The sequence below is a fragment of the Geotrypetes seraphini genome, chromosome 14 (assembly GCF_902459505.1).
Source record: "Geotrypetes seraphini chromosome 14, aGeoSer1.1, whole genome shotgun sequence".
Taxonomy (NCBI): Eukaryota; Metazoa; Chordata; class Amphibia; order Gymnophiona; family Dermophiidae; genus Geotrypetes; species Geotrypetes seraphini.
Window position 1 is genome coordinate 10,956,637 of NC_047097.1, and position 142,477 is coordinate 11,099,113.

Below are 142,477 nucleotides of genomic sequence, written 5' to 3' on the forward strand. Positions count from 1 at the left end.
TAAAAAAATCCCTCCCTCCAAATATGATGACTGTGTTTCGCAGAATCGCTGATGCACTCTCTTACCATCTCCTACCACCATATTGAATGCTGATGAAATTTTTTTTTTTTTTTAATCTTTATTGATTTTCAAACTTTAACAGTGCAATACATTTAACTGAACATAAAATACTGCATAAAACTCACTATTAACTACACAAGTAATACATAAAACAATCATTTCTCCCACCCTCCTCCCAATTATTAATACAATAAGACATATGATATGATTACAATATTATAATTAAGTAATTTAAATCCTCAAAATACATTTCCCTCCCCCCACCCACCCTAGATGTGTAAGGAAATCTAAGAAAAGGAAAGATGCATGGCCCTTATGTATTCATTGGGCTCCACACTTTATTAAATGAACCACTAAACCCCATACATTCCGCATTCATTCTCTCATATTTATATGTGGTACCCACATTTGCCCACCAAAATGAGTAATTTATTCTGTCGTGGCTCGGCCAGTTATGTGTGACCATTTGGATGACTATTCCCGTCATGATCAAGAAAAGACGGCTTTTATATTTATCCAAAGTAGGCTTAACGTGTAGTAACGTACCACAAATTATGGCTTCATAAGTTAGGGGAATAGATGACTCAAGAATAAGAAATAAATAAAGGGCTCCTTTTACAAAGGTGCGCGAGCGATTTTAGCGTGAACTTAGAGTACGCTACATTGTCCCGCGCGCTACATGCTAACGCCTCCATAGAGCTGGCATTAGTATTTTCGGTGTAGTGCGGGGTTAGCGTCCGCGGCATTGTAGCGCACGCTAAAAACCCTAGCACACCTTCGTAAAAGGAGTCTTCAATGAAACCTTCAATTTCTCAAAATTTATTCCTCCTCTCAAATAAAGAAGTAGATCATTCCACAAAGAAGGAGCTAAGCAGAAAAAACGTTACGGTCTAGTTAATAACAACATACATCTGTTTAAATGTAGAACTGATATTCTAAAATCGTGTGAAGATCTTAAAACTCTCATAGTTGAATCTGGAATAACCATGGTAATTCAGGAAATTTGGTATTTGTGCGTGGAAAGCTTGATGTGTTAATGTCAACACTTTAAATTGGATTCTATATTTCACTGGTAACCAATGAAATTTCAAAACATCTATGTGGTTTACATATAGTAAAAATACTTAAAAGTAAATTAAAATTAAGGAAAATCAGAAAATAGAACTATATAATTAATAGTAAAGGAAGAGGTTTAAAACTGATTATGTGTTCCTGACTTCACAATGTTTAAGTTTCAAGTTTATTAGTACCAAAGCGGTTTACATTATATAAAAAATAAATAAATTTAAAAAAGAAACAAGGATAATTAAAAACAAGGGAAAGGACATACTTATGAAAATATTTCTTCACTCAACGTGTAATTTCTGCGGTTTTTTTTTAAATAAATTTTTATTTTGAAATAGGTATACAAGATAAAAGGTACAAAACTCTGGTAACAAATACAACCATAAACCAAAAACCAAAACACACGATGAAAGAGTCTACTGCGTGGTGTCTGCGCGGAGACTAATGGACCCAACCAAGAAACCAAGCAATAACGCCACCCCCCAAGCACTCCAGTGTCAAAAATAATAATGGAATTTGTTGCCAGAGAATGTGGTGAAAGCAGTTAGATTAGCAGAGTTTAAAAAAGGTTTGGATAATTTCCTAACAAGAAAAGTCCATAAGCCATTATTAAGATGGACTTGGGGAAACCCCTTGCTTATTCCTAGGATAAGCAGCATAAAATCTGTTTTACTCCTTGGGATCTTGCCAGGTACTTGTGATATGGTTTAGTTGCTTTGGAAAACAGGAAACGGGGCTTAATGGACCTTCGGTCTGTCCTGATATGCCAACTTTTATGTTCTTATCATGTTATGGAACAGGTGGAGATTAGAAAGATTTGCAGAACTATGCTGAGCGCTCTGCCACCAGGAGCACCACTGGCAACATCTGAAGTGAAAGCATCCTGAAATAAAAAAAAAAAGTCTTCAACCTGATCTTGAATTTGTTAAGAAAATTTGTAGAGATGAGCAGGAAGAACATTCTAGAGCAGGGGTGTCAAAGTCCCTCCTCAAGGGCCACAATCCAGTCGGGTTTTCAGGATTTCCCCAATGAATATGCATGAGATCTATTTGCATGCGCTGCTTTCATTGTATTTTTTTTTTCTCTTTCTCCCCTTATCCCCATTCTTCACCTTTTTTCTTCTTTTCTATATATAAACCAACCGCTTTTATAAAGCGATCCCACCCTATTTGTTTTATCCCCTTCCCTCTTCCTCCTTTCTTCTTTTAACATGTAACTTCCCCCCATCCTTCCCATTTTTTCCTCACCTTCAAGTGTGTCTAGTTAATGTCCTTAGTGTACACCACAACTATTTCTAAACTATCTACTTATTTTTCCTTCAAATTTTTTATTGTAAACCGGCCAGATACTTGTTGATGGTCGGTATATTAAAAGCCAATAAACTTGAAACTTGAAACTTGTATGTTAATAGATCTCATGCATATTCATTGGGGAAATCCTGAAAACCCAACTGGATTGCAGCCCTTGAAGAGGGACTTTGACACCCCTGTTCTAGAGGGAGGGCCCAATTTCACTGAAAATCTGGCTTCTGGTAGAGTCAAAGCAAATAGTTTCTAAAGGACAAAATGACCAACCCTATTCTTAAAATCATCCCAATGGGTAGTTCTTGGAGTCACTTTTCCAATCTTATTTGACCCAAGTTTGCTAGAACCTGAAATCTGATATGTGGTGTTTCGCTATTGTATTCTCCTCACGGAGAATTGCTATACTTCACTTTTTATATCAGTATAGCACAAAGTCCTGCTTTCTCATGTCCATTATACAAGAAGCATTTGCCTTTGATACCTCTTTGATGCAGGTTTGTATTAGTACTGGTCATATTTAAGAAAGCATCAGTATAAAACCTGCATTACACAGCTTGCATCTTAAATTTCATAGCCTTGAGCAGCTCATTAATCCCTAGCACACAATTTCGGTGCCTGTCAAGGCGAGAAATACAGTGTTAGAAAGAAGAAGTTGATTGTTTTTTGTTCTTGAAACAGCAGGCCAAGCTACACAGTAATTCTATCAAAATATTAACTAACCTACGGTACTCCCGGTAAACTAAAACGCGAGTAAATGTAGTTTTCCCTTACGTTTTATTGCATACCATAACCACAAAGCTCCAGCCATGTTACGATAGAACAAAGCATGAGAACTGCAATTAAAATTCTTAGTTCCCTCAAATAAAACTTGTGGAAGGTAATTGTTCCATGAAACTGAAAACTTGCAAAATGCCAACAAATGAACCTCTACATACAGTAAGTCTCAGACAGTCTCTATATATTCATAAACATTGAATAGACATGACATCAATTTTATAATCCATATCTGCTTCAGTGACATGGGCGTCGGATAGAGAATCTATGGGTATGGGTCCTTTCAATTAGATGTTATAAAAAAGCTGAAAACACGTCGGCAAGGGGATAAAATTAAAGCTAAGTAACATCAGTATCTTCTATGAAATGTATAAGAAAAGTGTATAAGAAAAATGCACAAGTAAATAATATCTAAAGTACAATTCATATTTTTTAATTTACATCATTGGGATCAATGAGGATTGATACCGCCTTGAGTTATATTACTCGAGGGGTGGTCTGAGGATCCCTGTAAATATCAATAGCTTTTTTACCTTTGAATTCTCTCTTCACATTGAAATATTGGGAGTAAGTGAAGACTATTATGTGAATAATACTGAGAAAGGGTGTGAAACTCTACTTGATAGAATATATAAAATAGGCATAAATAGATAACTTCTTGAACTCTTCACGTAGACATCCTGTTACAAAATTAAACCCATATGATTTTGTTTTAATGCCAACTGAGCTTGTTTTGCAGCCTTGTTTTCTCCCCTCCACTCTAGAACAGATCCAGCTTGCCCTGGTCCCCATCTCCCAGATCTAAGATGATCTTCCCAGTGCCTCCACCCGCCCTTAAACTGAAGAACCAGCATGCTGCCCTGGAAGTGGAGGAGATGAGAGCATCCCAGGGAGAGGAAGGACCAAAGCTTGAAATCCCCCAAATTGCTGGATCCGTGCCCACTAGGAGGCATAAGTTAGTGGATCCGTAGCATGGAATGTTGTTATTCCTTGGGTATTGGCCAGGTACTAGGGACCTGGATTGGCCACCTTGAGAACGGGCTACTGGGCTTGATGGACCAATGGTCTAACCCAGTAAGGCTTTTCTTATATTCTTAACATAATGGTCCTCCAAATCTCAGCAATTCCTTAGGCACCATGAGTTAAGAAAGATGGCATCAGTGTGTTTTTAAAGGGCAGTCACATGATCCTATCAACCAATTAAAACCGGCATTTACACACTAATGTAATGGCTCAAACTAGAGACATCCATTTAGTTTATACATTCAATCCAAGGGGACAGTAGAGTTTATATGAAATCAACCATTGTTTTCTGTAATTAAAAATTCTCTTTAAATCATCTCCTCTCATTCCTTGACAATGCAGAATACACTGCTCATTCAGTTGCCAGTGTAATTGATGTAATCCTTGACCATTCTGCAAGCAATCCTCAATGAACAGTGCTAATACCGTTCTAGTGTCCCAATGTTCAGTTAATCTCTGCTTTGATTCTCCTAGTTTCAGTCCCCTCTGATCTTCTCTCCTGGATCCATGACCTCTCCCAAGATGGTTCTCCTAGATCTGCCCCTACCTAAGATCAGTGCCCCCAAGATAGACCTCTTTCCCAACCCAACCCCCCTCCTCCCCAACACAAGCAGCACCCCCTCTGAACCCTTTTACCCAAGAGACCATCTCCCACCTGCCAAAACAAGCAGTGCCCCCATTCTGAACTCTTCCATCCAAAATCTGATCTTTGAAGACTCCCCTCCCGAACCTCCCATCCAAGATCAGCTCCCCTCTGAGGTCCCCACAGGCCAACTTTGAAACTTCCCCACTGGTCTAGGAGATAAGTCTAGAGAGAAGCAATGCCCTTGTGACGTTGGATTTCAAAATGGCTACCATTAGACCCAGCAGTATCTGGTAGTGCTTGCATAGAGCAAGGGCACAGTTTGGACATTCTTTATAACTCTATAGATAGTCTGTGATATTCACCCACTATCTGTGTAGTATGTGCTTTAACATAAGACAGCACTAAAACTGTCCTAATTTAAACTGCTTAGCTGTAGGTCACATGATGAGGTGGGTCAGGCTGGATGTATTTCAGCTTTGTTCCAGAGGTCCCCGTCTCTTAATCATACATATTCATTGTCTTTTCTAGACAAATTTAACCCTAACACACTGTTTTATAGTTTATGGACAAATATGTGTTTAATGTGGATGCGGTGATATCTTTTAAGCTTCAGAAAAAAGTCAAAGATATATCAACACAATGAGGGCAAGACGGCTGACAGCTCACCCTTGGATGCACAGCACAAGTTGGGTGACTTTACTACAGCAGAACTTACTCAGTCCATGGTAAAGGCTTTAGATGGGAGATTTAACCAAATTACTGAGCAGTTTGCAAATATGTAACAAGTGTTTATGGATTATTCAAGCTGAACTGGAGGAAAAGAGAATCGTATGGTGATGGGAGAACTGCAAAAACGTAAGTGAAGACATATATAATTGTATGATTAGTTGTGCAATTAATCGTGATTAAAAATCTTAATTGAAATAAAGCCCTAGTACAAATGCTTCAGCTGATGTTTGAAATGAAATGCTTTAAAAGTACACATTTCTGATAACAATAATAATAATATATAGAATATGTAGTTAAACAAGTCTCGTAAACACTGTCAACATCTTTTTAAATCTTTAACATCTCCGATGTCAGAAATCAAAAAGTAACACTTATCTTGCAGGCGTTAAAATACAATATGTCTTGGTGGCGCAAAGAAATATGATCATGTTTCTCCTCTTCTGTTCAACGCACATTGGCTACCCGTTGAACATAGAATTAGCTACAAAATCTTACTCTTAACTTTTACAATTCGCTCAAACAATCAACCAGAGTTCATTGATAGACTCCTAATTCCTTATAGTCGCACTAAATCGCTTCGCTCTACGTCACAGAATCTCCTTGTCGTACCATCATTAAAATGAATCAACATGTTGAGATCCAACAATTTCGCTGTCACTGCACCTTCTCTCTGGAATCCGCTGCCTAATCGTTTACGAATCGAATCCGTGCTAAAGCAATTTAAAGCAAAATTTAAAACATTCTTGTTCCAAGATGCTTCTGGATAACAACTGTCCTTTTAAGAGCTAAAACAAGTTTTATAGCTTTTTACCCTTACCTATTGTTTTTCCCTTAATTGTGCTCTTTTTCTCAAAGATTGTAGTTACATAGAAACATAGAAGATGACGGCAGAAAAGGGCCACAGCCCATCAAGTCCAACAACCCTACCCCCTTGAATTTACCCCCATTTACATTTTTTACCCCCCTAGAGATCCCACATGTGTATCCCATTTCCTTTTAAAATCCGGCACGCTGCTGGCCTGAATCACCTGAAGTAGAAGTTCATTCCAACGATCGACCACCCTTTCGGTGAAGAAGAACTTCCTGGTGTCGCCATGAAATTTCCCACCCCTGATTTTCAGCAGATGTCCTCTTGTGGCCGAGGGACCTTTAAAAAAGAAGATATCATCCTCCATCTCAATACGGCCAGTGATATATTTAAACGTCTCTATCATGTCTCTTCTCTCTCTACGTTCTTCGAGTGAGTATAGCTGCAATTTATTCAGCCTTTCCTCATACGGGAGGTCTTTGAGTCCCGAGACCATCCTGGTGGCCATTCTTTGAACCGACTCAACTCTCAGCACATCTTTTTGGTAATGTGGCCTCCAGAATTGTACACAATATTCCAGATGAGGCCTCACCATGGATCTGTACAACGGCATTATAACTTCGGGCTTCCAGCTGATAAAGCTTCTTCGGATACAACCCATCATTTGTCTTGCCTTTGATGAAGCCTTCTCCACTTGATTGGCAGTCTTCATGTCTTCGCTAATGATCACCCCCAAATCTCGCCCTTCTTTCCTAATTGTGTGCAGTTAGTATATATGTTTGTATGTGTTTACTAACCTAACCTGGTTCTGTTTAGTAATTTAACTTTAACTTGTTCTTAAGATAACTTTTATTTCTGTACACCGCCTAGAAATTTGATTAAGCGGTATAAAAATTTTTTAATAGACTTGAAACTTGAAGCTTCAACAGATCTCTATTTCAGATTTCTCCTTCATCAGGTACCTAAAAGTTAAATCTCCCTCAGAGACTTCTGTATTAGTTAATCATTTATTCATTGCCATTAGTTAACATACCTTACTGCAATGGTGATATCCATCGGCATCTCCAACATTATACCACAATCATATAGCATCATAGAATGGTGACTAATAAGACTAATACTTTATGGAGAGGGTGGTGGATGCCTGGAATGTGCTCCCGAGAGAGGTGGTGGAGAAGAAAACGGTGAAGGAGTTCAAAGAAGCGTGGGATGAACACAGAGGATCTAGAATCAGAAAATAATATTAAATACTGGGCAGACTTGCACGGTCTGTATATGGCCGTTTGGGGGGAGGATGGGCTGGAGAGGGCTTCAATGGCTGGGAGGGTGTAGATGGGCTGGAGTAGGTTTTAAAGGATATTTCGGCAGTAGGAACCCAAGCTCAGTACCGGGTAGAGCTTTGGATTCTTGCCCAGAAATAGCTAAGAACAAAAAATTTTAAAAATTTAAATTGAATCAGGTTGGGCAGACTGGATGGACCATTTGGGTCTTTATCCGCCGTCATCTACTATGTTACTAAATAGAGTTCCATTCAATAAATTCATTTAAACCCATAGGGTGCACAGCTTTCAGTTCAAATATCCAAAATTGTTCTCTAAATTCAGGATAAAATGTTCTATCATAATGTCTCTCTGAAATTTGCTTCTTCACTAACTAAAGGAGATCTACAAATGTGTAATGCAGTGTAACATAACGAGTGACCGTAGGAGCATTTAAAACTTGATTAGTGATGTGGCTCCAGTATTCAATCAAGTTCAATTTAACTGCATGTTGAGTTTGTCCTACATATATTTTGTTGTGTGGACATATGATGCAATAGATGACAGACAAAACTACCTGCCCTATTCCTTACCTTCACTGGCCATGTCCACTGATCTCCTTCTGTAACAGACCAACCATAATTCTTTTGTAATCCGCCTTGAACCACAAGGTAATGGCGGAATAGAAGTCTCTAATGTAATACGTAGAATTACATGTGGTCTTTGAGTATAAGCAATACATTTTTCCTGTAATAGGATGTGTCTATGTGGAACAAACAAGAGTACTCTAACAAACACTTTAGTGACTGAGATAGGATGATTAATTCAGCTCTAAAAAAGATACCATCTGATATATATGTCCAGGGACAGCATGAAGCATGCAGCCATTGCAGGGTTTGTCAGATTTTGAAAAAGATGTTGACATTGGAATGATTTATTGTACACTGCCAACATTTATGTGTACACAAGAGTGAAACTTTCTTTAATCAATTTTAAATACACAATGCACAGGTTGCACAACATTGGGGGCGGCCAAGGATGTATGACGGAGTAGGCCATTTTAAATGTGGAGAATGCATGACTTGTGATCTTACGATCGAACAAAAAGAGTTTGTGAATCCTGTAGATGATAAATGATACGTTTTTCGTCATCATACTAATTGTAAAACTGAGTTTGTTGTGTTTGTCGTCATATGCCTCTGAAACAGATGGTATATAGGTAAGACCATGAGGAATTTGCACATTTGGATTATCGAACACAAACCATGTATTTCTCGTGGCAAGCAAGGGGCGCCGTTGGTGTCCCATTGATCCGCTTGTTCGCACACATTTTGGGATCTTAAATGTTTTAAAATTGATCACATCCCAGCAAATTTGCGGGGTGGTGATCGCAATAATACATTGATTCAATGTGAAAAGTAAAAACGGCTTTTCTGACTACAATCGTTGGAACCAGCGGGTCTTAACAACTGCATACAATGGTCAGCATTTTGGAAGTGATTAGTTATTGACAGCTCTAAAACGTCAAGATTAAGGGCTCCTTTTACTAAGCTGCATCGGGGCATTAACGCGTGGAATAGCGCGCGCTAGACGCTAATGCCGGCATTGAGCTGGCGTTAGTTCTAGCTGCGTAGCGCGGGGTTAGCACGCGCTAACCCGCTGCGTGCACTAAAAACGCTAGCGCACCTTAGTAAAAGGAGCCCTAAGTGTTGCGTGCTGATTGGCCCGTTTGCTCTTGCCGTCTTTAAATCGACCCGCATCCATTTTGAAGATACGTCTTGGGAAGGTTCAATGATTGCTATAGCAATGTACCAGCAAGTCTGCATAAGTGTTCGGCGTGCCAGTTTCCAGCCAAGATATGTGTTGATATTTAAAACCCAGACGGGCTTATGAACATGCAGGCTATATGAGCTTACTCCGGATTTTTCGTGGAGAAGATAAGTACTAATAAGTACTAATCGTCCTTAATTAACCTAGTATGTGTAGTAGTTTGTCTTATAGTTCTTTTTTTGAAAGTATGTTTTATTGTAATTTTGTTTGTTGAAATGTTATTTTATTTAATGCTTTGTACAACGCTTTGCAGAATCGATAAAGCGTTTAATCAAAAAACTAATTAAACAATAAACAATAAACAATACTACGATCTTTATGCATAATTTTGCTTGTCCAGCTCTTGTGATTTTTGTTCGGCTCGGATGAACTTTGGCTGCTGTGCACCCTCGGGTTGGGGGGCAGAGACAGCCTGACAATTTATTTCTTTTGAATTAATTATTTGTTGATTTAGTTTGATTCACTATTAGCAGTTTGTGCACTAGTTTAATCACACCTATTGCACAATTTGGGGTTGTCCAAGGATGTTTCACACATAATACCCTGCTGGGTGTACGATTGTGGCAGCTGAGCATTAGGGGCGGTGTTTCCCCATTTGCGGGCTGTGGGACTGAGGACTCCCCATTCACATATAAAAATGTATTTGTTATCAGGTCTGTCTCTCACCCCCTTTCCCGAATTGGGTCAGGGGAGACTTTCTCTCTTGTTTGATATTTAAAACCCAGCATAGATATGAATAGTGATGTTGACTTTTTGCTGCATGTTTTTATTTTTGTAGCACGAAACGCTGCTACAACAGCAGTTAAAGCATAGCTCTTTCCCCTGACGAAGCCAATAGTGAAACGGGTGCACCCTGTTAAAATAGGGACAAAAGCCTAAAGATAAGTGCTACACCTTGACCTGCTTTATTTTGATTGAGAGAACAATTGTTATATGGATGGACGGAGGTTTTATTGACCGGTGATTATATTGAGGGTTGTCACAGCAGTATTAAACACTGAGTCTTCTTACTCCTATGAGGTCTTTTTTCCTCCTTTTATAAAAAAAAAAAAAAAATCAGTACACACTAACAGTAATAAAATTGAAATATTTTGGTAGACTTATTACTGGCTGGGTGCCACTTGTGTTGTGTTATCTTTGGAGTTTAAATACGAGATTTCAGTTGGGCTCGATTCATTTACTTTGACTGAACGCTTGTTTGGTCTAGTCGTTAACTAAGATCTTCTGTCCCTATTTACAAGTAGCCCTGACCAAGCACGAATGCAGTGCACGGGCTCTGGCCAGCTCATCAAGTCGGGGCACCCGCAACCAGGGCTCACAAAAAGAGGATTTCTCTCTAAGCGGGGCAGTTCTTCCAGTTGATACTTCTCGAGCTTGGGTGCAGGCCGGAACAGGATAAATCCAGTAAGCTAGAGGATCACAATGCCGGGATCTCAATCATAACACTCAATCCTTTACTTAATTACTTAGCAATGAAATCAATGTTCCTTCCTCTTTGGAGCACTGTTGTGGTTTTGTGCTAACATTCTACAGTATAATGGAATCAGGGTGCAGAGATTCCAATTTAGAATTGGCGCTCCCCACACTGCATTGGGGTACCTAAAAAGAGGTGCCATTTCATAGAATTGTCCAGGTATGTTTCTAATGTTACAGCTTGATTATCCATTATGGCAGAGCACACAGAGAATAAAATTATTTGTCTGAAGTCACAAAAATGGCCCTACTTTCCAAAAGTACAGAATAAGGGGCTCATTTTTTTTTAAAATGCAGATGTCCAAAAAATAGCATAAACAGGCACTTGCACATTTTAATCACCAAAAAGTCCAAGTACCGATTTTTGAACTAAGTTTTTAGAGGTCTTAGTTTCAAAATTCAGTACTTGGATGTTTTGGCGGTTAAAACGTTTCTAGATGTCTTGCAGGGTATTCACCCGCCAGAAAATCTAAATGTTAATGTAAGAGGCATGTTTTGGGCAAACTTAGCAATTGGATGCCTTGCAGGAATAATCAAACCTTTTTTTCAAGATGTTCAGGGCGTCATTTGGACGTTTGGAGTTAGACCTGTTTTCAATATGTCTAAGCGCCCAAAGGTACCCAAACTGACCACATGACCACTGGAGGGATGAAACCATGGCCCACTCACCCAGTGGTCATTGACCCCCATCCCCCTCCCCCAAAAGATTCGAAAGAAACAGTCCATACCAGCCTCTATGACAGCTGCAGATATTTTGGAACATCCTAATAGAGCAGCAAGCAGGTGTCTGGAGTAGCCTGATGGGCAGTGTAGTGCCCAAAACAAGAGAATTGACCTAATGATCTCCACAGATAAATCCAAGAAGAAACAAAAAACAATGTGGAGAAATGATGTTCCTGAGATGGACTTTATTAATATTAAAATAATATTAAAACTTGGCAAACCACATAAAAACCTCTAGGACACAGTCCGCTGAAAAGCTTCTTCAGGGGTCCCTATGAAGTCCTATGGTAAAGATACATGGATAAAAAAAGCCAGTCGGAAATAAACTGATCCGTAAAAGCTGTGTGCAGGACAGGGGCTCAAAACGCCGAGTGAGGAGATCCTGGCCCATATCCCATGCTAGCCACTACATTTATGGTAGAAAGTGTAAGCCCATCAAAACCCATTCAAAGACAGAGTTTAAAGCCAGATACATGTGATCCGGACAAGCTACTGTCAGAGACAGGATGTTGGGCTCAATGGCAGTGGTACAGTAAGGGTAGGAGGCGCCCGGGGTGGCACCCCCTCCGTGCCCTTCTCTCCACACCCTCACTGCTTCTATGCCCCTCTGTTCCTTCCCACCCCAATTCCACACTTGCACTCTCCCTTCCCCCACATACCTTTTAATCTTCACCAGCGTGAGTGGCTTCTGCAAGCATTCACCTCGTGCCAGCGTTGGATTTCCCTCTGATGTCACTTCCTGGCCCGTGACCCGGAAGTGATTCAGAGGGGAACCAGGCTGGCGCGAGCAACAGGCAGAAGTTGCTTGCACTAGCGAAGATAATATGGAGATATGGGGTGAGGGGGAGGGAGGGTTCGAGGGTGGCATAGTGTGGTAGGGCAGGGTGGAGAGGTGCCAGCGCCCCCACCGACCTGGTGCCCGGGGAGGTCCATAACCCCCTTACCACAGCTCAGTGGATCTATCTTGGTCCACAGCTCAGTGGATCTTGGTCTGACTCAGCAGGGCTTTTCTTATGTTTTTATTGTTTTCTGCAGTTACTGTGTGTGGGTTGGAATGGGAGGATCAGCAGGCATAGTAAATGAGTCTTCAACAAGACTAGCAGCATTGACTTACTACAAAACACCTATGAATCATGTATTGATAGGTTGCTTAGAGAATATATACACTGATTTATTATATGTTGCAAAAAAGAGCCAGAGGATAGGGTCAGATGCTGCCCTAGAACATACGCTGACAATTGGAGCAGTTTAGTTAGGCAGTATAATTGACTGAACAATTATAACAACCTTTGCTGCTGTATAATATTAAATGAACAGATTTTTCTTGTAAACAATTTAATCTGCTTATTTGACAGAGCTGTGAATATGGTAAACTTTGTCATCAACGTGGACAGAATTTACCAATTATTTCATCAGCAGTGTGTTTACTTTCGTGCTCGCATGTGAGTTTTAATCACAGTGACTGTCAGGTTTTCCCCCCACAAAATGAGACATTTCAGGGAAGCTATTGAGGACTCTCACTGTCCTAGTACTCAAAGGCAGCTGTCGGGCATATCTTACCCTGAGCTTAAATTAAATTTGGAGTATATTATTCACCGTTGTGTTCCACAGCTGGAAAGATTAGAAGCTGCAGCCCATGATAATGGGGTGCTTTAAGTAAACACGCTAGCAAAGTCCATGATATTGGTGAAAAGTTCGTTTGTTCAGTTCAGAGGGCCCATTAAGAGGAAGTGCCAGAAATACAGCTGAAAACTGTTGTCGCAGCTGCCAAGCAGATGAGATCTGTAATTAGAATAACTTGCAGGATTGTTAACCTCTTTTGTCTGGCTGCCAGGTTTGGTGTCAGGTTGGGCTATATAGTAACATAGTAACATAGTAGATGACGGCAGATAAAGACCCGAATGGTCCATCCAGTCTGCCCAACCTGATTCAATTTAATTTTTTTAATTTTTTCTTCTTAGCTCTTTCTGGGCGAGAATCCAAAGCTTTACCCGGTACTGTGCTTGGGTTCCAACTGCCGAAATCTCTGTTAAGACTTACTCCAGCCCATCTACACCCTCCCAGCCTTTGAAGCCCTCCCCTGCCCATCACGGCCATACACAGACACAGACCGTGCAAGTCTGCCCAGTAACTGGCCTAGTTCAATAATTAATATTATTTTCTGATTCTAAATCTTCTGTGTTCATCCCACGCTTCTTTGAACTCAGTCACAGTTTTACTCTCCACCACCTCTCTCGGGAGCGCATTCCAGGCATCCACCACCCTCTCCGTAAAGTAGAATTTCCTAACATTGCCCCTGAATCTACCACCCCTCAACCTCAAATTATGTCCTCTGAAGAAAGAAAGAAGTTGTTTTATTGTTGAGTGATCTGTTTTTCATTCATTTTATAATATGACTTGGGATTTGTGGAATACACAAACAAAAAAAGAATCCAACCAAATCTTATCCACCATGGTATGTCTCTTTCATTTATTCATCAATTCATCTTTTCATCAATTCATTCTTTCTATTTTTACGTCACTTTTAGTTTCTCTTATATAGTCACTTTCTTTGATACATTTTCAGTTCTGATTAAGTAATCAGCATGTTTCACAATCCTTCGCTTTGGTCACCTTAATTGATATTCTTACCATTGTTTGCATGCTTTTCTTCTTTTTTTCTTTTTCCACTCACATGTTTTGTAATACTACGTCACCACACAAGAGAAGGATATGGAATTTCACACATATTTCACACAAAGATGATCACTTAATCACTTGTCACTTGCTTACATGTTTGCACAACACATCTGATTTTCATTATGCCACACCATTTTGATTGAATATGTAGCAATTGTACACATTATATCATCTTAGGATTATCATTTATGTTTAATAGGACCCCTGATGAAGGCGTGTTATCCGAAACACAGACCGTGTCGGTAATAAGGTTGTAGATTTATTGAACTAAACGATGCCTGCATCCTGTACATAGTCTGCAGTTTGGTTTGGTTTTTTGCTTTTATGGGATTTGTGGAATCCATTAAACTGAAGACAAGGTATTTATCCAGTGCTGGGAGCTGTTCGGTCAGCTGAAACATGGATGGATGGATTTTTACATTTTATGCTAATTTAGTAGGTATGGTTTCTGACTTTTAGCTGTTCGTGTGCACAGAGACTAATACAGTGTCTTTTATTGAATTTAGAATACTTGGATGAGGTGATTTACTCGAGTAATTGATCATTCTCAGAAAGGTTCCTGAGGCAGGCTATATTGGCCGAAACAGGCGAGTGTCGAGCCACCACACAGACTGTGGTTTGTTCATTTCAACTTGGATTGTGAAGATCTTTCTCCTGGTTTGTTTGACCTTGGTTTCTGACGTATGACATCTCTTTCCTGTTATTTTTGGCATGCCTTTCCTTCTTTTATAATTTGTTTATTTTATGTACACCACTTCGATCCATGATTGGTATAGGCCAACGGTCTCAAACTCAAACCCTTTGCAGGGCCACATTTTGGATTTGTAGGTACTTGAAGGGCCGCAGAAAAAATAGTTAATTTCTTATTAAAGAGTTTGAGACCACTGAGTTAAGGGGAACGTTTAATCAGCTGGCTGGGTTGGAGGCCAGAGGGGAGAACAGGACAATCAAGCCATTGTGACATCACTGATGAGGCTGGCTCTTATTGGTGGAATGAGGCATTATGACATCACAAGCTGAGCTCTGCTTCCCAAAGACAAACAGGATGTCATGGTTACAGTTAAGCCAGTGGTCTCAAACTCAAACCCTTTGCAGGGCCACATTTTGGATTTGTAGGTACTTGGAGGGCCGCAGAAAAAAATAGTTAATGTCTTATTAAAGAAATGACAACTTTGCATGACGTAAAACTCATTATAGTTTATAAATCTTTCCTTAATTGCTTCTGATAATTTCAGCTATACACAGATGAAAGCAGTGCAACTTGCAGAAAGTAAAAAACTATCAAAGTATCAACTGCAAGAGACAAAATTTTGGACCAACTATTTTGAGGCCCTCGGTATTATAAAGAATGATTCTTTATGGAAAACTTGTGCCTTAAGTGTCTGTCGGTCGCGTCCGCAACCGCCTTCAGCTCTGATCTCCTACAGCACCGGACTTACGTACAAGCTGTACTTCCTCCAATGGTTATCTTACATTCTGGAACATTGTCCGCCCCTCTGCTGTAACCTCATGCAAGCGCTTTCCTGCGACTGTACGCAATAGTCCTCTCCGCTCCACCTCAATCGCGTAAAGACACAGGAAAGCGCTTGCGTGAGGTTACAGCGACCGCTGGACACATAAGCCACAAGTTTTCCTTAAAGAATCATTCTCTATAATTCTGAGGGCCTCAAAATAGTATCTGTTGTGCCGTTGATAGATTGATGTCCTGCAGGGTTTCTGAAACAATTTTCTAGTGAGAGTTTAATCCTTGCAAGATGCTGCAGGACGATAAATAGGAAGCTTTTCAAAATACAGTGTTCCCCCGGTCGTTCACGGTCGGCAGTTTGCGGTCCCGGTCATTCGTGGTATTTTCCAACTGTGAACCTCTGACAAGGAGAGAGCAGCCGGAGCGCCGCGAGTGCAGGAAATCACTCACAGTATGCTCCGACCGCCTCTTCCTGCTTTGACACGCAGTTCCTGATTAGATAAGGCCCGACTTAGTGCAGGAAGAGGCGGTTGGAGCATACCGCGAATGATTTCCTGCAGCGCTCCGGCTGCTCTCCCGCTGCCCTCTTCGCCAACAGATCAGATGCATGTCCGCGGTGCGATCGATGCGTTGTTAATAAGATTATATTGTGTGTATGTATGAAAAATGAATGGAAACAATAGTGTTACAATTAGGACTATGGGGACAGGGTCTGGAGTGGAGATTGGGTAGAGATGGGCAGGGTCTGGTCCTTGACTTAGCCCAGTGTTCTTCAACCGCCGGTCTGCGGACCGATGCCGATCCACAAAATAATTATTTTATTTCTGCCAGTCCATAGGTGTAAAAAGGTTGAAGAACACTGTTATAGACCATCAATGCAGTCTCAATTGAATAACCAAACAGTGGTTTTTCTTCATTCTCACTAAACATTCAGATTTGGTATGGTTGCTTTTAGAACCTATTCACAAGCATCATACACAGACTGTTTCGTATAAAGACTTCCCTTTCATGTTACATACCCAACCTGGCTCAGGTGTCCATTTATAACTGACACTGCTCCTATCTGCAGTTATATTACCCTTGTTATGCTGTCATTTTTCACTGCTCAGTAGATATCTGAAAGATATTTGTCTTTTTGTGCTAATTTTGGCAACCATTTTTCTGAAACCTGTCACCATGTTAGGCTAAAGTTAAATGATGCTCAGTCTCACCTTCTATAGAGGTCATACAGAGAGATTTCAAGCGTTGTACAGTGGTACCTTGGATTATGAGCATAATCCGTTCCAGGAGCATGCTCGTAATCCAAAATACTCGTTTATCAAAGTGAGTTTCCCCATAGGAAATAATGGAAACTCGCATTGATGCGTTCCCCCCTCCCCCCCCCCCCCACGAGAACCGGCATTGCCCCCCCCCCCCGAAGGCACCCCCTGCGATCCGGCACCCCCCTCCCGGCAATTGGGCACCCCCGCCACGATCTGGCACACTTCCCCCCTGATGCGATTGGGCACCCCCCCGCCACTTCTTACCCTCATCTGGGCACCGGCACTGGCATGTACTGTGCTTTGTGCCGGTGACCAAAGATCGGCATCCTCTTCTGCTGGGCCTTGAGCATCTGTGCATGCTCAAGGCCTGAGAGTTCACAGGGTGCCGAATCGCGTCGGGGGGGGGGGGGGGGTGCCGGATCGCAGGGGGAGGGTGCCGGATTGTGGGGGGGCGCTCGTAAATCGAGTCATGCTTGGTTTCCGAGGCACCGATTTTGCAAATGTTTTGCTCGTCTTGCAAAACATTCGCAAACCGGTGCACTCGTAAACCGAGGTACCACTGTATATGAAATTCTCTATATCCCTGTTTTACAGCAATCATTCTCATCTTTTTAAATACAGTATAAGTATCAATAAAATGAATGCACTGATTTAGAACTCAATTAAAGAGCTGCGTGCTATATGCCATTGATTTTTAATGATGACTTAACACAACTTCAGCTGTTTTCTTTTACTTAAAAAGAAAACTCATGAAATGAGGGCCTGGATGATTTAGAGACTTGGCGCAGGGATATAGATTACTTGGTCTTTTCAATTCTCTCCCGGAGGCATACTGTACCTAGCTAGTCAGGGTTTTTACCAGAATAAATATGCGTGAGATAAATCTTCATACAGTGGATTTCCAATATATGCAAATTAGTTAATGCATATTCATTGTAAAACCTGACTGGCTAGGCATGTCTCCAAGAGAAAGTCGAGAAGCCCGGCCACTAGGTCCCAAGCATGGTATATAACTAGTTCTGCAGAGCAGTGGTGGTTAAAAGGCATTATCAAGACAAGTTTTCATTCCCCCCCCATTATTATTTTCCTACCCTTAATAGTCTCCTTCGTGACTTCCTCTTTCACATTAGTATGGGAACTTCTTTCTCACCTTCCCTTTGCATGCAAATCACCTCAAGTGGCAATTTCTAAAGAAAATGGCACTAGGTTGGAACCTTCTACTCTCTCTCTGAGGTGGGGGGAAAAGGAAGCAATTTTCCACAGGTGGAAAGGGTTCCAGGTGGCTGACCCAGCAGAAAAATCAGCACATTCCCATCAATTTCTGCATTATCCGAGTGGCAGCTGGTTCCCGTAGAGCAACCTCATCTCGACGATCCATCTTCTAAGTCTTCTACTGCCAGTCAAAACAGATGGGCACTGTTCAGCAGCTGTGTGCCTCACAGCTGCTACATTCGCTCACCTTGTATACTTGCTATCAGTTACAGAAGAGCCAGCAGTTCAGTATCATACAGCATCATTCATTCGTTCACTATTCCAGATTTTTTTTTTTTCTCCCTCAGCTTTCTATATACGAGGATGGGGGATTCTGTATAGATCACCCAAAGTTAGGTGCTGGGATGATATGCTCTAAGCTAGAATTCCATTAAGGCTGTTCCACACAGAATGACTTTTATAGAATACTAGCTTAGTTGTGCATTTCACACCTAAGTTTGGACTTGAGCATTTATGGTTGCCAAAGGCTGGTGAAAATACCTTGTTTCCCTGAAAATAAGTCCTATCCTGAAAATAAGCCCTAGCATGATTTTTAAATATGTTCCTAATATAAGCCCTATCCCAAAAATAAGCCCTAGTTAAGATCGACCCACGAAGGCCCCCCCCCCCCACAAATGTACCCAACACTCCTTGACTCCATCCCTGACACTAGTGCTGCCTGATTTGCTGAAAAAATTGGACTCGTCGATTCAGCAACCCCCACCTCTGTTGCTATAGGAGGCCTCAGAGCGGAGGTATGTCAGTCTGACGGTGGGAAGGTCGGTGGGGTTCTGCTGCACAGGGGGATGGGAGGGAGGGATAGAAAGATTCTGCACAAGGGGATGGGTGAGAGGGGAGGAAAGATGCTGCACATGAGATTGGGGGGGGGGGAGAAAGAAAAGAGGAAGAATTGGGGTGGAGGAGAGGAAGGGAAAGATAATTGTTGTACATGCAAAAAATAAGATATCCCCAAAAGTAAGCCCTAGAGTGTTTTTTGGACCCATAATTATTATAAGACACTGTCTTATTTTCGGGGAAACACGGTATTTGTCCCAGACTAATGGCAGTTATGTGTGTAAATGCAGGCAGTAGTGTAGTGAGGGTGAGAGGTGCCCTCTTCTCCACCTCCCCCCCCCCCACTTCTATACACTCCTTTCACGCCCTCTCACTGATGCACACATGTGCCACTTCTCTTCCCAGTATGACAGTTTTCATCCCAAACATTTAAGGAATAACATACCCACTGGACAATTTTTACGTCTTAGGAGACTATGTTCCACGGTACAAGAATATGTGCACAGGGCGGAGGAAGTAAGGCACAGATTCTTATTAAAAGGATATCCACCAGCAGTACTCAAAAAAGAGAGGCTTATATGCCAATCGATCTTTGTTACTACAGTCACAATCTAAACCTGAATCTTGTCCATTGGTTTGTGTTATACCATACTCTATTCATGCCTTCCAAATTAAGAAAATCATTAAACAACACTGGTCTATCATGCAGTATCATGAAGTCTTTCATGAGGTCCCCAGGTTTGCTTTTTCCAAATCTCTGAATCTTAAACAGAAACTCACTCATTCTCAGTTTCTCAGCCAGCCTTTCCAACAATCCCCACGGGGACAACATTCTCCGTGTGGACGTTGCAAAACATGCCAATATAGTGTTACTGTTCAACAAATGTCACTTTTGCCTCATCTGAAGTACACGCAGCGAAGTACTAATTGCAATTCTCATCAAGTAGTGTATGTCATATCTTGTCCGTGCCAGCTCGTGTAAGTGGGGTGCACCACCCGTAGTCTGAAACTCCGCATTGGGGAACACATGAGTCGCATTCGGACAGGGGTACAGGAAGCCCCCCTGGTGCAGCATTGGCAACAGGCCAATCACACTTTGGAAGATCTCACATTCACAGTGTTGGACTGCATATCTTGCCCCAGGGGAGGTGACATTGCCCGTATGCTGTGGAGGAGAGAACAAAAATGGATTTTCAATTTAAACACCCTCCACCCGAATGGCCTCAACAACGAGATCGAGTGGGCAGCATTCCTCTGATCACGTCTGGTTTTTTACAGCTTCCCATCTGTACAAAAATTTTTTTCATGCTTCTGCAACGTGAATCTATGATGTCATCACGTTCTCACGCTCGGTTTTCCCCTCCCGCTCCGGTTTAAAAATCGGAGCGGGTGCCGGCGTTCTCCGTTGCACGGAACTTCTTTAATTTTTGACTGGTACGTATTTCTTTTGTGCCTCTTCTAGCCTTGTCAGTTACTAACGCTCTAACACCTTGCACAGTTACAGTAGCCTTTTGAGTTTCAGCGCTCGTTCCTGGTGCTTTTTTCATTTCTTTTGTTTTTGCTTTTCAGATCACAGTTAGAGAATTTATATATGGTGTGACTCTTTTGCAAAAATTCCACTCTCAGTTGGCGGGGTCTCCTGAAGCAGACGCCGAAACGGGGCCGCGTCGGGACCCTGAGAAGCTGTATTTTGCATACAAGTTAAGTACACTTTCACACCTCTAGTGACAACCGGAATGCAATTACCTGTTGAACTCTCGAAAATTTTTTGAAAGCAGTATTATTGAAAGTCATAATTGCAGTTTTTCAATTATTTATACCTTCATGAGTCGGATCCATTTTTATTAATAATTACGCTATGATTGGATGAAAAACTCTTACTCCGAGAGGGGGTAACCTCCCCCTCTTCAGAGTTATATATCTCTGAGCGACGTTATAGTATAGCGGATCCTTCTCGCATATTGGTCTTATTTACTGAGTCAGTTTTTTCAATATCAGCCAAGTTCTTTTTCTGACTCCTTCTGTTACATTGTCCCTGTTAAATTGGAAACACTGTAATATTCCTGGCATGAGCAACAATCCCCAACCTGCTGTCGCACCTAAGTGCGATGTCACTTCCTAGGTACGGGTCCAGGAAGTGACATCAGAAGAAAAGCCGATGCAGGTTCGACAGCAGGTTGAGGGTCGCTGCTTGCACCAGGAACGTTACAGAGGTATGAGGGAAGGGAAGCGCTGCATGCATGGCAGTGGAGAGAGGGCGGGAAGGTGCAGGGAGACAGAGAGGACAGGTAACACACCCCTACGTAGATCACGCCCAGGATGGACCACTCCACCCCCCCCCCTCTTACTTTGCCACTGAATGCAGGTATTCTATAATATTGCATCTAAATTCAGGGAACTCCCCTGACCCCCCTCCCATGGTCATGTCCTCTTTGGAGTTACACACTATGAAAATTAGGAGCACATGTTACAGAATATGATATAGGGTAGATCTGTGCATAACTCCTAATGACTGCCAAATATGTGCTTGTTCAACACCAGATATTGATTGTTATCACCAATTAAGCCAATTACTTTGTGTGCAGATCTTGGATTCACATGCAGAACTGAGGGTCCAACTTTGAGCAACCTATACAGATTTCCCTTGAAAATTATTAGGCAATGCATTTAGAAAGCCAAAGAGCCAGAGCAGAGTTATAAGTGTTGATGAAATCAGTGCCAGTTGCTCTGATGGTTTCTGGTCCTGACTGACTCAAACATTTGTCCCTGCATGTTGATATATTTCTCCATGAATGCATGACATTCATAGAAAATGAGTGGGCAACATTTTCTTGAAAATATTGTCTCAATTGGACATTAGCATGCACCAGGAACTCTGCACTCTTTCCTTGATGGTACTTTGATCTCCTGCCAGGCTTGCTTGGAAATATCTGCAATTAATCTCTCTCTTAAAATTACTTTAAAGTTATTTTACCCCACAAGGACGGAATGTCGTAGAGTTATACGTCAACAGAAGAGGATATCAATATAGCCAGCTTTCAGGTATACTGATCTAAAGATATTGTCAAGGCAAATTTATTTTTTCATGCCTTACCACAGATGCTGAAAGCATGTTAAATAATTGTAAAATACTTTATCAAAAATATAAGCAATAATATAGTATACATTAAAATAACCAATAAAAAATAATGGAAAACCCATCTTAATATAAAAACCCTAAATAGCTATTACTTCAAAGACATTAATTTATATACTCTCAACAGATCAAATCCCATATGATTGGATAGTAATCTTAAACAGGTGCTCTAGGCACTGGTCCATAAGATAGCACCCAAGTATCATACTGCTTAACAGCAAGGGGGAGTATACGAGGGGATGCTGAGAAGTTCTCAGCACAACCAAGAAGTGAATGACATAGATATGGTTCAATCAATGATCTGAAACAATGTCAAAACATAGAATTTCATTTCTGCAAATTGACACTTAACAGAATAAGATAACGCTCTTCAGCTGCAGTGGCAAAATAGCACTCAGAATTTAGAAAGTTGGTGGGTTGGGCTGAGACCTTTTCAGCACCTCCTCATATGTAATAAAAGTGAGCCAAGGACAGGACAATCAAGCCATTGTGACATCACTGATGAGGTTGGCTATTATTGGTGGAATGAGGCATGATGACTTCACAATCTCAGCTCTGGTTACCAGAGGCTGAAACTTCACACTACCAGGGGGTGCTGAAAAGTTCTCAGCCCAGCCAAGAAGAGAATGATGTTCAATCTGTGATGACACTTAACAAAATATGATAATACCCTTTTCAGCTACAGTGGCAAAATAACGCTCAGAATTTAGGAAGTTGGTTGGTTGGGCCGAGAACGTTTCAGCACCCCTTCGTTTACATGGACAGATCATGGGCATGCCATGGGTGTGTCTCCCAATTTCACACATAGGGCCATATTCTATATATGGCGCTTAAAAAAATTATCTACGACTAGAACGGCGCTTAGCGCAATTCTACAAGGTGTGCATACACTTTATAGAATCACACTTAGTGCAATGCATAATTTAGGTGCAGGCGTTTAGGTCAGCTAAAACCAGGCCTAAATGCCTGTGCCTAAGTTACGCGTACATCAGGCGTATTCTGTAACAATGCGCCTAACTTTCAGGAACACCCATGATCCACCCTTGGCCATGCCCCCCTTTTCAAATTCACACACTGCAACTGACACATACTTTTTACAGAATTGCACCGATCTGTGCGCATAACTTAATTAGCTCCAATTAGCATCAATTATGAGGTGTTAATTGTCAATTATTGGTGCCAATTAGCCTAATTGATCAATTAAGTTGTGCAAGTATAATGGCTACATGCACTGATGTACACATGCAACTTTAAGCACCAAATATAGAATTGGAGGAGGGGATAGTTTAGGGTACTAAAAATGTGCCTCATCTGGTACACTTAGGCCGCAAGCTTATGCCTGCCATGACAGTAAAAAGGGCGTCGACCTCAAACTGCATATAAATGTACACCAAAAGGAACTTTAAGAACAAGCTAATTTTATCACACTTTCCATGCTAAAGCATAATAATGCCTGCAGTACAGCAAAATTCAATAGAAATTAGTGTACTTTTTTATTTGAGAGGACTGAGCCCTTTACATTGGGCTCAGGGCTCCCCTCCCCCAATTGTGGCAGCATTTGTGTGGCAGGGAGCCAATGGAAGTGATATTCCACCGGTGGCCTGGCAGTCGGCATCTCTTTCTATGGGCTGCCGCTGTTGCCAGGCATGGGGGGGCAGCCTGCCTTCTCGCACAAGCTTGGTTATCCTAACTTGAGCAACAAAGCACTCGAGGTGTTTGGATCGTCTTATCTTTGCAAATTTGGATTTTCCAGCTCTTGACAGAAATTTTAAAAAGACAACGACTGCAGATGGTGGATGATGAAATGCATGCTTGCTTGTCGACCATTGAGCCACGTTTTGAGTTAATTTGCACTCAAAATCAAGAACATCCATCGCTTTGATTAGCAATTCTATTCAATCTACTTTAGGGCTCCTTTTATCAAGCTGCGGTAGGCGGTTAACGCGCGGAATACCGCGCTTTCAACCGCCTGCCGCGCTAGTTGCTAACGCCTCCATTGACGAGGCATTAGTTTTTGGGTGTGCCGCGGGGGTTAGCGCGTGATGAAATGTCCGACGCACTAACCCCCGTAGCGCACCTTGATAAAAGGAGCCCTTAGTTTCACCATTGTTACAATTACTCATAAATAGCTTAGAGAACTTTAAATAAATAACTCTAAAATTTAATTTTTTGTTGGTTTTGAAATTTTATAATTTCAGTTATAACGTGCCATGAAAAACATTTGCTTTCCTTATGTATCCAGTGTGGGAGGGAGGAAAGCATTATTATTTATTGAAATTATACAGGTGTTTCTACTTTTATTGGTGATAGGGAGGGGGGGGGGAGAAAATGATTGTTTTCAAAATGTTTGTATATTTAAAGTGCTTTTCCTGATTCGTCGAAATTCTTTGTAATGCACTGTTAATATATGAAAAATAATAAAGATTTTTTTTTTTAAAGAAAGACATTTGCTTCATTTAGGCATTCCTTTATGAAATTGCGATAGCAGTTTCTAGCACGGGGATCCGCGCTGAATGGCCCGAGCTGCTCCCGACGCTCATTGAGTTCCTATGAGCATCGGGAGCAGTGCGGGCCATTCAGCGCAGCTCCCCGTGCTAGAAACTGCTATCGCAGTTTCGTAAAAGAGGGGTGTTAATGTGCTGCGAAAAACATATGCTTTGTTTAATGTGTGTCAGAGCTATAAAAAGTTTGAGAGACAATGGCTTAGAGTCTAGTTGAGGCAAATACTATATATAGGTAAAGGTTATCACCTATACATAAGTAACAAGTTATAAATGACTTACAGGGCCATCAGTTGTGTGATGGGGTAGCAGGGTCATTTGCCTTTACCTTTTCCATCCATTTGTACCCTCCCATCTAAGGTTAGGTACTCATTCACTGACCAAAAGTGAATGGATGGCTGAGTTGGCCAGAGGCAAGTTACCTGACAGAAGTCCAAGCTCCAGGGTTCAAACTCAGTTTATGGATGCAATGAGCAAGTGACCTACTGAGTGCACCATGAGGCCTCCTAAGGCAAATATATATGGCAAACAGAAATCCAGAGTTATTATAGGAGGTTAAGATTTAAAAGCAACTTTAAAATATGACCTTTTAGCCTGGATAATCAACATGGCCAGATATGTCATGCTCCCTAAGAACATAAGAATAGCCTTACTGGGTCAGACCAATGATCTATCAAGCCCAGTAGTCCGTCCTCACGGTGGCCAATCCAGATCACTAGTACCTGGCAAAACCCCAAAGGGCAACATTCCATACTACCGATCCAGGGCAAGCAGTGGCTTCCCCCATGTCTTTCTCAATAGCAGACTAAGGACTTTTCCTCCAGGAACTTGTCCAAACCTTTCTTAAAAACCAGCTATGCTATCCACTCTTACCACAACCTCTGGCAATGTGTTCCAGAGCTTAAGTATTCTCTGAGTGAAAAAATATTTCCTCCTATTGGTTTTAAAAGTATTTCCCTGTAACTTTATTGAGTGTCCCCTAGTCTTTGTAATTTTTTATGGATTTTGTAGACATCAATCATATCTCCCCTCAGCCGTCTCTTTTCCAAACTGAAGAGCCCTAACCTTTTTAGTCTTTCCTCATATGGGAAGAGTTCCATCCCCTTTATTATCTTGGTTGTTCTTTTAACCTTCTCTTGTGCCGCTATATCTTTCTTGAGATAAGGAGACCAGAATTGAACACAATACCTGAAGGTCATACCATGGAGCGATACAGAGGCATTATAACATTCTTTGTCTTGTTAACCATCCCTTTTTTAATAATTCCTAGCATCTTGTTTGCTTTTTTGGCCACCACTACACATTGGGTAGAAGGTTTCACTGTATTGTCGACAATGACACCCAGATCATTTTCTTGGGTGCTAAATCCAAGCATCTGGTAACTGTGATTTGGGTTATTCTTCCCAATGTGCATCACTTTGCATTTGTCCATATTAAATTTCATCTGCCACTTTGATGCCCAGTCTTCCAATTTCCTAAGGTCTGCCTGCAATTTTTCACAATCTGCATGCGTTTTAACAACTTTGAACAGTTTAGTGTCATCTGCAAATTTAATCACCTCACTTGTCGTTCCAGTTTCCAGATCATTTATACAGATTCCTGTGGCACTCCACTGTTTACTCTCCTCTATTGAGAAAAATGACCATTTAACCCTACCCTCTGTTTTCTATCCGATAACCAATTCCTAATCCACAACTGAACTTTGCCACCTATCCCATGACTCTTTAATTTTCTCAGGAGCCTCTCATGAGGAACCTTGTGAAAAGTTTTCTGAAAATCTAGATACACTACATCAACCAGCTTAGCTTTATCTACATGTTTATTCGCACCTTCAAAGAAGACAACCAAACTGGTGAGTACCTATGCCGACTCTGTCTCATTAAATCATGTTTGTCTACATGTTCCACAATTTTATTTTTTATAATTGTTTCCACCATTTTGCCAAACACTGAAGTCAGGCTTACTGATCTGTAATTTCTCAGATCTCCTCTGGAACCGTTTTTAAAAATCGGTGTAACATTGGCCACCCTCCAATCTTCAGGTACTACAGATTAATTCCAGATATATGGACCAGCAAGGTGGAAAACATTAGGTCAGGCTTTGTTTATGGTAAGTGTCTGCCCTGCCCATTAAATGAAAGGCTGATGTGGGGTATGCTCCCTGTATTTATCACCTAGTCTTTCCACTTACTGTACCTTAACTTATCATTTTCAGTAAATATGACAAATGATAGACTTATTACATATTACTCCAGCCCATGACACTGATGGAGAGGTTAAAGAGAACTAATGAGTCACAAAGCTTTTCAAGAACCACAATTAAAGAATAAAATGAAGGACAAGTGTGCTTCTAAAATGTATTTGGTATGACTTTCTATGCATTATGTTCTTTGCGAAAACACTACTTTGATATAAAATATATAATCGTGTTGCATTAGGTTCCATTAGGTTTTCAATTGTGGGTAAGAGCTGATAAATAAATAGATCATCCAAACAAAAAATATGTAAATTAGGTCAGCTGGAGACTAACGTATAATATCCATTTTGTATTAATGCCGCTCTTGTGGCTAGTATGATTGTATACCCACTGGTGGAACTGATTTGCATATTAATAATACACACAGTACTTTGTAGTCTAGCTTTCATTTTGGTCTGTCAGTTTTGAAAAATGGCACATTAAATTTCAAACAAGTCTCCCTTTAAAACTCTTATAAAGTTTCTCATTAGGAAACCAATTATTTCACATCACCTTTGCAGGTAATTATAGCTGGCCTAGCCTGTATGTTTTATTTCAGATTTAAATCCCATTTCAGATTCCAAAGGTTCACTTTACTGCCTGAAGGCAGATAACTTTGCAGACTCAGTGGCAACAGGGTCTCCGACAGGAAGAAGAGAGGGAATCCCAGGTAGCAACAAGCCAGGCATGTTCCTCCTATAAAATAATAATAATAACAGTTTATATACCTCAGGACCGTGAAGTTCTATGCAGTTTACAATGATTAGAAATGTTATAGATTGAGTGAATAAACAAAGTTACAGATTGAATGAATAAACAAAAGTACAGATTTAGCGAAAGGTGGTTCTTGCGCTCGGTTGTTAAGGACTAAGATTGAATAGGTTGGTTTCCTAAGTATTTCAGGAATAGATGTGTTTTCAGGTGTTTCCTGAATTCTCCATAGATAGTAGGCACCAGCAATTGTTCAAGGTCTTTACCCCATAATGCTGCTTAATGTGCGAGAAGATGTTGATGATGACTTTTAAATTTACAACCTCTAATCAGTGGAGAAACGAAGTTCAGGTGTGAGCTTCACTTGTGTCTGTTGGTTGAGAAAGAGAAAAGATCTGTTATGTATTTAGGGGCTAAGCCATAGAGTACCTTGAAGCAAAAACAGCCAAACTTGGATTTCACACGTGCCTCCATCGGTAGCCAGTGTAAAAGTCGATAGGAAGGTGTCACATGATCAAACTTCTTCAGTTCACAAAGTAGTCTAACCGCTGTATTTTGAACCAGTTGCAATCGCCGCATGTATTTCTGGGGGAGTGCCAAGTAGGCGATGCTACAATAATTGAGTTGACTCAGAATAAGGGATTGTACTAGAATTCGAAATGATGAGGCATCGAAGTAAGCTCGGATGGACCGAAGTTTCCAGAGGGTGTGAAAGATTTTTCTGATCAAGGAGTCTACCTGGTCTTTCATGGTCAGGTTCTGGTCCAGTGTTACACCCAATATCTTCATAGGAATTTCAGGATGAGAAATGCAGTGAGAGGCGCTAAATTTAAAAGGGGGTGTTTAACCTTAATACAGCTACGGCGAAATATGTATGCCGGTGAAGCAACCCCCCAAGCTGACACAATTTAAAGCTAAGTTGAAAGCTAAATATTGAAAGCCAATTATATTTAAAGCTTTATATCTGATTTAAGATTTAATAGCTATAATATAACTTACAATTTAACTTAAAAGAGACGTAAGAGTTAACGGATCAGTGAAAAGTTTATGTACTCTCCCCTTCTGCATCATGTGGATAAACGTGATAGCAGGGAAGGAAGAAAGGTGCATTATACGTTAAGAGTCCTTAACGTATGGTGTTATATGAGAGCTTGCCTCCTATAAAACAGCCATTTTGAGCTAGAGAGGAAAAACGATTACTAGAAATAATGTTTTCATTCTAAAATAGTGTTTCTCAACATGCAGTATGTGTACCCCTGGGGATACGGGGCACTATGAGGGTCTCCTGCCCCCTTCTTCCTCAATCGCCGCTGCCACCGGGGATCCCATGCCCTCCTTCCTGCCCTCCCCTGCTTCGCTGAAGTCGACCCGGAAGGCTTCCCTCCAATGTCAAAGCTGATGTACGGGGATTCCAGTTACCTCACTTTTGTGATTATGATAAACATACCGAGAGCCTCAAAATAGTACCTGGTGGGCCGCATGTGGCCCCCAGGCCGCGAGTTTGAGACCACTGCTCTAGGGGGTACATAACATAATATAACATTGTACTTATAAACCGCATAACTGTAAGTTCAATGAGGTGAACAAAAGATTAAAAATAACATAACCTAAGGATGATTTAAATTATTTCGCTAAATATTTTGAAAAAAGATGAGTTTTCAATTGAGTTCTAAAGTGCTTGTAAGAGCAAGCTCTACGCAACAGTAGCCTAAATTCCCTGTCATAGAAAGCAGCCTGAAATGTTAGTGTATGTTCCAAGGATTTATTGCTCTTCAAACCTTGAGCAGACGGAAAATTAAACAATGCATGTGGTTCTCTCCTGTTTATGGAATGCTATGAGAAATCTATCGGTCATATAGCTTGGAGCAATACCTGCCTCCTTTAATGTATGAACTGGGAGTTTGAGGTGCTTGGGAGAAGGGTCAGGAATGGTAATGCACTAGACAGCGGGGAAAGGTCATTTTTTTTTATACTTGGGGTTGAAGTGGAGGCAAGAGAGGTGGAGATGTACTAGACACCAGGAAAAGGTGTTTCTTTTGGAGTCAACGTTAGGATCTGGGTCAGGGACCTATAGACTACTATGGATTATCTTCAGGGGTCAACCACTTTGTCTGGGGGGAGGAAGTGGAGTAGTGGGGAGGGGGTCTCAAAGAAGGGGGGTTGATATAGATCTGTAACTTGTTTTTTAAAAATGTTTCCTTTCCTGTCATTGCTTGAGTCAATCACTGCTCATGCACTGACAGAAAGGGTGACATTTCTCAATGAGCTGTGGACCACTGTCGCAGTTCTAATGAAACAGTCATTTGCAGGCTCATTGATTACTGCATCCTGTGTTCAATTTTTTTTTTTTGCAGGAACCTCCCATTAAGTAAGCAGCTCGAGCACGAAGCCTTCTGCATTGCCTCCTTAGTATGGAATGGCACGAAACTGTGGCATCTACTTGAATGGCACTTCAGTAACCTTTATGCTTGCATGTGCATATGTGTTCACAGTGGCATAGTAAGGGGGGGCGGGAAGCAGAAGGGTGGTCGCCCCCGCGCTCCTACCCGCCCCCCCCTCCCGGCCACCCACATACGCCCCCTTCCCTTTTTTTGTACCTCTTTTATTTTCCCTGTGCGAGCAGCATTACAAATTTGCTGCCCGCGTCGGTGTCGCCTCGGTCCGATGTCACTTCCGGGCCCAGGCCTAGGAAGCGATGTCAGAGGGATAGCTGACATGACGCGGGCAGTGAGTTCGTCATGTTGCTTACGCCTAGAAAATTAAAAAAAGGTAGGGGGAAGGGGGGAGGGACGCGTGCAGCAGGGGGGGAGTTGGGAAGGAGCGGAGGGGGTAGAGAAGGGGCGCTACCACCCCGGACGCCTCTCACCCTTGCTACGCCACTGTATACAAATATACCTGCACAAATGCTGGCAGGGTACCTAAGCTCTATTCTGCAAATGTCCACTTATCTTATCCTCCCTCCCTTCCTCCAGCCGGCTCCAACTCATCTCAGCGTTCCCGATGAAGGGATATTACTCTCCCGAAACCGGGCTTGGTTGAACCTGACATTGCGTCTGTCATCTGCATTTCCCAGGCTTATTCAAGCTAAGTCGGCTGTGGCCTTTTTCTTTCCTTGGGAGTAGGCTGGAGGGGGGATTCTTTGAGTGTTCTTTGCTGCTTTTTCACTCTCAGTGTCGCTTATCCTTTATTATGGTTTAGCACTGATTTGCATTTTGATTTTGCACACGTGGGGTAATCCATGATGGTGTGCAGGCAGAGGTGAATCACCTTTGTCTCTTGCGTGTAAGCGCTGGAGTTTTTCTCCCTTCGCTGTCCCTCCACACTGAGATTGCCCCTTTTTCTAAATTTATCTTATTGTACTTTATTTATTTATTACTCTAGGGGTGACTGGTTAGCATTTCACACTCTCTGAATCCTCAGACTTTTTTGCCTTTTTTGTATATCTTGTTAAGTATCTCTTGGCAACTTTTTTGAGGAGTTACTTTAAAAGAATTATGGCTTTAGAGCAGGGGTCTCAAAGTCCCTCCTTGAGGGCTGCAATCCAGTCGGGTTTTCAGGATTTCCCCAATGAATATGCATTGAAAGCAGTGCATGCACATAGATCTCATGCATATTCATTGGGGAAATCCTGAAAACCCGACTGGATTGCGGCCCTCAAGGAGGGACTTTGAGACCCCTGCCTTAGAGAGATCAGTGTACTCTTGTTAGGATGTTTCATATCTTGTTTACTATTTCTGTCTTTATTTTTACTCCTACTGCTCAGTAATCAGTCTTCTAGGTATTTTAGTTAGATTGTGAGCCTTCGGGACAGTAAGGGAATTCCAAGTACCTATTCTTTATTAGTCTTATTTTATTGTATCCTTTAATGTATATTTCTCTGTAAACCGCTTCGAACCTAATGGATTTAGCGGTATATAAGAAATAAATTACATTACATTATTTTGTGCTGCACTTATCTTATACAGCAGGTATTTGCAAGAGGGGGGGCTATACCTGGGTGAGACATAGACGGAGTTCCCACAGTTCTGCATAATTTACACAATACTGTAAGTTGCACACATCCCTGGCATATTTATGCATCCACACATACACTACCTGTTACTGCAGGCACCTTAATGCCAGGTTACGCGTGTATTCTATAATGGAACCTAGGCACCAAGGGTCTTTTACAGAATAGGCCCCCCCCTCCCCCCCATGGCCTCAGGGTGCCTGGACAGAAGCACCTAGTTAAAGAATGGCCTCGTCGGTGATTGTCAGATTTATGATGGTGCATTAATTATAGACGTCAGTTCCATTGGACTGTGTCATTGTAGCACTCTAGGGCTTTAAGAGGAGAAAAAATACACATCTCTACCCGATAAAAATGATGGTGCTCTCTGACAATGCTGTTGCCCTTTCGTATAATATATTTACTCCAGCCTCCTTTAATGTGGGCCTGTGAGACCAGTTAAATCTCCCTGTTAAGGTTTTGATTGCTCTGTTCCAGGAACAGAAGACTCATTTCATTGTATCGTCTCTCTCTCCGGGAAGCATCCTGAGCATGACTGGTCTCCATAAATTTACAAGTAAGATTTTTCTTAATGACAGTAGCGTACAATGCTTCTTGGAAGGCATTTCTGACTCGTAACGAATGCCCCGATCTGAAGTTATGTGTTTTGTACAGCTCGCGAAGAATTGCTTTCTACAGCAAATTAGACATCCTTATGTTCAATGTACTGTTGAGTGATGTGTGTATTGGGCTTTTTTTTTTATGTCATTGCTGACAGGCCATCCTCAAAAAATAGTCTCGTACATCCCCACAGGATTATGTTCTGTAGATAGTTTGACAAATGCAAAACAGTTCCGAGGACTGATTTCCAAAGAATTACCATATTTGTCTTGTGAAGCTTGAAACATTAAGTCTGCCGTATTAAAAAAATAAATATATGTGTTTCTCTTGCCTTGTTTTGTTAAGTTCATTGTATAGCATGTGAGACTAATAAAGTGTTCACTCAAGCAATTGTATATTCCTCAAAAATTAAATGGGCTTTTGATTTTACATGAGGGTGGGTGGAACCCATGTGTTCAGTGCATCTGTGGGCAGGGCTTCAGAGTGAAGGACAAACCACTTTAAAATTCAGGAAAGACCTTAAAACCTTTCCATTCAAGAAATTTGTCAAATGATCCAACTAAACCTGATCGACCCTCCACCGATCCCGACGCATATTACATCTATTACCGTATTTTCTCGCATATAATGCGTGCGTTATACGTGGTTTTTACAAACCGCGCATACCCTTGCGCGTTATACAAATTTTTTTTTACATAGTTTCCCCCCCCCCCGACGCCCGATTCATCACCCGGAAGGAGCGCTCGCACTCCCACCCCAAAGGACCGCTCGCACCCCCACCCGAAGGACCGCTTGCACCCCCACAGCCTCCCCCCCTCCCCCATGGAGAAGCTGTCTACCTTGTTTCTGGATGCCAGCCCAGTTGCTTCCTCTGCCGGCAGTCCTGCCCCTTCTCAGAGCCCTGTGCTGCGCTGCTTCCTCTTCAGGCGGTCCCGCCCTTTCTCTGACGTCAGAGAAAGAGCGGGACCGCCGGAAGAAAAAGCAGCACAGCAGGGCTCAGAGAAGGGGCGGGACCACCGGCAGAGGAAACAGCTGGGCTCGCTGGCATCCGGAAACAAGGTAGACAGCTTCTCCATGGGGGGAGGGGGGAGGCTGTGGGGGTGCGAGCGGTCCTTCGGGGTGGGAGTGCGAGCGCTCCTTTGGGGTGGGGGGTGCGAGCGGTCCTTCAGGGTGGGGGTGCGTGTGCGTGCGAGCGGTCCTTCAGGGTGGGGGTGCGAGCAGTCCTGCGGGGGGGTGAATCGGACGTCAGGGGGTGGGCATCAGGCTTTCAGGGTAGGGACAGGACTTCAAGGGGGAAAGGAGAGTCGGGGCAGGCAAAAAGAGAGTCGGGGTCTCCAGAGGAGAGTCGGGGCGGGCGAAAGGATAGTTGGGCAGCGTGCGCGGTATATAAAAATTTCTGTACATAAATTTGTGTTTTTCACGCGCTATACCCATGTGCGCGTTTTACACGGGTGCGCGTTATCTACGTGAAAATACAGTAACCGTGTATTCTCCCTGGAAATGCCCAGGCCAACTGTTGTTGTAAACCGCCTAGAACTGAAAGGTATTAGCGGGACAGAAGACACCGATGTAATGTAAAATGCTGAGTTCTCTCCTTGGCTCTCCAGTCCAGTCGAGCAAGTCTGTCATTCTAATTAGAATAATTCCTCTTTAAATGTGCTTATTGATAAAAGAGTCATTTACAAAGAAATGTACAAAGAGACTAGAACCCACAAAACCAGCAGCCCACAGATAATTCATTGCTGTTTGTCCATTTTTTTTTTCTCATTGCTTATCCCACCCTCTGCTTATACATAGCATGGTCCATACTTGACAATGCAATCAGCTTCCTGGAATCTGCAACACAGAAAATGCATCATCAAATAAAACATTCCATATGGAATGTATAAGTATCATATATGCCCGAATATAAACCTAGATTTTGGGGCCAAAAAATTGACCCAAAATGGGTGAATCCTCCAAAACCCATCAAAAACTTATGTACCCACCTATACACCACAATAATAGTCCTTATGCTTGCAGGAATCATCCTTACGTGGTTACAGTAGGTTTTGGAGGGCTCACCATACAATATAAGCAAGTTATAATGACATCTGTACCTGGACTTTTAATATGACATTTTCTGCAGTAATCCTTAGAGTCCCCCTTCGATGTATGAAAGCCTTGTGAATCTATCATACAGGCTGGACAGTACTGGATTTTTTTTTTCACATCTTTAGGTGGGTGGGGGGTGGGAGCAGTGACTAGTGGGGGAGTAAGTGGGGGGGTCATGACTTAATCCCTCCAGTGGTCATCTGGTCGGTTTGGGCACCTTTTTAGCATTTAGACGCTTTTAAAACAGGTAGAGCTCCAAATGTCAAAAAAAAAAAAAAAAGCCGTAGACTTTTTTTGTTTGTTTGTTTGATTATCCTTGCTAAGCGTCCAAGTCCTAAGCCCACCCCCTTAAGATTTAGACACACTGGAAACAAAACAACCAGAAAGACGTCTAGAAAGTCTATTTTGAGAATGCCCACTTGGTCATTTTGACTAGTAAGACGTCCAAGTACTGGTTTATGCTGTCTTTTGGATGCTTATCTTTTATGAAAATGAGCCCCTAAGTGCATAATGTGGTTTAATAAAAGGACCCCTATGTTAAAATAGCCCAACATGAGGTAAAATAACTCAGCTTAACAGTGGCCCACGTTAGTAACTTTCCCCCTAAGTGAGCCTGAGAATTATATGGGTTCTCGTTCCTAAAAACTGATAACTGTAGAACAGGGGTATGCCACTTTGCTGTCACCTAGGTGACACTGCAACACTTCTGCGGATAAAAACAATCGCAGTTGCAAAACTGCCAATCTAGTATTTATAATCCTAAATTCATTAGCAAAAATTCATTTCTCAAGCTGTAGATGTTATTCACGGGCAAAGTAGTGCATTCCAGATTTAACAAAGTGCTTTCCAAAATTCTCCATCCATCGAGGAATTCAACCTTGTATTTATCCCCTCCCCAGCTCCCCCATTTCGATGCAATTCAAAACATAATTTTAGTTCTGACACGACTGTTTCAAACAATCCTTGTTCCAATTTAATAAAAATTTGGCATAAATCTTGGGTGTTGCTAAATCCACGAAGCTTCCATCCACAGCTTCCCTGTCTATAAAAATCCTCCATCTGCAAAGCATTCTTATTGACATGTTTATCATGCAATTTCATGCAAGGGCTACTTCCAGCCTACAAGCTACAATATCAATCTGGTCTGTTAACAGCAGTTTCACCAAGGATGCATACAACAATGATTTATGTATTAATAATACCTTTTGGGCAAATGTAAGAATTAATCAGACACAGATCAAGTTGTACACAGTGGAAACTAATAACTAGTACCGTAGTTCTGGATTATTCTCAAGGTGAATATAGCAAGTTTTTGAACAACTTCTATTTTCAGACCTTCCTTTCAGCAAATAAAAAAGGGACATACGAGGGCTGATTGACAAGTAATGAGACTGCCTCTGTTTTTCTTTCCAGAAAGTAGACGTGGCTACGCTGTGCTGGTTTTGGTGAAGCTCATGCATCAACATTTCTGAACCTGCAGTCGGACCGCCACAGCCTTCATTGTTGGGTCACAGTGAGAGGAAGAACTTTGTGCACTCCATAATGGCCGACAAGGAAAATGGCCGACAAGGAAGACGTATGCGGGAGAGGACGCCAGAGGTGTGTGATTGAACTTTGCGTTAAACTTGGAAAGAACAGCAACAAAACTCTTGAATTGTTAAGGTAAGCATAACCCAAAATTCTATCGCACACCTCTGGCATCTTCTCACAGACGCATCTTCATCAGCTGCCAGGATGAAACGTACGAAGCTCTTCTTCTCGCTGTGACCCAACAATGAAAGCTACATTACTACACGTTAAGCCTACTTTGGATAAATATAAAAGCCGTCTTTTCTTGATCATGACGGGAATAGCTATCCAAATGGTCACACATAACTGGAAGAGCCACGACATAATAAATTACACATTTTGGTGGGCAAATGTGTGTACCACATATAAATATGAGAGAATGAATGCGGAATGTAAGGGGTTTAGTAGTTCATTTAATAAAGTGTGGAGCCCATTGAATACATGTGTTACCTCGCAATAAGGGTCATGTATCTTTCCTTTTCTTAGATTTCCTTACGTATCCAGGGTGGATGGGGGGAGGGGAATATATTTTGAGGATTTAAATTACTTAATTATAATATTGTAATCACATCATATGTCTTATTGTATTAATAATTGGGAAGAGGATGGGAGAAAATGATTGTTTTATGTATTACTTGTGTAGTTAATAGTGCGTTTTATGCAACATTTTATGTTCAATTAATTGTATTGCACTGTCAAAGTTTGAAAATCAATAAAGATTTAAAAAAAAAAAAAAAATAGCTACGACGGTCTAGCAGCAGGTTCAGAAACGTCGATGTATGAGCATCATATGAACCACCACAGTGTTGTCACGTCTGCTTCTTGGAAAGACAAATGGAGGCAGTCTCATTACTTATCAATCAGCCCTCGCACATTTGGGTGCTACTGAAGCCAGGCAATACTCAAAACGCAGCTCTGGTAAGGGTAATGGTACAACCAAAGTGGCATACATATTTATATACAGGAACTTTCTCTATCCCTAGAGGGCTAACAGTCCAAAAACAGTGCTATATAAAACAGGCTTATAAATACAGCTACAGCTAAGTGTTCGCTGGACTGGGCTGTGTACCTTTACCACAATTTAAGGGACTTTAATGTTTATATCACTTCATTCAAAATTTAACAAGCATTTATCAACGCTGTTTAAGGAGGTTTTTTTTTATAAGCCAGTGAGGTACTTACCCTTTCCAGTCTTTCAGCAAGATTTCATCTGTCTGAAGACGGGCTTCTGAGGCTTTTTTCCTCCTTATATTAAATTCAGTAGTTGCAGTATTTCATGAAATGATTTTCAAAAAATCTTTTTCGAGTTGAGTTGGTATATAGTTTTTTTGTATTGAAGACCCAGGAGAGAAAGTGAAACAGATGTTATTGAACACTATTTACTGCATGATAACAAGTAACATAGTAACATAGTAGATGACGGCAGATAAAGACCCGAATGGTCCATCCAATCTGCCCAACCTGATTCAATTTAAAAAATTTTTTTTTTTTCTTCTTAGCTATTTCTGGGCAAGAATCCAAAGCTTTACCCGGTACTGTGCTTGGGTTCCACCTGCCGAAATCTCTGTTAAGACTTACTCCAGCCCATCTACACCCTCCCAGCCATTGAAGCCCTCCCCTGCCCATCCTCCACCAAATGGCCATATACAGACACAGACCGTGCAAGTCTGCCCAGTATTGGCCTTAGTTCAATCTTTAATATTATTTTCTGATTCTAAATCTTCTGTGTTCATCCCACGCTTCTTTGAACTCAGTCACCGTTTTCCTCTCCACCACCTCTCTCGGGAGCGCATTCCAGGCATCCACTACCCTCTCCGTAAAGTAGAATTTCCTAACATTGCCCCTGAATCTACCACCCCTCAACCTCAAATTATGTCCTCTGGTTTTACCATTTTCCTTTCTCTGGAAAAGATTTTGTTCTACGTTAATACCCTTTAAGTATTTGAACGTCTGAATCATAGACCATTTGTACTTAGTCAAGTTATATGGACAGTGTCATAAGAACATAAGAATGGCATATAACTTGACTGGGGGAGCATTTATGTAGAATCTAGACAAGCTACAGTTTAGGGCTTCACTAACAATAACAATAAATATAATACATTTATAAATAATAATAAGTACAATATTAAATAATCATAATTATTGTTTTTATTATCAACTATTGTTGACTGTTTTATATATATATATATATATATATATATATATTTTTTTTAATTTATCATCTATTAAATCTAAAATTTACTTCCTACCTAATCAAAGGTGAGGGGGGGGGGGGTCTTAAATGTTATAGCGTATAGCGTATGAACCACAATATGCATAAATGCGGCCCTAATAACTGCTACCTAGTGTAAATGGAGAATTACATATAGTAGCACCAGGAATATTTCTTGGCATATATACAACCCAACATGTAAAAGGATTTCAATGGTAGTGACCTCTTTAATCTTGTGCAGATATTTCTATGGATATTTCTATGGATATCAACCACTACCTCTTCTAGAAGTACTTAAAGCAATAATGATGTCTTAGGTTTTAAATTACTAAAGAGTTCTTTTAATGGTGAATATAAGAATACAGAGTAATCTGGTCTTTTTTGTCTAGTAATGAGTTGGTGCTCCTTCGCGGGGACTGACCATGCTCTGGGAGAACCAGGCCATCCAAATTTGCATGGCAACCTGAAGAACTTTCCATTGGATCATAAGAAGATAATATAAGTCTTGATCTCTCGAGCTCAGCATCTTGTCTCTGGTAGTGGTCAGTAAGGTCAATCAAAAATAACACAAAAAAGTGAGAGAGATTAACCACAAATAACTAGATACACAAAAAGATTAATCAGCTGAGAAAAAGAACCATCTAAATAGATGATTCGATTATAGCAAAAGATGAAGGAGAGAATCTCAGAATTGCCACTCCAAGGATCATAAGGTTATCATCCATATCAGGAATTGTGGCGTGTTGCATATAAGTTGCTCATAAGTTATATTGCTTATTTTGCACAGCTATATAATGCAATATTTGCACATGTGAAACGTTATTTGCACAATTTTCAAAAAATGCTATTGCGCATACTAGATAAGAAGAAAAGAATAATTAAAATAACTAAAAATTTTAAAAAAATTTAATTGAATGAGTAGTAAATAATTCACCTAAATTATTTATTAGTGACAAAGTAGGTCACATAAAAAAGTGAAGGTTTTGGATCAATGAAAGATACCCACGCCACAATTCCTTATATGGATGATAACCTTATGATCCTTGGAGTGGCAATTCTGAGATTCTTTCCTTCATCTTTTGCTATAATCGAATCATCTATTTAGATGGTTCACTTTCTCAGCTGATTAACCTTTTTGTGTATCTAGTGGTCAGTAAGGCTCATAAGTGGGGGAAGCCACTGTTTGTCCTGGATCGGTAGCATGGAATGTTGCTATTATTGGCACTGTGACCTGGATTGGCCACTGTTGTAAACAGGAAACTGTCTAGATGGATCATTGGTCTGACCCAGTTTGGCTGTTCTTATGGCAGATCCCCAAAAAGATCCAATTTCTCATTAGCTCTTTTCCAGGACTAAGCAAAGAATTTCTCATTCTTTTCACCTCGGTCATAATACCAGTTTGCACATACTGTAGCAAGACTTACCTACCCAGAGATTATATTCATGCACCTTTCTGATTCATGTCCAATTTTCTTTAGTCTCCTTATTTTGCAACTCCTCTTACTCTATTTATCTTCCCTGTCTAAATGTTCTACCTCTGCTTATATCCTAGCTCTTTATTAAGATGTTTTGTTGCATATTGTGTCGACAATTTTAATGCATACTATACCATACTCTGTACTGCTTTTTGAATATTGTTACTGCCATAAGGCCCATCTAATATAATAAAACGCTAGGCCACGCATACGCACTCCCATCACGTGGGTCCATTTTCCGTGAGCTGTAGCAACCCATAGGAAGTGCGCATGCGCGGCTTACGGTTCTTTGAAAGACGCAGTGGTGGCTACTCTCACGATCCCCGCCTGCGTCAGACTTTCGACGCAGGTGGGGATCATGAGAGGAGCCACCGCCGCGTCTTTCAACTAAAAAAAAAAATACGGCAAGGCGGATGTTAGCTGCCGCGGCTGTCGCCGGCTGCAGGCGGCAGCTGTAGCCCGCCGAGGCCGAGCACGGAGACAGGCCAAAGTTTTTTTCAACTTCTCAAAGACGCTGCAGCGGCTCCTCTCATGAGCCGCTCCTGCGTCGGAGGAGGCAGCGATCGTGAGAGGAGCCACCAGGAAGTTACACTGCTGGGGGCTCGGGCTGTTAGGTCCGTGCATGCTCCTCTCGGGGTAAATAGAGGGAGAGGGAATGCAGCGGCTGCTGGACAGGGAAGTAGGGAAGGAGATAGGAAGAAAGACACAGGGACAGGGGCAGGGAGAGAGACAGAAAGACAGACAGACAAAGGGGGCCAGGGAGGGAGAGAGACAGAAAGACAGACAGACAAAGGGGGCCAGGGAGGGAGAGAGACAGAAAGAAAGACAGCGGGAGAAAGAGAGACAGAAAGAAAAAGACAGGGGTATGGAGAGAAACAGAAAGAAAGACAGACATATATTCTACCACCAGGGGGAGGAAGGGAGATAGAAAGAAAAGAAGAAAGACACAGGGACAGGGAGAGACACAGAAAGACAGACAGACAAAGGGGGCCAGGGAGAGAGACAGACAGAAAGAAAGACAGCAGGACAGAGAGAGAGAGACGGAAATAAAGACAGACAGACAGACATATATTCTAGCACCCGTTAATGTAATGGGCTAAAATAATAGTATTCTATAAATGGCACCCTACCAGCACCTAACTTAATAGGCAAAACCATTTAAAAGTGAATTTAAAACCCTTTCAAAACAAAAATTAAGGTGCCTAGAAATATGGTGCCTTCATCGCATTTACAGAAGCATCATAGAATACCTGAGGTCAAAGCAGGAGTGGTTAACGCCTGAAATGACCTTAGGCATTCTAAGGCACCTCTGAAGACATGATTCTCATCAAAGGTAGGCGCTGGACATGTAGGCCTTTAAAACCCTATCTTTGGCAAAAAGCCATGATTCTGTAAACGACACCATTGTACGATTGATACATGATCAGTGGTCATTATATAGGGAGCCGCTGATAACTGCGCCTATTGGACTTATTCTTGCTGTACACCGCCATGGATGAATTTCTTCAGAAAGGCAATCAATAAATCCCAATAATAATAAATATAAAAATGATATCAGGAATTGTATTGCTCTGTTCCTATTTAAATCATGATATATGTCCAATCATTCTAGAGCAGGGGTGTCAAAGTCCCTACTCGAGGGCCGCAATCCATTCGGGTTTTCAGGATTTCCCCACTGAATATGCATGAGATCTATTTGCATGCACTGCTTTCATTGTATGCTAATAGAGCTCATGCATATTCATTGGGGAAATCCTGAAAACCTGACTGGATTGCGGCCCTCGAGGAGGGACTTTGACACCTCTGTTCTAGAGGTATACATTTTAGGGTTTTATTCTAATTTTTGTTTCCTTTTCTATTGTAAGCACAGGCTGCATTTGCAAACAGCACATGATAAAGTGGAAAATGAAACAAAGCAGAGATGAATGGGATTTTTTTTCAATTGGGATTTTTTTCAATTCATCTTGAAATCGAAAAATCTATTTCACTGTATATTTCATTTTGTTTAAAAATGAATACCCATCCACAGTGACTATTTATATATACTCTGAAATCTTTAAGAACAGAATCTCCATGCTGAGACAGTGTTTGTGTGGGAAATATTATATAAATGGCAATCATTATTACAATGACACACTGAAACTTGGCGGAGGAGCTTGTTCAGTGGCCTTGCCACTTAGGATCTCGCAAAAAATAGCAAAATCTAAACAGGTCTGCAGAAAAAAACCAGTGAAACCAAACAAGAAAAGACTGCAGAGCACTGTACAAGATGCAGGCATCTAAGGTGGTCTATTTGTGTGCAACAAATTATTTATTGGGATAAACATTGTATCTTGTACTGTGCTCTGCAGTCTTTTCTTGTTTTGCTTGCCACTTAGAAGACAACACAGGCCAGTATCATGAGTTTCAAGTTTATTAAAATTTGATGTGCACGCAATGTCATATTACAAATTAAAAATAGGGGATAAACCTTATGGCAGTTTATTACAAAATAATACATACATACAAAATTCAGTACAGATACAAAGGAAAAGGGGATGAACTACAATTGTTAAAGCAGAAGGAGAACATTTATGGGTAACACAACGGGGGTGGGGGGGGGGGCAAAAAAAAGTGAAAGAGAAAAAAAAATTTAAGCCCAATAAATGAGGACTGATTAAAACTGGATGTTAAGATAGAAAATATAAGTATATATAAAATATATTTCTGTATCTCGTTGGCCACGAATTTAGAAACATAGAAACATAGAAAGATGACGGCAGAAAAGGGCCAAGGCCCATCAAGTCTGCCCACTATAGACCCTCCCCTTAAGATTAGCTAGTGTTTTGCCCTGACCCTCTTAGGGATCCCACATGGGCGTCCCATTTATTCTTAAAATCTGGCACACCGCTGGCCTCGATCACCTGCACTGGAAGCCCGTTCCACCGATCAATCACTCGCTCCGTGAAGAAATACTTCCTGGTGTCGCCGTGAAATTTGGACTAGGAGGTTGAAATGTACAGCGTCAGCATCTATGAGACAAACTTGGTTATTTTTATTACATAGGATTTTTTGGACCCCAGTTCGTTCACAAAAAGTAGACAGTTCTGGCATGGTTATATTAATATAGGAACTTTGGATCATCTGTTATATTTTTGTCCATTGATACTTGGTTTCTGGAAGTCAATTTAGGGACAAATTAATCTCATTCTTGAAGCAACTATTCCCTTATCTTATGAAGCTGTAATTTGTGGTACATTACTACATATTAAGCCTACTTTAGATAAGTATAAAAGTCGATTTTTCCTGATCATGATGGGAATAGTTCAATTGATTACACATAATTGGAAAAATCATGATAGGATCAATTTTACTTTTCGGTGGGTAAATGTGTGTACCACATATAAGTATGAAAGGATGATGGCAGAACATTTGGGGACTAATAAATCCTTTAATGATGTATGGAGTCCATTGACTAATTTTATTGCATTATAATAAGGGTCATGTTTCTTTCTTTATCATTAGATTTCCGTACACATCCAGGGAGGGTGGGGGGTGGGGGGAGGGAAATGTATTTTGAATAGCTAAATTATTTATTTATAATTTGTAATCACATCATATGTATTATTATATTAAGAATGAATATGAGGATGGGAGAAAATGATTGTTTAATGTAATAAATGTATAGTGAATAGTGTGTTTTGTGCAGTTTTTCTGATTTACCACTTGTATTGCACTATCGAAGTTTGAAAATCAATAAAGATTTAAAAAAAAAAAAAGATTTTAAATGTAAGCTGGTTGTCTTGTCTATGCCTCAAATGCATCCTTTAATAACTGGATCTGGATGAGCTCCTTTGTTCCTTCTCCAAAAGCCCAACCTTACCACAAGTACCCATCCTAACTAATCAGTAAAACACAACAACTCTGTTTATGGGTAATTAGCCGCAGCTCAGTTTATTAATACAAAACAACATGTTTACATATTTTACAACTTCAATTAATATAAATCCAAGAGCTCCCCCCGAGCTACCCAAACAAAACATTCTGTGCCCTCGACCCTGCCACTTCAACAAGGGTCTGAGGGGTGGCATGTCCCTCATGCCCCTTTTTCCCGGGTCACCTGACCCACCAGGCACGGCACCCCGCCGGCCCACCGCTCATCACCCGATGAGCCCCAATGACCGAGTAGCTCGGGGGATCCGCCCCCGAGCTTCTCCCAAAACAAGCAAAACAAAGGGAGGGTGGGAGGGAAATAACCGCCCTGGAGGACCCGAACCGTTAAGGTCCTCCAAGCCCTCCCCTTTTATCCCTTCCGCTCCCCCTTGCGCGCCCCAGCCCACCAATGAATTTTAAAATCGGCTCTTAGCCTTTTTCAGGCCAATCAGCCGCAACGCTGACTCGACCGCCCCCCGACCACCCCCACCGATTGCCGACACGGAGGCTCACCAGCCCCGTATTACATTACGCCCTTCGACATTTAAAGTCTCGGGCTCGCATTAATAACTGGATCTGGATGAGCTCCTTTGTTCCTTCTCCAAAAGCCCAACCTTACCACAAGTACCCATCCTAACTAATCAGTAAAACACAACAACTCTGTTTATGGGTAATTAGCCGCAGCTCAGTTTATTAATACAAAACAACATGTTTACATATTTTACAACTTCAATTAATATAAATCCAAGAGCTCCCCCCGAGCTACCCAAACAAAACATTCTGTGCCCTCGACCCTGCCACTTCAACAAGGGTCTGAGGGGTGGCATGTCCCTCATGCCCCTTTTTCCCGGGTCACCTGACCCACCAGGCACGGCACCCCGCCGGCCCACCGCTCATCACCCGATGAGCCCCAATGACCGAGTAGCTCGGGGGATCCGCCACAGGCCTGAGATCCCACAGGCCCCCCCCCCCGACAACAAAGCTGCGGCTAACCCAAACCCAAAACGCGCTCACAACCCACAGCGAAATCGTCCAAGAGCAAATCACACCCAATATCGGACAAATGCACCCTATCCGCGTGGTAAAGCCCACCGCAACCAACATCAACCCACCCATGCAACAACTGCGTACCGCCCTGTGACTCTACCCACTTCCCAATCTGGCGGTTAAACTTAGCCAACCCCCTAGTCCACCGACGAGACGAAAGACACCGCGGGCGCGGAATAACGTCGGACCACAGCACACGCGTGCCGGGGAACCAAGCAAAAAGAACCCGCAAGTCGTCCTTAATAACATTAACTAACTGCCGAGCCGACAAAGAATCAACGTCGTTGCCCCCCAAATGAATGATGAGCATGTCCGGACGCCGAGGGGAATCCCGCACATGAGCCAAGAACGGCAAGAGTTGATACCATCTCATGCCGCGCTGACCCCACCAAGATACTCGAACACCTAGATGACCAAGTCCCAGGTGACGACCTCCAGGCCGCAACCGTGACCTCTCTCCAGCCCAATGCACAAAAGAATGGCCGATTATCCACACCGACTTGCACCGACCAGCACCTGAAAAACAAAGAACATATGTGCCACAGACAGAAACGAAAACCTCCCAAATACCTGCAATACCACTACCGACCCTCCGGACACCCCCCAGGACCAGAAACCGCATCCGACGGTCTAATGTAACTGCGGAAAGCCCCGGACACCCATCTACCCAACCGACGGATACCCTCCTCCGACATACCAGCGGCACGAGCGCTGGTGGCAGCACCGATCCGAAACGAGTGAGTGCCATATCGGCTAGGCTCCTCACCACAGCGCACCAAAGCCAAACGAAGCACTGCCAGTAACTGGTATCTGGAAAGAGGGGACCCATTCGCATGAACAAACAATACAGGGGAAACCGCAACACGCACCGACAAAAAATTGCTCAGGCAATGAACCGGACAAGAGACACAACCCACCACCCGATGAAGAACCAACCGCCGCCCACGGCCGGCCTGATCTGTCTTGGAACTAGCCACACATATATGCACCTCGCCCACCCCCAGCCGCACATGGTGCACCAACAGCCCACGCCCCCTAGCCCTATCCGCTGCACTCACCAACAACTCCCCCACACGCAACGCCCCAAAAAAGGCCACCGAAAAGGCCGCCCGGAAAAGGGACGTCTCGTACGACGAATGGGCCAAGTCAGGTAAGACCAACAAAAGCCGGACGAGTAAGCCATGCTGAATCGGCAATCGCGAATCGGGCCTGGGAAGAACAACTCTACCCAGTGCACGAAGCAAACGCTGAACCACGAAACCCGAGGAAGGACACCTCCAACCCAACGCCCGACAGAAAAAGGCAAACCCCGCCAACCGCCCCCGTACTACCCTTTGGGAGACCCCAGCTCTTCCTGAATCCAGCACGAAATCCTCAAGAAAGGACTCGGCCACATGCCCAGGGACCCAACCCCGACTGAACAAAAAGGTAGAGACCAAGCGAAAACCAGATGAGTAATGCGACCAAGTCGCAGGTGCTACCGACAGACGGAGCATTTCCCACACTCCTTCTCGACCAGGCTCCACAAATGCTCCGGCATCGCCAAGCCGTCCACGTGAGCCTCCGGCGCGAGTCGACGAAACTGTGAAAAATGGAAACGGGAAAGAGCGTCAGCAATGCCATTCTGCAAGCCAGGCACATGCCGAGCCCTAATAAAGACATTAAGACGCAAACAGCGCAGAACCAGAGCCCTGACCAGCACAGCAACTGACAAGCAGTGAGCCGTCTGCCTGTTGACAACCTCAACAACCCCGAGGTTATCACACCAAAAAAGAACACGCCTATCCCTTAGTTTGTCAGGCCACAGTTCACATGCCACAATGAAGGGAAACAATTCCAAAAGTGTGATGTTACGCGTAATACCCCTATCTATCCAATCCTGAGGCCACCGCTCAGCACACCAAGCCCCCTGACAGTAAAGGCCAAAACCAACCCCACCCGCCGCGTCGGAAAACAACTCCAAGTCCCCGTTAGCCACCTCCGGAGCCTGCATAGGCAAGCAGCCATTAAAGTCCCGTAAAAAACAAGCCCACATGCGGAGGTCCGCCCGGACCCCAGCCGACAGCCGCAGAAAATGCCGCTTATCCCTTACTCCAGCAGTGGAAGCAGACAGCCGACGGGAAAAAAACGCGACCCATTGGCAACACCCGACAAGCAAAGTTAAGGGATCCAATAAGCGACTGCACCACATGCAAAGTAGACTTACGGGCAGATAAGACGCTCTCAATGAGATCGAGCAGCTGCCGCACCTTACCCACCGGCAAACGAGTCACCATAGCCTCAGAATCCAACTCAATCCCCAGAAAGACCAGGGACGTAGCCGGACCCTCAGACTTGTCAATCGCCAAAGGAATCCCAAATTCAGCGGCCATAGCCTCAAAAACCCTCTTTAGTCGCTCGCAGTCGTCCGTGTCCCGAGGGCCGATAAACAAAAAATCATCTAGATAGTGCACCACGGCATCCAACCCTGCACGCTGCACCACCACCCAATGAAGAAACGTGCTGAACATCTCGAAATAGGCACACGAAATAGAACACCCCATGGGCAGACAACGATCATAAAAGTATGCACCCTCGAAACGAAACCCCAACAAATGGTAAGACTGAGGATTAACGGGCAATAACCGGAAAGCAGATTGAATATCCACCTTCGCCAACAGGGACCCACGGCCAGCCCTCAGGATAAAACGAACGGCACAATCCACAGAAGAATACCGAACCGTGCACAGGTCACGCGGAATACCATCATTAACAGAACACCCAGCAGGACGAGATAAATTGTGAATAAGGCGGAACTTGCCCTGGTCCTTTTTAGGAACAACCGCCAGCGGAGAAACCATCATGACCGGAAACGGCCGCTCACGGAAAGGACCAGCAATCCGCCCTAAACGCAATTCCTCCCCCAATTTACGACGCACTACCGAACGCAACTGAGTAACCGACGACGCATTGCGCGACCGCGCCGCCGACACTATGCCCCGAAAAGGGATCTCAAAGCCAACTGAGAACCCACGCTCCAATAAGGTACCAACGCGCTCCGGCCGGTAAATACGCAGCCAGGGACTCATCGCATGAACCGAAACCGGCGTGGGAACGGCGCTGCTACTTGCCAACGCTCCCAGGCCCAGAAGTCGGTTTCTTGGGGCATTTAAGCAAGGGGTGAGGCTGCCCGCACCGGGAGCAGGCGTGACGAAATCTACAATCCGTGAATGAGCAACTCGATCTGTTGAACTTCCAACAAACGTCACTGCCCGCTCCCCCTCCAGACCCCACCCCCGTCCCGGACCGAAAGGGCCGCCCGCCACCCGGAACGCCCCCTGGAACGCGTCCCCCGCTCCCCGGGACCGCCCCAGACTTGGAGGACATATGAGTTAGCCATAGGTTAACATCTTGCGTACCCCAGGACATATGAGAATTCTCCTCCATTTTATCTCTAAACGCCTCATCGTAGTTCAACCACGTCCAGCCCCCAAAACGCTGATACGCGTCAAGCACAGAATCGGCGTAAGCAAGTAACAGTCCATAATCACTAGGATGCGCACGCCCCCAAACACTAGCCAGCCGCATAAAAGAACGGATCCAATTAAGGATGGACCTCCCGACTGGAAAAGGCTTGGAAGAACCCGCCTCCCGCTTTGACTTTTTACGGTGCCGCCGATGCACCCTACCCTCCATAAGACGAAAAACGTCGATACAGGAACGCCGCCGAATCTTACGCCTCAAGGTCCGTGGCACCCGCTCCCACAGTTCAGTCAGGGCCACCAAAGCGGGCACACCCCGACCGTCACCCTGCGGAGCAACGGAGCCACCCTCTGCAGGAACAGCCACCCCCCCAGGCCCAAGAGCCGAAGCGGAGGAGGCCGAGGAAGAAGAGGAGGACGAAGAGGAGGACTGACTAGAGGAAGACGAATCTCGCCTGCGCCGCCGTTTCCCTCTACCCCTTTTACCCCCAGATTTACCCCCAGCAACCAAAGCAGGTGCCACCTTACCCGTTGTAGCAGAGTCTGACACAGGAACGGAGATGCCGCCGGAAACAACCTCCGCCGAGGACCCAGATGGGCGCTCCACCACAGTGCCGCCACGGTCAGCAACCACCACATCCTCCGAGGGACCAGCAGCGCCACCGCCAACAGCCACCGTCACCGCCGCCGAAGTAACCGGAGCTCCCTCGCTGCGTCGTTGATCAGATGCCGTCCCAACGCCGACGGACGCTGGACCAGGAACACCGCCAGCGGCACTCCACGGAGTCTCCGGAACGACCAATGGACTCTGCAAAGAAAAACCACAGCCAGGAACAGAGCCCGGGAAACCACCCCCAGGCGCCCCCCCAAACAGCACCCCCGGCCCCACTCGGTAGGGGCCCGCCCGACCACCCAGGAACAAAACCCCCTCCCCAGTAAGGGGGAAACATGCCGGGGCCCCAACCCTGTTGTCCAGACCACCACCCTTGCTGCCCCGGCCCCCACGGGAAAGCCCCATAATGCGCACCAGAAGGCCCCCCAGGCCCGGTACCCCAGGAGCCAGCACCCCAGCTGGTCGAAGGCTGGGGGGACTCACGAGATACTCTCTCCTCAAAAGGTGGAAACACCCGCCCCACAGCACCCTCACCACCAGAAATGGGAAGCTGAAGCACTACCGGCTCAGCCCTGTCACTGTAAGCCGGCTGCACAACAGGCTCCACACTCCCCACCCCTGGCAGCAGACCAGACGCCCCAGAGCTGCTGCTTTCTGGCCGGACAGACTGCCTCCCGCCCGACTTGCCCCGCCCGCCGTGTTTGGACTTGCCCGCAGCCTTCCGCGGCACAACCCCGTCCGCGGACACCCCCGGCTCAAGACTCCGCCCCGCCACGCGGCCCACAGAGGCAGCGATGGCAATGGCCGAGAGAGCATCCCGCTTCGATCTGCGGGACGGCCTGCCCCGCCCCGCTGCACTCCCAGCACCCACCTGGTCTTCGGAGTCCTCCAGTAAGGAATCCCCCGCACGGAACGAAATCTCCGCCACGTCCTCACCAGCCCTCGCCGCCATGCCGCCGCCGACAACAAGCACAGAAGCCCCACAGCGCACCAAAAACCGCCTCAAATAACCGCCCTGGAGGACCCGAACCGTTAAGGTCCTCCAAGCCCTCCCCTTTTATCCCTTCCGCTCCCCCTTGCGCGCCCCAGCCCACCAATGAATTTTAAAATCGGCTCTTAGCCTTTTTCAGGCCAATCAGCCGCAACGCTGACTCGACCGCCCCCCGACCACCCCCACCGATTGCCGACACGGAGGCTCACCAGCCCCGTATTACATTACGCCCTTCGACATTTAAAGTCTCGGGCTCGCATATACAGAAAACTTTTTTAAAAACCTTTTAAGTTTTCTAACGAGGTTTCCCCTCCAACACCACCATCCACCGCCTAAAAAATAGAGTCCAAGTGCACTATCTGTGAATCCACAGTGATGCTCAGCAATCGTGATATAGTCCCCCTCTTCACCTGTTGCCATTCTCTTTCACTATTTTTCTTCATTCCTCCTCATCCAAAGTAATAACTTCTTAACCTGATTTAATAAACACGCCCCCATCTCCTTGCACACACCTCCAAAAATATGATCCAGGAAGTCCCTTCCCCAAACCTCACTCAGGCGTTCTCGCTCCCACTGTTTGGGTTGGGTTGTAGGTGACGGGTTGTGTGTGGTGTGGTTTGGGTGATGTGGGGTATAGGATATATGTTGGAGAGTGATTTTGTATGTCAGTGTCTCTGAAACATTTTTAGCTCCGGCACACTAAACAGAGCAAATGTTTCTCACGGCATATTATAATTGAAATTATAAAATTGCAAGATGAACAAAAAATTAAATTTGAGAGTTATTTAAAGTTCTTTAAGTTATTTGATTTGATTTCTTATATACCACTATACCGTGAGGTTCAAAGTGGTTTACAATGAAGATAAATTAAAGATACATTATAATAAAATAAATAAAAATAGTACTTTGGATTTCCCTAGCTGTCCCGAAGGCTCACAATCTAGCTAAAGTTATGTATGGGTAATTGTAACAAGGGTGAAACTAAAGTAGATAGAACAGAATTGCTAATCAATATGATAGATGTGCTTGTTTTTGAGTGCAAATTAACTCAAAACGTGGCTCGATAGTCGACAAGCAAATACACATTTCATCATCCATCATCTACAGTCGTTCTCTTTTTTTTAAATTTAATTTCTGTCAGAGCTGAAAATCTAAGTTCGCAAAGATAAGAAGAGCCGAATGGTAGCAAAGTCTTGATTGCTTTGTTGCTCAAGTTAGGATAACTACTGCATAAAAAATAAAAATGAAAAATTTTCAAGGACCAATTATATCAAAGAATGATACTTGTCTGGGCGGTTGTATCCTTATGCACACAGATGCTCATAACATTGACAGACTCTTGTGTACACAACATACATGTCATCTATTCTAGTGAAGACTTATGAAGGGAATTTTAATAAATAAAGTAAAATTCTGGAATCTCTCGTGGCGCATCCGGAATCTCTTTGGGGCACACCACTGTGCCTTGGAACACAGTTTGAGAGACATTGTTGTATGTGGTAGTCGAGGGGTATTGTGCAGGGTGCATGAGAACAGTGTGTGAGTGAGGGGGCATGTGGTGGGTCAGGAATAATGTGTACACCAGGTAGAGGGGTTTATATGTGGTAGGTGAAGCCAGTGAGTGTATGATTGCACAGGCTGTATCAGCTGGAGTGTTGATTAGAAGGAAGTGAAGAGCAGAAAGTACAATCTAACTGCAGTATACCTCAATAGAAGCAGGAGGAAAATGTCTCTTTGCATGTATTATTGGTGGCTGCAGAGGAAGTGGTAAAAACAACAAAGGAAGCTGTAAGAATGAGGTTCAGGGAAATAATAGAGGAATGTGAAATATGCCTGCCCCAAAGGGTGCATTTATTAGTATAAAGGTCCTAATACATTTTCTTGATCAAATCACAAGGTTATAGTCCCAACTATGATCCCAGTTTCGGCTATTATTAATGATTTTATACATATATATATATATATATGTATATGAAAGGTCACTTGGACACACAAAGTCAGAGGCGTGAAGAAGTACAAGTTTTATTCACAGCATGCATGCTGGACCCCTGAGCTCCAAGCTGGCTCAGAAGTGCCGAAACCAGGAAGTTACAGAGATATTTATTCATTTTTCTGGCTATACAACTGAATTCTAGAAAAAGCTTTTCACGTGTTACTTTTCTTAACACTCATTGGTTCTAAGTTCACACTAGCAGGTCACTAGCAGGACACCTATCTAACTCTAACAGTTAAATGTACAGAAGGGCAGGGTACATCATGGCTCAAACTCTTATCTATTCAGCTTACAATGTGGTAAGGTAGGGACATACATTTTAGGCAGATGCAGTCAATAGATTATACACTGTTTTCAGCTATGTAGACCAGAGCAATATTTTAAACAACAGTTAACCATTTCATGACCCTACATTCCCCCCTTTCAGGCTGGCGTACCTAAGGAGCCAAGCCTGACAAAATAAAGTTAGGGGTCAGAAAAGTCGGGGTTCCCAGTGGGTAAGGGACGATACTGGGAGAGGGCCAATGCAGCAGTGGAACGTTTGACAACAGAGTCCATAGTTCAGTGGAGCAGCTTTATGGCTATGGGGACCATACAGGGCAGGCAGCAAAGGAGCAGAGAAGACAGGGCAGCAACCAGCAAGATGATCTTCAATGCTGAACCAGAGGGCAACCAGGAGCTGAAGGTACCAGAGATCCAGTCTGCAGTAAGGTCACGCTAGGTCTGGTCAGGAACATGAGCCAGTTTGGTGATACGATCCACATCGTTCTCAATCACTTTACTCAAGTTCAAGGCAGCAGTTGGAGAGGTTGAATTTATCACAGGCACAGCAGCTAGTAAATAGTCCAAAGCTAGACGATTCTGATAAATAGCAGTGCGCATTTTAGCATTCGCTCTGCCAATGGTACTCAAAGCTCGGGAGGTCTCATTGGTTATCAGTTCAAGTACAGCTTATAGACAAATAATGCAGTTCAGCATATAGATTGGGGTCCGATAGCCCCAGGTGTCATCCTCGGTCCATGTGGCAGGTCCATAAGCAGCAATGATCCGTTCTGCAGGACAGTCATCACCCCATTCACCTATTTTAAGGGAATTGGTGGAAGTAGACTGCTTTTGGCGACCTCTAGTGTTGAATACAGGGGCTCCCAGGTGTTCACCATCGGGAAGAAGCTGGGACGGATCATGCAAAGCACACATGTACCAGTCTAGTTAGCAGGCAATCAAGAGTAGGCAACCAGATCACAGAGCCAATATCAACTATCAGGAGCTGACCATAATTCATAGGAAGTTCCATTAAGCAGTGTCTGAAGGGCGCTGAAGACAGTGGGAAGCAACAATGGAGGTTCACAAGGCCCATCGTGAAGGTCGTGGACCTAACGTAAAAGTGAGGGTCTGTGAAGTCAGGTTTAACATGTCCAGCTGCATTGCCTCCCATAGCCACTGTTCTCCCATACCAGTCCCTCCTCATACAAAATAATTGCTAACATTAAGAGTCTGACCTATAGTTTCAACAAACTATATAAACAGATTTCTAGTGATTACAGGATATTAGTATCTACTTTCATAATTTCATAAAACTGGGGAAACACCACAGAGTGATGGACAGAAGCACATGAGTGGGATACAATTCGGACATATACATCAGTACCTGAGTCTCACCTTTTACCATCAATATACAATGCCATGCAGTCTCTGGCCTTCTGGACTTGGACATTGGCATTCCAGTTATATGGGTCAGTGATAGTGAAAACCATGGGATTACAGTAGCCTGTAGTACACAAGGGGCTGGAGCTAGGACCTATAGTAAGGGAGGCAGACGGGGTATTCTTTCTCATAAAGGACAGGCTCCACCATTAGTGAAGGTTTCCTCATAGGGGCAGTTCTTAAAGGCATCAGGTTATACAGACCTAAATACTTAGCACATTTGGTATAATAACGCTGTCAATCTAGGGAGCCACACAAAACTGAATTAGGGGTAGTACCATGACCTTGAGAAACATCAAATAGCACACATGTATCACAATACAAAGACACCAGGCGAGTGGGGTCTACAATAAGAGTCTAGTTGATAAGTGGACCCTCAACATCATCAATGCAGATTTCCGCCCACTTTTAAACTTCATCACCAGTTGGTTGGAAACAGAAAATACCCTCAAATGTTTGACACTTTCTGTACTTAACTCCTTCATGCAAACAAACATCAGGCAAAGGGGCTGCACTTGTTAAGTACAAAATACAGAAGAAAGAAACATAAGTGAGGGCAACACAAATATCATATCTATATATACTAACATAGGAAGCTCATTTTTCTTTCAGGCACAACTTAGAAAACTTCAAACAGTTATACTCAAGACACTTGCTAAAGGCAGTGTGAACCACAGGCAGTCAATTAAACTCAAACACTTATAAAGAATTATATTCAGAACACCTGCTAAGTACAGTGGTAAATATTCAGAACTTTTGAGGTCTTAGAAAGCTTCAGCTGAAGATCCGTGTTGTAGTGGAACCAAGTTTCATGTCCGGACACCTTTACAACTGTAAGAGAAGAAATTAGGACAGTAAAAGGACCTATCCACCTAGGTTTCAGGGGATCTGACTTCCAAGTTTTAGCCATACTGTATTTACAGGGACATACCCATGGACTTGTGTAGCTATCGATAGTGGGGCCCTTTCCAGGACCCATTTGTGGAGCTCTTAAAGGGCTTTAGCTAAAGACTGGACCTGACTCTGGAGGATATCTGATCCCAGAGTAGCAAAGGAACCAGGATCTGGGTTCACAATGGGTGGTGGCCGGCCAGACATGAGCTCAAATGGGGCTTAGATGGGATGCATCTAATCTGAAAAAGAACAGAAGGCAGCAGGACAGGCCAGGACAGATTAGTTTATTCAATTCATTTTGTGAGAAGGGTCTTAAGAGTTCTGTTTATTCTTTCGACCTGACCAGAGCTCTCAGGATGGTAAGCAGCATATAATTTCTATTCAATTTGGAGGGCCTGAGCAATTTGTTGGACAACATCGGCAATGAAAGCAGGGCCATTGTCACTGCCTATAAAAACAGGGAGACCAAAGCACGGAATTATTCAGGAGGTGTTTGGTTACTTCCCTGGCGCGTTCAGTGCAAGTAAGGAAGGCTTTGACCCATCTAGTCAGGGTGTCTGTGAAGACTAGGAAGTGACTGAGGGAACGGGAAATGGGCATGTGGGTAAAATCTACAGACAGAACCTGCATCGGATATGTTCCAATAGGTTGGTATCCAAGAGGTGGCAGTCATCTGATTGGGAATTTTATTCTAGAACCAACAACACACTGTCGGACCATATTCCGGACTAGCTGATCAAAGTGATTGATAAAGAAATGTCTCTTGAGAGTCAATTTTCATAGCGGGTTCTCCAGAGTGTGCCAGATCATGGCATCTTTTGACAATCGTGAGGGCCAGGTGTTGAGGAATGAATATGAGGGTACCCGCTGTGCTTGCGTTTGAAGTATCAGTGTGTGGGTCTGGATTGGCACTTGAATTGGCGCATTTTGTATCCACCCCCCTTTCAGGACAGACTGGCCCAAAATAATGCATGCCCAAGTCTGTTCCTGAGAAGCGTACTGGGGTGTAAGGGAATCCAGAAAAGGAATGATTGTATACAGAGGAGCCGAAAGAGGGGGCAGAGACTGGCAGCTCGGGCTGTGCGGTCGGCAAGGGCATTGCCACGAGAGACAAGGTCCGTCACGCATCTGTAAGCATGGCAGTGCATAACAGAAACACATGAGGGTAGTTGTACGGCCTCAAGAAGGTCAAGAATGAGGGAAGCATGATGGATCAGTCGGCCGGAGGCTATAAAGAAACCTCGATGTTTCCAGATGGCCCTATGGGAATGCAAGTTAAGGAAAGCATATTTGGAGTCAGTATATATATATTGCAAGACTGAGAGGCAGAGTGGCGCAGGGCAGAAGTGAGGGCATAAAGCTCAGCTTCTTGGGCAGAAGGGCCAGAAGGCAGGGGCCTGAGTCAGAAGTTTTTGGAGGCAGCGAAAAGACCGCTCCTGAAGTTGGGTCCAGACAAAAGGGGCTGAGTCAGCGCCTTTGGTGGAATCATACAGAGGACGAGCAATAGTAGAGAAATCAGGGATCCAGATGGGACAGTATCCTGCAATACTGAGAAAGGTGCTCAGAGCCTTGCAGTTATCAGGGACAGGGAGACTACAGACAGCCTAGACCTCGGTGTAGGAAGGGACCTGGATTTGAAAGCCAAGGTAGGTGACACGAGGAAGGCATACTTGAAATCAATGTAAATATGGCCACAGGAAAATTTAAAAGGCAGACCCACTATCTGAAAGACTCAGATAAATAATAATAATAACAGTTTATATACCGCAATACCGTGAAGAGCTATGTGGTTTACAAAAGATTAGAGAAGGTACAAAATAATTGAACTTAAGATGTGTACTAACACATAAGAATTGTTCTCAATCCCTATTCTATATCAGGTTCCTACCCCAAAGAGCTGACTTATAAAATTAAGCTAAATGCAGTTCTGGATCCACCCACTAAGCAGGGTAGTCTGACACAAGCGCTCTCTAAAGCAGCAGTCCCTTCACTATCAGCTGACTGGCAAAAATATTTACTTCAATACAAAAGCATTCCTAAAAATTACATTGTTATACCTAAACTTACATTTTTTTAATATACAGAAATACAAAACAAAGATTGGAATATACAGTAAAACTTTGGATTGCAAATAACTTGGTTTGCAAGTGTTCTATAAGACAAGCAATGATTAAATTTTAACTTGCTATACCAGTAACGTCTTGCAATACACGTACATACAGTATAGAAGCATCACATTTTCACAACTGAGCCAATGGTTCCTCTCTATATGACGCTGCAGGAATGCAGTAACTGTTCCAAACGAGCAAGGGCTTGCAATACAAGTATGTATATTTTTGTACACTAGTGCCCTGGAATACAAGCATACTTCTGGAACAAATTATGCTCCCAAACCAAAGTTTTACTGTACTCACAAGTTTAAACATTGTTCATTTTTTTCTTTTTTACAATCAACATGGGTCTCAGTAGAGACTTACTCCCCCTTCCAACAGAATTTCACAAAGGAGAGAGAGTTGCTTAAAGATCAAAGAGATCAAATTACAGATGTAGTCCTTTTCAGAACTTTTAAATTTAGACAAATAACTACTAAATTTGGACAAAGAACTTCTTTTTAGCATGGAATATAAGTTCCAGAAATCATATTTTTCGTTTATATGCATTTCTGAATATGCATATACATTTTATAACATAGCCAAAAACTTCAAATGCAAAACCACTTATCTGTTTCAGGAGAAACCACATTGGAAGTGCTACACACTTCATGGCCCTTATCAGCACAAAAGGAAAAGTACTCTCCTCTCATGCTGTGAACAACTGACAGTTTAAACTTCACTAATACATTTGGACAGACAGAACTCATAAAAAAACCCGGGATACTGCAGGACTTGGGAATCAGATGAAGGGAAGAATTTGGCAAGGTCTGAAGCAAGGGCAGTGCTGAATAGAGAGGGGCTAATTTTAAAGCCCTGGGGTAGACGGGTCCAGGTTACTTAGGAGGTTTGTCCAGTGGAAGGGTTTTCCCATTGGAATGCAAAATTGGCTGACTGGAAGAGGAACTGACAGCAAACGAATGCATAAAAACCTGACGAGTTATGTCCTCTTCCAGGGAGCCAGAGGGGGCCAGCCCACACCAAATATCGGCCATTCTAACTGGCACAGACAAATAAGGGTTGATTTGTTAAGTATAATCAAAGACAAATTCCTTTTTTAAAATTAGCTAACATATCAAGGGATCCCCACAGGTAGACAGACATCCCCCCATTGTGCAATGGAGGACAAAAACACTTCCCTGTATTCCTGGCCCCGCCCGTCTCCGGGCTAGGGAAACGCAGTACTAACAGGTCCACACTCGCTTCGTCCTCAAGGACGTCTCAAACACTCTCAAACACACAAAACACAACAGATTTCAGTTCAGTTACTCAACCAGAAAATAACAGTTCCTAGAATCCCTTTCCCACAACTTTTCAGCGACAGATCACGTGGCTTACTAGGCAGGAGACGAGAGACAGGATAGGGATGATCAATCCCCACTTACCAGATAGTGGCCACTCCAGGTACAGATACAGATACAGATACAGATTCTTGTACTTTAAACTGAGACTAGATAAGTCAGTTGAAGCGGTCCAACGTCCTGAGGTCTGCCAACCCCCCAAAAGGAAGGCAGCCGGCTAAGCAGACATATCAGCCGTAGGACCAGAAACAAGTGACCAATCGAGTAACCAGTGGTCAAGAGACCTTCAAGTCCCTGTTCGGGCGCCAAATGAAAGGTCACTTGGACACACAAAGTCAGAGGCGTGAAGAAGTACAAGTTTTATTCACAGCATGCATGCTGGACCCCTGAGCTCCAAGCTGGCTCAGAAGTGCCGAAACCAGGAAGTTACAGAGATATTTATTCATTTTTCTGGCTATACAACTGAATTCTAGAAAAAGCTTTTCACGTGTTACTTTTCTTAACACTCATTGGTTCTAAGTTCACACTAGCAGGTCACTAGCAGGACACCTATCTAACTCTAACAGTTAAATGTACAGAAGGGCAGGGTACATCATGGCTCAAACTCTTATCTATTCAGCTTACAATGTGGTAAGGTAGGGACATACATTTTAGGCAGATGCAGTCAATAGATTATACACTGTTTTCAGCTATGTAGACCAGAGCAATATTTTAAACAACAGTTAACCATTTCATGACCCTACATTTATATATATATATATATATATATATATATATATATATATATATATATATACGTATTCATATCTATGTCTTTTATTTTAGTTTATTCAATTAGTCTCCTGAAGAAGGCATTCCAGATAGCCAAAACTGGGATCCTAGTCGGGAATATAATCTTGTGATTTGATCAAGAAAATGTACTAGGACTTTTATCAAGTAAACATACTAGAACTTTTGAACGTTGTTCAAAAAGGTTATGTGTAACTTTGTCTACTTTATAGATTGAAATCTCTTCTTACACCATATGATTTTAGGACAGTGGTGCAATTGCTGCTTTTGAGTAATTAGATTACTGTAATGCGCTGTTTCTGGGATTAGCTAAGGTAAAGCTAAAAGCCCTACAAGTATTGATGAATTCTACAGCCAGATTGATTAGTGGGATATCGGGAGCATCTCATATTACTCCTGTATTTAAAAGACTACACTGGTTGTCGACTGAACAGAGGATTCATGTTAAAGTACTATGCCTGGTGCATCAAACTTTACATCGGAAGGTACCTTGTTGGTTTCAGAGTCTATGGGAGATATATAAACCGATGACGCCAAACTGAGTAATGTAGTGGGCAAATGCACAACAGACGAAGATTCAGTGCCCGACAACATGATGCACGACCTACTCCTACTGGAGCGATGGTCTAGGACATGGCAACTCAACTTCAATGCCAAAAAATGCAAAGTTATGCACCTGGGCAGCCAGAATCCATGCAAGTCTTATACCCTTAATGGCGAGATCCTAGCAAAAACGGTAGCAGAACGAGACTTGGGGGTAATCGTCAGTGAGGACATGAAGTCTGCCAATCAAGTGGAGCAGGCTTCGTCCAAGGCAAGACAAATCATGGGCTGCATACGAAGGGGTTTCGTCAGTCGTAAGGCGGAAGTCATTATGCCATTGTATAGATCCATGGTGAGGCCCCACCTGGAATACTGTGTGCAATTCTGGAGGCCGCATGATCGCAAGGATGTGCTGAGACTGGAGTCGGTGCAAAGAATGGCCACCCGGATGGACTCAAGGACTCAAGGATACGAAAAACGGCTTGACAAATTACAGCTATACTCGCTCGAGGAGCGCAGAGAGAGGGGGGACATGATCGAGACGTTCAAGTATCTTACGGGCCGCATCGAGGCGGAGGAAGATATCTTCTTTTTCAAGAGTCCCACGACAACAAGAGGGCATCCGTTGAAAATCAGGGACGGGAAACTACGAGGTGACACCAGGAAATTCTTTTTCACTGAAAGAGTGGTTGATCGCTGGAATAGTCTTCCACTACAGGTGATTGAGGCCAGCAACGTGCCTGATTTTAAGGCCAAATGGGATCGGCACATGGGATCTATTCACAGGGCAAAGGTAGGGGAGGGACATTAAGGTGGGCAGACTAGATGGGCCGTGGGCCCTTATCTGCCGTCTATTTCTATGTTTCTATGTTTCTATGAAACCTGGAAGGGACTTACGATCGGCTGGTAATATGATATTAGCAGGTCTGTCTCCTACGAGTGTAAACAGAAAAGAGCACGTTTACGGTTGCAGGGATGTCCCTATGGAATAAGTTATCCAGCCAAATAAGGTTATGTGTTGAGCATCTGACTTTTAAGAACTTGCTTAAGACAAAGTTATTTGTTGACAAGGTTTAATAGCTATTATTCTGAAACTGTATTATTTTTACTGGCTATTGCAATAGAGTTTTACTGCTAATATTGCCATGGGCGGCATTTGTTGTTAGTTTTATGTATGCTGATATTGAGTTTTGTTTACTGTATTTGTATCATGTATTTTATGTATGTAAATTCTGTAAACCACTGAGTTTTTGGTGGTATAAATTTTTTTTAAAAATGAATGCTCTCTTTGGTTGTTTTATGACATCTCGCTTGCCTTTTCTTTGTTTATTATTAGAGTAGAAATTTAGCCATTGGTTACAAATAAAGTGGAAATCTGGCTGGTTACTGTTGCGATGGAAATTATTCACTGGTTACAGCTAGCGTGGATATTTGCAATTGGCTGTGCAAACAGACAGATGAACGAACCCTTCTGCAACTATATATCTAGAAATATTAAGGTATTTTAAATAGGTAATTCATTTAGAGGTTTGATCGCAAATAGTCTGGAGGGGTGGCTTCGTGGTTAGAGCAGCAGGCTCATTGAAAACCAAACTAGTGCAAACTCAAATCCCTGTTCTTCTTGTAACCTTAGATCAGGGGTGTCCAATGTCGGTCCTCGAGGGCCGCAATCCAGTCGGGTTTTCAGGATTTCCCCAATCAATATCCGTTGAAAGCAGTGCATGCAAATAGATCTCATGCATATTCATTGGGGAAATCCTGAAAACCCGACTGGACTGCGGCCCTCGAGGACCGACATTGGACACCCCTGCCTTAGACCCTCCATTATCTCAAGTATAACTTTCTTATCAGCCTGTTTAGGTAGCGAAATTAACTTTTGTATCTAAACTGCAACTTGTGTTTGGAAAGACACATAGTTAAAATCTGAAGTATGCTAATAAATTATTTCAGTTTAGGCAGGGGTTTCAAAGTCCCTCCTTGAGGGCCGCAATCCAGTCGGGTTTTCAGGATTTCCCCAATGAATATGCATGAGATCTATGTGCATGCATTGCTTTCAATGCATATTCATTGGGGAAATCCTGAAAACCCGACTGGATTGCGGCCCTCAAGGAGGGACTTTGAGATCCCTGGTTTAGGGCCTTCATTTTCTTTATAGGCTGACTAACAGAATGGTATGCATCCCCCAAAGTGTTCCATCAAATGCAATATAAAGGGGGAAAAAACACATGATATTACTGTGCATGAAGCATGCAGTTACTGCCACAGGATATGTGATGGCTTCATGACAAGCAAAATCCTTTTTCTTTGAGGTTAATTGACTTTATCCCCATGCGATGCCATTTTCAAGTGGACACATTTTTAGCTGGTTCTTCCCATCATGTTTCATTTAGAATTCTAATGCGGGAAAGTCAGCCTGACGTGACATTTCCCACCGGATGCTGCCTGCACTCTCACAGCTGCCTCACGCATGAGAGACAGGGTGTCACACTTGATTAAGTGATCCAAGGAAATAAAGTTGTCATGGTTGGTCTATATGCAAAGTGTATGGGCACAAGCCACACAGACAAACCATCAAGGGAACCTGTCAATATGTGCCTGGAAGAAAATTTGGCTATTATTAAATCTGGATTTATAAAGGGGGGGCTTTGTGAGCCTGGGGCACTAAAAAGACAATTCTATAACTTGGCACCCTACACATACGCACCCCTAATGCATGTCAGAATAATCAAAATTAAGTTACACCTGTAAGTAAACTAAGCATTATGACATTATTCAATAAATTCAATACCTTTTTGGCGAACTTTCTTGCTTTTGGGAGTTCGTTTCATCTCTCAAACTCAGCTAAGTTGGCGTTTTTGATTTTTGATTCTTGTGGGAGTTGTCTTTCTGGGGGAGGTTCTCTTAGAGACTGTTGCCTGTCTTCACTCGTGTGTGTTGCTTTGTGCTTTATTTTTTGCACCTTATGCACCTTTTGATTTATTTCACATACCTTGGAAGTGCCCTATGATGGTGTGGGGGCAGGTTGTCCTTGTCTCATGATTTGAGTGCAGGAGCACTGCTCCTTTCGCTGCTTTATCACACTGAGGGCACTCCTTTACTAAATTATATTATTTATTAGTTCAATCACCTTGTGGAGTTTACTGTTGTGTGCTCATGTGTGTTTAGATAGTCAACAGTCTCTTCGAGAACCAATTGATCTTTACTGCCTCTTTATTTGGTATCTTGCTAAGTTTTTCTGGCAGACTTTTTGGAGTTTTTTTGTCTTGATTATTCAATAAATGGCATCCAAATTTGGGTGCTGAAAAAAAATAAGTGCTGAGCGCTATTCTATAAACAGTTTAGCACCAGGATCCGTGCTCCATTTTGGGCGTGATGATTTATACCAACTAAAACATGGTACAAATCCTCACATGTAAATTAGGTGCAGATCCCCGAATTCTATAATATTGCATACATCTTTAGCGAATGCCCCTGCTTTTCAGTTACATGCTAAAAAAAAGTCACGCACATGTCTGTACAGAATAGTTCCAAGCAAGATGCATGCAGTAATTCAAATTGTTGCCAATTAATACCAATAATTGATTGGAATCACCCAATTATCGGTGCTAATTGACTCATTCGTCAATTAAATTGCACACACAAATTGGTCGTGCTCCCAAATTTGCACACGCTGATTAAGCCAATTAAAAACATTAAGTTGGGCGCCAAGATCAGCTAGGCATGCTAATCTAGGTGCCTAACTATAGGCATCTTTGATAGAATCAGAGCCTTTTATAGAATCAAGGCCTAAATGTTCCTGCATTAAACGTTTTGCAGTGCTGTATGCTAATAATAATAATAATAATAACTTTATTTTTGTATACCGCCATACCCCGAAGAGTTCTAGGCGGTTCACATTAGTTAGACAGAGATTACAGGTGGTTACATATCAAATTGATCATAGAGTTGCAAACAGCAAGGCGAGAGTAGTTACAAGTGGTGACATATCGAATTGATCATAGAGTTCTGAACAGCAAGGAGAGAAGTATGACAAGTACATGGCTTGCAAAAAAGAAAAGAAAATGTTTTTAAAAGTACCACATTGAATCTGGGCTTAGCATGGGGGAGAGTCCTGCATTGATTCTAATGCCCTGTAGAAAAGGGTTCTTTATTTAGTCAAATACCAATATAGCTTTTCTAAAAAAAAAATAATAATAATCAGTTTCTAGCAACACATTGAGGTCTATCTGTCTTAAATTCGTAAGGACAAGTAGGTTCATAGAAATGGATTCTGTTTATCTTGTTTTGGGTAAGTATACATTATTTTCCTCTGAGCTTTGATAATTTGAGGATAAAAGCTAAATTGTAGGTTCCTTTATATAGACGGTTTAGATCAGGGGTCTCAAAGTCTCTCCTTGAGGGCCGCAATCCATTTGGGTTTTCAGGATTTCCCCAATGAATATGCATTGAAAGCAGTGCATGCACAAAGATCTCATGCATATTCATTGGGGAAATCCTGAAAACCCGACTGGACTGTGGCCCCCCAAGGAGGGACTTTGAGACCCCTGGTTTAGATCTTAAAAGATCAAACTTTACTTAGCTAGTCTTCATAACATAAAAGCCCTATATGGTGTTACAGTTTTTAAACTTGAACTTTCCTTAGTATTCATTCCCGCCCACCGCTAGCTCATTTCTTTACTTATAGTCTTAGGGCTTGTTTTACAAAGCCGCACTAGCGGCTGCAGCGCGGTAACGGCCCTGAAGCCCATAGAGATTTAAAGGGCTTCGGGGCTGTTGCCGCGCTAACACGTTTTTCTAAAACAAGCCCTTAGTTTATAGTCAATTATTCTAATTAGGTCAAAAGGAGAACTCTTTATTAAATATTCTTACTATATTCCATTACTTGCTAAGAATCAAACACTAAATAAAGCATACAATATATCCTAAGGCTATATAATCCTAGTCTAACATATTCACAGTACCTTACTAGTGTTTATTTAATCAGCTCAATAATAAGATGCAGACAGTAATCCAGCAGCAAGCGAGGTGCTCTCCAGTCTTTTGCACTGAGTGCCACATGTATGATATTTGCCCAGTTGGTGAGAAGTTATGTGTATGTGCTCCTAGCTCTCAGAGAACAAGTCTATTCCTTGAGGCTAGAGTAGCATACTTGGAGGAGCTGACAGAGACAGAGAAGTACATAGAGGAGACTTACATGGATGTTGTAGAGAAGTCCCATCTCCAGTCTGGCAGCCCCTGTGCCTGTCAATATGTGCCTGGAAGTAGGAAATAATCCTGTAGCCAGAACCTGTCCACCAGGGGATACAATAGTCTCTTGCACTGAGGATGTATCTTCAGGAGCTTCTGTTCAGGAGGGAAGGGTTAGGACAGCTGTTGTAGTTAGTGATTCAATCATTAGGCATATAGATATCTGGGTGGCTAGTGGGTGTGAGGATTGCCTGGTCACTTGCCTGTTTGGTAAGAAGATGGCGGACCTCACACATCATGTAGATAGACAGGAGCCAGCTGTCATGGTACATGTAAGTACCAATGACAAAGGAAAATGTGGGAGGAAGGTTCTGGAAGCTAAATTTAGGCTCTTAGGTAGAAAGCTGAAATCTAGATTCTCTAGGGTAGCATTTTCAGTCATGCTCCCAGTTCCACATGCAGGACCCAAGAGGCAGGCAAAGCTCCAATTTCGCAATGCATGGTTGCGACGATGGTGCAGGGATGAGGGATTTAGATTTGTTAGGAACTGTGCAACCTTCTGGGAAAGGGGAAGCCTATTATGAAAGGATGGAACCAAGCTGCTAGTACTAATGTTTTAAAAGAGATAGAGCAGCTTTTAAACTGAGAAGGGGAAAACCGACAGTCACCCTGGAGTGTATGGTTTGGTGTGGAGTATCCTTGAAGGATTGAAACAGGATATTTAGGGCGTCCCAATAGGAGATTTCAAAAATGGTGAAAGAAAGCCAGGAGTGTTTAAAAGGAAGGCAGAGTAAAGGACTGAAATAAACTCTGTCATCATCTCAGCAGGCTGTAGATGCAAAAAAAACCCCAAAAAAAACCCTCCAAAAAACACAATTTGAAGTGTCTGTACACAAATGCTAGAAGCTTAAAAATAAAATAGGAGAGTTAGACTATATAGCACTTAATAATGAGGTAGATATAATAGGCATCTCAGAGACCTGGTTGAAGGAGGACAATCAATGGGACACTGTGTTACCTGGGTACAAATTATATCACAAGGATAGAGAAGATCAAATTGGAGGGAGGGGGTTGCGTTATATGTTAAAGAGGGAATTGAATCAAACAAAACATTCTACATGTAGATTCCATATGGATAGAAATTCCATGTGTGAAAGGAAGGAATATACAGGTAGGGTTATACTACTGTCCACTGGGACAGAATGAGCAAACAGATTGTGGCAGATTAAGGGATTTTATCTCACCCATGCAAATATTATACTTCCGGGCAGCAGGGGGTGCTAATCAGAAAGAAAAAACTACAAATCCTGGGATGCACTGAGCTCAGCAGCTTAGAGCAGACAGAGTTACCTCAGCGAAGGTGGAATAGTTGCTGAGTCACAGGGATTGGACCCAGACAGAGAGGGATACTTCTACCCCCGCTAGGTTCATTCTAGAGAGGTCCCTGAGGGAGAAAGAGGAACTCTAAAGTTTTCTGTAGACATAGGCAGAGGTAGACTTTGGGAAAACAGACCGATGCCTGTAGCAGCTGGCTGAGGTGAAGTCATGGCTATATTCTTTGGTTGGTGTGAGGCAATCAATAAAGCAAAGTACAGTATTTTATTGTTTCTGTAAAAGGTATTTGTGTACTAATTGCTCCTAGCAAGCCAGGCTAGCCTGCCAAACCAGCCTAGTGTCCCACACAGATGAAGAAATGTTTTCAGAGATTAGGAAAGCTGGCATTAGGCAACAGTATAATAATGGATGATTTCAATTACTACTATCAACCACGAATTTAGATATATATCACCATTCACTCCATTCAATATCCAATATACACGTGTGCTTGAAATAGTAGAGTTTTTTTTATGTCTATGACTGAATGTGAGTCAGTCCTCCATTTTAAGAGGGACTTAGGCTTTTTCTCCACTTTTTTTTAGACATTTGTGATCAATTAATATGGCTCTGTATATTGGATGCTGAATAGACTGAATGGTGATATATATCCACGTTCTTAGTTGATTGTAGTGACTTCAAAGCGTTATCCATGTGGATTACTATTAAGACATTATTTTACTGTTAACCCCAGTTATTAGTAACTAAAGGGCCATTTTACTAAAGGACATTAAACGCACACTTAGTATGGGGAAAACAGGCTATCACAAAACACGTTAAAGTGTTTTATGGTATTTTGCTTATTTGCTTGCACTAAGCATGTGATCATTATTTTTAAAAAATATTTTTTAGAAGGGGCATGTCTTGAGCAGAGCACTTAGCATCTCCTAAATAGGAGGCAGTAATGGGAAAATTCTACAAGAAGTGCCTAAATTGGCCTAATTGGCTTCAATTATGATTGGCTTCGATCATAATTAAAAATAAACATTTAATTGGGTGTAGGTGCCTAAGTCAATAGGCATAATTCTCTAAATGGTAGGTGTCTATCTCTGGGTGCTTACCGTCAATTGGGCGTGGTTGTGGGCAAATCAGGGGCATTTTTTAAAGGTAAACCCTGGCCTAAATAGGGACGACTAAAGTTAAAGATGCGTAGTGGTGCCTAAACACAGTTTAAGTATCACTAGGCACAATTCTGTCAACGATGCCTGTGTGATTAACACATCTAGACACCTACAAATGTAGGCATCATTAACAGAACATGGCCTTAAGTGCGTTCGCATTTTTTTTATGAAGGTGATAATGGAAGAGTGTGGCGCAGGGGTTAAAGCTACAGCTTCAGCACCCTGGGGTTGCGAGTTCAAACCCACGCTACTCCTTGTGACCCTGGGCAAGTCACTTAATCCCCCCCCCATTGCCCCAGGTACATTAGATAGAATGTGAGCCCACCGGGACAGACAGGGAAAAATGCTTGAGTACCTGAATATACATGTAAACCGTTCTGAGCTCTCCTGGGAGAACGGTATAGAAAAATGAACAAATAAAAATAAAATAAAGAATATTACTAACACAACCTACAAAAAAACCCCACAAAACACAAAACAACAATCCTACTTTAAAGCTCTGGCAACCCAGGGCTTGATGTGCTGGAAAGTCCAACATTAGAACACGCTAAGTCCGTGTCCCTATAATCTCATTTCATAAAATGGGACCTGTGGTATAATAGCATGAGTTAGTGGTAAAATGACAAATCTTAATGGTAGCCTATGGTAATAACTTCACTTCATAGTGTGATGAATTTGAGTCTCTGGTAACCAGAGCTGAGATTGTGATGTCATAATGCCTCATTCCACCAATGTCTAAGAGCCAACCTCATCAGTGATGTCACAATGGCTTTTAAGAGCACCCATATTTATACTAAAGAATCTTATTTAATTTCTGCAGTAATGAACTTTACTTGAGAAAGAGAAAGACTGCCTAGCAATAATGTCATTTAGAAGCTTTCCTTCTACCATTAAAATCATGGAGCTGAACAGTTCTTAAGAGTAATTGGACTCTATAAACAAAGCTATTAAGAGTCTTAGAACATTAGTAAGAAATAGCTTTCTGGTTTTGGATCCAGTCTAATTACAAAAGAAGTTGAAAATGAATCTATTTATGTTCTGTAAATAATTAGCAAAGAGTTTGGATGTGCACTGAGTCTTCCTGTTCTTGAAGCTGGCTGAAAGCTGATTAATCATTCTTGGTGCACATGCCGTACTGGAGGCTGGCATCACGTGACCTCCCAGTATAGGACAGTCTAGTCACTGTAAAATCACTGATGAGGATGGCTCTTAGGGATTGGTGGAATGAGGCATTATGACATCACATTCTGAGCTCTGGAATGTTGCTACTCTTCGGGTTTCTGCCAGGTACTTGCTCACTGTTGGAATTAGAATACTGAGCTAGATGGACCATTGGTCTGACCCAGTATGGCAATCCTTATGTTCGTATGTGAGCCAAGTACAAGACAATCAAGCCATTGTGACATCACTGATTCTGGAAGTGACGCCTGTCAGTGATTGACACGTAAAACCAAGACAAAGAAACAGTACTGTGGAATCGATGATCTTGATTACAAGTTTATTAAAAGTCTTCACACTGAAAGTAATGCAGATCAATGAATCATTTCCATATATACCACAGTACAGATATGTAGTGTGGACCCGACACAGTCCATGTTTCGGAAATAACAACCTTCCTCTGGGGTCCTATGGAGATATGTGGCAATGTAAGTATATGGGTAAACTATAGAAAATAGTGATAATGATGTAATGAAAGTGAGGGTGAACCATGGTGATTGGTTGGAAGGACTGTGAAATGCGATGTGCTAAAAATAAGAATAAGATGATGAATAACATACAGGTGGTATTATATTATGGAAAATGTGATAAAGTCATTATTAATTGCAATCCATAATAAATGGTAATGGACATAAAATGAATGGAGGGGAATGAGGTGAATAAAACGAACTGAGGGGAATGCTGATGGAATGATGTGAAGGTACATTGCCACATATCTCTGTATGCCCATTTTGCAGACACGTGCCACAGTAGGAACCACTTCCACAATCAGCCCCAGAATGCTGGAGTGTTTGGAGCGCGATTGATAGATGACTACACCAAAGTGAATGTGTTTAGCTATTACAGAAGGATGTTCAATTTATGTTATTTTCCACAATAAAGTAAAGATATTGAAGGTTCATTTAATAAACTACTGCTAGATCAGGGCCACATTTTCGATTTATAGGTACTTGGAGGGCCTCAGAAAAAAATAGTTAATTTCTTATTAAAGCGTTTGAGACCACTGAGTTAAGGGGAACGGTTAATCAGCTGGCTGGGTTGGAGGCCAGAGGGGAGAACAGGACAATCAAGCCATTGTGACATCACTGATGAGGCTGGCTCTTATTGGTGGAATGAGGCATTGTGACATCACAAGCTGAGCTCTGCTTCCCAAAGACAAACAGGATGTCATGGTTACAGTTAAGCCAGTGGTCTCAAACTCAAACCCTTTGCAGGGCCACATTTTGGATTTGTAGGTACTTGGAGGGCCTCAGAAAAAAATAGTTAATATTAAAGAATTGACAATTTTGCATGAGGTAAAAAACTATAGTTTATAAATCTTTCCTTTTGACAAAGGGCTCCTTTTACTAAGGCGCGCTAGCGTTTTTAGCACACGCACACAATTAGCGCGTGCTAGAGTGCGATTGATAGCTGAAAAATTACCGCCTGCTTAAAAGGAGGCGGTAGCGGCTAGCACACGTGGCATTTTAGTGCGCCCTAAAAGCGTGCTAAAACCGCTGGCGCGCCTTTGTAAAAGGAGCCCTAAGTCTTAATAATAATATTGCAATTTATAGCTAAAGAGACATATGATCAAGAAACTGTTTTACTTTACTTTTGTGATTATGATAAACATACCGAGAGCCTCAAAATAGTACCTGGCGGGCCGCATGTGGCCCCCGGGCCGCGAGTTTGAGACCACTGTGCTAGATGCTTTGCATAAAATGTCTTTATATGATTATTTGATGGTTGTAACATTGTATTAGTGGGGTTCTAAGAAATCCGACCCCACTTGTTATAATAAGCATATTGGAAACTCTAGTGTTATTTCTGTACTGATCTATTGTTCTTTTTCAATAAAACAGATGACATAAAAATGTCTTTTTATCAATGTATCATTGCTGAGTGTGAAAACATAAATATTATAGCTATAATACCAAATATTTGCTCCATTAAGCAAAAATAATAACACATTTTAAGAGAAACAGAGCTTCTCGTATGTAATTGGTGGCTTTGAGGATGGGCTCTTAAAATTTCTTTTTTAATTTTTTCCGATCAAGCACAATTAAATTCATGGGAAAAGCTTCAATTTCCATAGTTTGTCCTGCTTTAGGTTTTTCTGGACAACCCTATGGATTATTAGAAAAGGCCTTGGTTTATTCTCCATTCTCCATTTTCTCTTCTAAACTTTAAAAACATATCTGTTCATTAGATCATTTTGATAACTGATACAGTTTCTTCACTGTGTACACTAATTCTTTTTTTTAACTGCATAGAACTTAACGGTAACACGGTATAAAATTTGGTTTCATGTTATGTCATGTTATGTAATAACTAGCATTCTATGGTCTTCTTTTACTAAATGACGGTAGAGTTTTCTACCATGGGCCAGTGAGGTAAATGCTCCGATGCTCATGGGAATTCTATGAACATCAGCGCATTTATTAACTCATTGGCTTGCTATAGAAACCTCTACTGCCATTTAGTAAAACCCAGCTTATGGTTTTTTGTTGTGGGCAGTGGCGTACCTAGGGGGGGGCGGGCCGCCCCGGGTACCAGCCCTGAGGGGGTGTTCCCGGCCTTGCCGCTCAGTCCCCCCCCACGCCCGAAGGACCGCTCGCCCCACTGACCTTCCAGCACACCTATGAAGCAGCCCGCAGCAGGATCGCGACGTCAGCAATCCCTCAGCTGCTTGGGCGCTGCTTCCTCTGACGTCAGAGGAGGGGGCGGGACCGCGACGCAGGAAGCAGCTCCTAAGTAGCGCAAATATAGCTGACGTCGCGATCCTGCTGCGGCTGCTTCATAGGTAGTGCGGGGAGGCCAGGGGGGCGAATGGTCCTTCGGGGTGGGTCGGGGATCTGACCCAGTTCTAATACCTCTCCGTCTCCGTGCCGACCGACCCCCGGAAACATGTTTTCAGGCTTGGAATCCAGTTAAAAGGCAATAGACGCTCTGTCTATATCTGGGACCAAACTGAAAGAAATTTGTCCAGCCCTGGCAAGTTCAAACCCAACTCAAACCAAATTCTGCACTCCTGGGGAAGGGGGAGGTTTTGCTTCTGAGAAAGTGCTCCTTAGTACATCAGAATCTCTGTCTGCTTCTTGGCACCAGCACTGGAGAAATAATGAGACGCCCTACTTTCTTTCTGCATGTGAAGCCATCTGGAGGGGGGGGGGTGTTTGTGAGTACCAGAAGGCACTGCGAGGAAGGAACGGGGTATATTAGTAGATCTGTGTGTGATGGAGGGCACTAGGGCCAGCAGGAGTGAGGTACATAGTTAGAGCTGTAGAGGGGGGGGGGGAGAAGGAGGGTGTCCCTATTGCAAGGGAGGAGTGAGGTTTTCCCTCGCCTTTTCTTCAGTCCTAAAGTTCACATTTTCTGGCTTTGGCTGCCTTCAGCAGTCATGCGACCGGGTAACAAAGCCCCCCTGACCCTGCACGCTGTCTGATTCGGCTGCTGTTGAACAGTTTGCGTGCCGGAACCCTTCTCAGGCTGAGTGGAATTTGGGTTATGAGCTGCAGGGAGTGGTTGTGAATTTCTCCGTGAGAACCTTGTGCATCCTCCTCCAGCTTGAGTCCGCACTAGACGCCCGCACTAGACGTCCCCACGTAGACGTCCGCACTAGACGTCCCCACTAGACGTCCCCACTAGACGTCCGCAATAGACGTCCCCACTAGACGTCCGCAATAGACGTCCCCACTAGACGTCCGCAATAGACGTCCCCACTAGACGTCCGCAATAGACGTCCCCACTAGACGTCCCCACTAGACGCCCGCACTAGACGTCCCCACTAGACGTCCCCACTAGACGTCCGCACTAGACGTCCCCACTAGACGTCCGCACTAGACGTCCCCACTAGACGTCCGCAATAGACGTCCGCACTAGACGTCCCCACTAGACGTCCGCAATAGACGTCCCCACTAGACGTCCGCAATAGACGTCCGCACTAGACGTCCCCACTAGACGTCCGCAATAGACGTCCGCAATAGACGTCCCCACTAGACGTCCGCACTAGACGCCCGCACTAGACGTCCCCACGTAGACGTCCCCACTAGACGTCCCCACTAGACGTCCCCACTAGACGTCCCCACGTAGACGCCCGCACTAGACGTCCCCACTAGACGTCCGCACTAGACGTCCCCACGTAGACGTCCGCACTAGACGCCCGCACTAGACGTCTAGTGCGGACGTCTACGTGGGGACGTCTAGTGCGGACGTCTAGTGCGGACGTCTACGTGGGGACGTCTACGTGGGGACGTCTAGTGCGGACGTCTAGTGCGGACGTCTACGTGGGGACGTCTAGTGCGGACGTCTACGTGGGGACGTCTAGTGCGGGCGTCTACGTGCGGACGTCTACGCGTGCGCGTCCTCGTGCGCGCGTCTTACATTCAGCACCAAGTGGCAGAAACCTAAACCCCAAACTCAGATAAATGCATTCCCAGGCCTTGTTCTCCCCTCCTCCAGGTCAGATTGCTGTTGAAAGCTGAGGCAACAGGAAATACGTCAGCCTCGGGGAGGATCGGAACTCAAGCTGGAGGAGGATGCACAAGGTTCTCACGGAGAAATTCACAACCACTCCCTGCAGCTCATAACCCAAATTCCACTCAGCCTGAGAAGGGTTCCGGCACGCAAACTGTTCAACAGCAGCCGAATCAGACAGCGTGCAGGGTCAGGGGGGCTTTGTTACCCGGTCGCATGACTGCTGAAGGCAGCCAAAGCCAGAAAATGTGAACTTTAGGACTGAAGAAAAGGCGAGGGAAAACCTCACTCCTCCCTTGCAATAGGGACACCCTCCTTCTCCCCCCCCCCCCCTCTACAGCTCTAACTATGTACCTCACTCCTGCTGGCCCTAGTGCCCTCCATCACACACAGATCTACTAATATACCCCGTTCCTTCCTCGCAGTGCCTTCTGGTACTCACAAACACCCCCCCCCCCCTCCCGATGGCTTCACATGCAGAAAGAAAGTAGGGCGTCTCATTATTTCTCCAGTGCTGGTGCCAAGAAGCAGACAGAGATTCTGATGTACTAAGGAGCACTTTCTCAGAAGCAAAACCTCCCCCTTCCCCAGGAGTGCAGAATTTGGTTTGAGTTGGGTTTGAACTTGCCAGGGCTGGACAAATTTCTTTCAGTTTGGTCCCAGGTATAGACAGAGCGTCTATTGCCTTTTAACTGGATTCCAAGCCTGAAAACATGTTTCCAAGGGTCGGTCCTTGAGGGGGTCGGTCGGCACGGAGACGGAGAGGTATTAGAACTGGGTCAGATCCCTGAAGAAGCTCATTCTCCTTCTATCAGTTTGGTTCGGTGCAGTGGCGTACCTAGGGGGGTGCGGGGGGGGGCGGGCCGCCCCGGGTACCAGCCCTGAGGGGGTGTTCCCGGCCTTGCCGCTCAGTCCCCCCCCCACGCCCGAAGGACCCGCTCGCCCCACTGACCTTCCAGCACACCTATGAAGCAGCCCGCAGCAGGATCGCGACGTCAGCAATCCCTCAGCTGCTTGGGCGCTGCTTCCTGCGCCGCGGTCCCGTCCCTCCTCTGACGTCAGAGGAGGGGGCGGGACCGCGACGCAGGAAGCAGCTCCTAAGTAGCGCAAATATAGCTGACGTCGCGATCCTGCTGCGGCTGCTTCATAGGTAGTGCGGGGAGGCCAGGGGGGCGAATGGTTCTTCGGGGTGGGTCGGGGCATCAGGCCTTCAGGGTGGGGCGGGCGGGCGGGCAGGCAGACTTTCAAGGGGGAGGGGGGTGACAGGCAGGCAGGCAGGCCTTCAAGGGGGGGTGCAGGTCTTCGGGGGGGGTGCAGACCTTCAAGGGGGTGCAGGCCTTCAAGGGGGGGACAGGCAGGCAGGCCTTCAAGGGGGGGACAGGCCTACAAGGGGGGGGGGACAGGCCTACAAGGGGGTGCAGGCCTACAAGGGGGGGGGACAGGCCTTCAAGGGGGGACAGGCCTTCAGGGGGGGGGCATGCCTTCAGGGGGGGGTGCCGACCTTCAAGGGGGTGCAGGCCTTCAAGGGGGTGCAGGCCTTTGGGGGGGTGCCAACCTTCAAGGGGGGGTGCAGGCCTTCAAGGGGGGGGACAGGCCTTCAAGGGGGGACAAGCAGGCAGGCCTTCAAGGGGGGGACAGGCCTACAAGGGGGTGCAGGCCTTTGGGGGGGTGCCAACCTTCAAGGGGGGGGACAGGCCTTCAAGGGGGGACAAGCAGGCAGGCCTTCAAGGGGGGGGTCAGGCCTTCAAGGGGGGGACAGGCCTACAAGGGGGTGGGACAGGCAGACCTTTAAGGGGGGACAGGCCTACAAGGGGGTGGGACAGGCAGACCTTTAAGGGGGGATAGGCCTTCAAGGGGGGACAAGCAGGCAGGCCTTCAAGGGGGGGTCAGGCCTTCAAGGGGGGGGACAGGCCTTCGGGGGTGCAGGCCTTCGGGGTGGGTGCAGGCCTTCGGGGTGGGTGCAGGCATTCGGGGTGGGTGCAGGCCTTCGGGATGGGTGCAGGCCTTCAGGGAGGGACAGACCTTCGGGTGGGGGGTACAATCCTTCGGGGAGGGTGCAGGCCTTCAGGGGTGGGGTTTAGGCCTTCAGAGGGGGACAGACCTTCGGGTGGGAGGTAAAGTCCTTCGGGGGGTGCAGGTCTTCAGGGGTGGGGTGTAGCCCTTCGGAGGGGGGACAGACCTTCGGGGGAGGGGGGTCCTGGTGTAAAAGTACACAGAGGGAGAGAGGGAAGGGGGGGTTCAAAGATACGTGCATATGCCAGACTTTGGGGGTTAGAAATAATGGGTCTAAAAACAGAGGAGTGGGAGAGAGATGGTGCATAATGGGATTTAGGGAGGGAAGGAACAGAAAGGGAGAGAACTTGGAAACAGGGGATGGTGTGGAGGGGGGATAGAGATACTGGATAGGAGGATAGTTGGGAACAGAAAGGGAGAGATGGTGGATCCTGGGGTGGTGGGGAGTTGAGAAAAGGTGAATCTGTGGATGGAGACAAAAAAAAGGAAAGATGCCAGATCTCCGGGAGAGGGAAGGGAAACGGAAGGGGAGAACAGAGATGGCAGACGGATGGTTAGCACGGAGAAAGGAGACCCTGGCAAGCAAGACAACAAGAGCCTGGGACCAACAAGATTTGAATATTGATCAGAGAACAAAAGGTAGAAAAAATAATTTTATTTTCTGTTTTGTGATTACAATATGTTAGATTTGAAAAGTGTACATGAGACAGCTTGAAATGGGAACTTTTCTATTTTTGTGAATGGCAAGGCTGAGTTCAGTTAAAATATATGCTTTATAAGAAAATATAATAATGTGTTTTATAAAGTTTATAAGCATTGCTGGCATACTCGGTGAGGTGTTCCTAGTGTTGGTGGTGGTGGTAGCATGTCAGTGTGTTGAGAGGAAGAGGTAGTCTGGGAAATTCTGCTGAGCAAACTCTGGGCCCATTTCCACCCCCAGTTAGTCCACTCCACTCAACTGGTTCACACACTGAGTGGGTCTTTGGGTGTTATTTCTGGGTAGTTGTTTTAGAATCTCTTCCAGTGGTTTGTCAGTATCTCCTTCTGGTCCAAGGAAGGAAACTTTGTCAACCTTAGCATTGACCTTCAGAATATGTTTGTAACAGCGCTGCTTGTGTGGCATTAGGCTATGTAGTGATCGAAAGAAAAAAACAGACCTTTGCACATTTTTGCACTATATGGTGGGTGTATGAGGAGATTCATTTCCTGCACAGTTAAGTCCATGTGAAGTTACCTTGTGCTGTATTTGACATCTAGCAAGGTCTCTGTTTGGAAGGAAAGATCTAAGCTTAAAAATGAAGTGGCCAGAAGTTATGTTAAAAGTAGATAGCGTAGCTGGTTTTAAGAAAGGTTTGGACAAATTCCTGGAGGAAAAGTCCATTGTCTGTTATTAAGACATGGGGGAAGCGTCTGCTTGCCCTGGATTGGTGCACTCAGTTGTTCCCACTTGGAGAACCTATTGACTTTTACTGCTTTTCTGTGTGGCTTTAACATTTTTGCTATTCAGTATACCTAAACTATTATTCAGTAGAAAAAATTTGTTTGTTCAATCAAATCCTGTGTGGACATTGGACTTCTATGAGTGAATGTTCTGCTTGATTGAACAAACTAAATTTTTTCTACTGAATAATAGTCTAGGTACAATGAAAGTAAATAGCAAAAATGTTTGAGTAGATAATTAAGGAAATCTTTTTCATATTGCTTGCTTATGGACTGGGAAAAAAGACTGTTCAAGCAAATGTCTCCAGAACTGCTTTAATGGAAAAATGTGATTTTTTTTTTTTAAAGTACTTTGTGAAATTTATTGTTGTTGTGAAATTTATTGTTATACTTTGTTTAAACTTAAAAAGCGGTGTCATTAACAGTGAATCTAATCGAAAAATCGATTCAACAGGGTGAATCGGATAGAATGAAATATTTTTCTCTGAATCGGGCAGCACTATTGGCTACCATGAGAATGGGCTACTGGGCATGATGGACCATTGGTGTGACCCAGTTAGGCTATTCTTATGTTATGTTCTCATCTGTAGGGGCCTTTGTTTTCACTTCTTATTTTAATGTATTTTTTTCCTGGGAACTTATCAGTGTTTTTTTTATAATGGGAACAAAAATGGAAGAGAATTAATGTGTGTGGAATGGGGGGGGGTAACTAATTTCTTCAGCTAAATAATTCAATCCACTTCAAACAGACATAGGAGAACTCACGCACCATTCACACACCCTCCAACCAAAAACGTCAAAAGAAAAAAACTGTTCGACAACCTCCTAGCCATTCGAGCTGCAACACTTGACCCCCAACTCTACAACCTATTGACCTCGACCACAAACTACAAAACCTTAAAAAAAGAAATAAAAACCCTTCTATTAAAAAAACACATAAAACCAAACTAACATAATCAGAACTGTCCCAAGCATCACCTGCAACTACTCCATATGTACTTCTGATGTCATGACAATTCAGACATAATTTATGTTATGTTATGTTTGGAATAATGGTTACATAAATGAGGTTCAATAAAAGAAAATTTTCTGTGGGAGCATTTGTTGGAACTTCTGTTATCCTGATTTCTTCTATCTGTGGGCTTTCTTTAGCTAACCTACTTATCTGGGGCTTTCCACTTCTGCAGCTGCCCTTTTCACGGTCCACTTTGCGCTTGCACTCTCTGGGGAGGGGGGGTTGGGTCTGGGCTTGGTGGGGTAGGTGTGTCTGGTAGTTTTGTCTGGGTGGTGGCTGGGTGTTTCTTGGGTGCTTGTTGTGCGGATTGGTGTGTCTGGTGAGCGGTCTGGGTGTTGTTGCTTGTGGGGGTTTTTTTCATTATAAAATATGGCTGAGGGTCTAGTCCGGCTTATTATTCTTGTGGGTTCTGGGGTGGGATTTGTTTGCTTGCCCCAAGTTTTGGCCTTTTGTTGTGTATTGCTATGCCTCTCATTGGCAATTTTCTCTTGGGAGAGGCTTGTTCATGCTTGTTGTTGCTGTTACTCTCATTCTGTGTTCTTTTTGATAATGTATAAGTTTCTGTACAGACCATGGTTGCTTGTCTGGACCTTTTGCCATTCTCAATAAAAATACTTTGAAAAAAAAAAAAAAAAAAAGAAAATTTTCACTGCCTGTTTCTATTCTGACCATTTATTCCATTTCATGGTTATTGCAAAAAAAAAAAAAAAAATTTTACATGAGGGGGGGGGGGGTGTCAAAAAATGATGGGCCCCGGGTGCCACATACCCTAGGTACGCCACTGGTTGTGGGTTTTTTTTTTTTTTTTTACAGCAGTAGCACATTGAGCTAAGGATTTCAACATATTGTCCACAATGACTCCAAGATACCTTTAGGGTAGTGACTCCCCAACATAGAACCCAGCATCATGGTCCTATAGTTTGAATTGTGCTTCCCTAAGGAAATTATTTAACATATGTCCACATTATATTTCATTTGTTATTCAGATGTCCAGTTCCCCTGAATTGTAAGTTTCCCCTGAAATTCCTTACAATCGGCTCCTGATCTTACATCTTGACCAATTTAGTTTCTTCTGCACCTCACTTGGTTCCTTTTCCAGATCATAGATAAATATTTTAAAAAGCATTGGCCCTGGCATATATCCTTGGGGCAGTGGACTGTTCAACTTTCTTCATTGTGAAAACAGATTATTTAGACCTACTCTCTGTTTTCTATCTTTTAGCCAGTAATCAATTCATAATAAGGCTTTGCCTCCATGTGCAAGCAATCAGCTGAATTTATAGTTAATGAATTTATACTAATAGCTTGATCTTCCACAGACAAGAAGAGGAAAATCTACCAGGAAGGAACTAGAAAAAGGAAGACAGGCATTTGGAACTAAACGATGTAACTGAATTGACTACAAGCTCTCAATAAACATAGACATAAACTTACGGGAACGGTGGGTATTAATTAATGACAATGGAGAAACCAATGACAATAGTGGAATTATCATCAAATGTTAAGAGCAGATGGTCTGACCACGATAATGGGAGGCTTCTAAACAGTAGCATCCTTGATGTTGCTGTTATGAATCCTAATTAATCTTATATAAGCCACAGTAAGCCGGTGTTCTGGGTAGGCCTGCTCTTGCTATTGGAAGCAAAGCAAGGTCAGGCCTGGCTAATACCTGGATAGGAGACCATCTGGGAATACCAGGTGCTGTAGACTTCAGGCCCTGTGTTGGGCAGCAGCAACATAGTGGAGCCACACACTGCACAGGAGAAGGCAATGGCAAACCAGTCCTGTACTCTGCCTTTAAACATCACAGGGAGGATTCCTCACTGTACATGCAGCCATGGGTTGGTGGTCAACTCAAAGGCATACACCCAGAAGCTGCAATAATCCCTAGCAGACAATTGCAGGGTATAAGAAACAATATGGTATAGTTTGAGTCATATGCTTACTAATACTTATAGGGAATTTAGGAGACACCTAAAAACATATCTGTTCCTGAAGTACTTAGGTAGCTGATTTGTACAATCTTATTCCACAATAACAGATCTCTAGAGCTGTTAATCACTAGCTTGTACTTTGTTAGTTTTACTTAATTTGTAGCATTTTTAACCATTGTAAACCGCATAGAACTTCATGGTCCTGCGTTATATAAACTGTTATTATTATTATTGCTAAAAATGATAAAATTTGCATTTAATGCTAAGATTCTATAATCTATTTTCTCAAGTGACCATTAAAGTTGACAAGATTTTCCACCATCTGTATAAAGTGAAAAGAGGCATTCCAGCACACTGTGGAAATTCGGATAACAGAGTTCATGGTTAGAGCATTCTAAATATAAAAAGAAAAGGATTGAGCGCATGATAGTTCAATGAGCCCGAGTGTCTTCTCTCTCCTTTGACTGGGTATGGAAGGCTCTCCCAAGCACAGTCAGAACTGCAGTAAATCAGCTGGACTGCAGGTAGTACGTCCACACAATGAAAGCAGAAACAAAATTGTGAAAGCTAAAAAAAACACACTGCAATCAATACCTGCTCATTAAAGCTGCTTGCCTTCAATTAACTACATAATAAAACCTTTATTAGCCACACAAGTGAGGATAATTAAGTACTTGCTCAATTAAACTGATTATACACTACCTGGCAGATGTCAGAAGCATTCTGCATGCAACACTTACAGACTGGAATATATATGCTCTCATTTCTATATTTTTACTCCAATTAATAGATTGTGTTTATGGTCCAGCATCTTTTTTATAACCTTATAAGCAGGAGGTTTGGGGACATGATCGAAACATTCAAGATATTGAAGGGAATTGACTTAGTAGAGAAAGAGAGATTGTTCACCCTCTCCAAAGTGAAGAGAATGAGAGGGCGCTTGCTAAAGTTAGAAGGGTAAAGATTCCGTACAAACGTAAAGAAGTTCTTCTTCACCCAGAGAGTGGTAGAAATCTGGAACGCTCTTCCAGAGGCTGTTATAGGGGAAAGCACCCATCAGGGACTCAAGACAAAGTTGGATAAGTTCCTACTGGAACAGAGCATACACCAGTAAGGCTAGACTCAAATAGGGCACTGGTCTTTGACCTAAGGGCCGCCGCGTGAGCGGACTGCTGGGCACAATGGACCACTGGTCTGACTCAGCAGCGGCAAATCTTAATAATAATAATAATAACAGCTTATATACCGCAATACCGTGAAGTTCTATGCGGTTTACAAAAGATTAAGCAAAGGTACAAATTGACTGACTTCAAGAGGGGAAGAAGAAAGAGAAGTAATTAGACAGGAAATTCATTGTTGAGGAGAAAAGTGATCAAAAGGACAGTAGGTCGCTATTGAGAGGAAAGAGATAAGTGGATCAGTTGTCAAGATGTTTTAGGAACAGGTATGTTTTTAGACGTTTCCTAAATTCCTCATAAGTAGAGGGCGAAAGTAATTGTTCTAGGTCTTTACCCCATGATGCTGCTTGGTGTGAGAGAAGGAATTCATGGTGTTTTTTTCAGTTTGCAACCTCTCACTGGGGGGGAAACGAAGTTGGAATGTGAACTTCTCTTGTGTCTGTTGGTTGAGAAGGAGAAAAGGTCAGTAATGTATTTGGGGGCAAGTCCGTGTAATGCTTTAAAGCAGAAACAGGCAAATTTGAACTTTACGCGTGCCTTCATCTTATGTTCTTATGTCTGCAGAAGTAGACTTCATAACCATGAAAGTGTGGAAGAAAAGCATTAAAGGTAGGCCAAGGATAGAGCAGCCAAAGAGAAGTGGTGGAACAAGTCTTTTCCAGAGAAGGGAAAATGGTAAAACCTCATATGGGGATAAAAAGGTTAGGGCTCTTCAGCTTGGAAAAGAGACGGCTAAGGGGAGATGCGATTGAAGTCTACAAAATCCTGAGTGGAGTAGAACAGGTACAAGTGGATCAAATTTTCAGTCCATCAAAAATTACAAAGACTAGGGGATACGCGATGAAGTTACAGGGAAATACTTTTAAAATCAATAGGAGGAGTTAGACAGGGACAGCGACAAAACTTGTGGGGACGGAAAGGGGACACCGAGTTCCTGCGCTCTGTCATCAGCAACTCTTCTCTGTATTGGGTCAGTCAATTATTTTGTCAAGGTTGGATTATTGTAACTCAATGTACCTGGGTTTTTCAAAGGTCAGTTTGCAGAGGCTTTAGTTGATATAAAATATGTAATGTAATGTAATGTAATTTATTTCTTATATACCGCTACATCCGTTAGGTTCTAAGCGGTTTGAAGAAAATATACATTAAGATTATAAATGAGAAGTAAGAAGGTACTTAAAAAATTCCCTTACTGTCCCAAAGGCTCACAATCTAACTAAAGTACCTGGAAATTAATAAAGAAGAGAAAATAAAGATGGTTGAAAAAAGAAAAATTCTATGTGAACTTATAGGATGGAAATTAAACTGACAGTGAAGAACTGTATGAAAAATACATATGGAATGCAGTTAGAGAGGGTAGGTTACAATCTATTGATGGTATTTGTTTAATTGGAAGGTGTTAAGGTGGGTCATTTGGGGGAAGGTTATCTGAAGGTAGATGAATCTTCTGGAGGTAAAAGAGGAGGGGTTAAGATATTTGGATGAATTTTTTGAAAAATACTGCTGCCACGCTCATTTTTGGTAAGAACAAATTTGATCACGTAACCCCATTACTCAAGGAATTACATTGTCTTCCAGTGTATCTTAGAATTCAATTTAAGTGCGTTTGTATTGCATTTAAAATTTTATTCGGCATCTTTACCATCTCGGTTCCTTTAGGTTGGAATGTACATAGATCTTATCTCGCCCAGAGTTCACAAAAAGTAAAAACTTACATTTCCTCCCCTTAATGGTAAAAATAGAACTTTCAAGAGATTCAGCCACTCTTTCATTTTCAAATTAACTGAGCTCTGGAATGAGTTACCGCTTTCACTTAGAAGTTTAGGCCCCTTCGTTCTTTTCCGAAAAGCCCTGAAATCTTTCTTGTTGACCAAACACTTTGGAAACTAAGACATTCTAGTTTACATTTTGTTCTCTCTGTCTATGTATTATGCTTACTGTACATTATTATAAACCAAGTCGAGCTCCTTCTGGTTAAAGACCCTGTCTAAAAAATTAAGCTTTAGTTTAGTTTAGTTTCTAAGATCTTAATCAGTGTCTTCACATTGGCTTTTAGTAAAGATACTGGCCTGTAAGACCCACATAAAAATGGGATCTTTTATGCAAAATGTAATAGTGGCCTAAGAGTGCCCAGTACAGCTCTGTAACTCACTTATATTTTAACTTAGAAAAATAAGGTTGTCAGGGACTGAGATAACACATAAACCGTGATTTGCTCACATTTGAAAACAAAAGCCTTCTATGTCTTGGCCCATTGTGTTGAAAGTGTTCGTTTTCCTTCTTCACTGACAACACGTTCAATTTTAGAGAACTGAAAAGTTTAACTGTATAATTAAGTTCTGATAAATGTGCCCATTGTGTACATGCATAATGTGTCATGAAAGCTCAGTGACTGCTGGCAGATGATATGTATTTGCATTTTTAGACAAAAAAGATGAGGGAAAGTCTTCTAAAATGACATGCTTTGTTTATTGACGAGCACTCACTAAAGCACAGGGACATTTGGGTTGTAATTAAACCCAAATGATCTCATCAGTAGCCTTAAGAACATGAGATGACATTATTAAAACATAAGAAAATGAGATGTGCCATGGTGGGTCGGATAATCAGTCTGTTTCTAAAAAAATGGCCAGTCCAGGTCACTAGGAAGTACCCGGCAGCTCCCTAATAAATTCATGGTTGCTCACTCCCAATACATTCAGGGTTCTGGGACACTGATCTCTAGAACTTTATATACAGAGGTAACAAGCTGCTTAGAGAAATTCTCTGCCAACTCCCACAGAACTATTAACCAGAGAGCGACAAGCTGCTTCTCCTTACTCCCAACTGTTCTCTTCCCCTTCTCACTTCAACTGCAATTTTTTCTCCCTGTTCTCAGGCCCCCCCCCCCCCTTTAATAAACCTCTGAATCTTTCAAAACAGCCAATAGTGGCTGCCTAAGCCCTTGTAATCCCCCCCCCCCTCCCATTGTTCACCATTTTTCTCTCTCTCTCACCCCCATTTCATAATTTGTTTTTCTGGTCTCTCCCCCCACTTCTGGTCTATGTTTTCCCATCCCTCTCATCCCTCCCCATCCCCACTCCGGGCCAACTTAAAACAGTTCCAGGAGGCTCCGTAGTCCAGACACCTCTCACCTTCCTAGTCTCCTTTCAACATCCAAATATTCCTTTTCAGAGGGACCCCAGCATGGCAGCCATTCTCACAAGCTGCTGGCGGCTGCCCTGAAGCTTTCCCTCGGTTGCGATCTGCCCAGGCGGAAACCAGACGTTGCATCGGAGGGGGCTGCTAGCAGCTTGTGAGAATGGCTGCCGCATCAGGGCCCCTCTGAAAAGGAACATTTGGATGTTAAAAAGAAGACTGGGGAAGTAAGGGAGATGGACAGAAGGGATGAGCTATCTGGACCACGGGGGGCCCTGGAGCTGTGGAACCCAGGGCAGCTGCCGTGTTTTCCCTCCCCTAACGCCACCCCTGCTGGCAGGTTTAGCAACTGAGTGACTACCACATAGGGCTCTTTGCACCAGTGGTTTGATAGCTTGTACTTGCCTGGGAAGCCTAGAGTCCTGATCAGTATTTCTTTTTAGTTTGATATATTTTAAATCTCATTCATTGTTTTGCCAATATTTTATTATTTAAATTTCATTTAAGTTTCCCCAGAATTCTATAGTTTCTTTTATTTATTTATTTTTTTTAGAGTTGTAATAACTTTTTATTATGGACAATGATTCTGTTGCAGATTTAGAATCTCAGCTGCTGGAAGAACCATTTATTCTTGCCAGTCTTATATCTTTCCTCAAATTTCACTTTGGCTTCACGCCTAGCTTTGCGTTTGAGAGCAGGTCTCTGAATACATCCTTGTTGACAATGGCTTTGTCCAGAGGAATATCAACAGAGTATCTGGTTGGCATCAAATGATTGTAGTTAAAAACCTTCACGAATGACTTGATTTTGGACCGCTTAGCAATCTTCTTCTTGCCCATTGTTGAAGTCACTTTGCGTGGGTACCAATCAATGCCAGCCACCAAAGCATGGTTGTAGGGTCTGTCTGAGGTGCCATCATCTATGTTCTTTACTATGACAGCTTTGCGCCCAGAATAACGTCCAGCCAGGACTAAGACAGCCTTCCCTGGTTTCATAAATTTACCCATGTCCGCAAACGCGCGACAGCCGGCCTCCCCCCCCCAAAAAAAAAAAAGAATTCTATAGTTTCAACGGTTCTCCCTTCTGCTTCTATTTCCTATCTCCCCTCTTTTCAACCTTTCAAAGTCCTTTAGATCATTGTAGTCTTATTAGAATGTTTATTTTCTTATTTTTCTCCTCTATCTCTATTTTCTTTCTTTATTGCTCTTCTAATTGTCATTTTTCCAGGTACTTTAGTTAGATTGTGAGCCTTTGGGACAGTAAGCGAATTTCTAAGTACCTATCTTACTTATAATTTTAATGCACCCTATTGTCTATTTTCTGTAAACCGCTTAGAATCCTAACGGAATTTAGCGGTATATAAGAAATAAATTATATTATATTATATTATTATATTATATTCTGTTCCCAGCTTGTAGCACTTAGCTTTTGACTCAGGTATCAAAGTGGAGTTTATTGCCTATATTTTGTCAGTTGTCTCCTGAGCTTCTTGATATGCAGGACTGAGTTGCTGTTTGAGATTCTGGATGTATTTGGGATGATTTTCCAAAGAATGGCCATCCACAGGTAGTTCAGCTTCTCGGCCATACATAAGATAATAAGGGGAATACCCCGTGGCATCATTCTTTATGCAATTGGAAGTATGCGCCAATCTGCTTACATGTTGTCTAAGGCAGTGGTTCCCAACCCTGTCCTGGAGGAACACCAGGCCAATCGGGTTTTCAGGCTAGCCCTAATGAATATGCATGAAGCAAATTTGCATGCCTATCACTTCCATCATATGCAAATCTCTCTCATGCATATTCATTAGGGCTAGCCTGAAAACCCGATTGGCCTGGTGTTCCTCCAGGACAGGGTTGGGAACCACTGGTCTAAGGTACCCAACATGTTTAACAAAATTCTATTGAATCTTTCTGGCTGTGGATCTCCCTTTGGGTGGTATGCGACTCTTTTAATGCCACAAACTTTGCACATTTCTCTGATTAACCGGCTTTCAAAATCTCTACCTTGGTCAGAGTGGATTCTGTTGAGAAATCCGTAGTGTGACCAACTTCTCCTGCCTGTTGCTCATGCCAGCCTGGTTCCCCTCTGAATCACTTCTGAGTCACGGGAAGTGATATCAGAGGGAAATCCGATGCTGGCGCAAGGAGCATTGCTGGAGAAAATCCACCCGCACTGGTGAAGATTTAGAGGTACGAGGGAGAAGGGAGAGCATAAGTGTGGAGTGGGGGGCAGGAAGAAACAGAGGGCATGGAAGGTGCGGGGGCGTGGAGAGAAGGGGCACGGGGAGTACCACCACCCTGGGCATCTCCTACCCTTAGTACGCCACTGCGTCTGAATTCAAGAATGCATGGGACAAGTACAGAGGATCTTTATGAGAAAGGAAGGGATTGCAAAGCTTAATAGTTGGTATGGATGGGCAGACTGGATAGGTCATATGGTCTTTATCTGCCTTTACTTTCTATGTTCCTACATAATCTAGAAGTCAAAGGAGTCATTTCAGACTAATCTTTTTTATGTCCCTGTAAACATTTATTTGTTGTAGAAAATAAATAGATACAGGTTCTGTAAAAGGAATCACCGGGGTTATATACAAGCTGAAAGAGGTTTCTCAGAAGGCTCCATAATTAATTCTTAGCATTTAGTTCTTACCCTCCAGGTTCCAAGATAAGGCAGGCAGGGGCGAGTCAGACCAGTCTTTGCCCAGAAAGTCTTTGACCTAGGTTGTAATTATATCTTTTGCAGCGAGTATGCATGTCTGTCACAGGTAACATTTTTTTTCCCTCTTGACATTTTCCAGAAGGAGTTGTTTTGTCTTCATCTGTACCCTTATCTCTGGGTGTTTTGAAACACCAGAATAAAAAAAAACATCAAGGCCCTGCAGCTTTGCACAGAATATCAGATATAAAGTTGCTGATATTCACTCTGTCCCTTTGATATTTCTGGGCCATAGACTAAAGTCCACCTGATATTGGCCTAGGTTCCAACAGCTGAATTTGCCATCTAAGCTCACTGCAGCCTGTCCAACCATCCCGTTGTATGCAGGATATCTACTGTAAAGTCTGGCCAGTAATTCCTCATGTTCCAAGTTAGTGGAGTTCCCATTGATGCACTCTCAAGCCCATCCTACACTGAATCACCATATATGGGACACAAACCGTACAAGTCTGTCCAATACTGGCTTTAGTTCTTTAATTTATATGCATGTTTGAGTACACATATCTATATACGAGGGTGAATAAAAAATTAAAGGCCATTGTTAAATTACATGATAACCAAAACAGAGCTAGCAAAATACAACATATGTACTCATACATTGCCTGTTGGATAGTTCATCCACACAGAGTGCAGCGCTCAGCCTTTAGTCGTGTGGCAGCCATGAGGTCAAAAACATGGACACTCCATTGCAAGATTGCATCATCGAAGAACATCGTGCAGTAGTGTGCTGTGGAAATTCACTATTGATTATTGACTCAGTATGGACACAGTACCATGAATCAATGAAAGGTTTATGAGTGGGTAAAAAGGTTTGATGTGGGAAGAACAGGTACAACCGATGAAAGTTGTTCTGGTCGCCATCAACTTCACGCACACAAGAGCACATTGACAGGGCGGATGCCTTGATTAGAGAACACCAACAGATAACGGTGGCTGCAAATTTGGATATCAGCTATGGGTCTGCATTTGTCATAATGCATGATGTCTTGGGATACAGGAAAGTCCGTGCACGATGGGTTCCCAAACAGCTTACTGATAGAAACATAGAAACATAGAAACATAGAAGATGACGGCAGAAAAGGGCCACAGCCCATCAAGTCTGCCCACCCCAACAACCCTACCCCCTTGATTTACCCCCCTAGAGATCCCACATGTGTATCCCATTTCCTTTTAAAATCCTTCACGCTGCTGGCCTGAATCACCTGAGGTGGAAGTTCATTCCAACGATCGACCACCCTTTCGGTGAAGAAGAACTTCCTGGTGTCGCCATGAAATTTCCCACCCCTGATTTTCAGCGGATGGCCTCTTGTGGCAGAGGGAGGTTGTGGAGGTTGTGACCCGATTCCTGAGAAAGTATGAAGAAGATCCAAGTATTCTGAAGAGAATTGTCACCGGCAACGAGACACGGGTGCATCATTACGACTCAGAGAGCAAAAGATAAAGCATGATGAAGTAAAGGAAGCGGTGCTCACCTGGCATCAGGATCAGCCAAAAAACCTCTCTGTAGGAATGCAGAAGCTAGCTGAACGATACAACAAATGTGTCATCTTGCATGGGGACTATGTGGAAAAGTGATATGCTCAATTGCTCACAGTTACAGTACTTCTATTAAAGTCATTAAATGTATTTTGCCTTTACTTTTTCATTTATCCTCATATATACCAGCATTCTGTCCTTCTTAGTGACTATATATAAGCACACTGCAATAGAATCGTCCTCCATTTGCCGTAGAATACAGAAAAACTAAGCTGACTGGGCTGATCATGCTGACCAAATGACATGGACTCAGTTTTCACTTGATTTGGAGAACAGAGGTTGAGGAGTAGCCTAATGGTTAATGTGACTGAGATTCTAGGGAAGAGGCTCCTTGTGACCCTGGGCAAGTCATTCAACCTTCCGTTGTCCCAGGTACAACCCCCCCCCCACCCCCCCCCCCCACACACACACACTAACAAACAAACTAGATTGGCCCATGTTTTTCAGATGTGCATCTATCTTTTTGAACCATTTTAAAAAAAAAACTCTACACCCAAAAAAAATCCTGCACAAAACAAGCAGTAGGAGCCCGCATTTTTAGTAGACTGGCCACCAGACATCTTAGCAGAGCGGTGGGGCATTGCAGTGAGCTTCACATAAAAATAGTCCCAGGTATATATCTCACCATAACCCCCTTATAGTGTATGGTGAGCCCTCTACAATTTATTTATGTATTTATATACTACTTATATGGTTTACATTCAGGTACTCAAGCATTTTCCCCTATCTGTCACACTCTAATGTATCTGGGGCAATGGGGGATGAAGTGACTTGCCCAAGGTCACAAGGAACAGCATGGGATTTGAACCCCCAACCTAAGGCTGTAGCTCTAACCACTCTGCCACACACCTAAAACCTACTTGGCTCAACTGTACACCACCCCAATAGCCCTTATGCCTGCAAGCGTCACCTATATATAAGAACAGTGGGATTTGGGTGGATTTTGGAAGGCTCACAGATTCCACTGTAAGTATAGTAGTTAAAGACCTGCTTACTGCTCTACCAGAACTGACTATAACATCTGAAGCATGGTTTCCTCTAAGCTGCGCACCTTTTAGCAGGAGGTCACGCAGCCATCCAGCCAGTGGGGTCAAGACCAACATCTTCTGCTGCTATTTTCCTGAAGCAACATCAGCAGCGGCAAACTGAAATAGACTGGTATCGGGACCTTCCCGTATATATCCGTGGCTTCCAGCTCTGCCCCAGAAGAAGTGATGGAGAAGGTGGGTGAGCAGCCGCAGGTATGGACGGGAATGTCCCACTGCCGGTCTGCAGCTGGTTTCAGTTTGCCACTGTTGCTGCTGCTGATTTGGGAAGACACAAAATTAATTCTTTCCTATTCTTAACCTCTCGGGGAAAGTGTGCTAGTTAAGGAACTAATGTGACCTTATACCAAAAATATGCCAGTGAAAAAGACAAAACTATGTGATATAAAGTGGTTCTCAGTAGTCACAACTCAAAGAAACTATCATAGAATTGGAAGCTTGATAACTCAAACGGGTTTAGTAAGTGTGATACATCCATGGACCTAATTGGTGTGATGTGCAAAATAAATCAACACAAAAATAACACACCTAACTAAACTTTGCCCTGTGGTTAATCGCAAAATAATTTTGAAAACAAAATGTGTCAGAAGGGAGAGCACTTCTCCTAATCTAACAGTCAGCATAAGGAGAAGCAATAAGCAGTTCTAAAGGTACAAAAAGTACTTATCTCCGTTGACAAGAGTGACAGTTAAATTATGCCTTTCAAAGTCTATGCTGGAATTCAAGAGCAAACGCACTGGAAGATAGCAGTAGACGACGGGAGAACAATAAAGAAACTCCAAATGGTGGGAACAATATGGCGCTTCGGGAAAGCAGCAGCAGCAGTGGGGATGCTAGGGGGGGCAGACGCTGGTGGATATGGGAAAGGGGAGAGGAAGGTAGATGCTGGTGGAAAGGGGGTGGGGCAGATTCTGGTGGAAGATGGATGGGAAGAAAAAGGGAAGAAGCTATTGGGAATGGTTTGGGGCTGGGGTGGGGGAGAGGGGGCAAATTCTAGTGGAAGTGGGGTGGGAGGAGAGGGGCCAGAAGCTGGTGAAAATGGTTTTGGGTGGGGGAGGAGAGAAGGAACAGATTTTGTATAGAAGTGGGAAGACAAATTCTAGATAGAACAGGGGAGATAGAGGACAAATATTGGGGGTTCAGAGAGGAAGGAGATGATGGAACAGGGGAAGTAAAATGGGGATACTGGATGGAAAATGAGGAGGAGAAATGGGTCAGACATATGAAAGGGGAAAGATACCAAGGGGAGGAAAATAATGATGGAAGGAGAGAGAAGTGAGATGTTGGATGGAAGGAGGGGGGATAAGCTGTATTAAAGAAGGAAGGCGGAAACCTGGATGGAAGAGGGGAGCGACAAGAGGGAGATGATAGAAGGGGAAGAGAGAGGAGGGAGATACTGATGGAAGGGGAGAGAGAGTGTGGAGATGCTAGACGGAAAGGACGAGAGAGGAGGCAAACGCTATATAGAAGGGGAAAGATGCTAGATCAAGGAGGGAAGAGAAATTTGGGGGAGATATTTTGGGGGAGAGACATAAGGAGGGATATAATGATAGAAGGGAAAGAAAGGGCAGATATAGGGGGCAAACATTGTATAGAAAGAGGGCAGAGAGCCAGGGTAAGGGAAAGAGATAGAGGTAGACTGTAAAAAAGAGGGAGCTTGACAAGATATTAAGAATGAGTTAAATCTGGACATAGAGGTTGAAAAATAAATTGAAGAATGCCGAAAGTAAAAGGAGGAGAGAAAAATCCTGGCAAGAGACTTGAAGGAGGAAAGAAGAAACCAGAGAAGGAAATGGCCAGAAAACAAAGGTAGGAAAAATAATTTTATTTGTAATTAAGGATAAAGTAGTGTAGTACCCGTGTTTATAAAGGTTAATAAATATAAATAGGAAATAGAATTAAGGTGATATCTATTCATTGGACTAATTTTAGTGCATTTTTGACCAACTATAAGAGACCAAAACCTCCTTTCTCAGGTTCGGACAGCATACTGTCTTGACTTGGGGAAAGGGGTGTTGGCCTCTGAGAGCTAACTGAAAAATGTTTTAAGTCCTTTCAATAAAATATCTTATAGTATTTTCCATTTTATTTTAATTTATATTTGTACTTTAATTCTTAATTTGATATATATAAAGTGTATAATACCATCAAGGTATTATAATGGAAATGTTTTGCTCATTATAAAAAGATTTTGCTCACATGAACTCGGCTCTTAGAGGGATCATTGATCTGAAGCTATCATATACTGTAAGCAGGTATGTACTATTTCATTCACCTCTTTGTGGGTGGGAGGGGGTCAGTGACCACTGGGGGAATGTGGGTGGGGGTCATATTTACATCCCTCCAGTAGTCATCTAGTCAGTTTGGATACCTTTTTGACACTTATTCATTTTTAAAACAGATCTAGCCACAAATATCCAAATTGTGTCCTGGATATCAGTACATAAGAGGAAATAGCATTAACAATCTTTGTCCACCATAATTTGGGAACCAAAGAGGAAAATTTAATCTAATGAAATAAAAAATTTTAAAAAAGACACTGCAGATTTTTCATAACAGCTGGTTAAAGGTACTCATAGGATTTAACCAATCACATATGAACATAAGAATTGCCATAAAGGGACAGACTAAAGGTCCATCAAGTCCAGTATCCTGTTTCCAACAGTGGCCAACCCAGCTACTTGTTGTTTAGCCCCCCCACCAGACGCCCCCTCCTGAACCATCCCTTACCTCTCCCTTCCCCTCCCCCCCAAAAAGGCAGGAGGGATGTCCACTCTTCCTGCCACCAGATGCTCTCCCAAACCCACCATACCTTTCTCAGATGGGAGCAGGAGGGATGTTTGCTCTCTCCTGCTCCGAGGCCCACCAGTTGAAAATGACAGCCTTTCCCTCCCCAGTGCATCATGTGATAGGGAGGGGCCTAAGGCCCTGATTGGCTCAGCCACCTAAGGCCCCTCTTAAGGGGAAAGCTGTTTTATTGAGAGGGGTGGAGTTTAATCTCTTTCAGCTACAGAAGGGAAGGGACCTCTGTTCAGCCATAGACCTTCATCTATAAATCCTTTGGAACCAACTCTGCTACATCATCTGGTTGACCAACCTTTCTTCAACAAATTCCAAAATAGCACATGAGAAGCAAGAAATCCTTTGCCCTGCTCAGGTTTACATGTAAAATGTAGGTTTTTGTACTTCTGCCTGTAATCTCTCCATGAATACCCAATTAATTTCATACCTTAGTCCAGTGGTTCCCAACCCTGTCCTGGAGGAACACCAGGCCAATTGGGTTTTCAGGCTAGCCCTAATGAATATGCATGAAGCAAATTTGCATGCCTATCACTTCCATCATATGCAAATCTCTCTCATGCATATTCATTAGGGCTAGCCTGAAAACCTGATTGGCCTGGTGTTCCTCCAGGACAGGGTTGGGAATCACTGCCTTAGTCATTTAAATGAGAATCTTTGTCAACACGCACGAACATGTACTTTTGCAATGCCTCGTTAATACAGTAGGAAACATTGACAAATTTCCTGGCAGGAATTGTCAAATAAAATGCATAGGGATACAGAAAGAAAAAAAAAAAAACAAAAGTTCATATTTTGTGCAGCATCATTTAAAATGGAATTTTAATTTCAGCTCTAAAACAAGACCACCAATTACAGCAGCTCTGCTGTAGCCTCATGTTGTCTTGTCTTTGTCCTAAATTAATCATTTTTCCAGATCTGCTGAAGCTAGGTTGAATAATAGCTGCTTTCTTTTATTTAATTAGTGTCTCAGAAATTGTGTTGTATAATATATTGTATATGTCTGATGTAAGCTGTGCAGTTATGAGGCCAGGGTGGGCTTAAAACAGGAAATCGGAAGCAGATTCCCCATTCTTGCTGAGCATATTGGTCTGTTAGAATGGTGTGTTACTTATGAGGTAAGATAGTAGGGGGTAAAGTTTTTAAGAAAAACAGTTGATTAACTTATAAATTGTTTTTATATGTAGTGGCTGAATGTAGTGGCTGAATAAGATTAAGTATGCTTTTTCTGTAATCATAGGGAGTGAGAGCCTTGAAGAAACCGTTGGAAACACATGGGTGAAACATGTCGGTATATCTCCCCCATCTGATTTAAGACCATACAGCTAAGTACTTATAGTACAAATATATGAATCAAGTAAAATGTACAAATCAATGAAAAGCTGAAATTATAAAAGTAAAAATCAGCCAAAAAATACAAAAAAACAATAAAATAAAAAAACAAAAAATAAATCAATCCAGTGACGATTTGAGGCATAAAGCCACCCACTATGAGTAAATGCCGAGTGGGAGGTGGCCTCGCTGAGGATTAGGGATAAGACAGCTTATGAAACCTTTGTAAGAATAAGTATGCGGTTCACTTTCTAGCATGCATAAGGTGTTTGATTGATTGTTACCTTATTCATGAATATTCTACAAAGAGTAGTGTCATAGGTTAATTAAAACAATTATTGACATTAATTAGCACTAATTTGGATTTGCACACACATCTGCCAGCGTGCTATTTTGTAGCACTGCGTGCTTAAAATGTGCTTAGAGCTCCCTGCAGTGTTTAAAAGGACCCTCCAAGTTCTTAAATTTAGGCCTGCATGCAGTTCATGTGATAGAGATCTATAAAATACTGAGTGGAGTGAAACAGTTGTTTACTCTTTCCAAAAATACAAGGACTCGGGGCACACAAGAAAGCCTCTGTCAGAGAAAAGAATTCTTCACTCATTGTGTAATTACAGTAATTCTAGAATTGGTTGCCAGAGGATGTGGTAAAAGGTACATTAGATAGATTGTAAACCCTCCGGGACAGATAGGGAAAATGCTTGAGTACCTGATTGTTAAACCGCTTAGATAACCTTGATAGGCGGTATATAAAAACCTAATAAACTTGAAAACTTGAAAAAGCAGTTAGCTTTTCAGGGTTTAAAAAAGGGTTGGACCACTTCTTAAAAATCCATAAGCTTTTATTAAGATGGACTTGGGAAATCCGCTGCTTATTTCTAGGATAAGCAGCATAAAATCTGTTTTACTTTTTTGGATCCGTCAAGACAGGGCGGCCCAGACTGGCATCGGGGGGAGGGGTTTCAGTGGAAGGGGGATGGGAGGCAGGCAGGCTGGCATTGGAGGGAGGGTGGGGGGGTTTAATGGAAGGCAGGCAGGCAGGATGGCACGGGGGGTGTTCAATGGAAGGGGGATGGGAGGCAGGCGGGCATCGGAGGGGGGTGAGGTGAGGAAGGACGCACTGGGGGCACTATGGACATAGGAAGGGGCAATGTTGTGTGTTATGTTTGATTAGTTATTGTTACAAGTACTATATATGGTGCTGAGAATAAATGTCCAAATCAGTGTTCTCGACTTTTTTTTATTTATTATCCGTGTCACATTTTTTATAAAGGTTAGTACCAATAACAACATGTTTCATTTAATATATTGATATATATCACAGTAATGATGTATTTTATTATCTCATGTAATTTACAAACTTAAAAATGGGAGGTGAAAGGGCCTCATAAGTGGAATAGCCTAGGGCCTCTTGTCATCTAAATCCGGCCCTGCTTATGTTATTATGTACCTGCAAAATATGAACCATTGAATATTAGTGTATACTTATAGAATAGCACAGAGACAGAAATTGATCATTTACATACATATCTGTTTATATACACATGTAAATGTATAGAATACAAGCATAATCCAAGCATACGTTCCATCTAAATCTGTGCAGCTGCTTACTGAAATTCCCTTAAGTGCCCATTCTAAATGTTTTGTTATTGACAGGTAGGAACAGAAAGCAAGTTTGCAAAGGTGCTATGCAGTGCCATATCGCTCCTTCTCTCTAGCGATGTTGTTGCTGCATTCTCTGCATTCACATTGATTGATATTTTGAAGTCTGCCTCAGGTCCATCAGCTTCAAAAGGCAGGACACGAAAATGTGACTCGAAGGCAGAGTTCCTCCCCAGAGACTTCCATTCAACCCGTACCGCCTGCCCTGTCAGCTCCACTGAGCTCAAAGCACAGTTGCATGTTGATGATGGCTGTGCTGTGTGCAAGACTCCCACAAGAGAGACCATCGTTATTCACAGCAAGAATGTGGAAAGGGAAAGATGACAATAGAGAAAGAAAAAAAAAAGATTAAAGGTTCCTGGAGGGTCCGCAATGCAGAGTGTGAATATGGAGAACCTGTCTGTTACCAGAATTTATGTTCATTCAGTAATCAAAACTGAGCAGGCTGCCCGTTGAGTGCACAAAATAACTATGAATGATGGGACCACAGACATTTCCTAAAAGTACTGCAAATCAGAAAGGAAAGAGAGTGAAATGGAAGAGAGATGCACAGATAAATAGGGCTTCTATTCTCGGGTATTTATAACTATTTGTTTTGCCGTTAATTATGGCTTCTTTGAGGATAAAAAAAATAAGCGTGTTTATTGTTATTTTTGTAGTACAGGTTCTACTGTTGAGTTCTTTTTCTGGTTAAATAAAAAAATCAACATTAGTGCAGCTGGATTTTAGGCAAGCAATGGGAAGTGAGTTACCCTCTTTCTCTTGCATTGTAGCGTTTTAAACACAGAAACATGACTGCAGGTAAAGACCAAATGGCTCATCCAGTCTGCCCATCCACTGCATCCTCTATCTCAGTGGTCTCAAACCCGTGGCTCAGGGGCCACATGTGGCCCACCAGGTACTATTTTAAATTCAAAATGTGGCCCTGCAAAGGGTTTGAGTTGGAGACCATTGCTCTATCTCCTCCTCTCCCCAAGAGATCCCACGTGCCTGTCCCACGTTTTCTTGTTCACTAATTAAAACCTAAAATCATAAGTCCTACTTATACTGTAAGGTGATAATCAACATTGAAAATGTTGCTTCTGTTATTGGATAATTCTATAGCAGAGGTTTTTAAAAAAAATAATAATAAATAAATCTGATAATAAAGAACTCTTAAAAGGTCTGGTTTTCAAGGTAAACAAAATGCAGATGAGATCTCGGTTCTCAGACCAAAAATATTTGTAGTATTTATTTTGAACACTTACGGCCTCTTTTACGAAGCCGCAGTATGGGCTGTGCTGCACTAACGGCCCCGAAGCCCATAGAGATTTAAAGGGCTTCGGGGCTGTTGCTGCGCGGCTTTGTAAAAGAGGTCGTTAGTAGAAATTTATTTATTTAATTTATTTCTAAAATTTCTAGACCGCCTATAACTAAGCGGTTAACAGTTAAATCATTCACAATAGTTGGAGGGCAATACAGTTACAAAATGCATTCAATTACATCACAATCGCATAATAATTTAGTCCACTTAAGTTACGTCAAAACCCAACGAATTTACATATTATCCATCCCCACTTAATAAGGTGCAGTAAGTGCAATTCAGATTTCTTATCAAATATGCTTACTAGCATACTTTCAAAGGAAGGACTCCATATACAGTTGTGTCTTCAACATCTTTCTAAATTGTAAACGGTCACAACAGGTCCTCAGAATGCCAGTGTGGGAATTCCATAATTTCTAAGACCTTTGATGACCGGATTTTAAAACAGAGATTTACAGTATCTTGTGGTCTTCTACAGGCCTATGCTATGGAGAATCAGTAGAGTGCAAGCTTCTAAGAATATGATTACCTAGCTTCCAGTATGAAATGCTGATAGGATCATCCAAACCACAGGGCAGACTGCAGGGCACATGGTGAAGGATTCATTGTTCAGAATAATTTAGTGTAATACAAATTTTTATGAATTGCTCCATACCCCCAGCAGGAAACTAGAGATGTAGAGCATCAATAATGATAAAAGCATTGACCTCGATGGGCTGGAACGCATTGCCATAGGTTGTGGTAAGAGCAGATAGTATAGCTGGTTTTAAGAAAGGTTTGGACAAGTTCCTGGAGGAAAAGTCTAGTCTGTTATTGAGAAAGACATGGGGAAAACCACTGCTTACCATGGATAAGTAGCATGGAATGTTGCTCCTCTTTGGGTTTTGGCCAGGTACTAGTGACCTGGATTGGCCACCGTGAGAATGTGCTACTGGGCTTGATGGACCATTGGTCTGACCCAGTAAGGCTGTTCTTATGTTCTTATGGGCCAAAAAGTCCTTAATGTACAATTAGCACACAAAAACAGGCATACCACAAAATGCACTATAGTGTTTTCTAGCAATTTTCCTATTTCAGCATGATAACAGTACATTAGTGAAATTTTTTTTTAGAATATTTTGAGAGGGCGTTGAAAAGTTATCCAGCTAGCATGTTATGATTAACACTCACTAACTAGCTGCTGGGAGGGCCTACTGAACACGTGCGTCCTAAGAAATTTCTGGAATGCCATTCATTATAGAAATATTTTGATGTAAGTTCTGTAATCAGCATCCAAAATTCTTATACGATAACCTGAAGGGGAGCACTCAGAGTAAAGTGCCTAGATGTAGTAGCAGTTGCTTCAGAGTGCCCCAGGATAGGTAGAACCTTTGGGAACAAAGAAAATCTGGCCTAACCCCAGAACAGGAGTGGTTTACAGTCCAGTCTCCCTGGAAAGATAGATGTCACGCATCAGGCGGGGAAGGGGTTCACAGGAGGCCCAATTTCTCTGGCGCTCTAAGCAGTACTTCATGAAGCCAAAATGAGGCTGGAGAGGGTAAGGTCAGCCTACAGCAGTGGTCTCAAACTCAAACCCTTTGCAGGGCCACATTTTGGATTTGTAGGTATTTGGAGGGCCTCAGAAAAAAATAGTTCATGTCTTATTAAAGAAATGACGATTTGCATGAGGTAAAACTCTATAGTTTATAAATCTTTCCTTTTGGCTAAGTCTTAATCATAATATTGTCATTTATAGCTAAAGAGACATATGATCAAGAAACTGTTTTTTATTTTACTTTTGTGATTATGATAAACATGCCGAGGGCCTCAAAATAGTACCTGGCGGGCCGCATATGGCCCCCCGGGCCGCGTGTTTGAGACCACTGGCCTACAGCTACCTAAGAAAATGCCTTTTGAGAGCAGGGAAGTGAGCAATCTGAACAGAAGCCTCCCCCCCTCCCCCCCGCAGCTTGAAAAACTCAAAAAGGAGTATGGAGTTCTTAGAAAAGGGCAAGCTGTGTCCTGGAGAGCAGATGGAAATAACAACCGAGTATAGTACAAGCCAAATTGCGACTACTGTATATGGTTTGAGTCAGCTTATGCTGTCAGTAAGCTGAGTCCTGACAAGAGGGAAGTGAGCTGCCAGCAGAACAAGTGAGGGAGTTGGGGCTGTGGTATTGCTGAAGCTAGACATTTTTTTTTTTTTGAATGGTGTGAGTATGAAATAGAAAAAGAAAGAGGGAACTTTTAAAAGCTCTTTGCTGCTGTGTCACAGCAGAGCATTGCGGTGACGAATTAAAGGACGATTGTGCTAAAGTGGGCACGATAATGAGAAGTTTCTTTACAGACTGCTGCTTATGGATTATTAAAAAAAAAAAAAAAAAAAAGCATCCAAACTTTACCACTGGAAGTGAATTATAACTTGTGCTTAATTCAGAAAACAGGGCTTCAGTCTAGTGCTCTGATCCCAATGGGAGAGAAAAAGAGCTCCGATTGCTAGAATTCTTATTTCTTTACTGGGATTTATTAACCACCTTTTTCATGAAGAGATTCACCCAAAAGCCGTTTACAGTATACTGAATAATAATCAGATACAGTTAAAGATTTGATTTCACCTTGTGGGGTTTTTTTTTTCTTCTTTTTCTTTTGAAACACCACGTTGGGCCCTCTGAGGCTCATAATTGAAACTGAAATATGTCTAAAAACCCACCCCCAAGTTGGCATTTGGATGATCTAAAAGACAGTTCGTCCAAGTGCCGATAATTGAAACAGCTTTTTTAGATTTATCCAGGGACTTTTTAGGCCTCTGAATCTCGCTTTGCACCCAGAGCTAAAAGAGGCGTTTTTGGAGGAGTGGTTAGGTCGGGACGTGGGCCAACCTAGACTTTGTCGTCCTGTAGGGCTAATCGAAGGTTTGACAAGACTGCCTAGATGGAACATATACGTTGAGACTTTGACGATGTAAAGACATGTATAAGCCCCCCCCCCCCTCCTGTGTTCAGTGTCCCTGTCGCACCCCCACAAAGTTCAGAATAAAACGTACAGTATATACCTGCCTCTGGAACATCAGCACTTGCCTAGTACAGCTGCACAGAGGTGGCTAAAGTAGTCTGGGGGTGGGCTACTGAACCATAGAGAGGAGGACCCAGGCCCATAAGCCACTTAATGTAGTGGTTAAAGTGGCTTATGGGCCGGGAGAGACAGGGAAAAATGCTTGAGTACCTGAATAAGTTCATGTAAACCATTCTGAACTCCCTTGGGAGAACAGTATAGAAAAAATTGAATGAAAAACTGAAGGGAGATAGGTTCAAAACGAATGCAAGGAAGTTTTTTTTCACCCAAAGGGTCGTGGACACTTGGAATGCGCTACCGGAGGACGTGATTGGGCAGAGTACGGTACAGGGATTCAAACAGAGACTGGACGGATTCCTGAGGGATAAAGGGATCGTGGGATACTGAGAAAGCTAACCAGAAAATAAGTATAGAAACCCGACCAGGTCGTGCATGTGCAAGACCGGAGGGCTAGGACTTTGATGGGAAGATAGGACTCAATAGGAAACCAAGGTGGCATGGGGGCCCCTTCTGGTGATTTGGACAGGTCGTGACCTGTTTGGGCCGCCGCGGGAGCGGACTGCTGGGCAGGATGGACCTATGGTCTGACCCGGCGGAGGCACTGCTTATGTTCTTATGTTCTTAAAAATAAATAAACAAAAAATCTCCAGACTAGTTGGTCTGGTTCAGAGACTGATGAAAGAGGCAGAAGTTATGTGGACCTGCAGCTGGTGGATAATGAAAATACCAAGAAATGGGGGGGAGGGGGCATTGCTGTACAACGTTTGGAGATATATTTTCCATGCAGCTTTTGAGCAATCACTTCCTGTTCTTTTGTAGTACGGAAAAAATTAGAGAAATTAATGCAGGCGAGTAAGGAAACGGATTACGGTAGATGATGGGAGAACATTGTATATCTAATTGCAGGAGCATCAGCTGTTACACTTGCATTTTCTGGGGCACTATATATTATTTAGTGCTTTTTATTTTACTGTTGTATAGCATATAGTTTGTAATATATGGTATTTTAATACCATATTTTATATACAATTATGGAAAAGTACACTACACTAAAGCAACATTATGGTGACTTATTGCAAGAAAGATTAAAAATTCCCACTCACGGCACATTAAGGAAGCAGTTAGAAATATGCTTTGTTTTGCTTTTCTCGGAGGTGTGAGCCATAACTGTGAATTTTCTATTTTATGTGTTTATTTACTATTCTTAAAATTACTGTAAAGTTTTACATATTTTTCTGGTTTGTTTTTTAATGTAATGTAATTATGCAAGTAGTTAAAACAACCGTCCGTCCTGATATAAAAGGAATTCATTTTGGCTTAGTAAAGGCTCTGATGGGGAAAGATCTGCTGTAGAAAGCTGCAGAGTCCTTTATTCGGTCCCGTCTCCGGTGGCTTCCGGACCTGCGGTCACCTCTGGCCAGTGAGCCCGCCATTCTGACTGTACGCCTCACAGTTTCCCTGCCTCCGAGAGCTTTACGATCTATTTCTCAATACAATCTTAACATTCCATCTTTAAAAATAATTGGTACACGTCGTACCTCAATCTTTTCTGTGACAGCCCCTATGATCTGGAATACTCTTCCTTTACACTTAAAAATGGAAAAAAAAAACTTAAAAAATTTTAAAAGCAATTTAAAGTGCTTTCTTTCTAAAGATGCTTTTAATTGATCAATTGTATTTTAGTAATTAACCTATTCTCGTTTTTCACATTTATTTTCCCAATCCCCTTTTGTGTTTACCTTAAATGTTTCTCACATTTTCTATATCGATTGTATTTCTCCCCCTCTTCCTATTCGTGTTTAGGGGCCTTTCGGTCCGTTTTTACCTAGTATGTAATTGTTGTCAGTCTTGTAGTTTTTTTATAGAAATGTATGTTTTACTTGTTAAATTTTTGTTTAAATGTTCATTTTAAATCTTGTTCAACGCTTTGTAGTTTCGAAAAAGCATTTAATCAAAAATCTGAATAAACAATAAACAATTTATGGCAGTTTTGATGAGGAATGAGGAGAGAGCTGCAGAAAGAAGAGCACAATGAATAAATGCGTCTTTAGTAGAAAAGAAGGAGCTCAAGGATGAGGAAGGCAACACAGATCAAGATCCCCCAAGAACAGACTTTGATCAAAGGCCTGTTCAGTCCAAAACCGAGTTGCTACTTTTATGAACAGGCGTTTTGGCTCGGATTCCATAAAACGCCTGCTGTTAGCCGCCTAGATTGACGCGCCTAGCCGATCTAAGCATCTAAATTATTTTGTTTCAATTGGCGCTGTTAATTGAACAGCGCCATTAAAAACCAATTTCAACCCAATTTTTTTAAAATCAATTTTTAGGTAGGTGCCTACCCAAAATGTAGGTGTGGTTCGGGGCAGAGTTTGGGCATATTTTGAGTTGGCACCGGTATTTTAGGCTAAGAAAACCCTGGCCTCATATATCGGTAGGATGACCAGACTTCCGGATTTCCCCAGACATGTCCTCCTTTTCTGAAATACCTATACAGCTGACCCACTTCCCTCTTTTCCCTCTCTTGCCCTTTCTCCCCATTGTTCCCACATCCCTTAAATTAATTCAACTTGTACGTCAACTCAACTTGTATTCCACTAATCTTTTGTAAACCGCATAGAACTTAACGGTATTGCGGTATATAAACTGTTATTATTATTATTATTATTAAGAACATAAGAATAGCCTTACTGGGTCAGACCAATGGTCCATCAAACCCAGTAGCCCATTCTCACAGTTGGCCAATCCAAGGTGTAGCAACATTCCATGCTACTTATCCATGGCAAGCAGTGGCTTCCCCCATGTCTTTCTCAATAACAGACTATGAACTTTTCCTCCAGGAACTTGTCAAAATGTTTCTTAAAACCAGGTACCGGCTCACCTTTATTCACATGTTTATTCACACCTTCAAAGACATCAAGAAAATTTGTGAGGCAAGATCTCCCTCGGCTGAACCCATTAAATCCATACTATGGACTTTTCCTCCAGGAACTTATCCAAACCTTTCTTAAAACCAGCTACAACCTCTGGCAATGCATTCCGGAGCTTAACTATTCTCTGAGTGAAAACAAATTTCCTCCTTTTGGTTTTAAAAGTATTTCCCTATAACTTCAAATGTCCCCTAGTCTTTGCAATTTTTAACGGAGTGAAAAATTGATCCACTTGTACCCATTCTACTCCACTCAGGATTTTGTAGACTTCAATCATATCTCCCCTCAGCCGTCTCTTTGCCAAGCTGAACAGTCCTAACCGTTTTAGTGTTTCCTCATCCGAGAGGAGTTCCATCCCCTTTACCATCTTGGTGTATACTGATTTAGACACTGTTTATAGAATCAGGTCGTGGAGGAGGTGGGGCCGTTGGACGATGGGGATAGGAAGGTAGTGATTAAGGAGGATAAAGAGGTAGCTGAGAGGTTGAACACATTCTTCTCGTCGGTTTTCACGAGAGAAGACACATCTAATATACCGGACTCAGAGGAGCTCATGAGTGGGGAACAGGCCAAAAAATTGGAGCACATAGAGGTAAGTAAGGAGGATGTCCTCAAACAGATAGACAGGTTAAAATGCGGCAAATCACCGGGCCCAGATGGGATCCACCCAAGGGTTCTGAAGGAACTAAGACAAGAAATAGCGGGCACAATCCAGCATGTTTGCAACCTATCCTTGAAAACTGGAGAGGTACCAGAGGACTGGAAATTGGTGAATGTCACACCTATCTTCAAGAAGGGATCGAGGGGTGACCCCGGGAACTACAGGCCGGTGAGCCTGACTTCAATTATAGGGAAGATGGTGGAAGCTATGATCAAGGACGGCATTTGCGAGCACATCGAGAGAAATGGCCTACTGAGAACAAGCCAGCATGGATTCTGTAAGGGAAGGTCGTGCCTAACGAACCTTCTGTACTTCTTTGAGGGAAAAAGCAGTTGGGTGGACAATGGGGAACCCATAGACATCATTTACCTCGATTTTCAAAAGGCTTTCAACAAGGTGCCACATGAAAGGCTGCTTAGGAAGCTGTGGAACCACGGGGTGGGAGGGGATGTGCACAGATGGATCAAGCACTGGTTGTCGGGTAGACTGCAGAGGGTCGGCGTGAAGGGCCAATATTCTGACTGGTGGGAAGTCACGAGCGGTGTGCCACAGGGATCGGTGCTGGGGCCGTTACTCTTCAACATATTTATCAATGACCTGGAAAAGGAGGCAAAGTGCGAGGTTATAAAATTTGCAGACGATACCAAACTGTGCGGCAGAGTTAGGTCCAGGGAGGAGTGTGAGGACCTGCAAAGGGACCTGGACAAGCTGGAAGACTGGGCAAACAAATGGCAAATGCGCTTTAACGTGGAAAAATGCAAGGTCATGCATATAGGGAAAAAGAACCCGTTATTCAACTACAAATTGGGGGGGGCATTGTTGGGAGACAGCAGACTTGAAAGAGACTTGGGTGTGCTGGAGGATGCACCACTGAAGCCATCTGCACAGTGCGCAGCAGCCTCGAAAAAAGCCAACAGGATGCTGGGCATCATAAAGAAGGGCATAACATCCAGGACGCGGGAAGTCATCATGCCATTGTATCGAGCGATGGTGCGTCCGCAACTGGAATACTGCGTTCAATATTGGTCGCCGTACCTCAGGAAGGACATGGCGGTACTTGAGAGAGTCCAAAGGAGAGCAACGAAACTGGTAAGAGGGCTGGAACACTGCCCATACGCAGAGAGGTTGGATAGGCTGGGGATCTTCTCTCTAGAAAAAAGGAGGCTCAGGGGAGATATGATAGAGACCTTCAAGATCATGAGGGGCATAGAGAGGGTGGATAGGGACAGATTCTTCAGACTGAAGGGGACAACAGGTACGAGGGGGCATTCGGAGAAACTGAAGGGAGATAGGTTCAAAACAAATGCAAGGAAGTTTTTTTTCACCCAAAGGGTCGTGGACACTTGGAATGCGCTACCGGGGAAGTGATCAGGCAGAGTACGGTACAGGGATTCAAACAGGGATTGGACGGATTCCTGAGGGAAAAAGGGATCGTGGGATACTGAGAGAGGTGCTGGAATGTAATACAAGTATAGAAAGCTAACCAGGTAATAAGTATAGAAACCCAACCAGGTCGTGCATGTGCAAGACCAAAGGGTTAGGACTTCGATGGGAAGATAGGACTTCAATGGGAAACCAAGGTGGCAAGGGGGCCCTTTCTGGTGATTCAGACAGGTCGTGACCTGTTTGGGCCCCCGCGGGAGCGGACTGCTGGGCAGGATGGACTTATGGTCTGACCCGGCGGAGGCACTGCTTTTGTTCTTATGTTCTTGTATTTATTAGGTTCTATCCGACTACCTGGGCATAGGCACTGCTAAGCGCAATTCTGTAAATGGCGCCTAAGTGTGGCTGACACCATTTTTCTAGGGGTCAGCCAATTTGAGGGTCATTTCCAGAATCTGAGCCAAAATAAGTATATAAAGTGGGGTAGGAAAAAAGCCTCAGAACTGTGACTGCCACATTTTCATGTTCAAGATATGTCCACTATTCAATCACTGTCCAAAAAAGGAAGGAATAAACCTGTGGGTTATAATTTGGAATACTTTGCAATCGTTTTTGAGACCACACCGCCACAGTTAAAACGTTTTCAATCTCCTTTCGGTTCCCTGACGCAGTATCAAAACGTACCACGTCGGAACCTACAATCTGAGATAAATTTGTTATTTTGCATTTTCAAACCTTAAAAGAACGTGGGGAGACATGATCGAGACGTTCAAGTATCTCACGGGTCGCATCGAAGTGGAGGAAGATATCTTCCTTCTCAAGGGTCCCACGGCAACCAGGGGGCACCCGTGGAAAATCAGGGGAGGGAAACTGCACAGTGACACCAGGAAATTCTTTTTCACTGAAAGAGTGGTTGACCGCTGGAATAGTCTTCCACTTCAGGTCACTGAGGCCAGCAGCGTGCTTGATTTTAAGGCCAAATGGGATAGATACGTGGGATCTATTCACTGAGTTAGGTGGGGAAGGGTCATTGCGGTGGGCAGACTGGATGGGCCGTGGCCCTTATCTGCCGTCTATTTCTATGTTTCTATGTTTAACTGTGGGTGCACAGTACAATGAATGTTTTTGATATCAGCATGCGATGATTGGGTGGTGAGGCGCTAATCATGGGGTTCACCCCTTGTTCTTTGCCTTCATGTCTCTGAGCATAAGTTTCAATATAAATTGATATAATTCCAAGTAAATGATTTAGATTGTATGCTAGAGTGATTTTGTATCGGATTTGCACTATTCAATCACTGGCATTAAAAAAACCTCCCCAATCTTCTTTGAATGGTAGCACACTAACAAAAGTGATATTTTAAAATGCTGAAGTAACAACAATGTGTATTGCAATAGCCAAAAATCTTGTCTTAAATAGTTGAAACAGCCCATATACCCCTCTTTATACACTTATTGATTTTCTGTTTGTAACCGTGTGGTTAAATTTAATAGTGACCCATCTTTTTTTAAAGTAGGCGGCCTCCCTTTTCAAATATTCCTTCACAGTTCTAATCTAATCTAATCTAAGGCTTGGCTTTATATACCGAGTCATCATTCTGAGAAAGCTCGACTCAATTTACAATAATTAACTTAACAAATAAAAAAACATAAAAATTAAGACTAAATTTCGGGAAATTAATTTTCAAAAGTGTTTAGCAAATAAAGTAGTTTTTTAAAAGATTTGCGAAAAAACTGACGTGGTTATTATGAGAGGGAACGCAAGGGAATGGAGTTCCTGTGTTAGGAAGTTGGCAGAATGCATGGGCCTGGCATTCTCCTTCCTAAAGATCTAAGACTGTAAATAGGGCAGTTGCTGAATGGTATTGTGGGTGGGCAGGAAGGTAGGAGGTGTCCGGGGCACCCCCTCCCCCTGGTGCCCTCCTCTCCACTCCCCACTCTTTCCACGCCCCCCCCCCCCATGCCACATTCGTGCCCTCCCTTCCCACCCTCTTACCTTTTTAAATCTTCGCCAGCGTAACCAACTTCTCCAGCCTACTGCTCACACCTCTGATGTGACTTCCTGGCCCCGTGACCCAGGAGCGATTTCAGAGTCAGCCAGGACGGCGCGAGCCGCAGGCTCACGCTGGTGAAGATTTTAAAGGGGTGCGTGGGCGTGGAAGAGAGGGCGCATGGGAGCAGAGAGGTGCCAGCGCCCCCACCAAGATGCACCTGGAGTGGTCCGCCCCCCCCCCCCCTTACTATGCCACTATGGGTGGGTCACTAGTTATGGCCCATGCAATCAATGGGTCAGGGGTCTGTTCTGGTGGCGCATACCTCTGTACTCTTTTCAGTGCCAATATCTTGAGAGCGTCTGGCACTGAAAATCTGGATATAGCTTTAAATGCTGTGGCCAGCATTTTAAGAGGAACACTGACTGAGGAGCTTGAAATTTGACCTGTAGGTAAATTAGGCTATTTTTTTGTCTCTGGAAAGCCAGACTTGGTTTTCGCTCCTACACATCAGGGTTGGTCATCCGTGCTGTAAAGACTAAAGCACAATTTCAGCTGTCAGTTGGGTTGACTTGCAGCAGGAATACAAGTCATTAAAAAGATGCACATAAAAACATTTTATACAATCTATGGCATTTCCATCAATCTAAAGCCTCAACTCATAACCTGTAAAATGTCACATAGATAAAGCTCAATCTTTTCAAGGTGTAGCAATTTCATTTTGTGCACTTAAATTGCTGGTGGGACCTTCTTAGAAAATTGCGGCACATTTCCAGGGCTCGAGATATAATCCCCCGAATTCTATATATGGTGCTCAAAATTGCACACTCAATTGCATGCATAATTTAATTAAACAATGAACCAATTAATGCCAATAATTGGGCGTTAAATCAATCACTGGCGCTAGCCACAATTAAAATTTATGCATGCATCTATGTATTTGGGACTCTTTGAAGCTACCCGCATATATATTTACGTGTGATCCAAAAGGGAGGGGCATGGTTGAATGAGCCAGAAAAGAGGGGGATGTAATCCAAAAAGGATGGACATGGGCGAGTTAGGGTCGTTTCTAGAATTTGCGCATAGCGTTACAAAATAGCGCAGATCTGCACCTAATTTAGGCGTGAGTAGGGTTACCATATGGCTCCAGAAAATGGAGGGATGGATTGAGACATCTAGGTTTTACTTCCATTGTTTTCAACCTGTGTGCCTCAATCCATCTAACTTTTTCTGGAGCCATATAGGAACCCTAGGCATGAGGATTTGCACTAGGTTTCAGCTGGTGTAATACTTCACGCCTTAGTGCTGCCAGTTTGAGAATCCGGGCCTTAGTGCCAAGATCAGAAAAGAAATAAAAACTATACTCTTCAAGAAATCCCTGAAAAAGTCTTAACACCACGAGTACCTTCCTTCTTCCCATCTTCTTCCTGACTCACCGATATTACCTGATCTACTCTTTACCTTCACTAGAAATGATCAATGATCTTTTTTTGTAACCCACCTTCTATAACTCTTTTGTAATCCGCCTTGAACCGCAAGGTAATGGCAGAATAGAAATCTCTATTGTAATGTAAGGCCTGGATTCTCAAACTGGCACCAATATCGGCGGCTGCCTTAAAAATGGCCACTGACTGCGTTTCAATCCCATATCGGTGACGGTTTCAGAATTGCGCCGCCGTGAAAGATGGGTGGCGGAAATGTAGACCAGGGTTTTCTGGGCCTACATTTCCGGCGCCTATCTTCATGAGAATTGTGCCCACGTGGGCACTTCAAGTCGCCTAACGCCACTTCCGGCCTCGGCTATGCTTACTTTGGTGTTTGGCGGCCTAAGTCACCCATGTAGGCATGAATCCCGTGCCTCTTTTTCTAGGCGCTGGTATGCGCTTAGAAATCTTGGTTAAAAACATCATTTGGACAGCATGTTTAACGGAGGTATGGGTACCTATCGACACCTAGAAAATTGGCGACGGTTCAAGAATCCGGGTCTAAGTGCTATTCTGCATATGACTTCAAAATTTGAGTACCAGTTAAACAATACTGCTAGCGATCATTTTTTTGGGACCCAAATCTGGGAGCCATTTATAGAATTGAGTTCAAACTGTGCATTTGCATAAATTGGATATGTTTATTCAGAATGAGATATCCCCCTTCTTCATTGTAGCAGCAATAATCCTTACAGGAAATGGGTAACCGTATCCTCCTTTTAAAATTAAACTAGTGTATACAGCCAGCCTGCTTCAGCAGCGTAGCCAATCAGACATCTGGCACAACCGGGTGTTAAATATGATTTGATTTATAACAAACTTTTCATCCACACAGGATATTAATGTGCTTTCAAACATGGAATTTCAACGGCGTCCAATCTAAAAGAGAGCAGCTGGCCATTGTAAACTGAGGAATTCCAGTTGGAGTTCATGAAACATTATACAGGTAAAAGTCACGGGGAGAATTAGCAGCGGTGGTTACTCTTCCTGCTACTTTCCAAACCATTCAGTCATAATCAGAGTGCATAGTTGCAAGAACCTTAGAAACCTTGCTCCCGGCTCTTGCTAATCACCTAGCTTGTCTTCCTGACGCAGGCTGAGTGAAGAACAGCCCAGGCCCCCTGCCACCAGCATGGAACTTTTCTGTTATGAATTATAATAATGGAACAATGAGCTGGAACAGGTATTACAATTCCAAACTGCTAAGTTATTTCTGTCTATGCTTTCTTTAAATATTTCAATGTTTGGCTGTGGTTTTGCTTTTAGATTTTCTGCGACTTGTCTCAGCATCTATTGCTTAGTTATTGTGTTTTTGCAGGACACATAAAAATAAATCTTATCTTTGCCTTGTTTTCCCCCCAAATAGAATAAGGCTTCTAAGTTCTCTTTTGCCTTCCTATTCTGTAATCTGTTAGTAAACTGCTGAAAGTTCATAGAAATTTGGCTTTAGAAAATCTTTAGCTTCTCTATATTTTCCCTGTTTGGGATTAGTATTAAAAAAAAATTGGGGAGTGCCTTCAGTCCACACAAAATCATCAAGTCTAACACCCTCCCTACCCCCTCAAGCCACCCACCGAAGGGCTGTATTTTCAGACACATGGAAGGATGTAGAATGTCAAAGTAAGAATTGGCACCAAAATAAATATGCATGAGATAGATTTGCATCTCAAGGAGGCAGTGTATGCAAATCCATCCCATACATAGGATTGGGTGACACATTGACGAAATGGGTGGGGAACTAGCTTGGAGGTAGGCTTCAAAGGGTAGTGGTGAACGGCACCCCCTCCGAAATGATGGAGGTGATCAGTGGAGTGCCCCAGGGCTCGGTCTTGGGCCCGATCCTATTCAACATCTTTATAAGAGATTTGACAGAAGGGCTCCGAGGTAAAATAACATTATTCGCCGATGACCCCAAACTAAGCAATGTAGCGGGCAAAAGCATAACGGACAAAAATTCAATGCCCGACAACATGATGCACGACCTACTCCTACTGGAGCGCTGGTCTAGGACCTGGCAACTCAGCTTCAATGCCAAAAAATGCAAAGTTATGCACCTGGGCAGCCAAAATCCATGCAAGACTTATACCCTTAATGGCGAGATCCTAACAAGAACGGTAGCAGAATGAGACTTAGGGGTGATCGTCAGTGAGGACATGAAGGTTGCCAATCAAGTGGAGCAAGCTTCATCCAAGGCAAGACAAATCATAGATTGCATACGCAGGGGTTTCGTCAGCCGTAAGCCTGAAGTCATTATGCCATTGTATAGATCCATGGTGAGGCCCCACCTGGAATACTGTGTGCAGTTCTGGAGGCCGCATTATCGCAAGGATGTGCTGAGACTGAAGTCGGTCCAGAGAATGGCCACCAGGATGGTCTCGGGACTCAAGGATCTCCTGTACGAAGAACGGCTAGATAAATTACTGCTATACTCGCTCGAGGAGCGCAGAGAGAGGGGAGACATGATCGAGACGTTCAAGTATCTCACGGGCCGCATCGAAGCGGAGGAAGATATCTTCTTTTCCAGGGGTCCCACAGCAACAAGAGGGCATCCGTGGAAGATCAGAGGTGGGAAACTGTGCGGTGACACCAGGAAATTCTTTTTCAGTGAAAGGGTGGTTGATCGCTGGAATAGTCTTCCACTTCAGGTGATTGAGGCCAGCAGCATGCCTGATTTTAAGGCCAAATGGGATCGACACGTGGGATCTATTCACAGGGTAAAGGTAGGGGAGGGTCATTAGGGTGGGCAGACTGGATGGGCCAGGGCCCTTATCTGCCGTCTATTTCTATGTTACTCATGGTAGATATCCTGAAAACCTGACCTGGCTCTGGCTCTCGAGGACCGGAATTGCCTACCCCTGCCCTAGGGCATTGCAGGAAAGTTAACTCCCTAGACTTTCCTGCAATGCCCTAGGGCACACCCAACTTATATTTTGGTGTCTTTTAAGGATATTTTGCCTTGGGGTTTTTGCTAATCAGGACATCCTACTCATAATGTAAAAAAAAAAAAAAAAAAAAAGTCCCTCTCATAGCTATTTTTAAACAGGAAAAATGGAATTTCCTTGTAGAAAATATGTGAGAAGGACATTCTTGTGCTGAAAATGTCCATAATGAACAGCCATTTTCCAAAATGAAACATCAAAAATATGAATGTCAGGAAAGCAGGCAAAAAAAAAATTGTCTAGCATCATTTGTATAAATCCCTACAGAGCAGAGGGGCAGCCTAGTGGTCAGGACAGTAGACTTTAAACAATGAGACCCAGGTACAAATCCCACCTTAATTCCATGTTATGTTATTGTAAGTTCTCTAGGAACAGATCAAAATATGCTGTACCTGAAGGTACATCACTATAATAGCCTTCATGCTTGCAGGTGGCTTATAAATTCAGGTACAATAGATGTTTCTATATTCCTAGAGGTCTCACATAGTTCTTTCCTTTTTTATTATTATTTTTTTTTTAATTGTAACTTTTCAACCTACTTGCCTTTTGTATCTAATATTGTTTTTCTGTTTGCATTAGGCATAGTTAGATTGTGAGCCTTCGGGACAGTAAGGGAATTTTTTAAGTACCTTCTTACTTCTCATTTATAATCTTAATGTATACTTTCTTCAAACCGCTTAGAACCTAACGGATGTAGCGGTATATAAGAAATAAATTACATTACATTACATAAGAGCATAAGAATAGCCTTATTGGGTCAGACCAATGGTCCATCAAGCCCAGTAGCCCGTTCTCACTAGTACCTGGCCAAAACCCAAGGAGTAGCATTATTCCATGCTACCGATCCAGGGCAAGCAGTGACTTCCCCCATGTCTTTCTCAATAATAGACTATGGACTTTTCCTCCAGGAACTTGTCCAAACCTTTCTTAAAACCAGCTACACTATCCCTGTTTATATATACTTGTTAATTTTTATGTAAACCACTTAGACTTTAAAATAGGCAGTATATCAAATTGAAATAAATTTGAAACTTAAAACTTAAAGTGGGAGTCACATCTGGCTCAAAGTCTACTGCACTGATCGCTACGCTACTCCTTACACTTGGTTGCTGCTCAATTAGGAATGGCCTTAATACTGAAGCTGTCATGGAGCCTAGAATCCATTGTCACTTTCACTTCTTAGGAGGGGATCAGTAACCACTGGGAGATGAAGGAAGGGTCATGCCTTCATCCCTCTAGTGATCAGCTGCTCAATCAAGGCAACTTGTACCCGGGACATGACTTGAAAAAGATCTAAATGCAAACTTGGGACCTAGGTGGGCCACTGTTGGAAACAGGATACTGGGCTTGATGGACCTTCAGTCTGTCCCAGTACAGCAGTTTTTATGTTGTTATGTGAGCCAAGTATAGGACAATCAAGCCATTGTGACATCACTGATGAGTTTGGCTCTTAGGCATTGGTGAAATGAGACATTATGACATCACAATCTCAGCTGTGGAATGTTGCTATTCCCTGGGTTTCTGCCAGGTATATGGGACCTGGGTTGGCCACTGTTGGAAACAGGATACTGGGCTTGATGGACCTTCAGTCTGTCCCAGTACAGCAGTTCTTATGAGCCAAGTATAGGACAATCAAGCCATTGTGACATCACTGATGAGTTTGGCTCTTAGGCATTGGTGAAATGAGACATTATGACATCACAATCTCAGCTGTGGAATGTTGCTATTCCCTGGGTTTCTGCCAGGTATATGGGACCTGGGTTGGCCACTGTTGGAAACAGGATACTGGGCTTGATGGACCTTCAGTCTGTCCCAGTACAGCAGTTCTTATGAGCCAAGTATAGGACAATCAAGCCATTGTGACATCACTGATGAGTTTGGCTCTTAGGCATTGGTGAAATGAGACATTATGACATCACAATCTCAGCTCTGGAATGTTGCTATTCCCTGGGTTTCTGCCAGGTATATGGGACCTGGGTTGGCCACTGTTGGAAACAGGATACTGGGCTTGATGGATCTTCGGTCCATCTTATGTTCTTAAAAACATTCTTCTTTTTTGCCTTGGACATTTCTTCCAGTTCCATTATCACTAAAAAACATCCTAATTTTGGGCCCATCCGAGTCCACGCCTCCAACATACCCCCTTGCTATTTGGGCAAACCGCAGTGCAAAACGTCCAAAATCTGCATTTCTAAAATCACGATTTGAACATTTTCAGCAGATGGATTTTTGGGGTGGGCCATTTTGAGCACCATAGCCCAGGGGTAGGCAATTCCGTTCCTCAAGAGCCGGAGCTAGGTCAGGTTTTCAGGATCTCCACCATGAATATGTATGCGATGGATTTGCATGCACTGCCTCCTTGAGATGCAAATCTGTCTCATGCTTATTTATTGTGGATATCCTGAAAACCTGATCTGGCTCTTGAGGACCAGAATTACCTACCCCTGCCATAGCCAATTGTCTTCAAGTAAATGGAAATCAATCTAATTATACTTGTTGCAATGAAGCTACTCTTTATCAAACTTAATAATCAAAATGATTATTATTCAATGCAATAACTGATGCCTCAATCCTAGGGGCGACCATTTGAAGCTTTAGAGCAGGGGTCTCAAAGTCCTCCAGTCGGGTTTTCAGGATTTCCCCAATGAATATGCATGAGATCCGTGTGCATGCACTGCTTTCAATGCATATTCATTGGGGAAATCCTGAAAACCCGACTGGATTGCGGCCCTTAAGGAGGGACTTTGAGATCCCTGCTTTAGAGCTTGCCCCATCTTGTTGCAACTCTCTGATATGAAAACAAATAGTTGACTCAACCAAGGGAAAAATTAACTGCAATATAAAGGGCCTCTCCCATAATTTAACACGAAAATAAGCCACCCCTACTGCCACAAAGAATCAAACAATCCATGGACTGAAAGGATTACTAGGAGCTCTGGCAGGGTATAACCTGTAACACAAAGATACCTACTCCCCCCCCCTCCCCAAAGGATACCTCTGAGTTACACCCACACCAGAAAGTCCTCAGGCAGTGTCAAAAGAGCTCAAAATAGAAAGCTGCTACTAATGGAAGATTCCTTCATTAAAGGATTCATGGGACAGAAGAGGTTAAATCCCTCCCTACCCTCTGCCAACAGGAAAACAAACCAACTTTTAGTGAAATCAGGAAAAAAAAGGAGTTTAAAACTGATGTTATTATCTATCAGGAAGCAAATGACCCGGTGTGATAGAGTCCAGTCTGGGTTTTCCTGGAACTCTATGCACATTCACCCAGACATTCACAAAAACACTTTATAAGGTGCAACAAAACTTTTATGCTTCTTCAGACCTGAGCCTGTTTCCTCACAGATTTAATTTTTAGACCATTAATTCAGTTCCACATGTCAGTCTTCATTTATCACAAGACTACTCAGTCCCGTCACTGAGTTCCACAATATTCAAATGATATGGTTGGATTACCTTAGCCAGCACCTTTAACATCCAAGTCTTCAATCCATATAACAGGCTTCTCATCCTGCCAGTCATTCTCTCACAGTCTCTCTCTGTAATCCTTTTGTCAGCTGTCAATTTGGCACTTTCAAAAGCTTTCCCTTCCTGGGATCCCTTCTAGCCCACCACTGGGAAAGGTTTCTCTGTGAAGGCTTCTTCTTTAGGGTCTTTCCCTCTAGGACCTCACTGATTAACTTCTTGGTAGGGCACCTTGTCCTTCTTTCTAGCTGAGTCCTGCCCCTCTGCTTCAGCTGGACTGCATCATTCTCCCAATGTGCCTCAGGACTGAGCTACAGAGGCTCAGTGCCTTCTGGGACATGGAGTCCACTTGCTCTTGGGCTAGCTCCCCTTGCTTCCCAAAGGCACATGTGCAGAACTGGTGAGGGAGGATCCCTGACCCCCGCACACCTGGCTAGAAATAAATACAAAGAGGTTTCTAAATTTGGGGAGAGAGACTTCAACCCATGGGAAACCATTAAATTGACAGATAGGTACCTATTTGCACTAGGCACTATTCTATAAGGTACTGTCTAGGTGCCATAATGACTAACTGCCAGAGTGTATACACATGGGTGGAGCATGTCTCCAATGTACATGTGTAATTTACAGAATATAAAAATAAAGTTACCCTATGCATCTCCACAGAGTTAACACATGAGCAGTTACCAACGCCTATTTAGTAGATGCTAAGAACTCCCATGTTGATTCTATGGGCTAGATTCACTAACCCCCGATTCCGTGTCTGATCCGTGCCTGCATGGAAATGGGGACGATCGTTGACACGCCCCCCCTCTCACCGCACGGACCACTAGAGAGCGATCCTGACGCATGCGCAGACCATCTGTAGATGGTCTGCGCATGCGTCCAAGAGCCGCGACTTTTCTATTTTTTATTTTTTTAACTTTTACTTTTAAACAGCCCAGCAAGCCCGTGGTTGTAACCTGCTTTAAACCCGCGGGTTCAAACCACGGGCTTACAGTGCAGGGAAGGGCAGGAGATCAGGGTTGAGACGGGCAGAGAGCAGATATGGGCAGAGAAGCAGGGCGGCAGAAGGCAGGGCGGTTGGAAAGGAGCTCAGCCACTGGTCCTCAGCAGTCGCTTACTTTGGATCGGCCAGCCCAGTCGGTGTTGCTTTTTTTATTTTAGTGAATCGCTCCCTTCCTGCTTTGCATGCCGATTCCCCTCATTAGCATACACGGATCAGGATGGGATCATTACACAGGTAAGTGAATTGGGTCGCAAAGGGCTCGCAAACCGATTGGTTTGCTTTATGAATCTAGCCCTATGTTAGCCAATTAGCACATGTTAAGTATAATTAATGTACTAGTTGGTTAACACTTCCATAGCCACTCTCTGTCTATGACACACTTCATCCCCAAAATATATTTTTTTAAATCAGTGATGCACAGTTAATGCACGCAAAACATTTAAACATGTTTCTGTGTACCGGAAACAGAGACAAATGAAGGCAGATAAAGACCATATGGCCTTTCCAGACTGCCATACATGTCATCAATGTTAAATTAATCTATAAGGCTAAAAAATTCGATCATGTCACACCCCTACTTAAGAAAGCCCACTGGCTCCCAGTAGCACATAGAATAGTATTTAAACAATGTTTACTCATTTTTAAAGCTTTAGAACACAAAACTCCAGCCTTTATATTTGGACTTTTAATACCCTATACTACCTCTAGATCTCTTAGATCTCAAGACCAGCAACTTTTAGTAATTCCCTCACTAAAAGTTATCAACACAAGGCGTAACACTATCTTTTCCATAACAGCCCCTCAATCTTGGAACAATCTTCCATTGTACCTAAGACAGGAAAAAAACTTAACAAAATTTAAGTCAGAACTTAAAAGTTTTCTATATATTAATAACTAATTCTTCTTTTTTTCTTTCCGCATCTATAACTTAAAAGGTCAATTGTCTTTGTGCCCCTTCCTATTGTTTTTCCCCTGAATTTAATTAAATATTTTAAAATTTGAATTAATGATTTTATTATCGAATGTAACCATTAAATAATTTTCCTTATGTTTCATTATAATCTATTCAAATACCCTTTAAATGTAATGTTATATGTGTATTTGTATTTTAGATAATCGTTTGTTTAATTTAATAATTGTAAATGTGTTACCAACTATTTTATTTGTACATCGCCTTGAATTTTGAATAGGCGATAAATCAAAAATACTTAATAAACTTGGAAATAAACTTGGATCTTCCTCTCCCTTCGAGATCTCATGTACTTATCCCAAGCTTTCTTGAATTCAGATATATTTTTTGTCTCCACTGCCTCCACTGGGAGGCTGTTCCACGAATTCACCACCACATATTAAGAGCTTAATGCCTTTTAATAAAAGAGCTCAAAAAAGACTTCTTTTCAGAATACCACACCTGTGTGTATAGTGTCTTTTGTTGTTACAAAATATTATGCCTTTGGCCCTAGAGTAGATTAATATTCTCCTCCTTCCCCTCCCCCATCCATCTCTGCAAGTTCATGTCAGATTTTCCGTATAGCTCAGGAGGGTATTTATTTATTTAAAAAAAACTTATACCCCGCTTAAACCTAAGCAGTTCACAAGATACATACACAGTTTTAAAAAACAATACAATGAATATTTTTTTAAAAAAAACCTCTCCATCAGTATTATTGAGGTGAGCAGCTTTCAAGAAAAGGCCTCTGTAAATAAAGTCATTTTTAACACCTTTGTAAGGGGTCCTTTTATCAAGCTGCGGTAGGGGTTCAACGCGCGTAATACTGCGCGTTAAACCGCCTGCCGCGCTAACCGCTGACGCCTGCATTGAGCAGCCGTTAGTTTTTTAGCCGGCCGCGGGGCTTAGTGCATGATGAAATGTCCGACGCGCTAACCCCGCTAGCGCGGCTTGATAAAAGGACCCCTAAATCTCTGAATGTCAAAGAGTGTCCTAAGTCCTCCTTTTCCAAAACTGCGATAGCAGTGTCTAGCACGGGGAGCCGCGCTGAATGGCCCGCGCTACTCCCGACGCTCACTGAGTTCTTGTGAGCATCGGGAGCAGCGCGGGCCATTCAGCGCAGCTCCCTGCGCTAGAAACTGCTATCGCAGTTTCGTAAAAGAGGGGGTAAGTGACCCTGTCAGATTATTCCATAGTAGCACCCCTGCCACTGAGATTACTGAAACCCTCGTTTTTGCATAATATACTATAGGCTTGTCCACCTTTCACTAGTGTCCCCTCAGACCTCAGGGCTTGACCTCGATATATTTCCAGCACCTGAGTCAGATACCAGGGGATAGAGACTTGGGTGACTGTGAACCTTCTCTGTCAGATGCGTATGCAGAACAGGGGTTGCATTTGAATTTTCTGCACATCTCTTAATTGCTGGAATAGTAAAAAAAAAAATAAATAAATACCCCCCCCCACAAAAAAGCCCAACAACAGTATTTCAATGCTCCCTGCTGTAAAAGCACACAGTACACAACCTTGAACTTCACTCCCAAGGAAAGAAACGCAAGAAATAGTAATCAGCCTCATTTTCTCATAATCAGATCCATTATCTTGTATAAATGCAAGTTTGCTGTTTGTTAAAAAAACAAACAAAAAAAAAAAAAAAAACACACAACAACAAAAACCCAGTTTGTGATGCATGCCTACTTCCAACACAATTATTTGTCAATAGAAGACAAACTAAAGAAGGGGGAAAAAAAGAAGATTGGACGTTGAATACTGTCTTTATTGCATCTGTGAATGAAACAAAAGCAGTGCATTAGACATGAACACAAAGAAAACTGCAAAACTTTGCAGGTTATACCACTTTTTTTTTTTTGTTTTTTTATTAGATCAGCATTAGACTTAAACTGAAATGTTGTAGTGCTTGAGCTGTCAGACACGGGAAGGGGTAAAACGCGGACCTCACGGACCTGACGGACCTTGCGGATTTAAACCCGTACGGCCTTAAAAATCTGAGGTCCGTGTCGGTCCGTGTCCGTGGCGCTTGTAGTTTCTGTCGCTGACAGACCTTGATGAGATTTTAGCGCTGACGGATCCGTCTCAGCAAAGGGAGGGAAAAGTGGTAGGATCCGTCAGCGCTAAAAATCTCTTCCAGGTCTGTCAGAGCCAGAGACTAGTGCTGGAGTTTGGAGACTTCTTTTCCCCGCTCTCTTGGCTTCTGCTCTGCCGCTCCAGCACTAGTCTCTGGCTCTGACAGACCTGGAAGAGATTTTAGCGCTGACGGATCCTACCACTTTTCCCTCCCTTTGCTGAGACGGATCCGTCAGCGCTAAAATCTCATCAAGGTCTGTCAGCGACAGAAACTACAAGCGCCACGGACACGGACCGACACGGACCTCAGATTTTTAAGGCTGTATGGGTTTAGATCCGCGAGGTCCGTCAGGTCCGCGTTTTACCCCTTCCCGTCAGACACCAAGTGGCTCCTTGTTTTGCCTTTATAGCAGAAGAAAAGATCTGTGATTTTGAAAGCAAATGAACTGGAATACTTGCACATTGATTCAATAAAAGTACCGTATTTTCATGCCTATAACGCGCACACGTGTACAACGCGCACAGGGGTATAGCGCGCGGGAACAAGGGATTTATGTAAGAAGATTTTGGTATAGCGCGCCCACGCGTATACCGTGCGTGCTCCTCATTTTGTTTCCCAGGTTTTCTATTGTAACATAGAAACATAGAAATAGACGGCAGATAAGGGCCCACGGCCCATCTAGTTTGCCCACCTTAATGTCCCTCCCCTACCTTTGCCATGTGAAGAGATCCCATGTGCCGATCCCATTTGGCCTTAAAATCAGGCACGCTGCTGGCCTCAATCACCTGTAGTGGAAGACTATTCCAGCGATCAACCACTCTTTCAGTGAAAAAGAATTTCCTGGTGTCACCTCGTAGTTTCCCGCCCCTGATTTTCAACGGATGCCCTCTTGTTGTCGTATTGTTGTTGTTGTTGTAATGCATTCTATTGTGATGCGGTGTTTTCTGTCTTGCTGGCGCCCTCCTCCATCTTCCTGCATCGTTCGCTGAAAGCCGCGGGCAGCGGATCCTATGTCCCTCTTGCGGCTGACCCAGCAGTGTTCCTCTGACGGTTCGTGGGGGGCAGTGTTTGCGGGTGGGGGGGGGGGCGATGCTGCGGGGGGACTCGCAAATCAAGTCAATGCTCGGTTTGCGAATCACGATTTGTGAAAATGTTTTGCTCGTCTTGCAAAACACTCGCAAACCGCGGTTTGACTGTAGTCCATTTTTATGGCTGGTGTGGTAGCTATGCAATGAGGTGCCCTACGAAGGACTGGGATTTCGTTCCCAGTCTAGAACTCTGTTCCTTTGGCTGACGGAGGCTAGAGATGCTAGGGAAGCAGCATTAACAGTGCCTGAGAGAAGGAAGGTTCAGTCGTTGCTCTTTGGCAACAACCTCCTGGCAGATTTAAGACCTTCCAGAAGGAGGCAGCCAAGAACTGATATTGGGATGTCTGGGACCAGCGGAAGTGGAAAGGGGCTCAAAATAGGGGGGAAACCCCAGGGTAGTTGCAGATAAAAGCTTATTAATTCACTGTAGTCCGATACAGAGACTGGCTAAGGTAAAATGACAAGTCCAGTGGAGCAGAAATAAAAATCTGCTATGCTAAAAATAGATTTTTTTATTTTTTTTTTTAAAAGAACATTTTCAACAATTGTAAAAGGAGGTACAGGGTCAGTTTTCATCCTTAAGTCTGTTCCTTATCTCAGAAACTTGACAGCTTTACAGCAGCTTAAGGTAGCATTTACTCAGACAACAGAAGACTAGAACAGCTGTGAGCGTCTAAAGTCGGTGACCTGATACCATTCCCTGCAATGATTACCATGCGGAAAGGCTGGAATTAGAAAACCCGTCAGGTTGCGTACAGCGAACAGAATGTTTCTCCACCAGGGGAAACCTTTCTGAGGAGTTTGAAATCAGAGTAGCTCTGAGCTTCCCACAAGCATCTGTGGTTTTACCTGGTGGATAGAGTTTGAGTTTAGCGAGCCAAAGCTTAACCGCTGTATTATAAATAACATCCTGCTGGCATTTCTCCACATTGTTGAAGATCAAGAGATATTTAAAGAGAGTTATGTGTTTTCCAGTTGACAGTGAACACATAACTCACGTAGGCATGGATTTTCAGAACTCGCGCCGTTTAACTTACGAAGCAAATTTTATCCACATAGGAAGAAACCGATGGGAAAGAACAATGGCGGAGCCACCACTTATGTATATACAGCTCCATTTTAGACAGAATGCAGAAACTGGAACGGAGACGTCCAGATTGGGACGTGTCAAATGACAGTAGACCATCGATCTTGACCACTGTCTTATTGCCAAGTAAAGATCATTCTAAATGATAACAGATTGATCCAGGGAAGATTTTGCACATCAAACTTAACGTTATGATAAAGTTTGAACGTGGAGTGGTGCATCTGAGGATCAATTACGCATTCCTTGAGGCCTGGTTCTCAATCGAATGAGGCTTGGTTGTCGCGTTCAGTGTTAAGGCATTGGTTGTCTCCTTGTGATGTATGTTTTTGTCAGTTTCAAAATCTATTTTTCATCTATCGGGGGTTTTTTTTAACAGTTGTTGGGAGTAGTATATCTTTATAGCCTCTAGGATGGCTTTTTTTATATTCTTCATGCAGTTCCTTCCATTTGGACCTGTCACTGTTAAGCCTGGATTAGTACCATTTACTTTCCTTAGTTCTTAAGTCGTCGGTAAACCTGGGGGAGGAGTATTTGCAGGAATAGTATTTGATCTCCTTGACTGGTGCTAGCCCTTCGTATAGGGTTTTTACCTCAGTGTGCCTGTTCGTGGCAGCCTTGTCAACAGATTTGGAATTGGGTTTTAATGTTCCCACTAGCTTGCAGAGGCCTGTGGAGAGATCCTCTTTGATAGCGACATTTGTTGTACATCTTCATATGTTGGATTTGCTTCCTGGTTGACAGCTGATTCATTGTGCAGGTGTGGTTGAATGTGATGAAATGGTGATCAGACCAGGGCACTCCTGGGTGGAAAGCTATCTACACCAGCATTCATGTTTGTGCTGTAATGCAGCTTGCCATTGTTTGTGCAAGCAGCATTATTCCATTTCCATATTAATGAGCTGCTTTGCAAGCACTTGCATGCTACGAGGCTCATTAATTTTACTGCAAGTTTTTGCATTACAGTAGCATTATCACAGATTATTAAGTTATGTTAAGTACTATTTGATAGGGATGTGCATTCATTTAAAATAACATGGGAAAAGTCAAATGGCATTTCATGTCTTTTTTTTTTTCCTGAAATGACAAGGCAAAAAGAAAAAAAAAGTTCAGATTTTTACATATATTATTCATGGTTCATAGTCAGTCGCGCACAAGACACCAGCGCTCCGACAATGGAGGGTAGACAATTCAGCGCAAGACACCAGCACGCCGCATGAAAACTTAGTTTTAAAGAGCTCCGAAGCAGGGTGTGAGTGGGGAACCCCCCCCACTTTACTGCATAGTGTTCACACTGCTGTTGGGGGGGGGAGGGTTGGGGGTTGGAACCCTCCATTAAAGAGAAAACAGAACTTTTTCAGATTTTTTTCATGAAAAGTTCTGTTTTCTGTATAATGTGGGGGGTTGCACCCCCCCACACACCCCCAACAGCAGCACGAACAGTATGCAGTAAAGTGTGTGGGGGGGGGGTTCCCCACCCACACCCCCGTCGGAGCTCTTTAAAACTAAGTTTTCCCGCAGTGCGCTTGTGTCTTGCGCCAAATTGTCAGTGCGCGATTGTCCCATCACCATTATTCATAATACATGCTATTTGCAACAAGGGTGCATGCATGAATAGCACAAGCCATACACACAGGCCCTGATTCCATAAATGGCATCTAACTCCTAGGCGCCATTAGACGCGATTGTCAATCATCCACTGGGCGCCCTTTATAGAATCGCATCTAAGCATTTTTAGGCACGGGTAGGTGTTAAATCCTTAGGTGCACTGCCATTTAGGCCAGGGTTTTAGTGGCCCAAATGGCGTAGCGAGGGTGGCACCCCTCCTTGGCTTCTTCTCTGCCCCCATTCCTTCCCAGCCCACCCCAGCCGCGTGTGCATGCCCATGCCCCTTCCTTTCCCCGTACCTGCTTAGCATCCCCAGCATGAGCAGCATCTCTAACTTGCTGCCCGTGCAGGCGTCGGTTCTCCCTATGACCTCACTTCCTAGTCTCGGAACCAGGATATAACAGGTTGGAGCTATTGCTCATGCCGGCAAAGAGCTAGAGGGAGGGAGGAGTGAGAAGTAGCAGGGGGCGGAGAAGGAGAAGTGCCGGTGCCCCCAGTAAGATAGCGCCTGGGGCAGTCCACCCCCCTGACCCCCTTACTAGGCCATTGAATGTGCCTAAGTCATTCCACACCCTGAATCTGCCCCTAACCATGCCTACTTGCTGATAGGCACCTCAGTGTAGACGCCTACCTCAAAGTGGTAGGCGACTAGCAAGTTGGGCGCCTACCGACTAACTAGTTTTTCTAAATCATGTTTTAATTGGTTTTAATGGCGCTTTCAATTATCAGTGCCAAGTAAGCCAATAAAAAAAAAATAAGTTAGGCAGCTGGATCAGTTAGGTGCACCAATCTAGGCGCCTAACGTCAGGTGTCTTTTATAGAATCAGGGCCACAACCTTTTTGAACATAGGGCTTCTTTTACGACGACGCATTATCGGTTTAATGCGCTTAATAGCGTGCGCTAATTTGCCGGCTGTGCTAGCCGCTACCGCCTCCTCTTGAGCAGGTGGTAGTTTTTCGGCTAGCGCGGGGGTTAGCGCGCGCTAAAAATGTGCGTACAATAAAGCCGCTAACGCGGCTTCGTAAAAGGAGCCCATAGTGCAACTCATCACAGATACTGTACTACGCACTGTGTGCAAAAAGCATGTGCCCTTTCAAAAGTAGGTGCTCTTTCTCCATAAGAGTTGATGCTTTTCCCAAAAGACGGAACACGCTTACAGGGCTTTCATAATGGAAAAAATTGGACAAAACCCATGAACAAGATGGAAAGTCTGATAAATGACAAGGAAAATAGAATAGAGAGAAAGTGGGGAAGGAATGATCTTACATCAACCAGAGATAATCATCTTAGAATGATCTTACATCATCTTAGAATGATCTTACATCAACCAGAGATAATGAAAACATACTATATCTCCCCCGCCCAACAACAAAGATGAAAGAACTCCAAAGAATACAAAACACAGCCCTAAGACTTATCTATTCATTGAAAAAATACAACCACGACTCACACCGACTCCCAATACAAGCCAGAATACACTTCAAATTCCTTTGCCTACTATTCAAAGCTATAAACGGAAACAGCCCTTCCTACTAGAACAATCGATTAACTCATTCCACCTCAATCAGACACAGGAGAACTCACACAATATTCGCACACCCGCCAACCAAAAATGTCAAACTAAGAAAAATATATGACAGCCTTCTGGCCACCAGAGCAGCAAAACTGGGCCGACAACTCACCAATCTGCTGACTTCAACCACAGACTACAAAACTTTCAAAAAAGAAACAAAAACCTTACTCTTCAAAAAACACATAAAATCAATATAACTTTACCAATAAAGTTCCAAACTCCATCGGCATTACCAATCCTTAGCAAATTAGAAAATGGTCCTTTATAACCTTATGTATTAAGATCATAACAATTCTTATGTAATCCGCCTTGAACTGCAAGGTAAAGGTGGAATAGAAGTCACTAATGTATTGTATTGTAATGTAATGCAATTGTATGCTAATAGATCTCATGCATATTCATTGTGGAAATCCTGAAAACCCGACTGGATTGCAGCCCTTGAGGAGGGACTTTGACACCCCTGCTCTAAGAGATCCCACATGCCTAGCCCCTGCCTTCTTGAATTCAGACACAGTCTCTGTCTCCACCACCTCTACCAGGAGACTGTTCCATGCATCTACCACCCTTTTTGTAAAAAAAGTATTGCTTTAGATTACTTCATTCTATGCCCTCTCATTCCAGAGCTTCCTTTCAAATGAAAGAGACTCGACTCATGCACATTTACGTGACGTAGGTATTTAAATGTACTATTTCCACAGAAGGGTTATTTGCATTGAGTTTAGCACTCCCAAGCATTTTGGAAAGTTTTGAAAAAAAGTAAAGCAGTTCACTCAATACATGAAAAGGATCAAAGATCCTCCTCCTTCCAAATTATAACAGATTTGGGTTGAGATAGCAAGTTGTGTGCCTCGAGTTCTGTGATTCACAGTCTCAGTTCTTCTCTTCAGGTGAAGGTTTCTTAGAGCTGGTGCATCACTTCTAGTCACCTAGAAGACAGCTTGCAGAAAAGTTTCAAGTTTCAAGTTTATTAGGATTTTATATACCGCCTATCAAGGTTATCTAAGCGGTTTTTACAATCAGGTACTCAAGCATTTTCCCTCTCTGTCCCGGTGGGCTCACAATCTATCTAACGTACCTGGGGATATGGAGGATTAAGTGACTTGCCCAGGGTCACAAGGAGCAGTGCGGGGTTTGAACCCACAACCCCAGGGTGCTGAGGCTGTAGATCCAACCACTGCGCCACACACTCCTCCATTGTTTATGGATAAAAGGCTGGTTCTTTAGCGGTTTGAGCCTTGAAAGAAAGGATAGCTATTTTACATATGATACGGTGTGGAATTGGCAACTCAACACCGCAGGAAAAGCCAGCTCTGAAGATGAATTTTCATGGATGATTAAAATAATCTCTCTTTAGAAGAGCTTGTCAGAGAAGTCAAAGCAAAGACAAGCGATGAGAGCAGGCGGAGGCAGACATGCAAATGACACATGGCGCACACTTCTGTGTCCAAAATCTTGGCAGATAATTAAGTGCTTATATTGTCAAAACCGGAGCCTTTCGCTTGGTGCAAAATATGATCTCTTGAATAAAACAATAAGTGCCATTTAAGACAGCAAGCTGCTTTCTCACCTATTTTGTGTCCATTCAGGTTTAGAGGGAGCCTGTCAACACCTTTATTCAGCATTATAAAGAATGGCCTTTAGGAAAATTCTAGAACAATGCCAGTGTTCAGCATCACAAAGGATGCTGTTACTGCTCTGATAATGCTCCTACTGAAAGTAGAACACTCATCTCAAAGCTCTTGGCTCTAGGCTTTGGAAATCACCAGAGAGAAATCATAATGGCACACAGGAAACAAATATTTTTTACATCAGGAGAGTGACAATCACTGAGGCCCGAAGATCTAAACTAACCATTAAAATCCTGTGGGTCGCTGTAGTGGGACACTCGATGAAGTTATAGGGAAATACTTTTAAAACAAATAGGAGGACATTTTTTTTTTCACTCAGAGAATAGTTAAGCTCTGGAACGCATTGCCAGAGGTTGAGGTAAGAGCAGATAGCGTAGCTGGTTTTAAGAAAGGGTTGGATAAGTTCCTGGAGGAAAAGTCCATAGTCTGTTATTGAGAAAGACATGGGGGAAGCCACTTCTTGCCCTGGATCGGTAGCATGGAATGTTGCTACTCTTTGGGATTCCGGAATCTTGGTATTCTTTGAGATTCTGCCTGGAATCTTGATACTCTTTGGGGTTCCAAAATCTTTTGTTACTCTTTGGGATTCTGGAATATTGCTACTCCTTGGGTTTTAGCCAGATACTAGTGACCTGGATTGGTCACCATGAGAACGGGCTACTGGGCTTGATGGACCGTTGGTCTGACCCAGTAAGGCTATTCTTATGTTCCTAGTGCCGGTAAATTTGGTTCATAGACAAAATCGCGCGAGACAACGGCACGCCGACAACTGAGCGCAAGGTTGATGGCGTGCCGAAGAAAAGCACTATTTTAAAGGGTTCCGACGGGGGGTGTTGGTGGGGAACCCCCCTACTTTACTTAGCAGACATCGCGCTGGCGTTGTGGGGGGGGGGGGTTGGGGGGTTATAATCCCCCTCATTATACTTGAAACTGAACTTTTTGCCTGTTTTTTAGGGAAAAAGTTCAGTTTTAAGTATAATGTGGGGGGTTACAATCCCCAAACCCCCACAACGGCAGCGCGATGTCTGTTAAGTAAAGTGGGGGGGTTCCCCCCCACACCCCCCCGTCGGAGCCCTTTAAAATAGTGCTTTTCTTCGGCGCGCCGTCAACCTTGCACTCAGTTGTCTGTGCTCAGTTGTCGGTGCGCCGCTGTCTCGCGCGATTTTGTCCCGTCACCGTAAATTTTCCTATTTTAAAAAAGATGAGCGATGCTGCAAAAAATTTGCTTGCAAATGAGCTCTGTGGAGGTCTACCGAAACTCCATCTGATCAGTCATTGGAGAAAGCAACTGACACGTGCAGAATAATCCATGGGAAGAGGCATCAATGTGTACGTTGTAGGCATACATGAGCATGAATGAGACATGCCTTATTGTAGCGCATCATAAGTGTGCATCATATGCATGCATCACCATAAGTCGTTTGTGTCACAAAAGCGATTTTAAAAACCCGGCGCTTTAACGGTGTTTTCCCTTTACGCCAGTGTTGCATTAGTTGCAAAAGCGATTTGAGACGGCGATTTCACTTTTCACTTAGTAGTAGCTGCAAAACTGTTTAAAAGTCCGACAGTGTTTTCACTACTTTTCAGTAATTCTTCATTCGTAAAGTTTTCACCCATTTTGGGAGGGGGGGGGTTTGTACAAGTTTGTATCGGTGAGTATGACAGATGGTCGGCCAATATGTGTGTGTGGGCGTCAAGTCAAAAGCGCGCCGGGACAAAGGCGCGAGAAGACAATTGAGCGCAGCGCGGAGGCGCGCGCCGAAGAAAATGACTGTTTTTAGGGCTCCGACGGGGAGGGGCGTGGGGGGGAACCCCCCACTTTACTTAATACAGATCGCGCCACGTTGTGGGGGCGTTGTGTGGGGTTTGGGGGGTTGTAACCCCCAAATTTTACTGAAAACTTCACTTTTTCCCTGTTTTTAGGGAAAAAGTTAAGTTTACAGTAAAATGTGGGGGGTTGTTCCCTCTAAGCTGAGCAGGAGTCCTCCACCCACAGTCTCACCAATAGAGGGTGCTGTTTTACTGTCACATTTTTCAATTGTGAGGGACAGGCAAGTTCTGCAGGACTCCAGGGAACATACCTGTCCTTAGCGACTGAAAATATTCCACCCCCTAGTGGTAGCAATGCAGCTGGAGGACACCTGCTCAGCTTAGAGGGAACAGTGGAACCCCCCAAACCCCCCACAACGCCGGCGCGATTTGTATTAAGTAAACTGGGGGTGCTCCCCAACAAAACCCTCCGTAGGGAGCCCCTAAAAACAGTAATTTTCTTCGGCACACGCCTCCGTCTTGAGCTCAGTTGTCGGCGCGCGCCTTTGTCTTCCGCGTTGTCTATGAACCGTGTGTGTGTGTGTGTGGAGGGGGGTTACTTTGTTTTATCTGTTGTGATTGTTTGCTCTCCCTTTTGCAACATGCAGTGGGGAGGAGGGGGTTGAGGGCGTTGCTTTATCCCTATTGGGATTGTTTTGGTCTGATTGCTTTTCCTTTTGCAACATAACCAAGCGCATGCATGCAAGGGTTCCTTGGTATATCTCTTGGGATTGTTTCTCAGCTTGTTCTCCCTTTTGCAACATAATCATATGACAAATGTTTTTGTTTCCTTTATTAGGCATGGAATAGCACAACGAGCTGCAGGCCAACGTGGTGGAGGAGGAAGTGCAGTCCCAGAGTGCAGTGGTCCAAACCAGGCGGACGCAGGCCCTGAAGTTCAGCAAGGACTGGGGTACGGTGGGAAGTGATGATGATGGAGGATAACCTCACAAGGTCGACCAGTTTCATGCTGGTAGATGTTATATATCAAAGGCAGTGCATTATAGTCAGATTAGTTTAACTAATGGAGGATTTAATTGGTCTCAGGGCCCCAATTCTTCTGCAAAACAATTTCCAAGATTCTGTGATGCAAAATGGTAGATGTTGTGGTTGTAAACTGAAAATGTATATGACCCCAGTGAAAAGGAAGTATGAAAAACAGCAAGAGATTTCTTATTATTCAGGATAAGACCTTACAAAACTATTACTGTTATTTACCCAGATAGAGCGGATTCTTGTTTATCTTGAGAAAAGTAATTTATGGTTTCTGGTATGTGAAGTCATTTTTATTATGAGAAGGGATCACATGTCACTGTCTGTAGCTATAAGAGACTGCATTGTACCTCTATAGATCACATTCAGGAGAGGGAGAGCCAAGGTTCACTGTTTTGTGGATGGCTCCCAACAGATCTCTGAGCCTGAGCCAAAGCGTGAAGAGTGGTTCAGTGAGTTACAAAAGGAACAGGCGATCTCTAAAGTCTTAGATAAAGAAGAGAACAGATGATGCCAGATGATCACCCAATATAGCATCAGAAACACTTTCCCCATTTGTAAGCACTAAGTCCAGTATGGCCCCATCCCACATGGGTTCCATTTCCAACTATTGGAACAGTTCTCCTTGTAGAGAATCCAGGATCTCCCTACTTCTAAGAGACCCCACAATAGGGATACCCCAATCAACATCAGACATGTTAAAATCAAGTTTCAAGTTTCAAGTTTATTAAAATTTGATGGTTCGCCTATTAAAACTAAGCGAATTACATAATAAAAGCATTATAGTATAGAATAAAACAAGTTATTTTACATTAACAATTTTCAAGGTGCTACGACAAATTGACAATACAGACGAACTATGAAACATAAGGAAAGAACGTTAGGGGAAAATAGTTACAAATTGTGGTTTCCTCAAGGGAAGAAAGGGGGATGATGTGGGGAGGAAAAAACGAGTAGGTTGGGGAAGATGTGTATGAAAGTATTGATTGTTTACTTGTACTCCAAAGAGTTGTACTAGAGGTTAAATGAGGATTTGAAGAGATACGTTTTTAAATCCCCTATTACTAGTACTTCCCCCTTTTACATCTATATTTTCAATGTCCTCTATTAAATCTTTGTTCACGTCTGTCTATGAAAGAGGCCTGAATACAACACCGATGTAAATACATTTTTCATTCTCTTTCCAGTGCCTCTTCATTACCCTGTAGATCCTGCAGTTGTGTGGCTTTAATATCATCTTTAACAATACCTCTCCCCCTCCTTTTCTTTATACCTTGTCTTTCCTGAACAGATTATAGCCCGGTATAACATAACATGGGATAGTCATAACATGGGATTAGAACTGAACATAAACAAGACGAAGATCACGAACACGGAAAATGATGAAGATTTTGAGCTTGAAGGCGATAGAATAGAAGTTGTAAAGGATTTCAATCTCCTGGGCTCTTTTGTAAACAAAGAAGCAACTAGAGGGAGGAAATACTCCGTAGACTAGCACTTGGTCGCTCTTCAAGGAAGACTCTCAACAAAGTATTCAAAGGCAAGGAGGTAACACTCCAAATGAAGATCAGACTTGTCCATGCACTCATTTTCTCAGTGGTCAGTTATGCATGTGAAAGCTGGACACTACGGAAACGAGACAGAAAGAAGATTGACTCATTTGAGCTTTGGTGCTGGAGAAGGATTTTAAGCATGCTGTGGACTGCCAGAAGAACTAACAAATCGATTCTGGAAGAGATCAAATCGACTATGTAACGTGAAGCCCAAATGATGACGTTACGACTGTCTTATTTCGGTCACACCATCAGAAGAGAGAGATCACTGGAGAAGGATATCATGTTTGGGAAGATCGAAGGAACCAGGCGAAGAGGGCGACCTGCAATCAGATGGCTGGACACACTGAAAACAACCCTGGGGCTGACTCTGGAGGACCTTTCTGGAGTAGCACAAAACTGATTTCTTTATAGATCCGCAATTCATCAAGTCGCTAGGACTCGAGCACAATGCAATGGCATCAAACAACAACAATACAACCGTATTCCAGTCATGGTTCTCCGTGATCCACATCTCCATGATTGCCGCTACATTTATTTATTTATTTGTTTGTTTTTACATCCCTTCCTCCCAGGAGAGCCCAGAATGAGTCCCAACTCACCCTCTACCATCACAGCCTCTAGATCCAGAACCTGGTTCCCCATACTTCGAGCATTAGTATGTATTGCTTTCCAGACATTATCCCTCTTTCCCATTTGTGTATTTACTTACCTGGAAGCTTTAATCACCCTACTCCAACAATTCTCATAGTTTAAAGCCGTAGGTTAGCCGGTCTTCTACCGAAAACACTTCTTCCCTTCTTTGATAGATGCACATGCGCCTACTACAATTTGAAAGGGCTTCCAATGCACGAGCTATGGTGTCCTGCAGTAATACTGCACTCTGTGCACATACATCATGCGCTAATATTTTTTTTCCACAGAGGGGGGCCATGTGTGGGTGTGGAAAGTGATCATTTCAATGCTAACTGATTAGTGCATGAGCCCTTATCCCCTACAAAATAGGTGATGGTACGGACTCACACATTAAGATTTTTTAATGGCTATGTGTTAATGGCAACATTAGTGTGTGGTCATTAAATGCCCAAATGGGAAATCAGCCATTGGCTAATGAGAAAGATTGATAAGCACTATTCTATGCAGCCATTGGCTATTAAGCTAAGGCCACTTTTCCCCTCCAACTTTACTGTCTACAAAGTTGACACTTTCCATGAAAGAGTCCATTTCAGGGGCATCAGAACCTCTTCATTACACTCTAAAAGTGTCATAAATCTCATAAAATCCGTACTTCATAAACAACATGCTAAAAACAATTCCAATCTACCTTTAGGACCATCAGCAATCTCCTTATAGCAGGGGTGGGGAACTCTGGTCCTCGAGAGCCATATGCCAGTCGGGTTTTCAGGATTTCCCCAATGAATATGCATGAGATCTATTTGCACGCACGGCTTTCAATGCATATTCATTGGGGAAATCCTGAAAACCCGACTGAAATACGGCTCTCGAGGACCAGAGTTCCCTACCCCTGCCTTATAGAGATCTCTGCAGAATACTCGTTAACAATTTACACTGCTTCTCTTTTTCAGAGACCCAGTCAGTCAAAACTATGGTCACCCTCTTCTGGGTTTTCTGTCAATCTCTCTCATGTTTCCATCACAGTCTAAAATGACAAGAGAAGAAAGCAAGTTTGAAATATTATGCTGTATGCCATTGGTATAAAATCTTAATTATCTCATCACAAATCATTCTGGGAACCTTTTACAAGCTGCGATAAGGGCTGTGTGTGCTTACCACAGGACACACCTAGACATCCTGTGGTAAGTTCCAAATTGGCATACACTGACTGCATGGTAAAAAATATTTTAAAATTTTTGCTGGAAGGGGCATGTCAGAGGGCAGAGAGTGGGTGTTCCTGTACTGAATGGCCTTTTTTTTTTTTTTTTAATGGAAAAATGGTCAATTTAGTACTGCAAGAAAAATGGCCTTTGCACGTGGGAGAAATCCACGCAAGGGTGCACCACTGCAACTTTTTACCATAGCGTAGTAAAAGGACTCCTTTGTAAACAGGCTCAGAATCTACCTGTTTATTCAGTATCAGTCACTTAAATCCACATCTCTGGGAAATCATCCTGATCCAGAACTATCAATAAATTTTTCTATGATAGAACTCCCCAAACTATGGATCGAGTCCCCAGATGGGGGTCAGAAAACCTGGGATCATGACCTGGTTGAGCTCTCCATAAAACATTATTATTATGCATCTCGGGGGGAGGGGGAGGGAGGGAGGGTCACACAATTATATTTGGCTGCGGTAATGAGGTCATGGCCACAAAAAAGATTGTTAATCACTGTTCTGTGCAGACAGACCAACAAGATCTCTCTGAATTCACCAGGTGATGTTCAAAGCCTCTTGTTTTGTCAAAAACTGCATTAACCTGTCAGAAGTTGACGATTCATCATGGAACCATGTGATGATCGGAGGATTATATCAAGCAATGAACTCCTGATGATTCTGGTTTGCTTTCCTGAACCCTTCCCCTCCTCCCCAGTAGAAGGAACAGGATGACAAATCCCTTAATATGGAGACTTTAAATACTGATGTGTGTTCTGGCCCTAATAAATGTGGAACCCATTAGAAACATCTGCTTTCTCTTTTCTTTTGATGTTATTTGTGAGGAACCCTTCAGAGCACCATATGGAGGCCAACAAGATGAGGGCATTCGTCAAAAAGTGCATTTTAATCGCAATAAATAAAATAAATCCCCTTCGACAGTGATGTCAGCCTACATATACATCTGGCTATTCTCTGTTTCAAGGACCCATTTATGCAGGCTTTAATTGAATTTGTTTTTCAGCTTAGGATATCAAAGGGTAACAACACTGAATTTGATAGTATGCAAAGGCCCAGCTACTCCTAAGTTTTCTTTCCTACTGCAGTTTGGTAGACCAGGTCTCTCCTCTTTTCCCCTCCCCATGCTTTTTTTAAATTCTGATCTTGGCCTTCATTACAAGGATTAAGAAGACACACCATGTCTCCATTAGCCTTTTCTGAAGAAATGTTTCCTCAGGCTGCTCTTCCTTCCTTTATTCCCCTCCTACCCCATGTTATGACCCTCTTATTCTAGATTAAAGGACATAAGAACATATGAATTGCCATACTGGGACAGACCAAAGCTCCATCAAGCCCAGTATCCTGTTTTCAACAGTCCAGGTCCCAAGTAGTAAAACAGATTTTATGCTGCTTATCTTAGGAATAAGTAGTGGATTTCCACAAGCCATCTCAATTATGGCCTATGGCCTTCTCTTTTATGAAATTATTCAAACCTTTTTTAAACCCTGCTAAGCTAACTGATTTCACTACATTCTCCGGCAATGAATTCCAGAGTTTAATTACACATTGTGTGAAGAAATATTTTCTCCGGTTTGTTTTAAATCTACTACTTAGTAGCTTCATGGCATGCCCCCTAGTCCAAGTATTTTTGGAAAGAGTGAACAAGCCATTCACATCTACCCTTTCCACTCCACTCAGTATTTTATAAACCTCTTATATCACCCCTGAGCCATCTCTTCTCCAAGCTGAAGAGCCCTAGTCGCTTTAGCCTTTCCTCATAGAGAAGTTGTCCCATCCCTTTTATCATTTTTATTGCCCTTCTCTGTACCTTTTCTAATTCTGTTATATCTTTTTTTTGAGATATGATGACCAGAACTGCACACAGTATTCGAGGTGCAGCCATATCATAGAGTGATACAAAGGCATTATAACATTTTCATCTTTGTTTTCCATTCCTTTCCTGATAATTCCTAATATTCTATTTGCATTCTTAGCAGCTAGAGCACATTGATCTTAGGGTTTCAGCGTATCCTCATCAATGACACCTAGATCCTTTTCCTGGGCAGTGACTCCTAAAACAGAACCCAGCATCACAAAGCTATAGTTTGGGTCCCTCTTTCCCATATGCATCACTTTGCACTTGCTCACATTAAATATCATGTGCCATTTTAAGAACATAAGAGCATAAGAAGTTGCCACCACTGGGTCAGACCATTGGTCCATCGCGCCCAGCGGTCCGCTCTCGCGGCGGCCCGTCAGGTCCATGACCTGTAATGTGGTTCCTGTCCGTTTCTGTAACCTACCTCTTCTTTTTTATCTGTAACCCTCAATCCCCTTTTCTTTTAGGAACTTGTCTAAACCTTCCTTGAAACCCTGCAATGTGCTCTGGGCTATCACAACCTCCGGAAGCGCGTTCCATGTGTCCACCACCCTCTGGGTAAAAAAGAACCTCCTAGCATTTGTTCTAAACCTGTCCCCTCTCAATTTTTCCGAGTGACCCCTTGTGTTAGTGGTTCCCCACAGTCTGAAAAATCTGTCCCTGTCCACTTTCTCTATGCCCCTCAGGATTTTGAAGGTTTCTATCATGTCTCCTCTAAGTCTCCGCTTTTCCAGGGAGAAGAGCCCCAGCATCTTCAACCTGTCAGCATACGAATAGTTTTCCATACCTTTTATCAATTTAGTTGCTCTCCTCTGGACCCCCTCGAGTACTGCCATGTCCTTCTTGAGGTACGGCGACCAGTATTGGACACAGTACTCCAGATGTGGGCGCACCATTGCACGATACAGTGGCATGATGACTTCCTTCGTCCTGGTCGAGATACCCTTTTTAATGATACCCAACATTCTGTTCGCTTTCTTTGAGGCCGTTGCGCACTGAGTTGATGCTTTCAATGTTGTGTCCACCATCACCCCCAGGTCTCTTTCAAGGTTGCTTACCCCTAGCAGTGATCCCCCATTTTGTAGCTGAACATCGGGTTCTTCTTCCCTACATGCATGACCTTACATTTCTCTATATTAAAACTCATTTGCCATTTTTTTGCCCACTCTTCCAGTCTTGTTAGGTCTCTTTGCAGGACCTCACAGTCTTCTGCGTTTCTAACCCTGCTGCAAAGCTTGGTGTCATCAGCAAATTTGATAACCTCACATGTCGTCCCCGTCTCCAGGTCGTTGATGAATATATTGAACAGGATTGGTCCCAGCACCGACCCCTGGGGAACTCCACTCGTGACCCATTGCCAGTCTGAGTAATGGCCCTTTACTCCAACCCTCTGCTTCCTGCCTGCCAGCCAGTGTTTGATCCATCGGTGGATATCCCCCTGCACCCCGTGGCTCCACAGCTTCTTAAGTAGTCTTTCGTGAGGTACCTTGTGTGAACTCTTCCCCCCATGCAATCCGCTAAGAAGATCGACTGTCGGCTCCGGGCGGCTTTCCCGCAGAGGAGAGAATCCTGCATTCACTGTGGGCCTCATCTGGGGCAGCCTCCTTGGAGCGGCTGGGGCACGGGCAGTGTGTCTGGGAGGGAATGCATGGATGGGAGAACATCGCAGGGGAGGAGACATAGGCATCCTGGGACTGTCTGCCAAGTCTCTTCCCTGAAGAAGCCCTTTCTGGAAACGTCAATCGCTCATCCTAAACTTACTTGCTCCACTTCATCACTGACGCTGAAACCGTGGATTGAAGACAAAGTTTTATTTTATTTTTCTTTCCAGCTTATGATTTATCTTTAATCTTATCTATTGTTTTGCCTTTTGTCTTTGTTTTGTTCTATTTCTATCATTTAAATTTCTCCAGAATTCTACTGTTCAACGGCTCCCCCTTCTGCTTCTATTCCTTTCTCTCCTCTCTTCTACCTTCCAAAGTATTTAGATCAATGCTGTCTTGTTAAAATGTTTATTTTATTTTTATTTTTCCTCTAACTCTACTTTTCACTTCTCTATTACCCTCCAGGTACTTTAGTTAGATTGTGAGCCTTCGGGACAGTAAGGGAATTTTTCAAGTACCTTTCTTATTTCTAATCTTAATGTATATTTTCTGTAAACCGCTTAGAACCTAACGGATGTAGCGGTATATAAGAAATAAATTACAAATTACATTACCTTATCGAAGGCTTTTTGGAAGTCAAGGTAAATGATGTCTATGGATTCCCCTTTATCCATCTGGTTGTTTATTCCCTCAAAGAAATACAGTAAGTTCGTGAGGCACGATCTTCCCTTGCAGAAGCCATGCTGGCTCGCCTTCAGTTGTCCATTGCCTTCTATGTATTCGCAGATTGCGTCCTTGATTAGTGCTTCCATCATCTTTCCCGGAACCGAGGTCAAGCTCACCGGCCTGTAGTTTCCCGGGTCACCCCTTGATCCCTTCTTAAAGATGGGCGTGACATTGGCTATTTTCCAGTCTTCTGGGATCTCCCCAGTTTTTAAGGATAGGTTACATATTTGGCTTAGTGTATCTATTTCGTTTCTCAGTTCTTTTAATACCCTTGGGTGGATGCCGTCCGGACCTGGTGATTTGTCGCTCTTTAGTCTGTCTATCTTTCTGAGAACATCCTCTTTGTTTACCTCTAGTTGGACTAGCTTCTCATCAGGGTTTCCGTTTATGTGCTCCTCAGGTTCTGGGATGTTGGATGTGTCCTCTCTCGTGAAGACTGACGAGAAGAACTTGTTTAACCTGTCAGCTATCTCTTTTTCTTCCTTTACTACTCCCTTCCTGTCTCCATCGTCTAACGGTCCCACTTCCTCCCTGGCTGGTTGTTTCCCCTTCACATACCTGAAGAATGGTTTGAAGTTTCTTGCTTCCCCCGCCAGCCTCTCCTCATATTCTCTTTTTGCTTTCCTAACCTCTCGGTGACAGTCCTTTTGGTGTCTTTTGTGTTCCTTCTGGTTGTCCTTTGTTTGGTCCTTTTTCCATTTTCTAAATGATGTTTTCTTGTCTCTTATCGCCTTTTTCACCGCATTTGTTATCCACGCCGGGTTTTTGGTTCGATTTTTTTTGCACCCTTTCCTGAACCTGGGGACATACAGGTTTTGTGCTTCGTGCACCGTGCCCTTAAGTAGGGCCCAGGTACCCTCTACGGTCTCCATCTTCCTTGAGCTGTTGCTGAGTTTCTTTCCCACCATTTTCCTCATGGCCTCGTAATTTCCTTTTCTAAAGTTAAATGCTGTTGTTGTAGTTCTTTTCACCTTTGATGCTCCCATTTCTATCTTGCACTGGATCATGCTGTGATTGCTGTTTCCTAATGGTTCTAGTACTACCACGTCCTTTGCGGGTCCCCCTAGCCCATTGAGTATTAGGTCAAGAGTAGCATCTCCCCGTGTTGGTTCCTTGACCAGCTGCTCCATGAAACAGTCCCTCACCACCTCCAGGAATTTTGTTTCTCTCGTGCAATTTGAGTGTCCAGTTTTCCAGTCTATCCCAGGGTAGTTGAAGTCACCCATCACCACCACACTTCCGCTTTTGCATATCTGCCTCAATTCAGCTTCCAGGTCCTGGTCGTTTGCTTCCAGTTGTCCTGGTGGGCGGTAGTAGAGCCCCAATCTTCCAGTTTCACAGGGTCCTCTTGCAATTTTTCACAATCCTCTTGTGATTTAACAGCCTTTAACAACTTTGTGTCATCAACAAATTTAATTATCTCACTAGTTATTTCCTTCTATAGATCATTGATAAATATGTTATAAAGCAGCGGTCCTAGCACAGACCCCTGGGAACCTCACTATTTACCCTTCTCCATTGAGAATATTGGCCTTTTAAACCCACTCTCTGTTTTCTGCCTTTCAACCAGTTCTTAATCCATAATAGGACATTACCTTATTTCCCATGACTTTCTAATTTCCTCAGAAGCCTTTCTTGAGGTACTATATCAAATGCCTTTTGAAAATTCAAATATACAGTATCAACCAGTTCACCTTTATCCACATGTTCATTCACCCCTTCAAAGAAATGCAGTAGATTGGTAAGGCAAGATTTCCCCTGACTTAATCCATGTTGGCTTTCTCTCATCAATCCATGTTTATGTATACGTTATGTTACTTTGTTCTTTATAATAGTCTCTACCATTTTGCCTGGCACTGATGCCAGCCCTCACCATTCTATAATTTCCCAGACCATCTCTGGAACCCTTTAAAAAAATCAGCGTCACGTTGGCCACTCTCTAGTCTTCCGGTTCTATATTGGTTTATAAAGAAAAATTACAAATTATTAACAATTGCCCTGCAAGTTCATTTTTCAATTCTATCAGCACTCTGGGATGCACACCATCTGATCCAGGTGATTTGCTACTGTTCAATTTGTCAAATTGACCCATTACATCATCCAGTGTTACAGAGACTTGTATGAGTTTCTCTAATTCATCGGTTCACTAGGGAGAGTTGCCTACAAGGGAGAGGCAGCAAGGAGCCATGGTTCTTCAGTTTCTATAAGGCAAAAGGTTTGTTTGCCTTTTCTTTCCATTAGGAGGTGTATCTTCCTCTCTCAAAAAACCGGAGGTTGGTTCCAGGAGAAATTCTGAGAGCAGTGCCTAGGAGAGTTGATATTATATATCTGTTTTCACTCAGTGAGAAAAGAGGATTTTCCAAGATTTAAACAGAAAAAAATCCTATAGAAGATAAAAGGAGGCCATGGATTTCTGCTAATGTATTCACATCGACTTTTGCTTTTTCTGGACTGCTGAAACTCTACTGTCCTGCATTTTGTCTGTAAACATTATTACTGTTTTAGAACATTTTTTCTGTGTGAAGTTTTACTTGAAGACTGTGAATGTGAGTCCCTTGAGCCTTACAGCTTGGCTGTCCTCCCGTACTCCCTTCCTCCCCCCCCCCTCAATTGGAGAATTCTGAATCCAAAACTGTATTGTTAGTCAATGCTGTGCAATACTTTAACATAATCCTTTCTTGCTTTCAGGGCAAGAAAAAGGGAGGGGAAAGATTGTTTACAAATGTATGAAACAATATTTGTTTTGTCCTTAAACCCTTCACTTTATAGACCTATTCTTGACAGAAGACCCCACCGTTTGTTTTTCTTTTGACTAAACTGCACAGATCCAGGTACTCGTAGCTCTGCCCACACAGGGAGTTAACATGAGAACATAAGAAATCAGGTATCACTGTTTGGAGCAATACATTTGGCATCTGCTAAAGCTAGTTAAATTAATAATTACTTATTTTACAGAGTAATATATCTTGATATAAATAGCAGAGTACAAGCATTGCAAAAATTTCTCTATGCAATGAAAGATTGACTGCAAACTTGGCAGATGCCATCATCAGATCAATTTCTGTTGAAACAGTCATTAATTTTACTGGAAGGATTTTGCATGAAATGCCAATATACCTCTTAGTGTAAAACAAAATAAATTGATGTGATAAAAGCAATAACACAGCACAGATGTGCTACTAGACATCAGCTCCTCAGTTTAGATGAATGGCGTTGGAGCAAATGAACATCTATATTGAAGGCATGCATCAACCAGAAATGTCTACCTTCGCTGGCTGTCCTAAAACTTAGCATTATATCACAGACAACTAGTTACCTGGCAGAGGAGTCGATTTTCTAGCAGACAGTGTTGGTGCTAGATGGGTAGTAGAAAAAAAAAAAGACAGAGGGGAACTTTTTCCACCAACTGAGAAGGATCAAACCCTACATCTCCACACCTGACCTAGCCCAGCTCCTCTACGCCTATGTCCTCTCCAGGATGGATTACTGCAACTCCCTATTTAATGGAGTAGCCAAAAAGGTGTCAGATCAAAAGCACGCCGGGACAAAGGTGCGCGCAGACAACTGAGTGCAATGCGAAGCCGAGCACCGAAGAAAATGACTGTTTTAAAGGGCTCCAATGGGGGGGTGTAGGGGGGGAACCCCCCCCCCACTTTACTTTATACAGATCGCGCCACATTGTGGGGGGTTTGGGGGGTTGTAACCCCCCACATTTTACTGAAAACTTCACTTTTTCCCTAAAAAACAGGGAAACAGTTAAGTTTCCAGTATAATGAGGGGGGTTACAACCCCCCAAACCCCCCACAACGCCGCCGTGATCTGTATTAAGTAAAGTGGGGGGTTCCCCCAACAAAACCCCCTAAAAACACTCTTTTTCTTTGGCGCGCGCTTCCATCTTGTGCTCAGTTGTCGGCGTGCGCCTTTGTCTTCGGCGGTTTTGTCTATGAACCGCCAAAAAAGATCTCAAACACCTCCAGTGGGTACAAAATGCAGCAATCCGCCTCCTACACCGCCTCAACTACCACGACCCCCATCTCCCTAGCCCTCCGCGCAGAGCACTGGCTTCCAATTAACCAACGCTGCGCATTCAAGGCCCTGGTAATAGCACATAAAAGAATTTACGCCACCACCCCAGCCTACATAGAATCCAAGCTAACCCTAGAAGGGAGCCCAGTTCTGACAGAATCATCCTGGATTCTCACCACCTTCCGGGTCAGCCCTGCTTGGCAGTTCATCTTGGGCTATCTGAACCAAACAGTGCTTTGTTCTAGGCACTGTGGTAATGATTTTTATGAAGTTACATAAACACAGTTCACCTTTGCTCTGGAAAATGAGCAATATCCTTGGATGTTTGACTCAAACCCCCCTCAAGAAACTTGACAAGCAAATTTACAACAGACCTCACTTTGATCTCTTATTTCTGCATGTTTCCTCAAAAAAATGTCTCTGAATAAAACAACAGTATTCTAACAGATAAGCAAAATCCTTAGAGTACTCCACAGCATAGAGTTCTGTCACTAAAGAGCCAGTCCATAAAGAAGCTATTTCCAGACCTGACAGCCTAAAAAAAAAATCTTCAAAGGCATGGAGCAGTCATAACTTATAACGGAGGGAAAGTGACTGGCTCAAGGTCACTCAGAGTTGCTGACAGAGTTACTGAATTTGATTGCAGGAGGCCTGAATCCCAGGGCTGCAGTTTCATCATATGACTGCATCTCCCTTATCAAAGAACTGGAACTAGATTTAAAAAAACAACCAACCAACCAACCAACCAACCAACCCATACAAGGCATCTTTCAGAACCATAATCCCGACTGCAAGGGCACCAGCTGACTCTGTTTTAGAAGACAAAAGAAGTGTTGTTATTTTAAAGTAATCGGCAACTGTCTGCTTCATTTTCTGGAAACTGCATTGTGATCAAAATAAGAAAGAATGAGACTAGTTGAGACCGGTAGCTTCTTTTTAGAATTCAATTTTTTTTTTTTTTTTAAAGTAGCAGCATTATACATCTCAGCACATCAAAATTTACTTGCTTCTTCCCTGCATCGTAACGTTCTTCTTCCTAGTGATCTTATTCTGAGATTGCCCATTTTTGGGTGTTGTATGAAAAGACAAGCAAGTAGCCAACACAGATATATTGAAAACCAATGTATGTAAATTATACACTTTCAATTGGAGACTGTTGTGGTAAGATAATGTTACAGTTATACAGTTATGCAGAAATAGTGAAAAGCCAGTAAAGCTCAATGTTTGCTCAAAAAGAAGGAAAAAGCCTCAGAACGAGCCCTCCCACCACCACAAAGGTGGATATAATAGGTGGTTGAGCGGTAACCTCACAGGCAAAACCTTCGTTTGAAAATGAGCACTACAACACTTGAGCATGAACTGTGCTTCACATAAAAAGTTTTCAGACAGAGAAACGGATTAATGCTGATCGGCACACCAACGGAGGCCAGCGTTTCACCGACAGGCTACATCAGGGTGTGACCCGACCGATCAGTCTTTATAAGAGCGTAAAAGAACGCTTCAAAAAGTCCAGAAAAGACAAGAACACCTAATGCAGAGGCTGTGTCTGTCTGTCCAAGGATATTGATCTAGCTTCAAGAGACAACCACCAAAGAGAATGAGCTGGGAAACCGAGAACACTTTAAAGTTATAACTGGAGAGTTAGTTGGAAATGTTGCCGACTGCCATTTCATGGTGTTTCATTTTTATTTTTTTTTTTCATTTCCAGTTGTAACATCATGTGTTGAGAAATTTTCACATGTGCTATAATGTTTCCTTAGATTACTCCTAAGCCTATCACCTGAGCCTATCTATGCCCTCTCATTCTGGAGCTTTCTTTCACATGAAAGAGATTTGCCTCATGTGCATTTATGCCACGTAGGTATTTAAACATCTCTATCATATCTCCTCTCTCCCGCCTTTCCTCCAAAGTTATACATATTGAGATCTTTAAGTCTGTCCCCATATTCCTTATGATAAAGACCACTGACCATTTTAATAGCCTTCCTCTGGACGGTTCATAGACAAAATCGCGTGAGACAACGGCGTGCAGACAACTGAGCGCAAGGTTGACGGCGCGCCGAAGAAAAGCACTATTTTAAAGGGTTCTGACGGGGGGTGTTGGTGGGGAACCCCCCTATTTTACTTAACAGACATCGCACTGGTGTTGTGGGGGATTTTGGGGGTTGTAACCCCCCTCATTATACTTGAAACCAAACTTTTTGCCTGTTTTTTAGGGAAAAAGTTCAGTTTTAAGTATAATGTGGGGGGTTACAACCCCCAACCCCCCCCAACGGCAGCACAATGTCTGTTAAGTAAAGTGGGGGGGGTTCCCCCCCCACCCCCCTTCAGAACCCTTTAAAATAGTGCTTTTCTTCGGCGCGCCGTCAACCTTGCGCTCAGTTGTCGGCGCGCTGTTGTCTCGCGCGATTTAGTCCCGTCACCCCTCTGGACTGACTCCATCCTGTTTATATCTTTTTGAAAGTGTGGTCTCTAGAATTGTATACAATAGTCTAAATGCGGTCTAATCAGAGTCTTATACAGGGGCATCAATACCTCCTTTTTCCTACTGGCCATATCTCTCAATATGTACCCTAGCTTTCATCAACCTATTTGGCCACCTTAAGATCATCACATATTATCACTCCCAAATCCCGCTCCTCTTTCATGCACAGAAGTTCTTCACTCCCTAAACGGTATCATTCCCTCAAGTTTTTGCAGCCCAAATGCATGACCTTTGCAAACCTTCACTAGGACCTTCCTCATGTTATTCACACCATCAAGGGTGTCTACTCTATTGCAGATTTTGGTATTATCCGCAAAGAGGCAAATTTTTCCTGAAAGCCCTTCAGCAATATCACTTATAACAAATGTAAAAAAAAAAGAACAGGCCCAAGAACCGAACCTTGAGGCACACCATTGGTAACATCCATTTCCTCGGTGATCGCCATTGACCACTACTCTCTGCTGCCTTCCACTCAATCAGTTATGACCCTGTTCGACACTTTGGGGCCCATCTTGAGGGCACTCGGTTTATTTATTAGACACCTATGTGTAACACTGTCAAAGTTTTTGCTAACATCTAAATACACCACATCTAGCATATTCCCTCAATCCAATTCTGTGCTCATCCAGTCAAAGAAATTGATCTGATTTGCCTGACAAGACCTGCGTCTAGTGCAGGGGTAGGGAACTCCGGTCCTCGAGAGCCGTATTCCAGTCGGGTTTTCAGGATTTCCCCAATGAATATGCATTGAAAGCAATGCATGCAAATAGATCTCATGCATATTCATTGAGGAAATCCTGAAAACCCAACTGGAATACAGCTCTTGAGGACCGGAGTTCCCTACCCCTGGTCTAGTGAATCCATGTTACCTAGGGTCTTGTAATCCACTGGATTCTAGTAACGTTATCCAGCCAAAAGTTCTGCATTGCATGGCCTCAAAGTTATAGCATCAAGAATTCCATTTTTGTCATAAACAATTTAGAAATTTAACTCAGATGTTAACCCTAGAATAATTTTGGACATTGACCTATTTGTATACAGTATCCAAGCAGGGCTGTTTTTAGACATGCTGTGTCCCAGGGCAGAAATTAAAGAGGGGGCCAATTTTCTACCTGTCCCTTTCCAAATTTTCCCACCCACCAT

At 43.1% G+C, this 142,477-nt stretch overlaps 1 protein-coding gene and 1 long non-coding RNA gene across 3 annotated transcripts; both read right to left on the reverse strand.

Annotated features, from left to right (window-relative positions):
* Positions 1-26,770: 26,770 nt before the first annotated feature.
* On the reverse strand, positions 26,771-113,749 carry LOC117348037. 2 transcript variants are annotated; one of them, XR_004536895.1, is made up of 4 exons: positions 113,394-113,749; positions 64,224-64,372; positions 37,124-37,238; positions 26,771-27,654 (listed from the first exon to the last, which is right to left on the reverse strand). It is a non-coding gene; the product is annotated as an uncharacterized LOC117348037 (long non-coding RNA). The 2 variants fall into 2 exon arrangements; XR_004536896.1 differs by lacking the exon at positions 26,771-27,654 and adding an exon at positions 34,054-34,114.
* On the reverse strand, positions 83,642-84,133 carry LOC117348036 (60S ribosomal protein L27-like). The gene is given in 2 exon segments (XM_033919646.1): positions 83,642-83,803; positions 83,806-84,133. Coding segments are annotated over 2 exon segments (408 nt in total). The 5' UTR covers positions 84,110-84,133; the 3' UTR covers positions 83,642-83,699.
* Positions 113,750-142,477: the final 28,728 nt, after the last annotated feature.